This window comes from Calypte anna, chromosome 6 (genome assembly GCF_003957555.1).
Source record: "Calypte anna isolate BGI_N300 chromosome 6, bCalAnn1_v1.p, whole genome shotgun sequence".
Lineage (NCBI taxonomy): Eukaryota > Metazoa > Chordata > Aves > Apodiformes > Trochilidae > Calypte > Calypte anna.
In genome coordinates, this window is record NC_044252.1 from 21696902 (window position 1) to 21818797 (window position 121896).

The following is a 121896-nucleotide window of genomic DNA, read 5'->3' on the forward strand; positions in this document are numbered from 1 at the left end:
CCTTTTAAAACAAACAAACAAAAAAACAGAAATCCAAATCTGGGAGCAATGTGCTACTTAAATGAACTGAAATAATGCTTGCTGGAGAAGATGGAGAGGTCAGAAAAAATTGAAAGGAGGGGGATTTATTTCAGAGCTGGCCTGAGGTCTCATGGGTGGGTTTTGCAGCCTGGGTGATGTGTGGGCACTGCCTGTGGGGGGCTGGCTGCTATGCCCTGGTGAAGACTGCTGGATGCTTTCCTGTCTCGGATGCACCTACTTCTTCAGCTGAGTAAGGGGTTGTGGAAAGCTGCTTGCATCCTTCCAAAAATGCTGCTGTTTTCCCAACTCCCAACTCATTCTTTTCTCAGGAAGGGACAGGGGTGATGAATACCCCAGAGAAAGTCCTGAACTGATTTGGTACCTCTTACCCATGAGAGCATCTTTGGCATTTGGTTTGTTTTAAACTACTAAGGTGAGGCAGTGGGCTATGGCTGCTGTGAAATGGGCTGGCAACTGTTTTGTGTTGGTTTTTTTTTTCCATATGGAAAATGTGAACTTCTTACCAAAAATCAATATTTTTTTCTGTTTATATTTTTTATCAGATGGACTATTTCACTGTAAAATTAAAAAAAAAAATTTACAAGTTACTGTGGAGCCATTTTCAGGCTGGTTTTGTCACAATATTCACTTTGTTGTTGGCAATGGCATTGTCAACTCTCTCTTCTAGGTTTGCTCTTTGGTGAGTAATACCACCATCTTTGCCCTTTTAGGAAAGGTTTTATTTCAAAATTTCTGTGTTGAAAGAAGCCAAATTTTCTATTTAGGAAAAAAAAAATCCCAAAAGAAACATGAAATCTCTTGAGTTAACATCCCCAGCCAGCCCAGTGCTGCATATGTTGTCCTGGGATTGTGATTCTCTCCAAAGGGTTAAAGCAATTATTCTTCATGGGGAGGGCAAACAAAGACACTGGATAGGAGCCAGAACCAGGGGTGACTTATCATCCAATCTATTTTGATTGGGTTTTGTTTCCTTGAGGATTTTTTTGTTTTGTTTTGGTTGTGTATAAATTGAATATGAAATGATTTGAAATATTTATTTAATATGTGCATTAAAAATTTGTATTAGCCTAGCAGCCTGATGCTTTCCAGGGAAGGGCTTGGGTTGGGGAGGTGGACTGGAGAGGTGTGGAGGAGAACTGCAAGGTGCAGGATGGGGCTGAGGTTGCCACTTGGACTGAGACTCTTCCGAAGGGAGCAATGGTGGGAAGTGGGAAGGGTCCCAAGATCTCAGTTCCAGATGACTCTTGTGGAAATTATGGTTTTCCTTGCAGTAAATTCCAGGTGTAATGGATAGATGTTGGCTTTTTGCCCTGCGGGTATGGACACATTTCAGGCTAGATGCAGGCATAATACAGCAGAGCCTGGGTGACTGGTTCTAGGCACGGGATGAGGCTTTCCAAGAGAAATGTGGTTGGTATCTGCTCCCCTCTGGTGTAGATGAGCTTGATGTCTGTGCAAAATGATCTGTTGTGTGCCCTCCTTTGATGCATACTCACATGCATGCTTCATACATCATACCCTGCTGAAGTGCTGGGTCTTGCTCTGAAGAGTTGATGCGGGACTCAGATATGGAGTGGTCTCAAATATGGAAGGATGCCGAAATAAAAAAGCTGAATATGTCATTAAAAAAAAAACAACAAACAAAAAAAACTGCAGAAAGAGAGTAGTCTTGCTAGGTGAGGGTCTTGTTGCTGGTGCCAGCCCCACTGGTGCTCATCCTCAGGTGGTGCTTGCAGTGTTGCTTAGTGCTCAGGGTGTTGCTGGTCTGCAGGGTGTGAGGATGAGCCATCCCCTGGCTGATGCTGCAGGCTGGGCTGAACTGTCAATATAAATCATTAATTTCAAGAAAGGAAGCCTGGAGGTGAAGCACTTGATCATGCTCTACATCTGAGCATTCCTGTTGCATCACAGAGCTGGTGGCTGATGTGTGGGCCATAGGACAGCGTTTTAAAGACGCAGCTGTCCCAGAGGGGACCCAAGAACTGCAGAAGACTGGAACTGACAACAGACTACAGGAAATAAAAGTGAATGGCTCTCGGCCTTTCCCCAGGCAGAGATGGTGTTTGATAGACCTTAATGGGTGCTTTTCTTTCATTAATTTGTCTAATTGCTTTTCCTAATGGCTTTGTGACCTTGGGTGAGTTGGTGCTGCTTGCTGCTCTAGGTAAGAATAGCAGAGGGGCAGGACTGGCTCCACCCAGGTCAGCAGACATCTCTTCCCTTGCTGTCTGTTCCCCAGAGACAGTGATAGTAGGGAAGGGCATGGTGTGGGTGCTCAGACTCCGGAAAGGCAGCTCCCCTACCCCTTCTGTCTCAGGGCACATCTGAGGGCTGCATGAGGGTGTGTGTTTGTGTGTGTGTGGAAACACCTGGCACCCTGGGGTTTGAGCTGGGATGGCACACTCCTGAGTCCTTGCCTAGCTCTGTGCCACACACCATCCCCAACTCTTGCCTTCTGCTTGGCTGCAGCCTGCCTTTGTGAAAGGCACCCAAGCCTGGCTCCTGAGAAGGGATTCTCTGCTTTCCCAGCTTGGTTAGTCCATGGTTAGTTAGCTCCTTTTCATTAAAGGACTTTTGGGAAGCTGTGCTGCCTAGGAGCAATACAACCTCATGGTCATCCTGGTGACCTGTGTCCAGAGTGTGAGGTCCTCAAGGGCTGGTGCCTCCAGCCACATGTGCAGAGAGATGAAGACAATCCCTGCTGGTACCTGCTGTTCCTCCAGGGATGCAGAAACCCTGGCTGCTGGTTGAATGTGCAGGGTCAATCATCAGTGCCAGGAATATGGGACATTTCCCTTCTCTGTCCTCACTGGGTGTGTGGAGAAGCTTGAGCAACACAGCCAGCCAAAGGCCCCTGGGAACTGTGGGAACAATGAGCCAGGATTGGACCCAGGAGAGTACTGGGTACAGGAGACTTCAGAGGTGGGGCTCCCATCAACTTGAGCTGTTAGCATGTTTGTTTCAGGCAGAAATCCCTGCTCCATCCTAACAAAGTCCTTGTGATGGAGATGTGCCTGTTACTAGCACCACTGCTCCCAGTATCACCCTGTGGTCTGCTTCCTGCCACCAGCTAGGAGGTAGCAGATGAAGCAGAAGAGCTGTACTGCCCTGGCTATTTGTACCCATCCTGACCCCCAAACAGTGGTGAATGTGTCCCTGCACAGGACATCATGCTGCCTGGACACAGCATCAAGTCTGGTGCCAAGAGATGTTTGGAAGAATCTGCCCTGTGAGACAAGACTGGGAAGACTGGATGGTCCTACCAGCCAATGCATGGTAAGAAGTAAATGTGGGGTGAACATACCAGGGCAACACCAGACAGGGAGAAGAGATGTTTTCAGGTTAAATGTGTCTCTGGAAGAGAAACAGTAGACAGATAGGAATAAATCAAAATGCCAAAAAGGACATGCTGTCCAAGCAGGGGCTGCACCAGTGCTTGATCCACTAAGCCCCAAAACCATTCTGCCCCTGCTCTCTTCACTCTCATCCCCTCTCTTGCTGTCCAAACACCACTAGGCTCCTTTGCAGGGCTGACCCATGACTGCTCTGCTGTGAGGTCTGCTTGGGGAAGGGTGCCCATTGATCAGGGTGGGCTGCATGATGCTGTGGTAGGGATGGGGCTGACCCAGGCCCCCTTGAGCATGCCCCTGCTTGGGAAGGAGGACCGGGGTGTTTGTTTATTGCATCAGGCTCAGCTTTCAAACATCTCCCTGCCATTCCCATTCCCATTCCCATCCCCCTCCTTTAATTAATTCTGGGTAAGAAGTCCTGGCTTTATTGTGCCACCGAGCTGAGGCCCCCTGTGGGAAAAGTCACACCTTCTGAACAGCTTCTGATACCATGCAAATGAAGGACAAGTCCAGGAAACGCTTTCATCTCGGACCTGTCCAGCCCCCTGCCCATTAATTACACACATTTCATTTGTGTGAGAGCAATTCCTCTTGGGGAGGGGGCGGGGGATGGCCCCGGCTTGTGGATCATCTCAGCCCCTCTCTCTAAAGACATCTCCTTGGAAGGGGGTTTATAGCCAGAAATGTGGATGCACAGGGGCTCAGTGGGGGATCCCAAATTTCTGCTCTCACACAGATTCTTTAAATCAAACCAGCTCACCAGTGGGCCACATCCTGCCACCAGGGAAGGCTCATTGCTGCCCCATGCCCTGCTGAGGGCCAGCAAGCCCTGGCTGTGGACCCAAGAGCCATGAGATCATCCTGGAGGCAGGTACAGGATGGAGCTCAGCACTGCCCCAAGGGAGTGACTCTCCAAGGCCAGGAACCTCATAAGATGAGTAACTTTAGGCAGGGTGACAAAAAAATTAGTCTCGTGTAGGGGAACGTCTTTCTATGCTGCTCCTGAAACACATGTGCTGGGGAACTGCATCACACTGATTGGGTTCAAAGCCTTCCTGGACACATGTGGACCAGACCTACCTCTCCTGTTGAGCCTTGGTCTCTCTATGCTCCTCTCCTTTCTGCATAGCCCCTCTGACCATGATGTTCCAGCATGGCTACTGCCAAAAATACCTCCAGGCTGACTCCTGTTTTCCTGGGGCTTATGGGGAGAATCAGCTCCAGATCCTGGAGAAGGAGTAAAGTGAGGGGATGTGGAGTATGGCTGGTTTTCACAGCCTGTTTCCTGGCCATGCTAATAACACTTAGCACTTCTATAGCACCTGGGATGCTCCAAGCACCTACACATCTGCTCCTCATTACCACCCACCTTCCCATCTGTAGTGTCTCTGCTCCCTCTCTACGCATGCCTAAAGCAAGTACAGCTCACCCCTAGAAATTGGGCCACCCCCTAACTTTTCTCCTGGAAATGTTCATGTGGGGTCACAGGAAGCTGCAGCCACATTCTGCTTTGGGGTCAGGGCCAGAGGCTGTCCTCCAGGACTGGGGTAAGCAGTTTGGGGTGGCTGCTGTGGCTTTGCTGAGGAAGATCTTTGATGACCAAGTTTGTGTTTGCCCTTCTCCTGGACTGAGGAGGCACAATCTGTCCTTTGGTGTGACATGGCAGCTGGGGTTTGGTGCACCAGAGGAGCTCTTGGGAGATGCTGAAGGGATAGCTGGGAGTTGGGTTAATGGGGATCTGCATCCTTTCTGGGTCTGAGTCTTCATGAAAGTGGTGCTGGACTCTAGCAAAGCTGCTTGTTCATCCACTGGTTCTGTGCCACCTCAGCCATAAGATGAGAGAGGGCCCATGTGTAGGTGGGTTGAAGATTTTGCAGCCATTACTCCAGATTACCTGATTAATGGCCCAGGCTACTCTGCAATCAAACACACTTTGGACATATTGTACTGGGAACATAGGGAATGGTCTCAGGATTTGTGTGATTTACGGCATCACTCCTATGTTCATAGTGGCTGTAGCAGCAGCAGCTCTTCCCAGGCATCAAATGTGATGATTGAGAGACAAACTGTGGTTGCAATGACATAGCTGAGAGGCTGGAGGAGGCTTGGCTGTGTTGGGAAGAAACACTTTAGCCATGCCCAGGTGAAATCATATTGCTAAGCTTGTGCTGCCCATCCTGGTGTGTTGGAAGTGGGATGGTGAGGGCTGCCAGAATCTTCCAAGTTCAGTGGGTGTCTGAGAGGTGCTCCTGCTCCTGTTCAAGTGCTATGTTCAACCCCTTTTGGCCATGGCACCACTTCCTGGCGTAACCTCTCCTTCCAATATGGCAAACAGTCCTTTATCATCATTATTATTATTTATTTCCTCTTAAAGCTTTTATAGCAGATGGAAGAGGAAAAACTCAGCCTCATGCTTGCTTTGATTATTTTGTCAACTCTCTCTGCTGTAGTAGCACAGCTTGGTGGCTGGAATCTCTTATTTTTTGGGCTGCTCACAGAGTAAACAGCAGCCTGTGCCCCGAAGATGTGCTGTTTTGTATAATCGGCTGAAACAGGTGGCATAAGCAAGCAGGACCAGAGGTCTAGTTGCTACTGAAGCAAAAGGGAATCATGGAAAGGGATTTAAAGAGCACTGGAAGCTGTGCCTGTGGAAGTTCATAGCAAACATGAGAAGAATTCCACTGCAACATCCAAAAACCAACCAAACAAAAAAACGTGCTGGAGTGGCTGAAGTACAGGATGACAAGAGCCAGGCTGTACATTGATAGGAAAATTTTGGCTGCTGAGGGGTGAAACAAGACCTCATGTGCTGACTGTACTTGTGTGCTCAGGCCCTGGCATGTGGCTGTGTCCCCCCATAGCCCGTGAGAAGCAGATGCCCAGCTGGGAGCCAGCCCTTTGGTAATGGCCTGCGAATTTCCCTTGGCTCCCTTAATTGCCGCCTGGCTGCTAGTTACAACTCCAAGTCAATTGCTGGGAGTGTTGGGCCCTGCAAAACAACCCCTTGAAATCAGTTGTTAGCCCAATTAACAACCAGTTTGGCTTCAGTTCAGGCTGTTAACCATCAAACAGCTAACTGCTGGTAATGATTGATTTCTCAGCAGTTGGGGCTCCAGTGGAGGAGCCAACCTGTTTGACAAAATGCCATTAAAGCCACGACTTTGTGAATGCATCTGGCTCAGACAAAAATTCAAGCTGTCCCTCACCAGTCGGACAGGCAAGGTGATGGCCAGGATTTTTATTAGTTTTTATTAAATCATGTGTTATTGAGGTATATTAGGGTGAACTGGTGGCCTGCAGGCCAGGGCTGCCACCACACCATGCTCCAGATAGGCATCCACCACTGTTTGTAGGGCAACCACTCGTACTCATGGAACATCACAGTGTTCAAAGTCACTGTGGATGGGAACTGCTCACTGTCCAGTTTTTTACCTTAGTTGTTGTTCCTGCTAGGGAACGTGCAAGGGTTATTTTGTCCAATTTAGATGTTTAGGTTTTCCCACAGCTAGGCCATTTCTATCTGCACAGCTGGCTGGGAGCTTGTAAGGGACGAGTGGGTCCCATCAACACAGGTGAGCCTGGGGATGCCTCCAGAGCAACCTGGGACACTGGCCTGTGTCTGCTGGTGGGTGACGCAAGCTCATCTGCAGATGGGAGTATTTCTATGAGAGCTTTAAAATACACTCTGAGTCCCAGGTAAGGCTGACATCCGGGGGTTCATGCAGGGTTTTATTTCAAATTACTGGTCAGGTCTTCATCCATTTTCCTCCACTGTTTCAGCCCCAATTCTCTGCTGTGCACTGGCAGGTTGGTTTGAACACATCAAGGGCTTTTTCCCCCCAGGATATTTCTCCCTTGATTAAAGTGGCCAGTTCAAGCTGTAGCATGCATGGGGAGGGGAGGGAGACAGCCACCTGTTAGGGAAAGTTTTTGAAAATGCAGAGGACATGCTGCAGAGATTGACCTTATGAAATGTACACTCTGACAGTGCTGAGTAGAAGAGTAGTGCAGGATGAGGAGTGAGCACCTTGGTGTACAATGCTGTGGTGAGGGCACCTGGGATCCATGGTCCAGACATGGTCTTGGCACTGCAGCCTGAGCTCTGTTTCTGAAGTTTGGTCCTGGGGCCTCTCAGCAGGACATGGGCACCAGAGACTTGTGTTGTTTTTTCAAAGGACTTCCCACAAGGTTACTCCAAGTGCAGATCTGGCTCCCCCTGATGCCACCCTTTTCCATTCTTACATGGAAGGTAAGGTCATCCCATATTCCCAAGCAATACGTATGCCAGCATGGCACAGCTTTCTGTAATTAGCTATATTAGATATTACTTGTGCAAGCAGTACAAAGTTGTTTATTTTATCATACACCTACTTTTAAGTAGCTCTGCTCTCTTCTCTGCTGAGATCACCTTGCTAACCTTGTTCAGAAAGCTGGGCTGGGACTTCTATGTGCTGGGTAGCTCATATGAAGTGAGCTTCTGCATTGTGGGTCAGAGGGATCTGTCTGTCTGGGTTTCTCCCTCCAGTCTGTACTGGAGGAGAAACTGATTTTTACAAAGGGAAAAATGGGAAGTTTGAGGTAAGCAGGAGACCTGAAAACCCAGTTTTCCCACTCCTTGGGCCTGTGTGTGAACAATTTAGCTTTTTTTTTTTTTAACTTTTTTTAAAAATGTTTTTTATTTGCAGCTTATATATATAACTGGGCCAAATACAACAATCCTGGTCCACGCACCTCCTGAGTGTCTTGTTCCCCCTCAGCTGTTGCTAAATGCATCCTTTCAGGAGGTGGTGATGGGAACCTCTCACCTGCTGGAGCCAGGCAAGCTCTGGCTGCTTCAACTTCTTCTGTATAGCAGAGAAAGGTCAGTTATAAACAGAAACAATTGGTTTTGTTGAGGGCTTTTTTTAGACATCAAAAATGCTTCATCATCATCAGGCTGGCTTAGCTTTCAGCAGCCAACACAAATGGAGCCAAACCCTCATCAGAGATCTCAGCAAGAGAAGAGCCACAGACTTCCCAGGGTTATTTTGCTAAAGCCTCATGTCATCCTTCCCCACTATGCTTTGTGCCACAGACGCCGTTGCTCTTCTGGGCTCCACACAGACACAGGGTGAGCTGAAAGCAAGTGGCACAGCACATTTTAGAGAAGGAGTGGGAGGGAAGCAGTGCACAGAAAGAGTAAGATCCAAAAGAAATCCTGGCAGAGCCACAAATCAGCTCAATCAATCTCTAAGAGGCCAAGAAAAGGTATGGAAGTGGTCCAGTGTGGGAAGCACTGTGTATATATGCAATAATCTGAGCTATAAATGAAGTACAAAACCACAAAACCGATACTTTTCTAAACCTCATGTCTGATTCCTCTGCTTTGACTGAAGGCTGGACTCAGTCCTGCATCCTGACTGGAAGGAACCTGCTTTTGCACATGAGCATATTTCAAGGTCATGCAGATTACTCTGAATGTCTGTGCCAGTCTTCTGTCATACTCAGACAAGAGGATCCTGCTCAGCACCTTCTGAGTGAAAGCCACACTCCTCATGTAAGGAAGGAAGGATATCAGACAGGGACTCTATATTCCAGTATTATTTGGTTTTTTTGTTCTGAACTTGCTTAACTTCAACTCATAGCACTTATCTTTCACTCTTTTCTTCCAGATTACAATGCCATCCAACCTGACCAAGCTTCTACAGGCACTTCAGGTGAGTTTTCCAGGTCTCTCCAAACTCTTGTAGGGATTTCTAAAGCTGATTCCCATCTGTCAACATCTCTTGTGAAGTGTACCCAAATGTTCTGGCCAAAGCAAAACTAAGCACACTTGGTTGTGTCTAGGATCTTGAGATGAGAAATGATGGACTGACCACCTACTAAAGTGATGTTTCCCACCTCAAGACTGGTGTTTTCCAAGAGGTTCTTTGCAGAGCATTTGAAGCCAACTGTGGAGCTATAACCCTCATTCATTTGTGACCACTGTAACTCCAGTTTGTTTTAAAGAAGAGAGGTGCTGGAGGTGCAGTTAAGTCACAGTTACTATCTCCTGCCTCTTGTTTCCTGCTGCAAAGTCTACAGAACATCTCTGAAGCAAAGTTAGCATTTATTTTATAATGAATCCTAAAAGCCCGAGTCTCATACTTGCCTGGGAAGGCTCTGTCTCTGGTAATTCAAATATTCAGTTGGTGAAGTCTGGGCTATTTTTGCTCTCAGTTATGATGGGTAAAGCCACAGTTGTTCCTCTGACTTCACTAGAATCTCTCTGGATAAGTTCAAATGTGAACAGAGATTAGTTCTCATCAGTGTCCACATCTGCAGTTCTCTAAGCAAGCACAGCAACAGCAATGAGTACAGAGGATTTAATCTACCCAGATTTTGGCAGAATCTGTGTTTCAAGAGTTGGTTGTTGCCTCCAGATGCTGTGCCACAGTGCTTGCTGAGGTGTGACAGAAAGATGGAGGGGACAGAAGCAGGAAGGGAGAGGAAAGGTGCTGTGGAAACTGCAGATTCCCAAGGCAGTGGCTGTAGCTTGTGGCAACATGTGCAGCAGCACTGACCCAAATCACACCAATATCGCAACCTGCTTAATTATAAGAGAAGCTCTTTATTCTAATTGCTGCTGGCTCATAAAGGGGCATCCCTAGCCCCTAAAGGACTGTCAGGGACCAGGAGAGTAGTGTGGTGGTTGCTGACACATGCTGAGCTCTCGCAAGCCTTCATCGTGGGGCCTGGAGAAGTGTCTGCACTTCACTCTCTCAGAGTGATTACTGTGAGGACCTGAGAGTTTCACCACCTCCCCTTGCAGAGCTGTGCGTTCACCATGCACTTGACACTGGTGCAGGGGGATGAGTTGTGCTTGACGACTGTCTCCACCACAGTAGCCACCCTTTCTCCACCAGTGCTTCCCACCGAACCCCTCACAAGAAGGAGATGTACCATTCCTGGAGCCAGGCTGAATACCAGGGTGATGCTGTGTGACATGGAGGTGGCCTCCCCATGGGCCGTGCTGCTAGCTGGTGTGGTAGGATGTGGGAGCCCTCAGGTCACTATCGTTCCAGACATACTGGTCCAGGCAGGGCTCCCCAGACGAAGTCTTGCCTTAAGCATCAATTAGGATGAGAAACTTCCCTACAGGGAAGAGAAAATCGCAACTGAAACTTTCATTCTGATGGGGAGGCCCTGTGAGTTGGGATTTTGGAAAAATCCTCAGTACTGTGATGCGGGATCACCTTACATGTGGTGAAGATGGAGCCTTTTGTTTGTGTTCACTGTCTACAGTGTGGAAGGCTCTCCTGGTGATGTGAGCAAAGGCACAGACAGCAGAGGGGACAAAGCAAACAGAAGGGTGGGTAAGTCCCCGCTGCAAAGGCAAAGGAAGGCAAAGAAGCCCTCTCTGCCAGGCAATTGGGCTCATCAGTGGAGAGGGGGGAGAAGGAGCTGTGCTCCCTGAAGTACATTCTCTGGGAATGGATATCCATGAGGAGGAGAGGGAAGCTAGAGCCAAGTAGTCAGTGAAGTACTTTTGGGCTTTTAGTCCTCCTGTCACCTCGAGAGTGCCCAGAGGTGACAAATGTGCAGCCTCTGTTATTGAGACCAAGTGAACCCCTAGTGGGCTGCTTCAGGGGACCTTCATGTAAAGAAATGTCAGAGATGCAAAACCCCAGTGACATGGGCAGCTATTTCATGGTTAGTTTACTGAGTAGTGCCTACTGTACTCTGCTCCACCTCAAAGCTCAACTGACTTGCTCTGATACATGGTCCAGAGGAGCTGACTTGCTCTGATACATGTTGGGGGGAGTTGTTGGACACTGAGAACAGACTCTGCTTCAATATTTGTGCAACATCACAGGTACTGTGCACCCAAGCCATCAGTACCTATGGGTCTGGCAGAAAGTTGCTGTCTGTGCAGGAAAGCTGAGTGTGCCAACTTATTCCTGAGTACTCTCCCTCATTGGTTTTTATGCATGGTGTACCCATTACCATTGCTGTTACCTGAAGTAGGTTTGGAGCTGTTATTTAAAACAGACTGCCTGGTGAGTGTCCATGATACAAAAAGCCACAAGCAGCACAAAGAATGGTCAGCCAGGCAAAAGGTGTAGGGCAGGTGTCCAAGGAGCACAAAAAGCTCAGGATGGGGAAGAGGGGCATTGTCAGCATAGTATGGAGCCTTCACCCCCAGAAATCTTCCTGTGTTGCTGCTTGGTGTGAATTAGACCTATATTTGGTCCCTGTGAAGGAAAGAACTCTATAACTGTTCGCTGCTGTATTGTTTCAGGGACACATAATGTGGGGAAGCAAATCTTTACCCATCAAAGCAGTGAATCTCTACTTCTGCTGACAGCCTGTACAGAGGTTTATCTCTAAATAAGACTGGAGGTAGCAGGATGAACCTCAGGATGCTGCAGGCCAATACTGCAGATGTAGCTGCTAAACCGAAATCATTGGTGAGAGCTGTCATTGCTGACATGGAAGGCAACAGGTCTCCTTGAGTTATTTGGCCTGTATTAAGCTGCTAGGGAAATGTCTGACCTTCCTTGAAACCAGAGCATCCAGACCAGCCGTGATCTCTGGGCAGGAAGCAAAGACATGAGCGATGAAGGCAGCAGCTTTGCTGAGGAAGTGCATTTAATTCGATCTACACTGCAGTTTTTGTTGAGAAAAACGTTGATGCAGTAACATTCTGCACGGTAACTAGGGGTGGATTAAAGGTCGTAGAGATAATATAGCATGCTGAATTTACAGGCAGCAGATGGGAAGAGTCTTAGACCCACTGGGAAATTGTCCCTGAAGAGTCTTGTCCATTTTGCTCAAGGACTGCATTTGCTTCTCTTCTCTAGCAGCTTTCTCTCCTGCCCGAACCTTTTTCCTGAAATACCCATATTCCCATTGCCTTGATTTGTCCTGGCAGTGCCAGTTTGTGCCATTCTTTGCTGTGCTAAATGGTTTTGTTCAGGGATGTTATACCTCTACACATTGGGCACACTTGTCTAAGTGTGCCTGAATCTTTCCACCAGGCTTTAAATTGTGGGGTGGAAGCTCATCATGTTGTGAGGGGGAGCAGCTTGCCAAACACACAGCTTGTGTCTTGGGTCTTGCTGCAGGGCGGGCTCTTGAGAAAGGGGAGGAGAGGGTTTCCACTATCTGCTGCAACTTTTGTGCTCATCTGAGGTTGATGCAAGGTCTCCTGTGGTGGAGAGCAGGTCTTTGGCAGAAGCATTTTAAAGGACTGTTCTCAGGAGGGTTAAAAGCCAGCATTGTGGTGTAGGAATATTCGTGTCTCAGTGGACAGGGCCACACGTTTTGTCTTATGACATGGACATGGTGGTCGACCACTGAGCTCCTCCTGCTCCCTGAGTAAAATAGAGATGGTGCAAAATCTCCTCACAGGTCACTGGAAGTTTGATGCAAGTCTTCCAGATGTTTTGGAGCATTCAGTGAAGGATGCTGAAGTGCAAAACATTGCTGTTTATTCCACTGTTATCACAAAGTGGAGAAAAACGCAGGGTTTATAATGGCATCTACTGAAATGTCACGGGAGGAAAAAAGCCAAAAAGGTAAAAGCCTATCAGTAACCCTGTCCTGCAGACAGAAACACACCCCCTCCCACCCCTTCCCCCCAGTATTTTGTGCTCTGTCCCAGCAGAGGGAGCCCGAGTTTATTAACAAATCCTGGTCCCGGAGATAGCTGCTATCAAGGTGGTACCAATGCCTGGATAGGATGCTTGCAGGTGGAGGAAGGCTGCAGAAGGTGGAGGGGGTCTGGTGGTTCCAACGCGGGAAGCAAGCTAATGGTTTGCCTGGAGGCCCTGCAACTGTCTCTGCTCCTAGGACACTGCAATCATGTCAGGAGATGCATGGGCTGCAAGAGCCAATGGATGTGCTCATTGCATGGGGGAAATTTTGCACTCAAAGGTGCAGCACAGCTATGCTAAGATTGATTAATTGATTTTAATTTGCTTTGGAGACTTCCCCAAGGCATGACCAGAGACCTGTGTTTCTGTATTTGCATTGGGCTTGCCAGCTTCAATCCTGTTATCTAGACAGTTCTTCTGGCAGCATTCAAAACCATTGATTACTGTGTTGCCAAAGCCATGGCTGTTTGCCATCTCTCACCTGGGTCTTAATCCTAGTCTGACTGCACGGCCATACCCTGTAACCAATGTGGGCCTGATCGACAGCTGCTTGACCCTAATGGGGGCTTTTGCAATGATTTCCCAGGGTTTTGGAGGCTCTGTTGGTGCACAGAGGGCTCCATGTGAGGAAGCAGAGGCAGTGTTAGTGAACTTCCTTCTTAGAGCTCGTGGGAATGCCCCTAGTTTTCTCTGTTGACAATGTGAGGTGAAATGTCTCGCAAGGAGACAAATGAGTCTTGGCTGTGTGTTCTTTCTCACAGGCAGTGAGCTGATGCCGGGAATGCATGCATGGGTACAAGACTATCTGGGAGAGTGAAGTTTGTGAGACTGGGATGCAGGAGGGTCACAGGTAATTTTAGACTAAATCCAAAGATCATTTAAATCAATGCAAAGCCCCTCACCAGCCTGAGCGAATGCAGAGATATTTGCCTTAGAAGCTGAATAACAAACTAGGGTGTTTCAGGGCACAGGGATGGGAAGGCAAGTGGCTTGGGCTGCACTCTGCAGAAAGCAGCAGATGGATATTTTCCAAGGCAGCTTTTGAAAGGAAGGTTAAATTTCTCCGAGATAAGGAGAGCTCCAGTGAGCTGGAATGCGTTGCAACCCCCCCCCTCCTCAGCTCATCCTATGATAACAGCTGTTGTGTTGGAAACCTAATGCTGATGAAAGAGTTAAAGGCTGGTTGATGGGCAATATCGGTGACACACCTCTGAATTGAGCATACTCCTGGAGTGAGACTGCGGACTGGTGTTACTCAATGAATAGAGGCCACTCCAAGGGAGTTTTTTCTTGAATAGAATGGGGTCAGGGAGCCGCTTTGGGGAACAATGGTTGCCACCGGCTAGCTGAATTTCTTACAATCACACACCATACCCCCTGATCAAATAGCTCCTTTGTCAGTCTGATATAAAAACATGTCATACAATGATGATCTGGAAGAATGACAAGAGCTGGCCTTTCAAAGAGATCAGAAGGGCTTGTTTCACACAAAAAGAGCCCCCATCAGAGTCAAGACAGAAAAAAAATGGAGAATAAAAGGGGGTGAATGGAAACAAACAGCAATAACAACAACATCAGAAAAGAGGGCAAGTTGGAAACTTGGGTCTGGCTTGTTTCACAGCATCCCATGGCCGCATCAGTGCAGCACAGTCGTGTTGAATCTCTTTCGGTATGGACGTGGATGTCAGATTCCACTGCCATTGGGTTCCCATTGTCATTCTGCACTGGGACAGAAGAAATTGCTGGATGGGAAAAGGTCACTTGGCCCAACGAACCATCTCCCCCCCTGAAAGCGTCTCAACACCATCTCTCTGTTTTCTCACTGTAGTTCTCCCCTCTGCCTTTCTAATACAATGTTAATCTGCTGCCTTTATGCTCCTGTACAAAGTTCAGATTGCTCAGAAGGTTATTCTTGTCCATCTGTTCATGTGAGCAGGAAAATGTCTTTACTCTCCCCCATTCCCTTGTTAACTTTCTTTTTTTTTTCTTTCCTGGCGTGTGTATCCTGTTTCCAACCTTCTTCCCAGGATTTTCAGGGTCATAATTGGGAGTCTGGATGGAGAGACAGGAGTTTTTACCCAAAGAATATTTTAAGATGTGCAGGGAAGTGGATTCCTCTTGGCTACTTCCAGGGGAGCTGCATTCCTACAGTATCTATCACAGGAGTCCCAAGAGATGGCATTTGCACACAACGATGACAATTATTTGCAAGCTGGAAAAGTTCAGCAGTCCTGGGAGTGGTCAACTAGAGCTGCCAGGCAGCTTCAGTACCTACACACATTTGAAAAAGCTTATATTGAAATTTTAATCCTGTATTAAATGAAATAAGGAGTCTGGACAGAGAGAAGAAATCATAGCATGTGAGAGTCTGAACTCTTCAGAAACTGCTCCTGAAAATACACCCACAACAATGACAATATGCTAAAGCTTTGCCCTAAGTTTGTTTCTTTTCTTTCTTCTTCTTTTTTATTGCAGCATTTTTTTCTCAAAACCAAACCAAAACAAAACCCAAAAAACACACACACACAAACCTCCCCCCCCCAAAAAAGTAAACAAAAAACCCCAAAATCAAACCAAAAACCAAACAAGCAAAAAAACCCCTCAACACACAAAGAAAGCTCCCACAAAAACCCTGTACTAAAGGTTCTAGGATACTGCTAAATTTGTATGATTAAGCACACTAATCAGCAGAGATAGTGCAACGCACCTTACAGCGGAGATAACTAACCCCTTTCATTTATGCTCTAAGACAAATATCTGTTATAATTTAGTATTTCCTCATTGCACTATTATTTATTTGCCCTTTTTTCAATTTTGCATCGAGTGCAAAATGCATATTCTATACTGCAGTTACTCGGCATGTATTAATGTATAGTAAAAATACTAGGTAAACTGTATTTACATGATATACTTTTTATTAAATACAGAGAATATTTACAAACACACTCACACAATACTGTAAAAGCAAAATTAAACTGTTGCTAACCTGAATGGCTGAGCTCTTCAATTCCTTTACTTAAAAGTCTGCAACACACAAAATTAGGGTCATAAATAATCACCTCTTGTCGTGAAACATAATTCTGAAAAGCTGTGCAGCTGGTTGGAAATAATTAGACCACATCCTGAGTGCAGCCAAAATAAAGATACTTGGGAGATACTGGTTGCAAAGCTCTGGTACTTTAAGTTGCAAGGCAATTACCAGATACTACCAGTCTATTTGAGGACGCAGAGGAAAAATAGCCCATGTTGTGTTGAGCTGATTGTGAAATGATTTGGAATTCCAGTATTAAAGCTTGTATCACAGCAAAGTAGTGCAAAATGCAGGTGAGTCTAAGCACATGTACTTTAAGCTAGACACTGAAACCAGTATTTAATCACTTAAATAAAATGACATTTCCAGTGGTGCTGAGTGCCCAAAGGCTCTGCTTGACTTTCACAGGCACTCAGCAGGCAGTGACAAACAGACAGACAAATAACTTCGACTGTTGATCTGTAAGGCAGGTTTTAGTGCAATGGTTTGTATTTAGGGTTGCTCCAGCCTCTAGGTGGAAACTGCAGGTAGCATAGGAGGTAACAACTCAGTTCTTAAATGGGATGTGCCCCCCTGGGACTGGGTGATGGATGACATGACCTGAACCAAACGCCCTGTAAGTGGTGAGTGGGTTTCTACTGTGCTGGTTTTAATCCAGCTGTTGTTAAAGCACATCAAGACCTTGCAATTTTGTGGTCAACAGGGGCTACATGGTAAGCTCTTGACATGCCATTATCTTCTGGCTGGACTTTGCAAGTCCAGTTTGACTGGGAGAATATTGATGTTTTTTTAGGGCAAGCTGTAAAATCCCTCCCAGGGCTCAGGCCTGCTGTGTGGTGGAGATAACCAGCAACTTTGCAATACCTTCATTTTTCTTGCTTAAACTGTTTTGCAGTGATGGTGTTTGATTTTCATTGGACATTTCTGTTTTGTGGTTAGCCTCAGCTGGTGGCTTTCCTTTAGTATGGAAGTTCTGGGTGGGTAAGGTGGATAGTTTTTGTGTTGTCCTTGGGTGATACCCTGCAGCATAACTCTGTTAAATGCAGTGAAACTATTGTTTACAGCAACTTCACCTATGGTCCTGCCAACTCATGGAAATAAAAAAATGTTAAGGGAACACTATAGAATTAACTGTTCCAAAGGTTGGAAGGCATAAAAGTCGAGTTGTATGCATATCTTAATTCTGTCTCCTTGTCAACAGGTGGTACGATCAAAATTTAAGTGACACTTCTTCCTTCTTTGGGTTTCTGCCTCTGCTGTGCTGAATCTCGCCTGTTCAAATTTCCAGAGAACTTTCTTTCAGTCTCCTCTGGTTCTTACCCTGCAGTTATAACCTCAGTATTGGGAGCAAGCCTGGAAAATTTCAGAATGAAAACTGAAACCTTCTAAAAGGTAGGAGCAAATAAAAACCAGAGGATATTAATATAGTAACAGCTGGACTTAAGCTTTAATAATGTATATTTTTTTTGAGAGCACATAGTGATTCATATCAGATAAAGGTATTTCTGTTAGATTGGGCCTCTTGCCAACAACACAATGAGAGGCTGGTACACTATATTAAAATATTAGTTTCCAAGCCCCTTTCTTTTGATGGGTCTACTAAAGATACTTAAAATGGGTATATGAGAATTGATCAAAGATTCTGCAGGTTGTTACCACTGCTCATTGAGCATTTCAAAGCAAAGAAGAATCTGACTCCCATGAAAAAGATACTGTATTTTTACAAGCAATAAAAAAACACCGGTCACTTGATTGCTATGGGGATGGATACAACTAAACAAGGCTTTCTTAAGGCAGAGAGCACGATCTGAGAGAAACAAAAAAAGACATGGGAGAGGGAGGGAAAGAGTGAGCAAGAGAGAGCTGAATTGATTTCAGTCTGTTCAGGTCTAGCTGGAAAACACAATGCAGAGAAACGGTCCCTTAGTCGGCAAGCTTCTCTTCCTAGGTTTTTCCCATGGTTTGAAGTGGAGAGGGAGGGATAATATTAGAAAAACTGTGTGTGTGTGTATGTGTACGAGAGAGAGGGAGAGCGAGAAGGCTGTAGGAAAGGCAGAGATGAGACATCATTTGGAAGGGTGCAAAATAGTCCATTCCTTCTGGGGAGTGAAAAACTTTGATGTCCATGTCTCTGATTTTAAAGTGGCAGTGTCAGGTTCAGGCTGAAAAGCCCTGGTATTTGAATCTTTGTCCATGCTTGTGCTCAGGACTTTGGCTGTGCACACACCTGCACATCAAAACACCTGCTAGGGCACCTAGGTAGCAAACAGGTCTTGCACTTCAGAGCAGGCAGCAGAAAATAAGCAAGTAGATGGCTTCACCCATTAATTGTACAGAGGTTCATGCTGAGAAAAACGCACATTTGTATGTTTGTGTGCATGGAAAGATACATGGGTAAAAGGAAAACATGCTGTATGCTTTGCCCTTTTGCCCCCTTTAAAAAGCTAAACAGATGAAGAAGCATAGTTACAGGTAAGCATAATAATCTATAAGAAGTGTTGTGATTTCCAAGTCAGCACACAGCAGTAAATTCAGTTTCATGAGTAAAAACTGATGTCTGTCTGTCGGTAGACCCTCTGCAGGGTCACAGGCATCTTGCACACCCTGGTTGTTTCGTCCTTTGAGCTGCAATTCAACATGATGCTATTAATAGTTCAGACACAGTAACAATAAGTCCACTGCAAATCTGAAGGAAAAGAGAAAGAACAGAATCAAATTTATCACCTGTGGCATTCAAGTGGTTTCCAGTGAGAGTTGATCCAAGGTACAAGCGGCTCCTTCTCCTTTTCTCCCTTCCAAGATCAGAAAGCTTTGCACTCATGGTGGAGCCAAAAGAGCTCAAGCACTCCTGGGTAGCAAGCTATCTCACTGGAATTTGGTCTCCAAAATTGCACCAGGTACCAACAGATTGCAAAAGCAAAATAGGTATCTGAGAATTAGGCAGAGTTTCAGATCAAGCCAATGACAGGCATAAATGTTATTGTGATGGTCTTAGACTGTGAGGTCTTGGTTTCTAGCAGGAATATAAGCATATGTGCATGGGGTGGCTTGTGGGTCTTGATGGGAGACAGACAATGGATCAATTTATGTTCAGTTGACAGACCTTCTTTACTGGAGGGGGAGGTTTTACTTGAATCCCTGGAATGTTGGCATTTTCCTTTCCAATACTCATTTTCAGTTTAAATAGAGTGAAAGGCCTATTTTCATGGCAGGTGGGCTAGAGAAGGGAGGTTTTAATGACTTTTTATTCTTGGATTTATAATCTGACATGCTGTATGCACATGTGTTTGTCACAAAACTGTGTGAGGTGCCCACCAGCCATCCACGCATCGTCCAGCAGATGTTAAGGCCATCAAGTGTGTTTGCTTGCAGCTCCAAAGAAAAACATTCTCTATTTTGGGATGTGGGATTTTTTTTCTTAAACTGATCTAAACAAACAAACAAAAATAGACTTGGAGAGGTAGGGCTTACGTGGTCATAAGAAACCTGTGTAAATGAGGATCTAAGGCTTGTTCCCTGACCCATAAACTGGGGTAGTAATTAGCTGTTCCTGCGTTTGTTGTGGGTGCCACAAAACCCGAGGTTAGATTGAGGACTATTTAAAAATCACATGCATTCCCAATACGGGGTAGCTAAACATACACTTACTGCAGTGTCAGAGCATTAGTTGTTCTTTATAATGCCTAAGAGCCTGCAGTCACAGCAGAGGTCATGCCATGGGAGGTACTGTAGCAGCACAGAAAGCACAGTGCTTTTCCCAAGGGGAAGATCCCCCAAACTTACAGATTAATCTGCTGGGAAGGACTTCACACTCGTGTGGTGCAAAACTGGGACCTACAGAGCATGGCCGGGGGTATACCTCACAGTCTATCTTTGTTCTATACATGTGTGCTTCATTAACACAAAAGGATAAAGGGTAAAATTTGCCTTTTGCTATCTGAAGCACCAACCAGATTCCTGCTGCTGCATTCTAACTCTCTTCAGATTGATAAATTCTGTGTTTCAGTGATAAAACAGAAGTAACCAGTGAGAAATTAAAAATGGCAGTCTCTCAACTGAGAAATCCTACTGTGCAAGAAAGGACTACTTGTGAAATAATGCCTCTGGCTATAGAGGAAGAGAGAAGGAAGCCTAGAACTACAGTAATTCTGCACATTTGTAATTGTTGCCAGTAATTAGGCTCTGCCTTGGTTGCCTGGTCAAGGTAGACCTGAAACTGCTTGTAGGATTAGGTTTGTTCACTTTCCTCAAGCAGATTATTACCTTGTAAGTGATACGACAGTGAAGCATCCTTCAAGAGCAAGGGACCCCTTTGTACCTTGGGGGTCATGATGAGTCAGGACTCTGTCAGACATGCTCATGGAAGAAATGGCATGAAGTAGCCATGTAGGTGAAACACAGATGCAGTAAACAGTGTTGTAGTCACTGCTACACCAAGGATAGTCTCACACTGCTTTGTAAACACTCCAAAAGGTTTTGGACCAATCTGTGGAATTAATGAGAACTGAGCTGAAAATCTCTAGAAACAACTTCGTTAGTCCTCATCTTACTCTCAAAGAAACCAGTGGGTATTTGAATGTTTAGTTCTTCAGGCTTTTGAGTATGAAAGGAAAAAGCCCCTAAAATATCTTCATAGGTAGCCCCTATAAAAGAACAAGATTCAAAAGCATTCCTTCAGGAGATCAAGGACGGTCCAGCCTTTGAAGCCTGGAGGATTGGGAAATTTAAAGATCTTTGTGGCAATCATATCGTGCCATTAGAAATCTACTATTTGGAATTGTAAAGCGTTTAAAAGGAATGATTCCAAATTCCACAGCTGTCTGGTGAGTGACAACTTGATGTGGCCTGGAGGGGAGGAAGAAGGTCATTGTTGGGAAAACAGTTAAAATGAACATTTTCAGAACAGATGCTTTAGATAATACTTTGAAAAATGAGGTTTAAACCCAAAATATTCTGGGTGACTTCTAGAAAATAACAAATCAGTAAAACAAACAAACAAAACTCAAAATATAAAGACAAGAAATAGGTATTCAGCTGGTACTTAGCAAATAATAGAGAATTGTTCAAAATAAAATGAAAAATAAACCAGCAAGATGAGACAATTCTGCTGGCTATGGGAGGAGATATATTTATTTTATTACACTGCAGTTTTGCCAAGCAAGAGGGCTTCTGGAAGGCTTAGATGTTCATTTTGATACACTAAAATATTTGAGAATCCATTTTTATTGCCCTTTTTTCCAAACCATTCAAGCAGCTCAGCTTCTGATCAAAATACAAAAGCATTTCATGTGCCCAGCAAGTGGATAATGAAAGCAATCCCTTCAGTTTAGTATCTTTGGAAACAGAGTGTAGTGAGCAAAGTAAACAAACAGCATCACTGATGACACACTGATTTATGGAATTATTTATTTTCGTAATTTTCAGCATAATTATGATTAAAGGTCCCAAACCCTGTGGATGCTGAGGACTTTGTAGGGACAGCTGCTGGCTGGGTACCCTTACTACTTATTAAAATCTCCTTGTAAATGTGGTTTCGAAGCACACAGAATTGGGTCTGATGGGATTATTTTTAAGGGAACTTTTTTTCTCATCTTTTAACATAACCCACACCAAATAGCTACTAATCCTGATTAGACCTTTTATAGGTAAAACCAAATCAATATGTATAATTTGGGATAAAAAGGAAAAATTTACCCCCAAATTCAGCATAACCTTTTGATTTTATCCTCTTTAATCCTTTGATAATTTTTGTGCTTCTCCTACAGAAAAGCAATTTTGCTAATCACCTTTGTGCCAATCCTTGCATTCCTGACAATAGCGTGAACAGCTTCCATCAGAGTCTTTGATGTGGGAAAGACACACACACACATATAATCTGAAAACAATTCAGCTCCTTGGTTCTCAATGGTGAGCACTCTGCTTTAATAGAGTGCAAGTTCTGTGGAGGTTTCTAATCCTTTCTGCCAAACAGAAGAGACACAGTCAGGTAGCACACCTTATTCAGAAGTTAAAATAACATGTTACTTGCTCTCAGAGAAAATCAAAACAACTCAAGATCAAAACCAAATTCCGCCAACCCTAACAGGATAGACTTTCTACTCAGATAACTCTTGATCTAAGTGTGTAACAAGTAACCTGCTTTAATCCCTCAAAGCGATGGTGTTACAGATAAGTACTGTAGTAGCAGAGGAGGTGTCTTAAGTTTCAGAAATACACAAAAGCAGTGGTTAGAAGGAAAAACAAAACAAAGAGCTGTCCACATGATTGTGTCTTTAGCTGGAAAGGTGTATTTGAGGGCACTACAAATAATAAAACCTCTTGAAGATAGAAAAAAAACCCAACAAAAACCAGATAAACCAGATAAAAAAAGTTGACAGCAGGTTGAAACAGTGTTTTTTCCAAGCTGGATTTCATTGACTTACACTGTCAAAGCACAAGCTTTACTGGTGTAAGCCCCCCAGTCTTTTAGCTTACAAACGCTGCAAGCCATGATGCTGGAATGGTCTGCTGCTTAATCAGGGAAGCCTTCCCTGTTTTCTAGAGGCTCAGAGTGGTCATGGGCTGTGAAAGGATTGGGATCCTTGACTGAAAGATTTGGGAAAAATATATTATTGACTTTATGATTATATGGCACTGTGCAACTGTACAAATCCTTTAAGAGTGTGAACAATACAATGGAAATAATCATGATACACATACAGTTTTAGTAATGGTTCAGAATTTTCCTTGGTTCTTGCTCCAGCAGACACCTATATATGCACTTCCTTCAGCATTGCTGGGAAAACTAGTGCCAGTGATGCACAGCTGACAGCTCCATAGCAGTCCCCGGAGCTGAAACCATGCCTGCAAACAAGTGTAGGAAGTCCATTTCTCTTTTATAAAATAAACCACAAAGAAAATAACAGATGGTTTTGGACAAATAATCATTATTGTCACTTTGTTGGAAAGCAGCTGCCTATGCTATAAAACAATGCTACATTTAAGAGCAACATACAGTAATTTTTTCTTCCTATTTCTCTCTGTCCCCTGTCTGGAGCATATTTGACCCTCCCTGTGATTACTGCATACACACACGTTTCATCCTAGCCAAATATTTCATAGTTGTTTATACCTTAGGTCATGAATTAGAGAGCACTGAGGCCTGATTTTACATGTGCACTTGTCCATACCTTGGTCCTGGTATCCTAGAGGGTCACACTGCACGTGTTACTTTGCACTCAGGCTCCTTCTGGACTACACCAAGTAGTTTCCTTAGATTACTCTCCACTGGAATACGGCTGTCACATGGTGCAAGGAGACACCTGCTATTCGGACCTTGTCCCTGTATAACAGCAGAACCTAAGAACAGAAAGGACCCCTTCAGGTAGTGGGTTCAAGTGGTGCCAGAGGAGGTTCAGAATTAGGAAAAATTTCTTCAATGCAAGAGTGGTGAAGCATTGGAAGAGATTTCCCAAGGAGGTGGTGGAGCTGTCATCCCTGGAGGTATGAAACAAATGGATAGATGTGGCTCTTTGGGAGATTATTTAGTGATTAAGGCGGTGTAGGACTCAGGGCTGGACTCTATGATCTTGAAGGTCCTTTCCAACCATGATGATTCTGTGACTGCCTTAAGTCTGGCATTGTGAGTCAGGACTAGGACAGGTTCCTAGTTTAAGTTTTAGTAGCTGCAGTCTAGCCAGGCTTTCTCATCACAGAAAAAAACAAATCAAACCAAAACATAACATAACCAAAGAGCTGGCATTATTTTTCAGAAAATCCAGTAATGGTGAATCTACCATAAATCTTGATAACCTGTTTCAACAGTTAATTTTATCTAAAAAACCCATATGATCTATTTATCAATTTGTTTCCTATCACTTTTTGCCAAGAGATCTTATCTCTTTGTCTGCTAAACTGAAGATCCTAGTATTACCAGATTTTTCTTCATGTTTCAGTGCTCATAAGGTATGATCACCTCACACCTTAACCTGCTCTTTAAAAAGGTAAATAGACTGAGCACTTTGGGTCTCACTACAAAACACGTTTGACAGTCCTGTAATCATTCTTACACTCGGTCTTTGAAACCCCTCTAGTTTTTCAACATCCTTCTTGAAATGTTGGCTGGACAAATTATTTCCAAAGCAGTCACAACAGAGTCAAAACCAGAAGTAAAAGAAACTCCTGGCTCTTGTTTGTTTCCCAGGACAGCAGTGGCCCTTTGGTCAAAGCACTGCAGAAGGAGCTCACGTTCAGCTGATTATTCATCTTAATGAAGTCTTTACGGAATTGCAGCTTTGCAGGATAGAGTTACATTCTTTCAGTGTGACCTGCGTTCTTTGTTCCTAGATGAGAGACTTTACATTTGTCTTGACTGAAACACAAACAATTTGATTATGCCTAAATTTAACATAGGGTTATACAGCCAAAAGCATCCTTTGCCTCTTGCCCCATGCTTTGCACCTTCTGCAAAGCTTTGCTAATAATGATTTCAGATTTTTTTCAAGTTGATAGTAAAAATTTTGAATAGCATTGTGTCCACAATCTGTCTCTGTGGGACCCTACAAGAGAAAGGCAACTTGGTAATAAATCTGCCTTTAGAATAGCAATTTAAGATGGAGAAGTCACACAGCTTTTAATAGATTCAATGTTTCAGACATCACTGAAGTCTATCACAAAAGAGAGATAAGTTTAATGTCATCAAAGATATTGATCTGAAACTGCAATCACATGGTTTCCATAACTTCATGTTGTGCAAAAATTGTTATACTACCTCTCTTTCAACTGGCTACTTAAGTCTTGTACCAAATGTTCTGTTTTTCACCTGAGTTCAAACTTAGGTTGAGAACTTTTTTAATTACCTGGGACACCTGATTCACTCATTATAAATGCTTATAAAGCATTTGCTTCTTTCTGGAACTTTTCTGACTTCCAGGACGTACTGAAACTTGGTGTAGATGGACCAGACAGCTCCTCAGCCAGCTGTTGTGAACCACTCAAATACAAGGCTTCCAGAGCTGGTGATTTAGTCATATGAATATTTGAATGCCCGGTTTTACATAGACAAGATGATTTTCTGCAACAGGATGCAGGTACTGTCTAAAGACTGTATGCTATGGTAACCTTATTATGTGCTGAAACTTGTTTTCCTACTTCACTGTAAAAAAGGAGAGGTAGACTGTGGTGGGTATGTGAGCATTCAGAGCATTTTAGGTGGATTATGAACTTCTTATAATTTACCCATTTTTAATTTTGAAGGAGAAATTTTCCCAAGCATTTCAGGCTTCTGTAAAGCGGGTATGTACTGTAAGAAAGAATGACACAACACCGGAGTCCTATTTTCCTGTTCCACTGTTCATGGAGGGCTACTTTGTCATTTTGGACCAGGATCCTTCTGGGTTGTCAGTACTCCAGGCTCCTGTGGATGGCAACAATGACTCAGTTATTATGAACTGTTCTTTCATGGCAGTGTTTTTGTATACGTGTACACACACATGTGAGGTGTGATCACTTCTCAGCCTCTGCTCCGTGGAGCTCTGGGAGGGGGAAAGAACTCCACAGAAGGGTCCCTGTGAAAAGCCAGCCTTAAATCCACTGCAGCAGGGCCTGCCTTTCTCACGTGGGAAAACCCCTTTCTTTTACATGGCCGAGGAATTCGCAAGTGTTGAAAACTGTGCAGCACCAGATGACCCCTGCTGTCACTTCGTGGGTGACAGGCACACTCTTGACCCCGTTCAAGAATAATTAATGAGCATTAATCACCTTGCTCTTCACCTTCCTTCGCAGGGCTGTAATGCCTAGCTGGGGTTGCTCCAGGTGGTGGAGCAGATGCTCTGGTTACCTGGGATCACCGGCCTCACCATTCATTATTCACGTTATTAATGAATAGGTGCATCAGGTGATGTTACCAACCCCCGCTTGGAAGGACACCGACCCATGCGCCGGTCTGCAGGGGAGAGGGGGGGGGGGCACTTGTGCCCGGGGAGTCCCAGCGGCTGCCGTTAATGAATTAATTCGCTAACGAGGTGGGCTCGGAGGCGCCGTGCCCCCTCCCGCCCCGGTAGCCGCCGCCTCCCTCGGAGGGGGGGAGTGACAGTCAGCGTACTCCTGCCCCATGTGACTGAGGAGCGGCTGCCCCCGTCCATGGCCTGGCCTCCCCCGGGCAGCAGCAGCTCCGGCTCCCGGGGAGGAGGGGCAGGAGCTGCTGCTCCATGGGGAGGAAGGGCAGCCCCCGATCCCCCCAGGCGGAGGGGGGATCCCGGGCCGCCTCACCCCCCTCTTCCTCCCCCCCCCCCTCCCCCCTCTCGGCCTTACCTGAGGAGCTGCTGCTCCTCATCTGCTCCTACCTGGACGCGCAGGCCTTGGGCCGTCTGGGCCAGGTCTGCCGCCGCCTGCGCTTCCTAAGTAGCCGCGATCTCCTCTGGAGGCGCATAGCCCGTGGCTGCCTTAACTCCGGCTTCACCCAGCTCGGCACCGACCTGTAAGCGCGGCCTGCCCGGCGGAAGGGTGGGGGGAGGCGGCGGAGGCGGCTGGGAAAGGCCGGGGATGCTGCGGCCTGGCTGGTTGCTAAGGGGCGTTCTGCGCTCTTGGCGTAGTCGCTAAGGGGGGGCTCCCTGCTGCCGAGAGGGGGCGGAGGGAAGGGGGGAGCTATTCTCGAACCGCGGCTGCGCCGTCTTAAGTCTGCGCCAAGAGGGATAGTGAGGGCAGGAGAAGGGCGGCAGCGCCGGGCCCGCCGCCGAGCCGTCCCCAGGAGGGGAGGGGAGGGGAGGGGAGGGGAGGGGAGGGGGAGGGGAGGGGAGGGGAGGGGAGGGGAGGGGAGGGGAGGGGAGGGGAGGGGAGGGACCGCGTGTGTCGGCCCTGAGGTGGTGGGGCCCGGCCGTGGCTGTGACCAGGAGGGTTTGTGGGCAGTCCAGTCTTGTTCCCGCGAGGGAACGGACGGGCTCTGCGGGTCCCCTCAGCGCCAGGCCCGGTGGTAGTGGACCTCAAGAGTTGGGGCCTGAGGCCCTCTTCAAATCATCTTGGTCCCTGTGACTGCTGAGAAACCTCCCTGGGTCGGGACTTGAGGCTAGGGGAGGTGGGAACACGGGGAAGGTGACAGCTGGTGGGGTGGCTTTTTTGTGCCCTCCTTCTCCCTTCTGATCAGCGACCTTTGGTCTTGAAGATGCTTGAGAAATGAAGCCACCAGGGAGTGAGGCCTGGGCTGGTGGTGTCTTGGGAGTAGGGCTGCAGAGTGGACTTTTATTCCTCACTGGGTGCCAGAGCCATTGTGGTAGGGGGCCGCAGGAATATGCATTTCTTAGATCCTCCTGCTCACGGAGTAGCTTGCTGGTATAGCTGGTGATGGCTGTCACAGAGAAAGCAACTCTTGGACTCTTTGTGGCTTCTGGGTTTTAAAAGTTTTGTGGATAGGGGTTATCCTTAATTTTTCTTTCTTCCCTACCAATTCAACAGCACATAGCACACTAGGAATAAGTGTGAACCCTCTTGGTTTTATCTTCGTAGATGGAGTGCTTTTGGGGTTAGGGCTTTGGCAGTGGACACAAAGATGGATACAAAGATTGCCTTTCTGTTCTCAAATTTGCAAGCATTCAAAATGTTCCTCAGAGGCTGCCACACAATGTGGGCTTTCCTAGCTACTTTAGGGATCCCAAGAGGAAGTTTTATGTTCTTAGGAACTATGAATCCAGCCCAGGTTATTGTTTGTCATCCAGTGACTCAGTATTGTTGCTATAAACACTCTGTTGACATGAATCAAAAGAAGAGATGTCAGTTTTTAAGGCCTGTTCTGCTCTTATATTGCTATCTCATCAGTAGTGCGGACTTTATAGAAACAATTGTGGCTCCTTCCAGCAGGAGCAGAACTTCAGTGGTGCTTAAACTCCTTGTATTGGGTTTTTAGGCCAGTGCTTCAATCCATTCAGTTTTCATGGCTTGAATGTTAAACACAGATTCTTAGGAAGTCAGCAGGGATAAGCACTACAGATGTCTGTGCACTGGACTCTTCCTGCTGTGATATATGATTTTGTCTCCTGAGGAAATGAAGTTTTGTATTTTTAATTAAGAATAAGGTGATACTATGCTCCTTCAGTTGCAGAAGGGATCAGGTGTACAGCAAAGCAGGTGCAGTATATGTAAGGATCACTACTTCCCCCTGAAGAGGAATGCAGGTCTATAAACAGCTACAGAGTTTTGCTAGGGTTTAAATGAAGAGAAGGCTTCTTGAGTATCATAAACACCCAGGGATTTTTGAGACTGTTAGGTTTTCTATGAACAGGTCAGGGTTTTTTTTTTTTTTTATTTGTTTGTTTGTTTTTTAATATTTCTATGATGTACTTTTGTGTGGAGTCCTATTTTCAAGTTTTCTTTAAAACAACTCCAGTCCTGGAGTGCTGCATTGGTCAGCGCTGCCCTGGTCCTAGGGAGTTCAGTCATGGGAAACACACCAAGTGATATTGCAAGATGGTTATGCAGGAGCCTTGAGAAATGTCTGGAGGATGAATTAATTAGTTTTAACTTCATGGAAGGCTCAATCTTCAGTTCTTTGAAACAACATGCCAGATCTTATGGGGATACCTGAAAACCAAGTGCTTGTTTTCCCTTTGTGGAGATCCAGAATCTGGGGGCAGTTTTGCTTCAGTAGGTCAGTTGGTTCTGGCAAAAGATTAAAGACAAGAGTGTATCACAGCACTGGATGATCTGGGTATCTGTACATATCCAGAAGAACCAGCATGAGTTCATGTGCTGAGTTCTGGTCCAGCTGCAAAATTTGTACTTTGATGAAGAAGAGTTTAATAGTCTCTGCAGCAGCGTGACGGTTTTATGTGGCCATGTCTCTTTTATACCATTTGCTCCTTATGCACATCTCCAAGATCAAAAACAGTCTCCGAGATTGCTCCTCTTCCAATTGAAGGAGTAAGATTTGTAGAGAGAGCTTGCATTTTACTCGACTAACTAACACAAGCTGAGGAGCAGCTTAAGTAAGCTTTTGGGCAGAGGGTCTTTTCTTCTGAGAGTAATTCTAAGTAGAAACTTTGTAGGTTGCTCGGTTAAGCTAAAATATTACTATGTAAATAGAATGGTGATGAAGATGATGGATACCTAGACCCTCTTGGTAACTGTTGTCTTGAGTCTTGATACTGAGTAAATCTTGAGTTTGTGAAGGGTGGCTATGACTCACTCAAGATCTGGAGCTTCTCTTGTGCTTTCTGGATAAAGTTGCACTTGGTGAATACTGGGTTTTGCTTCTAAGAGGTCTTTGTGTAATTCTGTCCATACTTGAGAAAGCAGAGGCTGGACTTGTTTATGGTATATGTACTTAATAAAATAATATGAAAGATTCTAGTATTAGATCTTAAGCTGATGGTCCCTGGGAGACTGGCATAAGTTAAAACTAGTCTAGGGAGTTTTTACTGTTTAAAACAAAAAACCCACTTCTGAATAGTTTGATAATTTCTGATGTTAAACGGATTTTGATAACCCATCTGTTAATGCTTTGTAAATAGAGATACATTTGAACCTAGAGTGTAAGATAGCAGTGAAACTTAGTCCTCAACCCCTACTTCCTGATTTTTAGAAGGGTGATTAACTTAAAAATGACACCATTTATTTAAAATGTTGTTTCTGTGGGGTATATCTTCAGGTAATTGTAACCAAAAAATCAGAGGGAGTGGGATTTAATTTGTATGTGAAACAAGTGAAACAACTGTTTGTGCAGTCAGCTTGCTTATAAAACTCCTTTATGCCAAAACAGGGAGGAGTAAAAATTAGTAAGAAACTAGTTGCAAACCCTAGCTATTAGCAGCATGGAAAAGAGAAATTGTAGTATACCTAAAACAATTTAATTTTTAAAATTATCTACTTCTTTGGATATCTATTTTTAAAAGTTGCCAGCTATGGTAATCTCAGGACATGTACTTAGCAAATCAATTTAACATTTTTTAAGCCTAATGTTGCCAAAGGAAGATGTGGACTTCATCTCAGTCACTGTCTGTTATGTTGAAAGGCATATTCACAACATTGCCAATCTCATATTTGTCCTTTCTGGTGAATTAAGCTAACTGGAAGCTGCGGATGTATGTGAAGTATTTAAGGTATTGATTCAGATGTGTTCTTGCAGAAGAAGAAAGAAGTTTGCTTTGAGCAGTGTTTCTGTACACTTGGTTTGTAGGAAGGGGGGGGGGGAAGAATCACTAGGTTCACATCACTGTGAATTACTGTATATTAAGGACAGCAGGCCTGACTTGGAAGTGTCCTTAAAGTACATTCTTAGTGTTAAAAATGTGTGATTTCTTCTTTGAGTCAGCAGTAAACAAATACTTAATAGAATATTGTGTCGGTATTATGGAAGTATGGAGTAATTTTAGATGGATGTGCTTCTTGGCACCTGTTTCACAAGTCTTCCTATGTCAGGCTGACACTTGTTCTCTATAGTCATGTTGATTTTATGTGTAGACCTGTACTGCAACAAGACCTTTTCATGGGGATGGTAAAAAGATAGTCCCTGTGCTAAAGATTTTTGCTTCACTCATTCACAGGGAGCAGCTAAAGGAAGAATTGAGCCTTGTCTTTGTGATGTATGGTGAATGGAGCATTTTTGTTCCGAAAACATAAGGCAGTGTATCACAGAAAAGTTCAGTCTTAAGAATGCTTTCTTCAGCTAAACCATAGCTGAGTAGTAGCACAAAGACTTTGTGGGTTTTGGTGAGTATAGTGATATTACAGTTGTGCCTGGCAGCCTGTGTCTGTTTTGCCAGCTGTTTTACAGGCCCAGCAAAAGCAGTCTGTGTCCTGATGAGCTTGCTGCCTAAATAGCCAGGGTAAACATGGTCCCTCAGGGTAAGCAGAGGCAGAGAGATGTCAACCAAGTTGCCCTCTGTCCAGCAGGTCAGTGTCAGAGCCAGGAATAGCAGAGGACGCTTTAAGCCTTTGTTCAGTGCCTGCCTGATGGACCACCTTGGACTGGAGAAATTGGAGAGGCGAAGAGCTCATTGCAAAGTAGTTCTTTATTTAAAGCAGGGAAGAAGGAATAAAGTTGCAGCTGGGCTAAACTTATTTCCTCTTTGTAACAAAGGAATTTTAGAGGGCAAGTTAAAAGTTGCAACCTAAATAGCTTGACAGTGTGCTCTTTGTAATATATTAATAGCTGTTGTGAAAATACAGAAATGTTTTGTCTCTCCCTGTCTCCTGTTCTGCCTTGCTCACTAGGATTGTGGTATATTCTCCAGTTCAGAGAAACAGATTCATTAATGAATGAATCTATCATCTTTGAAAATTTAACTGCTGTGTAAGCATTTTTGTGAGTTAATAAAAGCTGTGTTTTGTCCAGATCTTGGGAAAACACATACACCTGCAGGAGCAGGAAATAGCCAATCTACGCAAGTCAAATCCAAATGCAAACTGCAGCAATCATAGGAGACCTCTGCCTTCAGTTCTGGAGGGGGAGGGAGTATGAATGCCTGTAAAACTGCTTCAGTTCCCATTTTTAAAAACTACTTTTACCAAAGTCATTACTTTCAATCTGGAACGAAGTAGGCAATGAACTGGTGCAGATGACGCAGTGGGTAATTCTCTGGGGCGAATACTGCAATAATAGGAAAGGCCTGGAAGAGGGCAAACAGCTATAGCTTTGTGCTGGAAAAGTTACTGGGATTTAGGAGCTCCTGTTAGATTTGTTCTTACTCTGTATTAAACTGCTAGTTCTGATCAGGCTAGATCTGCCAGGACAGCTCTGCAGTATTGAGACTTCTTGCTCTGGGAATGTGAATTATAAGAGTTCTTTCAAGACTGCCTGCCCTACCCTTAAAGTCTTCATGAGTTCCAATTAGATGAACAATTTTATCTAATTCAAGGCTTAAAAAATGTCCTGCTCTTGTTGCTATTACCACTGTAACCTGCAAATAACGAGCTAGCTATGGGTTATTTCACCCTGTACAAAGGGTACCCTCACAGTCTACTCTTTTAAATCACAATATACATGACAACTAGTGAGCAGCTGCAAGTTTTCTTGGATCTTTCCAGGCCTATGAATTTTTTGAAGCAGCCTGGATTTTGTCTCAAAAAAGCCTTCCTAACTGCCTGAGGGAAGACCAAGCCCTGCCTGGAGTTTCTAGCTCTCTTATTGCAGTCACTTGAAAGGGAGGGGCACCTGATGACAGTGGTCTGGCTCAGTCTTGGTGGTGGTGTTTTTTTGGGAATCCTATGTGAAAGTGTGTGCCTTTGCTGTGTGTACAGAAGTTTGTCTGCAGCTCTGGTTCTTTATTAGAGTATCTGGTTTCTTCATGCAGGTGAGTTATTCATGAGAGCTGTTAGGTGGAGCAGTAAACCTGTACAGCCTGGTAATGTCTAGCTGAGGTAGCACAGACTCTCCAAAGGAGGCAAGGAGCAGGGAGAGAACAATCTGTAAGCTCGCTTCCATCTCAGAGTTACATGAACCTGTGTCAGTTAATGAGTAGCATGTAAGACAGTAACCTGCCAGTAAGCTAAATAAACATCATATGCTAAAGGAATTCAGGTGGAATTTTTGTCCTGGAAGAGACATTTTGAAAGCCGGCCAATTTGTTGAGGACAGAAACAGGAGCTCCTGACATAAATAGCTTTTCCCTCTCGGCTGTCTGTTGGTGGCCTGTGACTTGCAACTGCACTGAGACCCTGCCACTCAACAGGTGTGTCCCTATTACACAAATAAGTGCAGTTGCTCCCTGTGTTAGCCATTCCTGCCACAGGGCCAAGGTTGAAAGTGGGGCTTAGCCACTGTGACCTATTTGTTCCTCTGTATGACCCTTCAAGTCAGGCCTGAGGCAGACTGGTGACAGCTTTTATGCAGATAGCAGATTTTGTCCACAGAAGAGATTTGGTCTCAGCAGGTCTCTGCAGACTTGAATTTCCAGATGAGCTCTTCAGCGCTTTTTATGTATCAAACTGTGAAGGACTGGTGGGTTAGGATGTCCCATGCAGCTGGGAAAATATACGGTATGACATGTTGGTGTTATTTTCTGTAACACAGTATATGTTGTTGCAGACACAGTTGTTTTGGCACATGCTGAAATTTTAGACTGCCATTCGGAATCTCCTCAGGATGCACTAAAGCACAGTATCTCTTGCTGTTGCAGAAATATTGTTTCTCGTAGCAAAGGAGTTTGGCTGGGGAGGGAGATCACTGAAAGCAAAAAAATAATGGTGGTGAAGCTTTAGTAGGAGGTGTGCTTAGTTTCAGGCTGAATGATTCTTTCTTTCTTTCGTTGCTTTCATTTGGGGCCCAGGCCAGCAACTGCCATGGTGGCTGAGGTCACCTGGGTCAGTGGTGCTGTGGGGGGATAGTCCCAGTCTCTCACTTCAGCAGCTGGGAAGTGGGCTCCAGAAGGAATATTACATTTCTTTGGTAACTCTGCCAAGAAAGAGAGGAAATCCATAATTTGAGCAAAATGCTAAAACTTTTTTTCGCAGGGTGGGGCTAAGTAGGAAGGGGGAAATGAAAAATCCTTTATAATGGGTTGCTTGGGATGGCTTTTATCCTGGACCTCAGGCTGCAAGAACTGTAACTGTAAGAAGGAGAAGCTGAACAAAGTCTTTGTAAAGAGAGCTTCCAGCAGGAGTGCATGCAATTGGAAATGTGTGTTATCTAAAGTTATGTATTGTACCACATGGTTTGGGATCCTAGCAAAGTGTTTTTTTCGTTTAATTAGCTAATAATAAAGATACCCTTCCATATTCTTTCTCAGAACTTTCTCAGTTGTTGTTAATTGTGATGCCCTAACGGAGGGCTAAGATGATGGACTTGAAGAACGTTTTGGTTGAATATAATTGAGTTTTCACATTCAGTGTTCACTGATGCCTTCATCCTGTGTTTCCTGTCATGCTTCTAGGATACTGGGCAATACTGCAGGTGCTTTCCGATTAAGGGCAGTGTAGGTCCTGGTAAAAATAGCAGTACTTCCTCAGCAAGTCAGCCTTCAGCGGTTTTGAAGTTCACTGTTGGGAGGCTTCTCTGAGAATGTGAATGCCAAGATCTTGATTTCACAGAACACTTAAGCATGTACTGAATGTTAAGCATGTGGCTTAGTATTCTGCTGGAAGAAATACATGAAGAGAGGTCAAGTTATTCATTGGCTGATGGTTATTGGTCCCTCCAAAACACTTTATGTAGCACTTGTCTACAGAAGGCTGGATGTTCAATCCAGTTGCTGAAGTAAAAGGTTAGTTAGGTAAGTCAGTGTGAATGTGTAATGTCTGCTGATTGTCTCAAGTCTTCATGGAACAAATTCTTAAAAGTTTTGCATGTATAGAAAATATGTTGATCATGACTGAAGTAAAGTGGTCTTTGTAGGGGAGAAAAATTTAATAATTAGATTTTTTAAAAAATAATTCTACATGGTGATGGCCATTTTAACTTTCTAAGATTTCAGAACTACTTGTGTGCATTGCAGTGGTGCTCATCACCTTTTTTGGTGTATCTGTAGAATTGCTCTGGAGTGTGCAATTAAAGAAGCAAATCATATTATATCTCGGCACTTGATTGCATCATTGGGTTTGATTTAACTTCTCTTCTGGTATAAGGGATCAAATGTCTCTGAACAACACTTGAAAATCATTGCAGTTCGTTGGTCTGTTATTGCCAAGGGGGAGGGATTTTTCAGTCCAGTTTCTACAATCCCTTTCTCATGGCCTCCATACGTTCTGTATCCTTTCTTGCCTTTTATTTTGAATAAATAAAATGTATGGAATATATAAGGTGGATGCTTCTGAGACATGTTTAAGTTATCTGTATCCAAGAACTACTATATGGAGGAGGTAGGCTGCATGAATGATATATTAACAGTAAAACAAAGACAAAAAAACCAAAACATCACCAGACCTCTACCATGTAGTCCTTCCCACCCAACCCTCACCCCTTCCAGACGGGAACTGTAAATTTGTGTGGAAGAATGAGGTGTCTGTTACAGAGGTAACTGCAACAGTGAACTGGTATTGTGGGCCAAGCCAATATGTGACTCTCTTCTGAAAATTCCTCTTCAGCACCAGGAAGATCAAGGCCTGCCCCTTCCCCCTGCCCCCACTCAACTAGAAAAGTGACCAGCAGTGTAAGATAGAAACTGCTTTTTTGACCTGAGATTCACCTTTTTTTTGGAGCTTTGGAAATTACATCTTCTCTTAGTAGGGTTTGTGCATTGAGCTCAGGATGTCTGGTTGGGCCAGTATGAGTTGGCAGAGGGTTGTGAGGTGAGTGCATTTTCCATCACTGTGCAAGCTGGTGGCTTAGAATCTGTACATAGGGAGAACTTAACTGTGGACTGAGTGTGGGGAGGAGAAGTGTTTCAGAGTAATGAATGGAATTGGATGTAGGTGGAGGGCCTGAACTCTATCTGGGAGAGTAATAAGAAATGAAGAGGCTGTTGGACCTAACCTGACTTTTCAGTGCTGTGCATTCCTCATCTCACACACTGTCTGGCCCCATGAGCTCCTGCAAGTGCTTGCTTTAAGAATGGAATTCCTCTTCTTGTATCCTAGGCTAACTCTACAGGTTTGGGGTTTTTTTGTTTTTTTTAAGAATTGGGAGAAATAAAGAGCTTGTAAGTTTTTAAATTCAGTTTTATTTGGTGTAACTCTACTGATCATAAACTTGTAGTTGCAAAACTTTCTAGGGTATGAAAATATTTTCTGTTTGTGGTTTCTGTTTTTGTTTAAAATGGGTCACATGCCTAGGAATTCAGTCAAATTATAATGGTGACTGAGTGCAGGAAAGCATAGGAAAGGGGAGGGAAGGGTGAACAGAAAAAAAGGAGCCTGAGGCTATACAATGAAGGCTGGGAAAATGAGAATCTGGCCACGCCCCAAGGCCAGGTTAGAGATTCCTACACCCATTACCAAGCACAGGAGATATTTATTTACAGAGAGCTAGTCTTTGTTTTAAAAATGACAGAGTACCTCTTTTGGGATGTGTGTTGGGGGCACAATAGGGCTGGGAGAATGGAGCTGGTCCTAATTTGGCACCAGTCCCCATCTCTCAAGGATCTTCCCTTTATCCTAGGTGTGTGGAATATTGACCGCTGAGAAGTGCATAAAAAGGTCAAAAACTTTTGTAATCTAGTAAGTCATTCACAGACCCAAGTAACAAAGGAAAATTTTACGAGTTTCTTCATATATGTACTTTTCTAATTTTTTCTGTTTAAGCAGCTCCACCAAGGGTATTGAGTAATTAAGCTTGGTATGAAAAAGATGGGAGCTAAATCTGCCTCCCCCCATCTCCCTATAGTCAACTCTGGATCACAAAAGCAAAACAGATGTTGAACTGCTGCTTGAAGTGCATATATGTTCATGTAGATGCTAGCAACCTTGGTCCCAGGTCTCTGTGGCACCTGTCTTTTGTCATCTCTTGAGCTGTGTTGATCTTGGCTCATCTCAGCTCATCCCGATAACTTTGATTTGCCTCCCAGCAACTATTTATGAACTACTGGTCTGACTGTACGAGAATTTTCTAGTGATGTTGTGGAATTCTTTATTCTTTGGTGGGCTGCTACAAAAAAGTGTCCTGAGGAGTGTGTGCATTGAGTAGTTATACAGATTAATGATTTTTATTTTTAATTAGAGCATACTCTTTTATTATACTCTCAATAATTATTGTAACTGGTTATGTGATTGTCAGGCAGGTGAGGATCTGGAGTAGTTTCTTTACTAGTCTTCTAGCTCGCCACATTCTTCTAGCTGCTGGTTTCAGTGTTCTCCTGTTTCCTCTATCTGTTCATGTATGGTGTTGTCCTTGTCTTAACTGGCTTCCTTTAGTCTCTCTTAGAAGAGTGATGACCTGCTTCTCTGGTTGTTGTGGTAGTCTCTTTCCGTGTTATCTTATTTTGATTACATTTTGTCGTGTTGCGTTCAGTATACTAGATCAGATCTTGATGAGATTTGAGACTTGTACAGTAGTCATCATCAGGGATGGCTTTCTATGCTGATAAGCACCTACCCTCCTCAGTCTTGACCCTTTCTTGTCAACTCCCACAAGTGTGCTTGTGCTAGTATGGCTGAGGCACTACCAATGTTTGCCAGTTCATCATTTGTGGAAGCTAAGAGAGGGCATACCTGTGACCAGCTTTGTTTGTTGTCTGTGTAGCATTAGTCCTGGTTGCTAATCTCATCTCTCTTCTGTCTGCAGAGCTGCTGGCATTCCAGTGAAGGAAAGGGTGAAAGTGTCTCGGAACTGGAGGCACGGACGTTGCCGCAGGGAGACAGTCCTGAAATGGAAACGCAAGCAAGTGGCTCCTTTCTCTTCTACTTTGTTCTGTGTCAGCTGCTGCAGGCCTTGGGTTTTTGCCTTTGCCCTGAAATGAGATGATTCCTGCTCCTTGTGGTCCACGGAGTCTTACAAGTGATGTTGCTGGCCTGTTTTGAGTGTTGCTGGCTAGCTGGATGTGGGGTAACTGGAGTTGCTGTCTTGCTCTAGGGATTCACTCTGAGAGTCCAAATTTCCTTTCATAATAAGAGCTTGAATTTGTCATTTTTCTGATCTGAGCAGAGTGACCTGCCCTAGATTTGGTCCTCTTCTGGCAGGGAGGTTGGACGTGCAGAGGTCCCTTCCAACCCCATAACATTCTGTGATTTACTGCAGCTTTCCAACTATTATGTTCCTATCTATTTCTGTATAACATGAGCAATTTTCTGTTCTGCTCTCACAATGAGCATACTTTGATTCCAGATGTGGACTTGTGTCTCCTTCAAAATGTTTGGTTTGTCTCCCATGCTTTATCCTGGCTCCTGATTTGGATGTACAAATGCTAATTTCCATTCTTGTACCTTACTCTTCTTCATTCTCCTACCTTACGCTTGTCTCCTTCATTTAAAAAATATATGTATATTTAACATTAATGAGAGAAGATGGTAATTAAGTTCTTGCTTGCAATGAACTCACCTTTCAAAGCAAGGAGTAAGATAGGTCTCTTTTCTGAACTGCGCATCTGAATTTTCAGCCTTTTAGTCATCAGCGAAGGAAAAATGAGACAGACTATGGTTTGTTAGCTGATGAAGAACAGTGAGCTGCCACTGTGCTTTCATACCTTTTTGTGCTGTGTGGATTGAAGTGGTGGATAATGTACCACTGCTTGTATAAAGTCCTGGGAACAGCTGTAATGAGCAGAATGGGGTTTGGTGCAGGTTGTATACCTGCCTTTGAAGTGATTGCAACCATCTGTGAAGACAGGCTCTATGGATGTTAGAGATCATTACTAAACCAGCTTCCCAAGTGAAAAGTGATTTAATGAGGTCACCATCCAAATTGCATCCTCTAATTTTCATTTATTCTGCTTCAAAATTGTTACTTCACTATATGAAAAAGCCATAGAAAAAGGTAAAAAGCTAAAGTACAGCAGGAGGAGAGCCACAGAAGCTGGCTGTAGTCTAGGCAAGCTGGATATTCACTTGCTTTTAGAGGACTGCGTAGGAGTGGAGGAAGGAAAGGGAAATCAAAGCCCACCTAAAACCAGAGCTGGTGCTCTAAAGATGCCACTTATTTTTTCCATGCATCTGATCAAGTCCCAGATGAATGTTAAAACCTATGCTCAAGTGCTTTGTGTGACTAAAAGCCTCCTATTGGAGATGAATGTAGGCGAGCAGGAACCTTCTATCTAATAAGCAATCTCATCCTCTTGCTCATTTTAGTTCCTCATTGTGATGTTATGAGGTGGGGCTGTGTGTAATGGCTCTGCTGACACAGAAAGTCATGACCTCTGAGGATGAATGATTTGCAGAAAAGTAGGAGAAGTTTTTATCAGAAGCTCTGCTGCTTTCAAAACAGTTTGTTCCTGAATAGTTTGAGAACTGAAAAGCTGCTCTATAGAAAGGCTCTGGTTTTGCTCATTGCTTGCATGAGTATTGATGCACTTGATAGTGACTGCAGAGTGGATGCAGTTTCATGTTTCCATGCCTCATATGACACAAGCCCCATGTCTCTTTGTATCTGGCCTTGCCATAACCAGAAGGCCTTATTTGCCGGTTCTCTGATGGCTACACAAAAGCAAAATCTCAAGCAAATGGCTCACTGCCTAAGTGTGCATTGTAGCCTGTTCTGCTTTCTGCATTTTGGTTTTGTTTCAAGAATAAGTACATTTTTTGTGATGACTGACTTGATTGAGTCATGGATTGAGTGTCTCCTTCTCTTTTTGGTCTCCCAGGAAGTGAAGCATATTTTCCACTTCTAACTTAAGCCTTCAAAAGACTTGAGAACAGCTGCTTTAGCAGTTTACTGCTCTTGAACAGGAACCTGTCTGTAGGAACCTGCCACTGTCCCACAGAATCAAGGGGTAGTAAGGGTGTGTGGACACTTCTGAAAGATGGGCAAAAGAAATCAAGAGGTTTCTCTGCAGTTGCTTTTGGCTCAGCAGTGGAAGAGACATGAATGCAGGAAAAAATCTCACCTACATGAGCAGAGTTCTTTGATAGAATCAGGCTTACCCTGCTGCTTTACTTATCAGCATGCACAGAATGCAGGAGCTGTAGGACTCTGTGGGAACATCTGTGTTAATTGATGTGACCTTCTCCCCTCCTCAGATGCATGTGAAGCAGTGTCGGCTTTATAATCTCTGCTGGGCATTGGCAAATAACATGAAGGATCAAGACTGACTGCACCAAGAGCTTCATATTGAAAGCTCTGTTACAAATGTTTGACATAGCTTTCAAATAGTCTAGTTTCTTAAAAAGTATAGCACTCATCAAGAGAGGTCAAGAAGCTTGAAGTATTTGCTATCTAAACTCACTAGACTCTTGGCCATCTTTGTTTCAGAGGTCCCATGCTTCTTTTTCCTCAGCTCTTGGTTAGAAAAATGACAGCAATATGATCTGCTTTGTTTGGTTCTGGAGAAGCTTCACTTTTTAGCTGTGCTGCTCCATTAAGCCCTGCTTTTGCATGTTGTCAGCAGCTCCAACTTCACAGTTTTCCTGAGTGGGCATTTGCTTTTGTATATATATGTACATATACAATCTTTGGGGGTTTTTTGTGTGTGAGGTGTTCTGTTTTGTTTTCCCTGCTCCTGCACCCTCCCCAATATGCTGTCTGTTTGCAGTTTGATGCCCTGGATGGAGCTGGATGGCGAGTATCTCTACCTGTCTCAAGCAGAGAACATCCAAGCCTACCGGCTCTGTCCAGACAGTGCGGGTTTTCAGCGTCACCCTCAAGCTATCTTCTCTGGCCACCAGGAGGATGTGTGTCGCTTTGTTCTTGTCAACTCTCACATTGTCAGTGGAGGGGGGTAAGTTGAGTCTATGAAGGAGCCCAAGGAGTGTGGCAGTGAAGTTGGAAAGGTTTTGTGCAGCTCCAGCCCAGAGCAGAGGAGTCAATGTCATTACACAGTGTCCTCATGCTTGTCTGTCTTCTACTCCTGATGCTTCCTCTCTTATGGAAAAGCTTCTAGTAAAACAGTGGAGCAGCTGAGTCTCATGCTGTTGAGCTTATAAAGTTTCCTTTCGCTTTTGACTGTGTGTAGATGTTCGTGGGACTGTTCAACTGACTGATGGGACAATCCTGACTGATTGCAGTTTTAATTTCTTTCTCTGTTAGAGTCAAGGTAGCTAGACTGTGCTCTGATACTCAGAACTGCTGGTTAAGTGGTACTGCAGTGGTGCATAAAACTTTCTAGAGACAAGTATGTGTTTATTAGACCTCCTGATATAATTGTGGAGGGTGGGAAACCACTAAGCATTCCTGCACACATAGATACTGTTCTTCAATTAATTTTGCATTTGACTGGCCTTCTTCAATTACAGCAAATGACAGAACTGTTTATTTATAAAGTTTTAGCTATGAATACACACAGCACTTAAGCACAGAATTGGGAGATGCAAGCCTGTCTGTCTGCCCTGGATATCTTAAACATTCTCCTCTATGAACTGCAGCCCAAAATTCAGGTGACAAAAGAAGTCATGCCTTTAAAGTTCCAGTACCTGTATTGGATGAAAAAACTCTAAATGTTTTTCACATTAATTCAAAGCACGATACTTTGCACGGCTGCTCTGAAATGAATGGAAAGCTGAGACTTGGACATGGCTGAGTCTAACCTCTTGCTTGTTCCCTTACTCCAGCCATTCAGCGTCCAGCCAGGATTCTGGCAAGCTCAAAGCAGTAGCAGAAGGAATGGCTGCTATACTAGTTTCTGTAGTTGAACACAAAGTGGAGGGTGGAAAGATAGTAAGGAATACTTTCATGTGTTGCATATTGGGCTTTGACTGGCCAGATGTGGGACTGCAAGAGAGCAGGTGATGTGTGTTGAGTGGAGGGTTAATAATGCTGAATGTATTTCAGCTCCCATGAGAGATCAGTCCTCATCTTTTTGTGGCTCTCCTGTGCACTGATGCATAGTGCATGTCCAAGGGAGATGCAGCTGATACAGACTCCCTGCCTGGGGATTTGTTTTTCAGGGATGGAAATATTGTCCTTCACAAGATCCATGGCTCTTACAGTGTCAAGTTCTCTGCGCATGAACAGGAGGTGAACTGTGTGGACTTCCAAGGTGGCCTTATTGTCAGCGGCTCCCGGGACAGAACAGCAAAGGTGAGCAGTGATGATCCAGCAGCTGCAGGTGCTGCTGCAGAGGTGACCTAGGAGGTCTTACACCATGAACGTTTGTGTCAGCAGAACTGTTGTGAGCCCTGTCTTGTGTGTCTGCAGGAGGAGCACTGGGTATCTTGACGTAGGATCATGTTTCTGAAAAGATACTTGCTGTGCCAAGTTTTTAAGAAAGAGATTTGGCAGTACTTCATGACATCAGCTGCTGGTTTAAACTAGGAAGTGCAGGAGGCAGCAGCTGATGTTTTGCTTCTTTCACTCTACGTCTGACTCTAGTGGAGATCCATGTCAGTTAGTCTGAAGTTTGCCATATGTATCTTAAGCACATCCTTGCTTTGTGATGCAGTGCTGCTTCACATGCTCTCTGTTGTATATTCAATGCCTCTAAGGGGTAGCATGATGTCTTTTCCAGATCTGTGGAGTTCTGTGTTATTTATTTGTGGTCTGTGGGCTTATGTTGGTGGTTGTTGTGGGTTTTTTGGTTTTGTTAGTTTTGTGGTTTTTTTCTTTTTAATGGCTCTTGGTTTTCAGACCAGGAGTGAAATTAGGCTATGAATATCGTTAGCTCCCATTTTCTCTTCTATTAGGCATCACTGAATCCTCCTGCATAATATTTTACTATTTCTTTTTGAGGTAGGACCTTGTTGATTTTTGATCTTTGTGGATCTGTTTGGCAGTGTTCTGTTCCTACATGGACCTAGAGAATTTTTCTGTAACCGTCTCTCTTTCAGTAGTTTGGGAGACTCCACAAAGGTCTTTCACTGTTGTCCTGCTAGCATGATGCAGTACTTGTAGCATCTTTCCAACTACTTGTTTCATTGTTGGAAGTGGTTCTATGTTGAAAGCTTTGGCTGTTGCTCAGGGTAAGCTGATGGATACTATTGATCCCTGCTATATATTGTAGAGCATTAATTGAGAGGAAAAACTGCTATCCCTGTTTTGCAAGAGGGGCAAAGACAGACTTAAATACATCTCTCGAGGCTTTTTAGGAAGTGTGTGGTAATTAATTGGTAACTATCTGACAGGCTGCTAAACAGCATGATTCTGTCTGTTCTTGTTGGTCTCCCTGTGTTGGTGTACTCCTGGGTAAAATCACTCCCAAGTAAAGCAGTGTCCAGATGCAGAGAGTGCTGTTGGGGATGCTGCTTCCCTCCTGAAAGCAAGGCCTTAATGGTGCTTTGTCTAAGACTTAGGCAGGGATGCTCCTTGCTGTTCTTTGGAGCCTCTTTGCTGAGAGAGTACCTTCTTGCTGCTTCCCTGGCAGCCAGAGAACAGACCTCCCCAACTTTGAGAACAAATTCCTGACTGCCAGAACAGAATTTAAGGCTGTTTTTCTTGGAGCTGGTGTGAGATCTTGCTCACCCAGTGCTCCCCACAGCATAGGCTCTTAGGGACATTCACCTTTTTTTTTTAATCATCTCTTTTTTAGGCTGCTGTGTTTGTGTGAATGAGACTTTTGGAGGGTAGAAGGGAATCCCTACCAGCCTTTTAAAGGGGCTCTAAGTGTCTAAGCTATTGAGGGCTCTGCTGAGTGTTGATTAGGACTAAGCCCTGAAGAGCTGCTAATGTACATTCCTGTGTGATAGGCACCAGATAGTGTTCTCTGAGCAATATTTTTAACCTGTAGGAGATAGGGATGCCTTAAAAGAGTTAAGCTTTTCTGCTGCTTTTGGTGACACTAGGTGCTAAATTCCCTGCTGACAAGAATAGCCTGCAATCCTGGGCATTATCAACAAACAAACAAATAAAGCACTCCCAGCTTTGAAGTCTTGAAGTGAAACATTGGGGGTCGGTTACAGAGAACTGGGGGGCTCAAGTTATTTGGGCCAAGACTGAAGGCAGGGTGGAGAAAATGAGGACCAGAAGCTGAGGCTCCAGCAAAAATCTGGGGGGCTTCATTAGGACCCAGAAACGATGTGGGAGGGGATGTATGGGTATGCACAGATGGGGGAGGGAAGAGATTCTCTCACTTTGTCAGTGAGCAGGTGGCGGCCCTGTTTGAAAATAGCCTGAGGTACACTTAAGAAACTTGGTTGCAAAGAAGTGGGTGTTTTAAAAAGCTATTTTAGAAGACAGCGAACAATTTATTTTATAGATAATATAAATGGAAATTTTTCAGGGATGGTACAAAGTCTTCCTATGCTGTTCAAGAGAACAGTAGAGATTTGAACAAATTCCACTTCTTGTTTATTTAAGTCAAAGTCTCTGTGTTGAGTGCTGCCCTAGAGAGCCTGTGATGATGGGGGTGCTCTCTCTGTTACCAGTGAGGTGGAAGGTCATACTTATAAGATGAATCCTTGTGTAACTTGAAGTACTTGTTTCTTGCCAGTGATTGAAGGCTGTGCTCTTAAAAAACGAGTAATGGGAATTCAGGGAGGGGATCTCAGGGAAGGTGAGTGCGGTAGTTCGGGCAACTCTTCCAGCACAATGTTAGCAGTGTGCATTCTACCTGCTGCACTTTCTTGATGATGTGGCATAACATGCATCTTTCTCTTTAGGTTTGGTCCCTGTCCACAGGCAGAGTTGGGCAGTGTCTACATACAGTGCGGACAGAGGATCGAGTGTGGTCCATTGCTATCAGCCCCTTATTAAGGTAACAGATCTCTTTATTCCAAATTTCTGACAGAGAGAAGTAAAGGAGTTGGATAGGCTGTGTCCACAAATCTGACTTGTTAATTAGAAGCAATGAGACAGAACCTCTTGAAGTTTTCTGTACTGAAAAGATGCCAACTTGTATTCTCACTTTCTGGCAGAAGAAATGCCAAGCAAAAAAGGTCCCTGCTTGTGAGCTTTGTGTTTTGGTTAGAGCTGTTTTTGTAGAGCATGCTTAACTAAGAAAAGTGGAATTGAGGAATGAGGTTTTCCAGCCCCTATTGTCTTTAGCCCTGTGCTTCTAGAGTAGGCGAAATGCTACAACTACAACTTCAGCATGGGAGGTAAGGGCAGTACCTACACCAGTGTGTTCCAGGGTGTGCTCCTTGTCTTGAGGATGAAAATCTGATAAATTTAAACTTTTGCTGTTAAAATCTTAAAATGACCAGCAATGATCCATTGCAGTTTGTTCATGGTTAAACTGATCTTCTGCATGCAAAGGAGATTCTTCCTCAGCTTTCCTCAAGGAAGGCAGGAAGAACTTCTGTTGCTGCCCATATGATGTCTGCAACTAGTGAATTTTAGGCTTGTGCAAAACCAAAATACTTCACACAACTGCTGTCCTCATTAGATTTCCAAACTTGTTTTGCAGGCAGCAGAAACTTAGTGGTACAGAGCTAATGGCATTATCAGGGAAATGACCCTCGAGGCCTGCTTTCATTTTGTAGTTCCCTTGTCCCACTGCTTTGAGTATTTGAGGCAGCGTTTTTGAAGAAGTGCCATGTGCGTTAATGCTGCTGCAGGATGTTAGGTAGAAGCCCTTTGCTGTTTTCTGTATTGCAAGGGCTGCTTTTCTAGCAGACAGGCTCTGGCTCTAGCACCGTGGCTGGTTGGAGCCCAGTGGCATGCTGCTTCCTACTCCTAAGTGATGACCTACTGAGGTGGCCTCTTGTCAGGACAGTGTTCCTCTCCCTGGTGTGCACACTTATGCACACTCTCTGTCACAATATTTACTCACTGTAGAGAGACATTGTCAACCAGGTGCCTTGAATTGCCAGTGAGTGGGTGTGAGTCCACCTGTGCCTGATTAGGACAGGCCCCTATTGGGCATGAGCAAGGCCAGGGGGCCAATAAAGGTGGAACACACACCCACAGAGAAAACCTCAGCTCACTCTGGTGCGAGGCATGGAGAGGCCAGCAGCTCGTCGAGCCTCTGGAGCAAGAAAGGCTCTTCCCACTACACTTCTACCCTGGAAGCGCTGTGTGGTGGCTGGAGTCCTGGAAGAGACCAGCAGCTCGTCGAGCATCAGGAGCAAGAATGGCTCCTCCCGCAACATTTGGTGGAGAATGCGGGCAATATAAAGAAGTGGCAGTGTGAGAAGCTGGCAACAGGAACATTATCCCCGATTTGAAAAAATGCCTGGGCTAACACTCTCCCTGAAAGGTATGACCAGCAAGCTCTTTGGTTTGGAAACCCCTGAACAGAGGGAAGCCAAGATAAGGATTCTCTCTTTGGAAGCCCCTGAGCAGAAGGAAGCCAGGAGGATGGAATCCCATGGTATGGAATCCCACGGAGGAACCAGAAACCCATGAGGAACCCCTGAGCAAAGTGAAGCCAAGATAAGAATTCTCTCTTTGGAAACCCCTGAGCAGAGGGAAACCAAGAGAAGAGCAGATACAGGAGGGAGAAGAACAAAAAGTGCCTAGGCTGGGAAAGGTAGAGACTTTGTGACATTGAATGGGTGCCTGAGAAAAAATCCTGTATGTGTAGAAAATCCTGTAAGTTATATGTCTAAGTTATATTTTTGTGTAAAAATCCTGTAAAAATCCTGTGTCTGCCTCTCGGCACCCCCTCGATGCTCTTAGCTGAGTGTCCTGCGGGGCCCGAAGAAAAATCCTGTATAAGTGTAAATGTTTGTAAAATGTTTGTAAAAATCGTGTTAAAAATCCTGTGTCTGCCTCTCGGCACCCCCTTGATGCTCTTAGCTGAGTGTCCTGCGGGGCCCGAAGAAAAATCCTGTATGTCTGCCTCTCGGCGCCCCCTCGATGCTCTTAGCTGAGTGTCCCGCTGGGCCCGAAGAAAAATTCTGTAAAATCGTGTTAAATTGTGTTAAAATGTTAGTAAAGTGTTTGTATCCTGTAATCAGTGTTAAAAAAAAAAAAAAAAAAAAGGGGGGGGGAAATGTAGAGAGACATTGTCAACCAGGTGCCTCGAATTGCCAGTGAGTGGGTGTGAGTCCACCTGTGCCTGATTAGGACAGGCCCCTATTGGGCATGAGCAAGGCCAGGGGGCCAATAAAGGTGGAACACACACCCACAGAGAAAACCTCAGCTCACTCTGGTGCGAGGCATGGAGAGGCCAGCAGCTTGTCGAGCCTCTGGAGCAAGAAAGGCTCTTCCCACTACACTTCTACCCTGGAAGCGCTGTGTGGTGGCTGGAGTCCTGGAAGAGACCAGCAGCTCATCGAGCATCAGGAGCAAGAATGGCTCCTCCCGCAACAACTCACAATCTCCCCAGCCCCACCACCCCTTTTCTCCCTGCAGGGTGATAAATGGGAGGTGGTGGAACAGCTATTCCATGAACAAGTGGGCTTAAATTGTGCACTTCTTTTATATGAGGCTGAAGACTGTACCAGCCTTCCCAGCTAGCCCACCCTTCCACTCCATATTTTGAGGAGGGGGGTGTAGAGAATTAGAGCCAATTAGCCACGTCATTAATTCTTCAATTTGACGGCTGATATAGCAAGGCCTGAAACACGCTGCTGACCTCGTATAATGGAAACCCTGCTCCTTAACATATTGACGATGGGAGAAGTTAATTAAAATTCCACAGAGAGAAGGTGTCGGCTAACCTATAAACCTGTCGCTTCTCAGAACAAATCGCAGCCATCCTAAAAGAGAGAGAGCATCAGAGCAGGAGGGCATGTGGTGGGGGAGGGCCAGGGCAAGGGGCAGGGGAGATGAATTTTTCACTAATAGGTTTTATTGCTTGCTGTCTAATGAGGTTGAGTATCAAAAAGATAATATCTGGTTTGTAGCATGGTCTGCTTTGGGGAGCTCTGTGATTTCTGTTTTATTGGCAAAAGCCCATATTTCACTCTTGTGCATTCCCTATGCGCTTGTGTGTGAAGCTTTTCCTCCCTTGCAGTCCCCATCATTCTTGCCAGAGCTTGGATACGTTTGTTCCTCAGTGAAGCTGAACATGGCCTATAACCTCCACTTCCTCCTAAACATTTGACATGTCCTCCCAATTCTGCCTTCTCTCTTGTGCTGGAGTAATCTGAGAACTCCTGCATAAGAAGGGATAATTCTGCTGGTGTAGTTTCCTGTAGAATTGGGCTCCAACCACCTAAGTATTTTGGCCCATTGTTGCTGAAAACCCATCATCTCTCTATATTTAGGACACACAGAGCTCAGAAGAGCTCAAAGCAGTTGTGTATGGTGGGGTAGGAGCAGGATGGCTTCTCTGACTCTAGCCATTTGAAAGTGCTTAAGAGAGGCTGCAGTTTCCTGACCTGGAGGTTTGCCAGGGCTAAGTCTCTCTAGAGTAGTCAGGGTTGTATTCTTACTGAACCTCAGCTGTTAATGGGCAGTACTGAAACTTTTCTTCTTGCTTTTCAATGATATCTCCCTCTGTGTGAAGCTTCCCTAGAAAGTATCCCATGTGCTTCTGACCCACAGCTGTTTTTTTTGCTGTACTTCTGCTCTGCTGGACTGCTGCTGTAATGAACAGTGCTTGTACACTCAAGAGGCTTCTGCTGTAAAATGCAACTTCTCTGGCTTCTAGCATCTTTGAGTGTTCTGCTTTCATTTGTCCACGGTTTCCCTGTGTCACCAGAGAGATCCTCTTGCAGATGTTCTGAGCTAGGGAGGAGGCTTTCTATCTCTTCATGTGTTGATGCCAGGCTAGAGGGTCTTCAAACAAAAGATGCCCTTAAGGGAGATTAAGTGGGGCAAAAGGGTAGCAAGAGAACTGGTCTTCACTCTGTAATTGTGCAGGGAGGAACTGTGCTTTGTCTTTTGTACGTATTGTGTTGTTTTGGGCTTTTGGCAAGTCTTCTGCTTAGCTGTGCTGCTCAGTGTTGTTGGGACAGCAGGCCTCACATTGTGTGCCACATCAGGGGCTAGACAAGATTCTGAGAGTATCCTTAAAATAGTGTACTTAAAAAAAGGGTGCCTTAGTTTGCTCTGGCAGATGGTTTGATTGGTCTCCAAAGCTGTCCTTCTCCATGGATAAATTAAATGCTGTGCTTACAGAGAGGCTGTGTACCCTAAACCACGTTTCTTAGCTGCTTGCAATCCCCCTCCACACCCCCACTCCCACCTCCCCTCCTCCCCCCACCCCATGTTGATTTGCCTTTTGAACTCTGCATCATGCAGATGTTAAACTTTCATTTACTGGTGCTTACTGCAATGACTTATGTGTGCTCAGGGACCAGGGCAAGCCTAAGTGCAGTGGACCAGTTCAAATGCGCAAAGTGAGGCAAACCCAGGGGTTTCTAATGGAGTAGTGGCACCTTCATGCTCTGTGGTTCTCTGAGGTGGCAGTAGCCAAGGAAGAGAAGTGGCCACTGTACACTGTTTAATTTGAGGGATAGGTTTATGGAGAAAATGAGTTCCAATTGCCTGGCATTTATGGTTGCAGAAACATAAGGCTTATGATATGTTATACTACTGAAGTGTTCCTTTATTTAAGGGAAAATTTGTTTCAATTTTTTTCCCCTAACGATAGAAAAGCTTGTAAGCTGGAGGGGAAAGAAAAAAGTAGACCTTACTGTTAAACTTATAATTAATCTTGGATTCAGAAATTGTTTGCTGTTGGATTATAAAAAGTATTCAAATCTAAGCTGGATTCTACTGGGTCTGGCTGCTGGCATTTGCTATGTAGATTTTAAAATATTTATCATAAGAGCTGGTCTTCACATATTGTACTTGAATTGTGTCAGATGTTAAACTTGAGATGATGGAGGTACAAAAGTGGTTTTCAATATACAGCTATAGGTAGAGGGCTAGGAAAACTTTAGTTCAGTTTGAAGCACCATCAGGCAACTGTAATGTGTCTGATAGCAGCAGAGATGTGCTTTGGGTCTGTAAGCCTCAAAGACAGTCCCTCTTTTCCCAACTGTGTAATTGGTCTACTGCAGTTTATGATCTCATCTTGCAAATATTGTCTTGGTAAAGTGCAGGTTTATTTGAGAGGGGAGAAATGTTTACACTGAAGAATAGTCATCTGCATTGAATGTCTAATTTAAAAGAAAATCAGCAAGTTTTGAGAGCAGCTGAACTGAAAAAGCCAGGCTTGCTCTATCTCTGTGCCGTGTCATAGCTGAGACTTGACTCCTCTATTTTAAAATGCTGCTTTGAATCCCTGTTAACCTTGTTGCCTCTTCCGTGGAATATTATGGGGAAGTAATATCTGGGAAGACCTCTGCCCCTGTGGGCAATCTCAGACAAATTGTAAAACATACCCACAACTTGCTGGGGAATGGAAGGAAGAGAATGGTTACTGACAGGCATCTTCACTGAATGGGCCTCTCTTCCATTGGGAACAATCAAAATAACTAATTCTGAGGGCTTATTTTTAATGATTATCTGGAAACTTTTTGGGAAAGTGAAACAATCTGGTCTTGTGTATTGTGTTAGAGCAAAACAACCTCCTTGAGTCAGACCAGCATTGCAGTGGTTTTAACTGTACAACTGCAGCCTAACTTGCAGCAGTTAAAATGTTTGATAATGTTCTCTCCACTCTTACTTCTTGCTCCACTTTTATCAGCAGATGTCCCCAACTGCATATTGAGATGTGCTGTTAGCTATAATGGTGCTCTATTGTGACCTAGCTTTGCACAGTTAACCTCTCTGAGTGCATTAGGACTTGGGACAGGGAACTGGGTTTTATTTGGGTTTGTGCATTACTAGCAAAATAACAGGCAGCAACAGCTTTGCTGCCCTTTGGGACCTCTGTAGAGCCTGGTTGGTTTGAATAATTGAGAGGGGACTCTGACCTGCAGCTGTTTCTTAGGCAGGGGCAGGAAGAACCTGCTCAACTGTGAGATCCCAGGGTGGACTTGCAGAGTTAGTGGTGGTGTGAACTACCATCTCTTACTGACCTCGGAGAGTGATCTGGATGTGGGTTTCTAGATATATGCAATAGTCATAACTGACTTGCTGCTCTTTCACCCCCAAGCTGAAGAGCAGGAAATGAGTATCAGTTTCTCTCCTCTGGAGCTAAAATGACACCTGTGTCTTATCCATGTACCCTGACTGTTCTCTTGATGTCGGGAAGAAGATTTTGTTTTATCTTCTTTAATGGTGTGATAATGAGTCTTTGGTCTTCTTTGCATGAATGAACACATGAACATACATGTTCCTTTTCCCTCACCTCTAGAAAGAAATGCATATGCTAACACTTCTATAGGTTGAGAAGCTGCATCTTACTTTCAGTTTCTTTCATTTGCCCCCTAAAGCTCACCTGACTGATGACTTGCTCCCTTTTTGTTCCTTTTGGCTAATACTCTAACATATGTATTTTCTGTGACTGGGAATTGGCTCACTAGTGGTTGTGGGCCAGTAAGCAGGTTTTAGGAGGCAGGAGCTAGCTGAGTTAGACCCCAGACATCTGTTTCTAATCTTATGGAGCTATGTTGCATATTGAAAAAAATTGCCCCTCCCTGCAGTTTTTTGTTATCATCTTTCCCCTTCCTTGAGGAGAAAGTCTGCCTCAGAAGGTTTGAAGGAAGCATCTTTCTTGTGGTCCTTGGTTTGCACAGGGGGCTGGCAGCCTTGAGGTTTCTATTTCCAGTTTGCAATAATTTTCTCTTTGCTTTTTAAATTTGCAGAGGGAGAAGGCAACTTCAACAGACCTTGGCTGATGTTTACCTTTGCTCAGTTTTGCAGTGTGTCTTTGTTTTTCCACCTTTGATCAGTGTCCTGCCAACAGATAATTTAGCAATTGCATCCCAGGGTGGAAGTGTGTGGAGTTAATGTTAAAATTAGGGTTTTTTTCCTTTTCTAACTTCTCTGGCTGATGGAGCAGAGAAGGGGAGAGGGGAGGTAAAGGGGGCCATAAATTCTAGACCTGGTGATTCTGTTCCGTGTGTGTGGAGAATCGAAAGCCTCTGATGTCTCTTCAGCACTTTCATTAACATTTAAATTAAGGGTTTGTTTTTCAGGCGACTTCAGTCACAACCCTTTCATAGCCTGACACATGGAGGCTGTTCTCTTTGTCTCTCTTTTTCTCTCTTTTTCCAGCAAATCAGTGTACAATAGTAATCACTGCCATATTTTTTTTTCTGATCTCTCGAAGGGCAGCGACCTGACAAGCTGTACCAGAGGTTCAAAGAGAATCACAAACGCAGTGCAAAGGTAGATGAGCAGAAGGATGCTAGGTTTCATTCCTACAATTAGAGTGGTGTCTGTTCCCTCCCCTGCCCTTTCAAAGGGCTCCTTTGCAGGGTGGGGAGGGACAGAGGGGGATGGATCTTTCTTGCACGGTGAGAGCCCCAGGTGCAGATGCCTCTAACCAAACTCAGCTTCCATTGTTACTCCTCCCAGATGAAGGCAGTGGATTCAGCTCATACCCTGAGGTGGGAAGTGTAGCCATAGTGTCCTAAGATAGCAGCCTATCCCTCTTTAGGGTCGGTTATTCACTCTGAGGACAGCAGGAGGCTGGTCCTCAGCCTGCCATTGGCATTTGAAAGGAGGGTGATAGTGGAGGATATTGCCCAGAAGAAAGAAAATCACCTTTGTCTTCTGTGCTGAAGTCATGTCTGTTGTGAACAATGCAGCTTACTGTTAACAGCAGAAACAGCTGGTTTGAAATGTTCATTTGGATCTTGGCTTACAACAGCCTAAACCAGGCCATGCCTTGCTGTAGCTAAGTAATTTCTTTTATAGAAGGTAGTTGATTTAATTTCAAGACGAAAAAATGTCTTCTACTTGCATCAACAGTTGTGGAAGAGCCAAGGAACACGGGGACAGTTTAGCAGTGGAGGAGCAGTATAGCAGATTTTTTGTAAATGTATGAATCTTTTTCCCAAGGCTCTTTTGGAATCATCCACTTCTCATCTCCCACCCAGGAGCTCTCTGTCAGGAGCTGGGGAGCTCTGAGTAGCACTGAACTGGTCTCTTTAGTGAGCTAAAAGTGAATCAAAGACAGAGGAAAGTCAGCTAAACACATAAGTGAACTGTTTTAGTTTAATGAAACCTGCAGATTTGTTGCTATGACTGTCACACTGTTTGTGTCCTCACTCCACCATCACCCTGAATTTGTGTACCTTTCACTAAGAGCCATCCAGATGGGCTTTGAAGGATGTCAACAGGGTGAGAGCAGTAAACTGGCATTGGAACTGGGAAGGTTATTTCCTGTATGGTGGGTAGGACATGGTGCATAAAGAGGGGTGCCAAGCACGTCTGTTTCTTCAAGGCTGGTTTTCTGTGTGCCAATAGTGGCATGATTTATACCATGTATCTGTTCTGGAGGACCTCCTATATATGCTGAAAAATGTTTCTGTTTTGGGGTTTGGATTTTTTGCCCTTTTTTGTGGACTACCACAGAGTTGTCTGTCACTTCTTGTGTCACTGTTATCAGATTTAAGTACTGTGTCTAACTGTTCTGTTACTGTGTGTATGGTGATGACTCTCAGGCACTGACTGACACAGGACAACTTTTCAGGAGCATGTGATCTTGTTCCTATTCCAAGTGCTTTGTGGATGTGCTTCTCTGACCCAATATGACCCATGTTTTAACTGTTTTTTACCACCTATTGGGTTGCTCTTTTGCCGAAGGTGGGTCCTGACTCCTCTCTGTGAGAGCTTTCTGCATAGTCCTAAGAAGTACCACCATCAACATTATCTTGTTATCTTCATCCTGTATAATTCAAGGGGATTCAGAATATCTGCGCTACTCTTCCAGGTGCTTCAGCTTTTGGAGGTTCATAGGTCCATGCCCAATGAATTTTATTTCTTCAGGACCTAATGTTGGATGAAGCTGAGCATGGCTTGTGAAGCTTGCAGCCTGGGCAAACTAAAGCAATTGGTAAAGGGAAAGAGCATGCATAGTATTTGTCACACAGGGTCCTCAGTCATGACTTCTCAGACACCTTCTGTGTTTCTCAGTCTGTAACTTTTCAATGAGGAAAGCTTTCACTTAAGCTTTCCTGAGGCTGGGTGCCAGCATGGAGCTCAGCTCAGCTTCCCCAGAGGTACTCGAGGCAAGTGTGCTGCTGCTTCTGCACTAACTGTGGTAACTGCTACTAAATTCTCTTTGGAAGCTCCACTGTATTTGTGGGTGGGGATGGTGAGGGGATGCCTGCCCTCCCACCTTCCCTATGTTGTCTCAAAAGGCCTGGTGCATCTTTGATTGGGTGTAGGTCAAAAGAATTTCCACATTGTGACCTTAATAACTGGGGCTGATTGGCAGGCAGTCTGCAGAGAGGGAGCAGTCTGTCCCTTTCATCTCCCTTGGTGCTGTGCTGGGACAATGGGCCAGCATATTTTCCTTGTTGTTCCTCATTTGAAAAGGGTCTGGTATCTCTACTAGGTACCTGTGACATGGGGGTCTTGATTGGGGTCCCATAAAGGGCCCTGTCAGTGTGTCCAAAGGCCAGGAACACAAAGGCGATCAGTGGGTGGGGGTCTCAGCTGACCACTGAAGAAGGGAGGGGAGGGTCCTGGAAGCAGTGGAGGGAGAAGCAACCCCTGATGGGAGACCTTAAAGGAGGGAGGGGGGGAGGAGGTGGCCCATTTTTGTCCTGAACTCATCAAGCACATCTGCAGAATTGTCCCAGCCGCTGCCTCCAAGTTTCAAAAGAAAATGATCGTTTGATAAACCGTCCTGATTCACCACTTTCTCACAAGGGAGGGAGACCCACCTTTGACCTCTATGATTTCACATTGGGCCCAGCTCCCCCCCATCCAGTTGCTGGAGAAACTTTGAAATGCATCCCTTGTGTTCTCTCTCCTTCTCCATCTTTCACTTTACTCTCTAATTTTTTTTTTCTTCCCCCTCTTTTTTTTTTTTTCCCTCCCCCTCCTTCTCTTCCCACCACCCCCACCTTCCCCACTCTCCCACTTTGTAAAAAAGCAGACGTACTGCTTTGGAGTTTAGGCAAGTAATTAGTAAAATCTTTTCTGCAGCACAATAAGACCGCAGTGCTTGGCCTGCATATTCCCACAATTTACATACTCGCGGGCATTTGAGAAAACAGGTGGCATTCCCAGTGCATCACTGCCTATGAAAATCATTTAGAAGGCAGGGAGGAGAGGATGCTGGGACCCACTCGCTCCTGCGAGCTATAGGAATGTTCATGAATATATTAAAATGTTTTCACACAATGCTTGTATTTTCCAACGGGAAGAGGCATCTTCTGGATGAAAGGCAGCTGGCCCAGACATAGGCATCTTCCGAATGCTCTTTCCCACTCAGGGTTTGTTTGCATGGACCAGATAGGGATGGGGCTGTTGGGGGTGGGGGTGTGGGGAGGAAGTGGGGAGGAAAGGGCAAGTGAGCTATCTTTGCAGAGTAAATCTTTGTGTGCCTCCTACCTGCTCCCCATTTGTGGTCACAGAAAGTCGACTTATGAGGAAGTCATGTCTTTGGTGTGGGGAGGAGAAGGGGGCACTGGGCCATTTAGTTGATGGGTCAGGAGCACAGGTGGTGTTCGCCTCGGTTCCAGCAATAGAAGATTTAAATGAGGAGAGAACTAGGAAAACTAATCTGATCAATAGGTGGCTGAGGGATTGGTGCCTCCGGCGGAACTTTGGGTTTTTTGACCACGGGACAACTTCCGTACTACCTAGTGTACTCAAAACAGATGGACTTCACCTAACTAACAAGGGGAAAAGGACTCTAGCGTATAAGTTGGAGAGGCTCATAAGGAGGGCTTTAAACTAGGTTTGAAGGGGGATGGGGTTGAAACTGGGCTCTCCAGAAAGGAGCCTAAGGGTGGTCTGCCCAAGGTACGAGACAAACCAGCAGCCCAGCTAAAGTGCATGTACACCAATGCACGCAGCATGGGCAACAAACAAGAGGAGCTGGAAGCCATCATGCATCAGGAAAGCTATGATGTAATCGCTATAACGGAAACGTGGTGGGATGACTCCCATGACTGGAGTGCTACTATAGGTGGCTACAGGCTTTTCAGAAGAGACAGGCAGGGTAGGAGAGGCGGAGGGGTAGCCCTATATGTTAGGGAGTCCCTTGACACTGTAGAAATTGAAGTCTATAATAATAAGGTGGAGTGCCTGTGGATCAGAATCAAGGGGAAGGTCAACAAGGCTGATATTGTGATGGGAGTCTGTTACAGACCACCCAATCAAGATGATGAGGATGATGAAGTATTCTACAGGCAACTGGCGGATGTCTCCAAATCGTCATCCCTTGTTCTCGTGGGCGACTTTAACCTACCAGACATCTGCTGGGAACTCCACAGCACAGAGACGAAGCAGTCTAGAAGATTCCTGGAGTGTATAGAGGATAATTTCCTGCTCCAGCTAGTAAATGAGCCCACCAGGAATGGAGCCTCGCTTGACCTTCTTTTCACAAACAGAGAGGAGCTGGTGGGAGATGTGGTGGTCGGTGGTCGCCTGGGACTTAGTGACCATGAAATAATAAAGTTTTCAATATTCAGGGATACAAGGAGGGTCGTCAATAAGACCTCTACGCTGGACTTCCGAAGGGCAGATTTTGACCTCTTCAGAAGACTTGTTCGGAGTATACCCTGGGAAACAGACCTTGAAAACAGAGGGGTACAGGAGGGTTGGTCGTACTTCAAGGAACAAGTTCTGAAAGCACAGGAGCAGGCTGTCCCAGTATGCCGAAAAGCGAGCCGGCGGGGAAGACGACCGGCCTGGCTGAATTGGGAGACTCTGAAAGAAATTAGGGTTAAGAGGAGGGCCTACCAATTATGGAAAAAAGGGATAACTACTGAGGAAGAATTTAGGAATATTGTTAAGTCATGTCGAAAGAAAATCAGAGACACAAAAGCACAATGCGAACGGAATCTCGCCACCTCTGTGAAGGATAACAAAAAGTCCTTCTACAGATACATTAGCAGCAAAAGAAGGGGCAGGGAAAATATCCATTCTTTACTGGACACGAGTGGGAATATAGCTGTTAAAGATGAAGAAAAGGCTGAGGTATTTAACACCTTCTTTACCTCAGTTTTCAGCGGAAAGACAGGTTACCCTGAAGACGGATGGCTTCTGGAGCTCATAGAAAGTGACATGGATCTAAACAGCCCCCCTGTAATCCTGAAGGACACAGTCTGTGACCTACTGCGATGCTTGGATCCCCACAAGTCTATGGGACCAGATGGGATCCACCCAAGGGTAATGAAGGAGCTGGCAGAAGAGCTCGCCAAGCCTCTCGCTATCATCTACCAACAGTCCTGGCTCACTGGGGACATCCCAGATGATTGGAAATTGGCGAATGTCACGCCAATCCACAAAAAGGGCCGGAAAGAGGATCCAGGAAACTACAGGCCCGTCAGCCTGACCTCAGTGCCTGGCAGGGTCATGGAACAGATCATCCTCGGTGCAATCACACAGCACCTGCAGGATGGGCAAGGGATCAGACCCAGCCAGCACGGTTTTAGGAAGGGCAGGTCATGCCTGACCAACCTGATCTCCTTTTATGATCAGGTGACCCGACTGGTGGATGAGGGGAGGGCTGTGGATGTGGTCTACCTAGACTTCAGCAAAGCCTTTGACACCGTCTCCCACAGCATCCTCCTGAAAAAACTGTCAGCCCGCAGCTTGGACAGGAGCACCCTGTGCTGGGTTAGGAACTGGCTGGAGGGCCGGGCCCAGAGAGTGGTGCTGAACGGGGCTGCATCCAGTTGGCGGCCGATCACTAGTGGTGTCCCCCAGGGATCAGTGTTGGGCCCAGTTCTGTTCAACATCTTCATTGATGATTTAGATGAGGGGATTGAGTCCATCATCAGCAAATTCGCAGACGACACTAAGCTGGGGGGAAGTGTTGATCAACTAGAAGGCAGGAGGGCTCTGCAGAGGGACCTGGACAGACTGGAGAGTTGGGCTGATTCCAACGGGATGAAGTTTAACACGGCCAAGTGCCGGGTCCTGCACTTTGGCCACAACAACCCCATGCAGCGCTACAGGCTGGGGACAGAGTGGCTGGAGAGCAGCCAGGCAGAAAAGGACCTGGGAGTCTGGATCGACAAGAAGCTGAACATGAGCCAGCAGTGTGCCCAGGTGGCCAAGAAAGCCAATGGCATCCTGGCCTGTATCCGGAACAGCATTGCCAGCAGGTCCAAGGAAGTGATTCTGCCCCTGTACTCAGCCCTCGTGAGGCCACACCTTGAGTACTGTGTCCAGTTCTGGGCCCCCCAGTTCAGGAAGGATATCGAGGTTCTGGAGCAGGTCCAAAGGAGGGCAACCAGGCTGGTGAAGGGACTCGAGCATAGACCCTACGAGGAGAGGCTGAGAGAACTGGGGTTGTTCAGCCTAAAGAAGAGGCGGCTCAGGGGAGACCTCATCGCTCTCTACAACTACCTGAAAGGAGGGTGTAGCCAGGTGGGGATTGGGCTCTTTTACCAAACGACTTTCAACAAGACAAGAGGGCATGGACTTAAGTTGTACCAGGGAAGGTTTAGGTTAGATATTAGAAAGAATTTCTTTACGGAAAGAGTGATCCGTCATTGGAATGGGCTGCCCAGGGAAGTGGTGGATTCTCCGTCCCTGGAGATATTTAAAAAAAGACTGGATGTGGCACTCAGTGCCATGGTCTAGCAACCGCAACGGTGGTTCAAGGGTTGGACTCGATGATCTCTGAGGTCCCTTCCAACCCAGCCAATTCTATGATTCTATGATTCTATGATCAGGACTTTCTGCAGAAGCTTTTGGAGCATTGCAAACATGGAGAGGAAACAGTTCGTAATGGAGCATATAGCCAGCCTCTTGAGTGATGGGATTCAGGGGCTGTAGCAGGAAATGACTGAGAAGGAGCTCTGGCTATCATGGGCAGTATTAGTAAAGTGCCTTTTAACAACAAAAACCACTCTTGCAGTACTCTTCCAGCTTCATCTAATTGTCCAAGGCTGTCAGTGCTCAGCTTGGCAACTTGTCCAGCTGCTGCTCTCCTTTTTCCAAGAGGATAGTTTGCCAGGCTGTACCACAAGTGAAATCCAGCAGTTCCCACTCCCATTTCACTCAGGAACTACTTAACTGTGTTGTCTCCAAGGATGTTCTTTGGGCATTTTCAACTTGTAGGGTGTTGACAACAGATGTGTGTTGAAACTTGGGTCCAGAGAGTGTAGATCAGGGATTTTCTTTCTAACAGGCAAGAACTGAAGGAGAAAATTGAAGTGAAGGGAGGGAGAGAGGCTGAACACAAGTAATGAATGTCTTGGCTTAGGACCAGGGCATGCATGAAGACCCTGTATTCAGCTCTCCAGGTTTTGTTTGAGAGAAGAGCGGGATGCAAAGTGGCCTTGTTGGATAAAACTGGTTGCTGGATTTTCTTTTTTTTTCTTCTTTTTTTTTTTTTTTTTTTTTTTTTTTTTTTAAATAAATACTATTTTCTTAAATGCCTTTTGAAATTTCTGACAAGTGGTGTGGCACCAGTAGAGTGCCTGTCTCATATATGCTACAGAGACAGCCTTTGTAGACAGCTCTTCTAGGCAGGCATCCTGTCCAGACGGATTTTGCCCTGAAAATGTCCAAGTGTGCCCACAACCAGCCAAATTACAGCAGTGCAAATTTATGGATGCTGTGAAGAGCTATTCCAAAGCCCATACTACCAAGATCAAGCCTTTGCTCTCTTTAAGGGTGTACCAAAACACAGGCTCCCAGAACAAGGCATAACCCATTTAGAGAGGAGTGGGAAAGGCTTTACTGAGACTCTCTCCTCAGTTAACCCAACTTCCTTTGTCCTTTCTGACCAGAGTCTCTGTTGTGGGTGGGAGAGAATGCATTCCCCGGCCCTGTAAGGAGCTAAACAACTCGGCATCTCAAAATCTTTTCCAAAAAGGTATTCTTGGATGGTAGCTGTTCCTGAAGTGAATGCTGCAGAACTAGCAAAACTGTGATGCTGTTTCTCCAGTGTTGTTCTGCACTGGTCATACTGGTGTCAGTCATGGGTGAAGGTCTCTAATCTTTTGCTGGAAACAGCCAACAACCCAAGTGGCAAGAGGGCCTACTTTTTAATTATTGTCTTCCCAATTCTCTGCTCCTCCCCTTCATCTTTCTGCATTTCTTAAAGAGGCAGTGGAGGGAAAACAACTTTGGTTTTTGTTTGGGAAGGGGGTTAGGAAGGGCGACATGGCCCCTGCAACCTCTCATAGGGGTGTCTTGTCAGGGTGCGTCATGAAGGGCACAAACAGATCATAACCTTTAAATGAAAATGTGATGGAGGGGAGAGATGAAAGCAGTGCAACAAATTAGATACATCTAGTGGGGGTGCTCAACTGGAGAAAATTAGCATTTCTTCCTAATTGGAGTGCAGGGCATTCCATTACATGGTTTCATTACAAGCAGGGAAGCACTGGGCCTCTTCAGGGGATTCCCTTCTGCCCTCAGTTTTTTGAAAAGTGAAAATATATATTTGGGTGAGAACTGAGAAGGGACTGAATTTACTAGAGTTGAAGGTTTTGGGCTGCTGCCGAAAGAGGAACAATGGTGAACCATCAATTCTCTGTTTATTAAGAGAAGAAAGTGATGGTTCTGTGCAGATGAAGTCAGGTGCTAGTCCTAGTTTTCCCAGTGCTTCAGTCCTAGCTGAAAGAAACGCATGTTTAGAGGAGACTACAGGTTATGGCAACTGTCTCAGGTTAGTAATTATTGAATCAAATTTGTAGAACGTATCCAAAATGTACTAATGTGTTTGAACCACAGGGTTGAATGTTTTATGACTAAGATCAGTGAAGTCAGTGAAGTCAATTCAAGCCTCCTGCAAACTGCCCATCAAGTCCATGCTGTGCAAAGCACTTTGTTCAAGGCATGTCTGTTTGATTCTGCCTCTAATTAGAGATGTTGTATCTAACAGGAATTTGGATATACCCCTGAGAAGGCAGTGCCAGACTTCTAGTGTGGAACATCTTGTGGCTGCAGCAGGGCTTGTGCATAGTTTTGTGGTCCAAACAGCTTGTGCCAACCTGAGGAACAGGCATGTGTGGATGTTCTTTGTGTATACATCTTTACCTATAAATGTGTGCTAAGAACAACTTAAAGAGTTCAAAAGATAAGGTTTTGCACTGGATTTCTGGATTAGGAGGAGATAGTTTCTTTTTCCAAGTAGGAATTGGGGAAAAGGTGGGGGGGGGGAAGAAAAAAAGAAAAGCAGACCTGCTTTGGATGTGTGGCGTGCAGTGTATGCTGAGATATACATCTCTGACTTAACCCTTGCTGCTGAATTTTGTAATTTTGCCACAGAACATAGCACTGCCCACAGGAATATCTTCAGACCTAGGGAAAACTACTGCTAAAAATGAAAGCATGGCTTGGTGATGGGCTTCTACCATATTAGGTCTGGCACACATCAGGATGGTGATGTCTCCCATGCCAGCCTTCTCCAGCCACTTCAGTTCTCACATAAGATGCTTGACAGACTTTTAAAAATGAGCAAATGCGTCGATCTGCTTCTAGATTAGTGAAGCAGACTACTTTTGCAACTCTGAGGGAGGCAGAAAGAAGATGCGAGCATGATCAGAGAGGCTGGAATTAGGAGAGGAGCAAACGTTTAGGAGGAGATAGTCAACCTCGAAGGGAAACTGGTTCCTTTTGTTTCCAATGTTTGCAGTTGTGCATCTGGCTTGTATGCTAATAAGCTTTAAAATGCAGCAGGATCAAATGCCTCTTGCTGTAGCTAAGCTTCAGCTTCTCTGGGTAGCTGGCATCCTGCATCTCTGTTGTGAGTGGAATTAAACTCTGGAACTATGTGGGCTGAACTGTGACTCTCTCCTTGGCACTGTTGCCTCTGGTTTCTTTTCAGAGCAGTGTGATACTGTGTCAGACTGGAAAGCAGGTAGCATAGGCTGTTCCCTCTGTAGTGTTATCTGTCCTTCCAACCTGTGTGAAGTACAACTGCCTCAGACATTGTCTTGTTCTAAGTTACATTGTGATTTCATGATGCTCCATTCACCATCTCCGTACATGCCTGCACATGGGATGTACTCAAACTGCTTTGTAGGCATCCTGACCCTTCACAGATGTGAATTTGGGGCAGATATTACACCCAGCTTCTAATGTGTATTTCCCTGTCTAATTAGTAAATCCTTCTTACCTCTCCTTTGAGACTGATGTACATGTTCCTCTAAGTCTAACCGTCCATCAAAGGGGATTTGAAATGAGGCTCTGCCATGCTTGGTAGACCCAAGCAGCTAATGAAGAGAGTGAGCCCATTTCCTTTGAGAAGAGAGACTTGTACCAAGGTGATTGATAGTCCCAGAGATTTATTAGTATGGGGGCTGGATAGAGGCTTGTAAACTGGAACTCAACAGCTCGTTTTTTTCAGGGGAAAGAAAGAAATCTCGTGTATATCTGTGTGTGTTGTCATCTCCCTACCTCCAAAAAAAAAAAACAAAACAAACAAAAGAAAAAAAAAAGAAAAGCATAAAATAAGAAAAGAAAAAGAAAAAATAAATAAGAGGAATTAAAAAAAAAAAAAAAGAAAAAAATGGAGACTAAAGGAAGAAGTGAACTGATCAGAGGAAGCAATTACAGACTAAGCTGGACCAAACAGCAACTGCTACTATTGCAATGCTTGGTCTCTGCCTCCTGGTGCAGCTGTCTTGAGCTTTGCACCTGCACTTTGTTCAGGGTGATTTAATGGGGGATGGGGATGGAGTAGGACTGTCTGATGGAACAGGTTTTCTCTTGCTTCTTATTTTCTTTCTTTCACAGTGTTGATTAGTGCACGTGGCCTAGAGCATATTTTCCTTTTCCATGTGGTCTCCCCCAGGATTTTCTCCTCTTTGTGGAGAAGCAAGGGCACCAGAATTTGGAAAAGCAATAATTTTTCTCTAACATTTGTCTTCTGATGGTCTCAGAGCAATCTGAACATGGAATGTGTGCAGACCATTTCCGAGAAGCTTCATGCTTCTGATATGTGGTGGAAAATATCAGGTGTTTTGGTAGTATTGAGTGCTAGTGAGCAATACTGTTCCCACTGTGCAATGGCTTTGTCCTCTGCTTCCCACACTCTGGTCCACAAAACCTGCATGGTCCTAAGACCCATGCTGGCTCTCTAGCACTTGTAGTGAAGCCAGTGACATGGGTTTTTGCTGGTCTAGGATTGACTGACACTGATTGAAGCCTCAAAGTTTGAAGCAGCCAACTATCTCTAACCTGCTACAGAAGAACCAATAAACCAACAGGTCTGAAGAGGAAAATACAGCAGAGAGACACTCTTCTGTGCCAAAGAAATGGCTGCATTACTAGCTTGTGTCTTGTTTTTGTGATCATTTCTCGTATTTGATCCCAAGTCAAACAATCTGCAGAAGTTACTGATCTGCTGATATTTAGTTGCCTCCATTAGGCAGTTCTGGTAAAATCAGACTGAAAAGAAATATGGAAAGATGATGATGAGTTAAGTTTGAGTGTGAAAGTATTATTCATCAAATCTTATAAAAGTAGAACTAGAGACGTTTGAAATTACTAGGAGACTGCTTTAAAATAGGCAAAAGATAAGTATTTCTTCCCACAATGTGTAATGAACTTCCTGCTCCAGCAGTTTAGGGAGGTCACCAATGCCATCAGTTTTGAAATGGATTTTGCAAATTCATGGTTAGCAGCTCTATAACCAAGGACTGGGTATTTTTAATAAAACAATTGTGGATGCTAGGGCAGTGCAAAAAAAAACCACCACAGAAAGCTTCCAAATTTACATGTTCTTCCTAAACAGATTTAATCCGTTTACATCTGTTCTTCCTAATGCTGCTGGAGACAAAACGATGAGCTAGATGAGACATGGCTTGACCAAGGTGGGCATGTCTCATGTTCTTTTGGCCATGATGGCTCAGTCCAGCATCTGTCTGCCCCAGTGTTTGGTGTACATCAGTGGTCAGTAGAAGATGATTAGGAAGAAGGGTAAGAAATAAGACAAGTGTAAAAAGATCCTTTCCTGCCTGATCCTTCTCAGCTTCAAGTGATAGGGAGGTCAGGTATCCCAGTGTAGAGTTTGGATCTGGACCAGTGTTTCTTTCACATATGCAGAGACTAGCTCTGTGAGCAGTTCATCTCTTCTTTCATAACCTATTAATGGTCTGGTCTTCATAATTAAGTGTTGTGCCCTAAGGAAGAAACACTTTGTTCTATTTTTAAACCTTTTGCCTGACCTTCTTATGGGAGTATATAGTGAATGATTCCTTCCTGTGAGTACCTTCTGCTCTGCTTAAAATTTTAGTATTTTTCCCAAGCCACCACTACTCCAGTATCGATGGCCTTGTATGAAACAGTAGCAAACCACAACTGCTATATTTGCTATCCAGTTGTTATTTATGGTGGGCTTCAGATATAGGCACCCCTGAGATGTGGTAAGCTCATCATTTCCTCCCAGTGAAGATTGAATGGAGTCCACAGAGATGCTGCCTGACCTGAACTGATAGCTATATAATTGGATCTTGTGTACCCACATGATAAAGATCAGTGACAGCTTCCACAGGGACACTCCTAGCTTGCTGCAGAATCAAATACTGACACTGTAGTATTAATTTCGGTGGAGACTGTGTAAGCAACCTTGTCTCTGGCATTTCTACATGTGGGTGTTTGATGTGCCCAGTAAAAATTATTCTTTTAGTAAGTGTGGTTTTGGATGAGGCTTCCTAAACTCTCAGAGCGCATGGCATTGGGCAGGTCATGGAAAGGAAAGTAGGAAACTATGGTTTCACACTCCTGCCTGCAAAGCTGTCTGTGTGAAGTTTCCAATCTTCTGTTCCTTGAAGTGTTGGAGAGCTCACTGCCAGCTGGTTGTCCTACTTCACCCTAGACAACAGCTTACTGAAATGCAGGAGGCAGTAGGGTACTTCATATCCCTTTGTTGGTATTTCTTGGCATCAAAGGACAATGTATTTTAGAGAATCCTCTGTTCTGTTCTAGACTTGAGAGACATTTACCTGAAGGGACATTTTCTCAGTCACTGCAATCCTCTCCCTCCTGCTCCATTTTTTGTGTCATTTTTTTCCCCAATATATTGACATTAAGCATCAAAATAAATTGTTTCTCATCTTCTTGCCTTGTCTGTTCCCTATGTCTACAGCATCCCTTTTGCCTGATCCTTTTGCTATCCTCATCTGTCTGATCTCTGTTATTACTGAAATAAAATAGCTCCTGGCCTGCCTTGCAGCCCAGCCTGGTGACAGATACTGAGGATGATAACTTGAGCTCTGAACCTGTGTTTTATTGTAAACCAGTGTCAGAGTGGTTTGAGCTCTGGCTCCTGCAAAACTCTTTCAGTGTGTTTTTGAGTAGTCCAGGATCTGTGTGGCCACTAAACATCCTTATACCTTAGACATGTGTCATCTCTTTGGTTGTTCAATGAAATCTTGTGTGCCTTTCTCTGCATACGGGGCTGGGAGTGTCCTTTCTGGCCTGACTGATAGGCTTTATTTTTCACATTGGTGGATGCTCACAACCAAGCGTGTTCTGAACCTGCACATGAAGGGCAGGGGCTTTGCTCAGGATCTTGGTTGCTTAGGGGCAAACAGTTGACATGCTCCACATTCCTAGCATGAAAACCCTGAAGTAAATCATACAGTGGAGAGCTGGGGAGGGGGAAGCTGCCTAGAGCTTTAAGGGCAAGTGAATTGAGGTTGTTGCAAGCAAGTCCATGTCGGGGCTGGGATGATCAGAGCAGGAAAGCTCTGGGAGTTATTTCATGGCTCAGTTATATGCAGATGAGGCTCTGGTTGCCTCCTCCACAGAGCACCTGTGTCTTCATGCCTCAGTGTTCTGCACCTCTTTGTGTACGTTGCGTCCTACATATACAGTTCTCCCCTTTCACCTTTCCTGGTCTTAAAATCCTCTGAACATTATTTCCTTCTCCTCTGCTGAATAACTCACTTAACCTTCATATGGAAATGGAATATCATAGAGCAGAGGAGGAAGATCAAGCACTGTCTTTAAGTGACTGAACTTATTTCTCCTGGACAAGTGGACAAGTACAGCTCCTGCCTGTGCATGATGTGGAGAAAGAGTTGCTGGGTTTTGTGCGAAGATGATGAAAGTACATGTTTGAGAAGTCCTTCTCTTCCTCACCATCCTGCCAACTTTTTTCTAAATTCTCCTCAATTAGGAAGTTTGAACTTGGTGTGTGTGTGTGTGGCAAAAGGAATAAGACAAAAATAGTTTGTGGCTTGTGGCACCAGGTGAACAGATTTCTTCCCACCCCTACTTTTAAACTGAAGCATTACTGCGTTTTAGTTGTTCTGGCAGACCTGAAATTATTCTCCCTTCCCTCTGACCTCACTGGCATGCATGGATTACTGGCTTATTGGAAAATAATTTTCTGTCATATGTTAAAATGAAAAAGTTTAAGCTGTTTTAAATATATATGTGTGTGTGCATGCGCATGTGTGTGTGTGTGTGTGTGCATGTATTCTTAAAGCAATACTTGTTAACTGAAAGCTCTGACAGTTGCATCAGAAAATATATTGGGATTGGTGATCCTGAAGCTTAAAAAAAAGGATTTATTTTTAAAATAGGACAGCTTTTTTTCCTTTACATCATGACTCTCTAAGCATTTTCTACACATGAAGATTTATTTAGACTTTTGTCCAAAACAGTGGCAGATGCAGTATTTATGTAAATCAGTTCTATATATCCTCTTGTTGTAGGGTGTGGGGCTGTAAGAAGAAAAAGCCCTGGACACTGCAAGGTTTGTGATAAAGTATGAGCATTGGCAACATTACGTATCTTTTCCTGCTAGTGCTGGGAATGTTCACTATATTTCTCTGCATAGCCTTGAAACTGGTCTGGTCAACTAGGGTCTGCTTATATTTATTCTTTGTGTCTGCTTCTCAAGTGCTGATTTCATGACAAGTATATTCTGTTCAGAAGTGTCGAAGTTTGGTTTTAAGTAAAAAGTCTTGAGCATTAATAAGCCACAGGCACACAGTATTGAGCTGAACTCATCTCTGCAACAAGTACTTGAAGCAGCCTGGGTGAGGTGGTAAAAAGTTGGATTGAAATCAAAACATGGACCTCTGTGGGAATCTTCAGTAAAATGTGAAAGATAGATATAATCTGAAGAGAAACCAAAGTGTAATGGGGTGGAATTGGGCAACATCTCCAGTTTGCAACCTGATGCAGCATTGAGTCATGGTTGTGTACTTAAAGCAGCTCAGAATTGATGAGTCTGTGCCCTGGGGATTTTGCTGTCTGTCTCCTTGTCACACATCAAGTTTCTGGGGAACTTCTTTCCCTGTTGTCAGTATTGTTGTGACTCTATCATCTCCTAGGGCTTGCTCAGCACTCCTGTGTAACTGGTGCTCTGATGAAAAGAGGGCATCCTTTTACTTGTCTTCTTACCACTTGGTGTCCGTTGCAAAATAAGGACCAAGCTTTTGGATTATGAAAAAACTTGCTTTCTAGTAGGATGTTGCAATCACAAGGGACAGAATATGAATTTTTACCAGATATAATATAACATTAAAAAAAAAGACTACATTTCACTGTAATAGGCTGGAGATGACCAGCCAGGACAGGGATTTCTATCCAGAAGGCAATGGTGGTAATTCAAAAAAAGCATGGATGCTATCAAGTCCTGAGAATCCGTAGAAGCACTGTGCCACAGGATGATGGTTTCTGGCCTGTGGGGCAAGTGATGCCAGTCTGGTGCAACATGGGAGCAATACCCTGGGACCCATGTCCCAGGTCAACACACATGCAGAGTTTCCTGATACGTTTTACCAAACCAAAGGCTTGTTAGCAGAAAGTGAGGTGGAATAAGTGAGGTCCCACAATGAAAAGCAGTTTTGTTTTGCTAGGAGGAAATGGCTCAGCAAAAAGAGAGCCTGGAACATTCAATGCTGTCCTCCTGGTTCTGCTTGTTGCCTGACTTTTGGGGCAGATGCTGGAGGAGGTGAATGATTCTTGCCCTGATTTTTCTAAGCAGTAAGAGTTCTCAGTCTGTCCTTGGCACCGTTCTTGCTATTTGGTCTGGCACCTGCACTACCCAGTTTCCTCTCCCTGAGCTTTTTTTAATCCTAGTGCAAAGGTACTAGACTAGATAGACTCCTGCCTTGGGAAGTGTAGGCTACACGGGGCCTTCAAGAATTTGCCATGTGTCACGCTAGATCTCTTACCTCTTTTTTGGCATCCTGCATTGCTCTGTACCACGGGCTGGGGGAAGGATACTTGTCATGAGCTGACCCCAGTGCATGTCCCACTGCTGACGCTCATCCTGCACCAACCCCCTCTGCCTGCTTGCCCCATATCGGAGCCCCTGAGAGGTCTTTGTCTGCCTGTTGAGAGCAGTCCCCATCCCGCCGTTCCCACATGGTGCACCCTCCCCAGCAGCCTCCTCCCCAGTAGCCCCCTCCCCATTCAGCAGTTTGGGCTGAAAGAACCTTGGCTAATTACGCCAGGCTGAAAATTACCACTTTGCTGTGTTCTCCTGCTGCTGGGCCCATTTGTGTGGGGCCTGTAGTTAGAGGGAACAAAGTGCCCCCTGTGGAGACAGGCAGGCCCTGAGTGTGAAGCTACAGGTACAAGCAAGAGGGGAATGAAGGGAATAATTACTAGCTTCTCCAGGTGAAAGCCCTGTTAAAACTTCAATAAGCCAATTAGGGGCCAGGGTGTGTGTGGGGGGAGAGTCTTCCCCACCTATAAGTGATTCCCACCAGGCAATTAACAGAAATCATTTCATGGAGGGGAGGGTAAGAAATGGCTTTCAGAATTGTCTTGGGATCGGGGGGTCTGAAACAGCACGACTGCTGCAATGGTCCTCATGTACTCCAACCTCCTGGCTCACTGTGTGGCCTGAAAGTGTTGGTGGGGCTAGGGGGAGAAGGAGGAAGGAGAGAAAATGGTAAAGAAAAAGGAATTGCTAGAGCTTTACACCTGGGCAGGCTTTGAGAAAGCAAGGGCTAGAGTTCAGAGCTTCTCATAAGGCTGTGTGTGGGCCTGGAGCACAGAGCTCAAGGGAGCTGCTGGATCTGGGCAAGTGTGTGAGGGTCAGGCTCAGTGTCTTCTGCATTGAGGTGGGGGAGAAGGTTGATGGTACTGAGCCCAGAAGGGGGGAATAGGTTCTTGAGTGTGAAAGTGGGTGAGAACTGAGTGCCAGGCCTTTAGACATCTGCCCCAGATATGTGACCGTCTCTCCATAGGTGTACTGCCTTATCCCAGGAGTGGATGGTGTCCAGTGTGTCTCATCCAGGGATCATGTCTTCCTGATGCTTAGCCAGCAGCTTCACCTGTTCATTCCTTTGAATTAGTTCCAAAAAAATCCAGTTTATTTGCTCAAGAAAAAGATTTTATGAAGTCACCTTGCAATTCCCTTGCAATGCATTGCAGATGGAGTATGCAGAAGTTAGGAGTAGAGCACACTGTCCGGTGGGTACCTAGCAGGAGTCTTGACACTCTGTGTTTGAGTGGCTGCTGTGGGGAGTAGAGTATAGGATGAAGCTGCTACAGATGGCTGAGATTGCTGAAAGAAAGAATGCATGCACAGTGTAATTAAAGAAGTCCAGGTACCAGCTCTGGTTATTTCACATGGACATGTAAAAAGAAGTAACAGTAAAAATCTCCCTTTAACTCCTCAAAACAAATGTCATCTTAGTAGTGACTTTCTTTGCCTTATGTTGTAGCTTCTGAGAAATAAAAATGTCCTATGAGGTTTTGTTCTGGTTACTGATAAGATGAGACTGAAATAACTCTACTCTACTGGTGTTTAACCGCTAATGTTTTTTCCCCCTTTTTTTTCCTTCTCCTCTTCTGCAGTAAGCTTACTGTATATCTTGCACAGACTAGCTATTAGACTCAGAAGTGGTTCCTCAGCAGAGTTGAGTTTCTTTATGACTCAGTTTCTGAGATATAACCCCAGTGGATGCCTTCAAAGAGAGCTCTGTTCACAGAGAGGCATGGTAAGCATGCAGAGCCAAAACATTTTTTTGGTGTGGGCTGTCTGCCCCTGTTGATGTTTGGTGCATGTTGATGTTTGGTGCATGTTGTTCAGACCAGCACCCAAGCTGCATACTGGATTACATTTTTCTGTGGTTTAGGAGTCTCTCTTACTGTAGTAAGAGTAATAACTTGAGCATCAGGTGGGGATCTGAAGAGAGCTAAGGATGAGGAGGTCTCATACAGAGACTTCTGTCCTGAACAACCGTTCCATGCCTAGCTAGCCCAGAGGCTGGGGAGTGAGGAAGGTTGTTAGAGTGTTGGATGTATTCTGCATGTAATTTACACTTAAACATGGTCTATCAAGCCTTTCTCTTTAATAAAGGAGTGAGACTGATATCAACTGGGTAGAAATACTTGCACAGCCACAAAGGCAGTTCTGTTTGAAGCTCTAAAATATAGCAGTAACATTCTGAAAACCACTCTTTGAGTATTCCTCTTGTACAGGAACACCCAGGACCTTCAGTTGACTTTAATAGAGCTAATCTGAATGTGGTTCTGTCGCAGACATTTGCTTCTCCCTAAAAGTGTACCTCATGTGGAGTATTGGGGGAAAGGATGGTGATACTGTTCTGGGGGTAGACTCACTAATTTCTAATAAAGGATATTTTCCTGTTCAGTGTCTCAGTATGGAAGAGGTCTGTGCATGTGTCTGTCCTATCTGTAATCTTCTTTCTTAGTGTCTGAGCTCAGTTTTTTCCCAGAAATGGGGATTACGTTCTATATAAGGCTGCTAGTTTTCACAAAATGTACCTGCTGTGCAGGGCTGACAAAGGATTAGTGAATAAGGTTATGGGATGACTTGAGCAGACAATATGGGGTGAAACTGCAAAGCAATGAACTCAAGGTGGAGGTGTCTAGGTTTGGTACTGGCTAATCAGCTTGTAAGGGTGATCCATCTGCCATGCTGAAAATTTGGCCTTTGGGGTTACTAAAGGCTTACTCTCTTATCCATCCTGTGGGTCTCTAAAGTCTGGAGGAAGAAATAAATTTAGAGGGCCATTCAGAGGGTTGGAGAGGTGAAGCTGACATTCCCTCTACTCTGACACAGGCAGTAAATGACACTGGAGATGATGACAGGAGCATTTCTTCTGCCAAATGCCCTGCAGTTCTGCCTCAAATGTGAGACTTCACTGTCTGAACCCAGCATCTCCACAGTGTCCTTCAGTACAAAATGCAAATGCTTTCTTTCTGGGGACCACTTTCTAGTGGTCCACTTGGGGCTAGCTGCAGCACGCAAATGAGCCATTAGTCTGACTGTGCCTGTGTCACTGGTGCTCCTTGCCAAGCATGGCATTTCCTCCTGGAACAGCAGTGGTTGTAAATTTTATGGTATTCATACAGTCATCTTTACACATTTTGTTTCCACTCTGTGCTGAGTCCCTGGTGGGGAGTGGCACTGCTCTTCTGTAGCTTCTCTATGTGCAATTTACGATGCGTATCAGGAGCATAGTTCAACCCTGGGCTGGCTAATGCCTTGAGGGACACTGCAGCATTCACATAAGGCTTGAGGAAGCTGCAGCAAATGTGCCAGTGCTTTCCAGTCTATGAAACAAGACCGATCATTTGCCTCCAGTTGCTGGTTCTCTTTGGTAGTATTATTCACTGATGAACAAAGATGAGGCTATGCTGCAGTGGGTATCTGCTTGTTCAGGTGAGCTCAGTCCTGTTACTGAGTCCAAATACAAGGCTATTTTATATTCATGCAAGCGGTTGAACCCAAATGTAATCTTGGCTCCAGAGCACTCTAGAAGTTTTTCTTTGTGTTGGCTCTGGAGTAGTAGAGGGACCTGAGGAGAGTGCCAGGAGCCTCCTGAAACCAGGGTTTAATCAAGTGCAGCATGGGCACCCTTGAGCATAGAAAAGTAGCCAGCAATACAGATAGAAAATGTTAAAGTCAGTTTGATATACCTTGTCTGTTTTTCCTTGTACTGAAGTTCTGAGGCTGAAGCATTACATGCCAAGGTTGCAAGAGAAGCGTGGTACATGAGACTGGATGGATGAGAAGGCTCTTGAGGACTGAGGAATATGGAAAAACTTAGTCTGGAGCCAAAAGCCAGAGGAATATTGCAGAGCTGCATTAGATTGGATGTAACATGCATTTGTCATTTCAGGTTTCTAACAGTTAATATTGTATGTCATTGACTTCTTCAGATTTTCTAGTCTGGTTTTTTTCTCTAAAGAGCTTTCTACTCCTCATGTTCTGGGTAAGTTCTAATTTTGGCCCATTAGGAGTGGCCATACTTTGGTGGAACTAGCTTATCTGCTGATTTTTGTTCAGTTTAGGATTACTGAGTTGTTAGCATTTATTCCAGCTGCCCTGACTTACTTCTGAGATACTGAAGGTGTTTGGTTCAGTTCTTTGGTCATCATGCAAGAGGCACAAAATAGGTCTAAAGAGATCAGTCTGGGGCATTGAGGGGCAACATCAGATCTGCATGACCATCCAATCCTGGTTTTGTCCAGCACTGCCTGAATCAAAGGCAGGTGGGACTTCTTGTGTGTTTGTGGTGCCTTCTTCCTTATAGAGAGGAAAATGCCAAACTGATGCTATGCCTTTTCCCCCAGCCCCCGTTTTCTGGCTCATGGGGAAGAAGAACCTGCTTCCTGACTCTTTCTCAGTCTCCTTCCCTTTGTGTATATCTGGTCTGTTGGAGCAGCCTCATGCTGGAGGTGCCAAAACTCCCTGTGCTGAGTTTCTGACCCCATCCTCTCCTGTTCACAATGTTGTTACTGTTGCATCTGCCCCGCAGCCTCCTGAGCTCTTCAGCAGGGGCTCCATCAAGTTTGTGTGACCTTAGCACTATGTTCATGCCAGAGGAGTTACCTTCCATAATTATGTCAACTGATGAGGTTAGCAGGATGGTGGCGGCCACGATAAGACATGACATGTTCTAATGATTCGCCTTAGTGAGCTGCGTGTGTGTGTTGGGGGGGGCACAGAGGGGCTTAGAGAGGGGAGGTGGGGGCCCCACAGGTGCCGACAAAGACTTTGACCTTTGCTGCTATAATATCAGTGTTTCACAGGCAGGGCGGTTCGGTAACCCACTTTCAGCCCATCAAAAATTGATTTAATTGCAATTTTTTCCCCCAATTAGGAGCACTGGAGCTTAACTAATTGGAGTAATAGAGAGTAATAAGGCTCTGATAAAAAGCCTTCCTCTGCCTCCTTTGTATCTTGTGTCATCGCCTGTCAGAGGTCAGAGAGCTTGCATATTCTATTAGGCAGAGTTGCCTTCATTTGTACAAATTAGTTTACCCAACAGTAATTAAAATGCCAGTGCGGGTCGGAGAGAGCTGAATACAATTGATGGGCACGTTGGTGAAGGATTTGACAGCTCCGGTGGCCTCCCTTGCCAAAGCGTGTCAGTGCTGAATCAAAGGCTACACAAACCCACAGACCCGTGTGTTTAACCCGCGGCACCGTCGGCACCAACTGCTTTCTCTCTTCTCCGCTCTCCGTTTCAGACTTGCTTTCTCTTCTCCTTTTCTCATCCCACTTGAGACTTTTTAAAAAAGATGTTTCCCATCTTTGAGCTGTCCTTTCTGTTGATCGTTTTCATAACGCTGCTGCCACCCCCTCCCCCCTAACTCCTGTCTCCCTCGGTGCTCCCCCTTCTCTCCCCCTGCCTTCCACATTCCCAGCTGCAGGGCTCTGTCAAGTAATAACTTCTTTGTTTCCCAGTTTGATGAATCTCTGTATATAATAGTCTCCAAAATGGATCAACAATGTCCAATTCCAGGGGGTGGGGGGTGTGCGAGGAGGAAGGAAGAGACTCTTGCACGTGTCAAGCAGATTCTGGATTTGAAATCCCCAAAGAGCAGAATAGGACTTGAGAAACAATCTGTTTACAGTACAGGAGAAGGGCAGAAGCCTGGGGCACAGGGGAAGTTTAGAGAGAAGAAGTTGGAAAGGGCCTTTTTCACCCAGGTTCCTTCAGTGGCTCTGTATTGCAGGATTCCCAGCCCTGGCAGTACCTGCTCTGAAGGCTGGGTTGTCAGTGAGGAAGGTATGTATTGTACACTAGATTTATGTCTCTGGAGCTGAGACTGTTTCCAAGATTGATGACAAACACCATCTCTCCAAAAGGACTGATGGACAGCTACCACTTTCCCTTTGGTTCATTCACATCTGGCAATGTTCTGTCCAGTATGGGGTAAAGAGGGATGCTAGAGGTGGGGTAAAGCTGTGTAGTTGGCAGCTTGGGAGCAGGCATGGGATCACTGCAGCTGGACTGTAGCCAGAGCACTACTGTTCTTGCCAGAAATGCCAGGGGATCTTCAGCAACCACAGGTCAGTCAGTTGAAGAGAAGTTCTTGTGATTCTTCCAACAGCACTGCCAGGATGTGTTCTCTCTTATCCCCTGGCCCAGCATCTATTGTGGGAGGATGATCTTCATGAAATATCTCTTCTATAGCATTGAGAAGGTTTGGCTTCAGGGAAAGCAGGTTTTTGGTTTTTTGTGAGTTTTTGCTTTGGACAACAAAAATATGTTGTGTATGAAATATGTGTATCTCAATGCTCTACAAAATACTCACCTTCCTGGTACAGCAGAGGTGAAAATGCTGTGTTGGCTTACTTGTTTTTACCTCCTGGGCGATCCCTGTGGAAAAAACATGGCCTTTTATGGAAGCTCTGCAAGAGTGCTCATTTTCTCATTAGAGGAGCCTTTTGTGGGATGCAACTTTGAGAAGGCAGAAGAAGGCTTAGTGGGGAAGGAGCTTTGCATCTCCAAGTCCAGATTAAGCTTAGACATAACAGTTTCTATGTAGCCTGTGGATGCATCTGTTCAGTGAGGTTCCCCAGTTGTGAGAGGCCTGGGGGTTGAAGGTGCTTGCAGAGCTGACTAAAGGTGAGGGGCCCTGTATCATCACCTTGTAATCCATACTTCCAGGTCAGTTCGCTCCCAGGCTTTGACAATTTCTAACTGGCAGGACTTCTTGTGTGTATGTCTTGTGAATGCTGCTTCCTAATCCTGGCAGTGAAGGTGCCTCCCTCTTTTGGGAGAAGTCTTATCTTTGCTTGCTAATGGGCTCCAGCCTGTTAAAGATAAGGCCTGCAAACCTGATCCTGCTGAAGTATGAGACAAAATTCCTGTTGACTGAATGGAGTAAGCTTTACCCAAAAGAGACTTGTTTGTGGCCCTGAGGCCTGTATGTGACGCTGGAAGAAATCTCTTAATATAATATTTTTTTTTTTTTGAGGGGTAGAGGTAAAGACTGAGGAAGAAAAGCTGAAGTCCAGAATGGACAGCATGAGCGGGGATTAGACCTTGCTGTTCCTCCCACCTTTCTCTCCCTGTTGGTGTGCCTCCATGCTAATTTAGACCTGTGGCAACCATCAAAGCTTGTGCATACCTTCTGCACAAAGGGGCTGGTATCCCATGTAAGGGTGTTCTCTGCTGGGACAGAGTCAGTTTGTCCCCCAAAAGAAAAATCTTAAGCACCCAATTGCCTGCTTGACTGACTCCCTGACTGCTATTATGTTTCTAACCACGGTAATTGGCTTTAGCAGTTATTAATGGATTATGTTTGGGGAGGGAGGGACAGAACCCAACACCTAGCTTTGTAGCTGAAGGACACCCTGACCAAAGTGCTGCTTTGCAAACATGGTGTTTGACTGGTGAGCTGTGAAGTTGGATGTCTTTTGCTTGTTTACCTCTGAGATGGGAGACACTGGCAAATTGAAATGTTCCCTCTTGTCCTGCAGGATGGTGAAGGGAAGGCAGATATTGAGCAGAAACCCTGTTTCCAAGTACAAAATGCTGCACGCTGGTTCTTGTGGCTGATGCACAGCAAAAGCACTTGGCTTTTCCTTAGGCTCTTAGACTTTGGTCAGGGTCTTACATGGAGAAGAATGAAGTGTGCACCCTGCAGCATCTGTCCAGAGAGCCTTGTGCTGCCCATGTGTTGGCCTAGTTGCATGTGCACTGCCAGTTCACCTGGGATTTTGCATGTAAGACAGCCTGGTTGGAGAGACTTTGAAATAGCTCTGGTGCTGCGGCCTTGTTTAGTGCCTAAGGGCAGCTAAGGGTCACAGGACTTTTGGACACCTCCAGGTATGTGAGTTTGAGTAGGAGGGATAAAGCCAGCAAGAAAAAAGAGCCTTGGTAACTTGGTCTTTGAGATCCCTTGCTGTTACCTGCTTGCCTGGTTTGCAGAATTTATTGGCAGTGCTGCTTTGGCCTTATGATTTGTAGAAACCAATTGCTCAGCTAAACCACAGAGTTAGGAGCAGGAGTCCTGAGTTCTGGCCCTGCACATGTATTTTCTCTGGCTTTGGTTGAGTCAAGTGCGTGTTCACCTCTTTACTGCTGGATGCCTTGTAACATCAGCAAAAGTGGTTCTAACAGAAGTCAAGGATGCTGGAAGAATCTCTTCCTGGTTCAGTAGAGGATTGGAGACACTTTCTGACTTCCAAAGGAAGAATGCTATAGGAAATCAAAGAAATGTTTTAAAACTGCTATTTTTACAGACATGAAATAGTGTCCTTATTTTGCTTTCCTTTTCCATCTGCCAGCACCATGTCATGCTGCGAAAGATGTTTAGGCAAAGCATAGAGCTGGCTTTTATTTAAAACAGGCTCCATTTCCTGCATTTGTGCTATCCTTGTTGCAATGACTTAAACATAGTTTTGGCATTTTATTCTTGGTGGCTGCAATAAATGTGGCTTTGTGAAAGGTCATTTGTAGTTTACTTAGAAACCTTTGTATGAGCCACTTTCTCTTTTTTGGACTGAGGATAGGAAGCTGGCACAAAACAGGCAGTGTGGTGTGGGAAACCACAGCACCCATGCTCTACTGCTTGATTTTAAGAATTTGTTTGTCTTATCAACAAGTTTGAGGTCAGTGGCTGTCAGACAACCTCTGGAGCCAGCATGTGCAGCAGCAACATAGCATTGCCAAAAAGGACTTTGAAATGGACCCTGCTGGAGAGTGTGAACTAAACCAGATATTGCTGAAGGAGAGCTGTGCTGCCTCTAATAGATTGCTTGAGCACTGGGGAGAGCAACCTCATCGAGCTTTGAAATGTGCCCTACTTTGAGAGCAGGCTGGACCAGAGACCTCTGTTCTGTGATTTGTTAGGCCTGTGATGCAGCAGCCAGTTAACAGTTGTGATCAGAAGTTGCCAGCAAACAGAAGAAGACATGAAGTAGGAATTAACAGGGATTTTCTATGGGGTCTTTCCTCACTTCACAATGAAATGTATATGAAATCTGCCAAGTACTGTGCTAACTGTTTTGAAAATGTTGCAATTTAAAGCTGCTCCTGTTTTAGGTTTTCCCTTTGTGTGTGCAAATACATCTTTATGTCCTGCCAGTTCTCTACAATTGTGACCTGCTGCATCTGGGAAGCTCAGCTGCTGAGAGCTCTGGAGCACCTCTCCCATTGCTGCTGCCTGCCCCTTGTGAAATGTGGTGGAACATGCTGAAATGGTTTTGAATCAGAATTCAAAGTCGCTCTTGTAGCCTGTTTTCTCTGTCTTGCTCATGCATTATTTCTTCAGAACATGAGTACTAGTAAGTATTTTTTTATTTGCTTGCTTTTTTTTTTTTTTTTTTTTTTTTTTTAAACAGCTCATTTGTGACGGGGACAGCCTGCTGTGGACACACCTCACCTCTGAGAATCTGGGATCTTGAGAGGTGAGTGAGCTTCCAGGTTACAGGGCGGAACTGAGAAAAGTTAATGAGAAATGCAATATTGGAGATGCCATAAAATCATTCCTCTGGTCCACTTAGGCAAAGATGTTTAAACAGGAGATGTGGGTCAAAATAGAGGACAGAACAAACTGACATGGAAAAGGTGTTATGTGGAGAGTGGTTCTGGTTTAGTAGGGAGCAGCATGACTTCTTACCAGCTTTTGTAGCTGATGGCTCATCCATCCTGGTTTATTCCCATTACCCATGCAGAGTCAGAATATGCCCACTTTTCATTTGTCTCAGCTGATGCTTCAGCCTGAGCCAGAAGGGTGCGGAAGGTGATCTGTGTCCTACTATTCACCCACTTCTCTGTGGTGATCAGAAGCCAGAGGCAAACCCAGGCTCTACAGTCATCTTGTCTTGGTAGGTATTTCTGGTAGCTCAGGGAGGTGTGGCAGCAGGTTATCTACAGAAATGACTTTGGCATGTTATCTTCTCTCTGTCTTAATATGCATTGAGGAGGTTAATTGCTGTGGCCTCTGATTTGGGGCCATTGAGTAGTTCCTGTTTGGTGAAGATGCCGACTTTATCAACTGGGGAAATGTTGGGCTCAAATCCTGATGTGAGACTCAGCTGCTGACAAATTTGAAACTCTCAGCCTGGGGGTCTTTGTGTAGTGATGGACAGAAAGTGAATATTTGTCAGGATTATTGAACGACAGCTCAACTTTCGAGGACCAGTATCCTCTCAGTAGGAGTGGCACAGCTCATGTTATAAAGGGAGTGCCAGCAGGATTGTGGTGAGCTGGTGGGCTTTGAGAGGTGGGAAATGGCAGACAGGGCCTCTGGGGGAGGGGGGGTCAGCAAGACTGTATTTGGGGAAAGGAGGAAGAGGAGGGCTGATATGGATGCAGGGCTGGTGTGAGGCTAGTTGCCTTCAAGTCTATATTTTAGGAAATTTGGATTATCTGGATAAATGGTACAAGTATGAACCAGTTTGTTTTTCTCTGAAGTAACAAAAATAGACTTTACAAAGGATGCATCTCACAAAGGACAAACTAGATCAGAAAAATAGTACCATGGTACATGTCTCTCAGTCACTTAGTCCAGTGATGCCTTTGGAGTACCCCAGAAGGATACAGGCTATGCTGTGATACCCCTGCCCATCAAGTCTTCTGACTGTTCTTGAATAGAGGCATCTAACAGGGGTAAGATAGGCAACCCTCTCCCCCTGCCCAGCCTCTTTGACAGCCTTTCCCAAGGAAGTCTGAAGAGATAATAAAGCTGTGGAGAAAATAGGATTAAGGTAATGAACAGGCACAACGGAGTTTGATCTTTCAATAATGTCAAAGCCTGAGTGACAGGCAAATAAAAAAGCCAAGGCAACGTAGGCCACTGGGCCTCTGTTGCAGTGGCTGGAGTGTCAAACTTATTTTTCCCTCTTCACCTGTCACAGCTGGAATGCACCATGCCACTGGGTCTTTTCCTCTCTGGGGACCTGTGTGTGAGCTGGGAGCCTTGTCAGCACATGCAGGGCAGGAGATGGAGTAAGGAGCACAGCTGTGAAACTTGCATGTGAAGCTTGATGCGATCATTCGTGGTGAGGGAGGTCTTGGCTTCTTCATAAACTGTTGTTCTTCCCAACAGACCTTTGAATTAATTTTCATTGAATTCATTTTCAAAGGTTCCAGCGGTTGCCAGAAGCGATCTTATAGAGAAAGACTATTTCTTCCTTTCTTCCTTTGCATATGGTCTCCCTCCAGAAGTGGGAGCATGGCATGGAAACTCAAAATCTTAGAGCTACACAAGACTGTAAAGTCTTGTGCTTGATGTGTCCTTATAACATCTCAGCAGATTGAGACATCCTCATCTCGCCTCCTCCCCAAGTTTGCTGCTTACCCTTTGTCTTGTGGCCACAAAGGCCCAGATGCTGAACTATGCAAGGATGTTATCTCTAGGAGTAAAATCCAGACAACTTCTGTGTCAGAAAAATGAAGCAGGTCTGAGTGATACTTACAGGATCTTTAGCACCACTTAGATGTTTAATGCTGTTCAAGACCAGTTAGATCAGATAGGGGTTTTTTCTGCACAAGTATGTGTGTAAGTAGTATTGCAGCAGTTTCTTTGGGATTCTCTTCCCTTGGGGTAGGTGGTCTTTTTCCCCAACAGCTGAGAGCTGGAACATGCTACAAAAGGTTTTAAAGATTAAATAACCTTTTGTCTACTGATCTTCTTAGTTCCAGGCCAGATAAGTGCTTGGCTTGTGCTTGTAGCTTTTGGTCATGGTATGTTTTCATATTTATGACCTTTGCTTTTCCCTGACCTTAGGACACCTATTCTCATTCCTCCAGAAGGAAAGGGATAATGTCTTCACCTGGAAATCTGTTCAGGGCTTTGAAAAGGGCTTGGATGGGCTTGATGGTGAGGACGTTTTTAGTGGGGAAAGGAAATGCCTCTTACTGCATTGCAGCCCCACAACTGCCTTTCATTTCTGACTCTGCTGAGATGATGGTGTTGGATCAAAGCCATAACAGGCATCAACAAGCAATTGTCAAGGGGAGTCTAAGGCAGGGGAATGACCGTGTAAAGACACTGTCTCTAAGGGCTGAAATTCCAGCTGCTGCTACACCCAGCCTTTTCTCCTGTAATGAAAGGAAGATTATTTTCTTACACTTTTGAAGCTGGCTAGCTGCACCTCTGGAGGACATACCTCATCCCACAGATGCTACATTGTGCCATCTGATTGCTTTTAGATGTGGGGTAGTTGCTGTGCACTTATTGCCACTCAGGATCAAGGTGTGTGTGTGTGTGTGTGGGGGGGGTGTCATTCAGTTAATTGCCCTCCCAGTGTTAAACAGTGACAGGGCTGTGAATAACTTGGTTGACGAAAGGTCTGCACAGGAGAGAACGATGAGCATCATGGGCCACTAGGTACTAACTTGTATTCTTGCACCCAGTATCAGGCCTTGCTGCCTCCTTGTACATTTGCAAGTTCCCTCGCTCCTCCGTGCCACTGAGGGGTATGATGAAAGATGCCCCTTTTGCAGATCAGGTACTTTTTGCATTTCTCTGCTCAGACCTTCCTGTCTCATCTGCCCGTGCTAGTGTGTGGCTCAGCAGGACAACCAGTTCATGGCAAGCAAGAGAAAAGGAAACTTTATTCAGTTCCTGTTCCTCCTCCTATCTCTTTTGGGAGTTTAAAGTCTGTAGAAGACAAAGGTGCTGCACCACTGGAAACAACTCCAAGGACAGCATTGGTCATTTGTCTGTGGGGAGCTGTTGCTCTCCACTCTGTTGTGGTGGTCTGCGTGTATTAAGGAGACAAATTTCCCTGCCTCGAGGATGGTTCAACATAACGTGTAGGGTACTCCAGAGGTCACTTAGCAGAAACTTTTGGAGCTGCTCTGCTAAGCCTGATATTTGAAATGGACCAGTGATCTGTCTGGCATGGTAGTCCTCATGTTGTGAACCCTTCAAATACAAAGTTCTACACTGTCGTTTCCTGTGACACAACACAACAGAGGCAGGGCACGAAAGCTGTTGTGAAAACTGAGACAAAGTTATCTGTGCCCTGCAAGCCACCCCATATCCTCTACCTTTTAAATACCCAGTCTTTGTCCATCTCCTCCCCTCTTTTGAAAGCATTTTTGGCAGAGTGGTTTTTTGTTGTGTTGTGTTTTGTTTTGTTTTAAGAACCCTCTAATTTCTTGTTCAGTTTTTCTCTCTCTCTCAAAGCCTTTGAAAGTGGCTTTACACCGTCACTGACACCAAACTGACACTTTGCGTTTCCCCACTTCTTATCCCTTTATGGCAACAGATGTTGAAATTTTGTATCCCTTTTATCTGTCCCTCTTTGCCCTCTTCCTGTAATTAGGTTTCCCTTGTTAGCAGTACAAAGTGGCCCGGTTTGCTGCCTGGCCTTTTGAGCCATTGTATCTGAGCACATTTTTTCCTCCTCTTTCGGAAGAGTTCCTTCCCCCTTAAGTAATAGGCAGGGTGTGGGCCAAAGCTGTGGCTTTTTTTCGTTTCTTTGTTCTTCATTTATCTCTGCCACCTTTTTCAAAGGGATGGAGAAAAAAAATAGGTGTGCATGGAAGGGAAAGATACAGAGTTGCATTTCTTGACCTTAGGCCCCCCTGCTCTTCAGGTGTTCAAGGCAGGTGCCTTTGATGTCTGCATGTTTTGGGGAGGTGGAGGATTCATAAGAGCAGCTTGGGAGTGGAGGAGAAGAGAGATTCAGGTGTGTGGCTGATGCCCTCAGCATAGGGGTAGGGAGGTGTCTTTCAGGGCAGCCAGGCAGGCTCTGAGCATTTCAATAATCTGTATTTGCCTCTATGCTACTGCATTGTGCTCTTTCTCTCTGACAGGCAGCATGAGTGTTACCAGCAAAAGCAACTAGGCTGAAGCTTGCTAACTTGCTGATTGATCTCTGGTACATTCTTCCATAGGACCCTTGCTAGGCTACATCTGTCAGTGCAGTGGGATGGGCAAGAATTAGTTGCTGTCTTTCACATTTCAGTTGATCTGCATCCACTTTGGAGGCTCTTTAGAGCCATTAAGTGAGTGAACATGGGCAATTGTCAACTAGAAGTGAGAGCTTTAAGCTTGGGCTCCCTGTGCTGTTCTTAAACAGCAAGCATGATTTGACAGTTGCAGTATATAGCACTGAACACCCTGGTTAGCTGATCACTAACTGATGCTTTTCTGATTAAATCTTCTTGGCTTTGCTTCCTGTCATGCTCAGAATTATTTTTTACGTGTGGAAGCAGATAAATTAAATTAGAACTTGTGGGTCTAGTTCTTGGCTATAAGGCTTGCTAAATGTTTTCAACAAGAGCTTTTAATGTGGAAGCTTCACAAGCAGACGTCTTAGCATTGTGTTTTAAAACAACTTCTGCAGAAAATCATTCCACAGCTTTGAATTTCAAGGTTTAGACAAGTTTGAGACTCTAATTTAAAACCAAAAAGAGTTTGTTGAGTGAACAGAGCAAATGGATTCAGAACTGGAGTTGCTAGATCGAAACGAAAGGTAACTGACTCCAAGAAGTCTGTGGAGTCTCTTTCACCTAGGAATTTAACCAGATTTATGCAATCACAAAGAAGTGAGTGGTTATCTCTGGTAATAGGAGAGACAAGTGATAACAAATATTATTGTGGCACAGATAACAGTTTCACAGGATTTTGGGGGCAGAAGAATCATAAAACCAAGATGTAGATGCAGAATCCCCTCTTCTTCCTTGCTTTCCTATAGATTCATCATAACAATTATCTTTTTTTTTGCCAAGGAAGCTCAACTTCAGGCTTTGAGGGAAACAGGCTTCCTACTCCTTTCAGGCTTGAGTTTCTTTATCAGCAACTCTGTCTTGGCTGAACATGGTTTTAAATCACACTAGCCAATCCAAAACTTGTTCAACTGTGAACTCAACAGCTTTCTGGGCTATGCTTACATCAGGTAAGTGAATACAAATGCATGCCTTCTACTACCTTCTACTTGCTGTGGTGGGATAATCCACATGGAGTTGCCCTTCTTCAGGTGGCTGCTCATTCTCTTGTCTTGAAGCTCTTCTGCCTGTTTTTTTCTGTGCTATTTCCCAATCCTGTGCACAGATGGCTTTGTCTGGCTATTCCCACTTATATGTTCTTTGGTTAATCAAGAACCCAAAAGCCATGCTTCCTAAAGCAAAAGGCTTCCAAAAGCCAAGCTTCCTAAAATTCAAAGGAAAAAGGGCTGGTGAAGTGACAGTCTGGGTTCCATTGTAGGGGAATTTTTGTCTTTGAGTGAACCTTCTCTTGGTCTTTTCATGTTTACTCAGTTTGGCACAACTGCTTCTTTGGATTTCTAATTTGGTCCTTAGGAATCATTCCTTCTGTGGTAAGGTAGGTAGGATGGAGAGTTTGGGTATAGATCTAAGTGAATGGATATCAGGTCCCTCTTCATGTAGCTGACAACCCCTCTTGTGACTCAAGCAGCAGGACTGGATGTAAACAGGTCTCCTGGCTTCAGGCATGAATTAACCACCTACCCTAGTTCTGCAGCTCTAATTTGAGTACCCTGCTCCGAGATCTTGGGTATAGTTGGAGGCAGAACATCAGGTGTCTGGCCAACTACTTGAGCCACTGTCTGAGAGAGCTTGCTGGTACAGGGATCTCTTACATGGTGGTCTCTTGAATGACTATTCCTTTTAGCACACTTCATTGTGTTCAGAGCCCTGTTTCTTAGCTGTAAGGGATAGCTTCAGTCTTGCTGTGCAATGTGTTTTCCCTGGTATATATGGGCTCTCAAAACCATTTGAAGCCTTGTGATTCTTTATGAATCTTGGGTGGGGATTTTTTTTTTTTCTTATATCATCTTTCTGAATCCTCTCACATAAGCTGGGCATCTTCTGTTCATTTTGATAAGGGGGCTCTGGTGCATCTTAACATAAATGTAAAGCTGTGTTTTTAAGAGGAAAAACATACTGTTGTTTATCCTACATCCTTCCCTTGCCATGGAAGTCCTGTCTTGCTACAGATGAGCATGAGGCCAGCTTCTGCCCTTTGGATGTATGCACGTCCAGGGTATACTGTGGCCTTTGCACTCCTGTTCAGGCATAGTTATGACAACTTTACAAGGCCCTGAACAATTAGAGAGCGTGGGTGGGGGCTGGACACTCCAAGCACATCAATCAGCTTCATCCCTCTGGACCAAAGCAAAAGCAATCTTTATTTTTCCCTGGGTTGAGAGAGAATCAACAGAGGCAAAAGAGAAGAATGGGAAGGAGTGAATGAGGAACCCCCTCTGCCACTGGCTAATGGTAGCTCATTTAAACAGATGGCTTTGTTTTGATTTGGACTCTCCATTTTTTTGTCTCCCCACTAAAGGAGACCTGCAGAGCTCTGTCCAGAAAGGGAGCAATACAGCCGCCTGTTCCCACACAAGTGGGGCGAAAGGCGAGAGGCTTTGAGAATTCCCTGCTTCTTTTCCTCGCCTCCCTCTTTTTCTCTTCCCTCAAGAAATCACAGTTTGAGAGAATTCCCCCCTACTCCTCTCATCGGAAAGAAAGACAGACAAGACATTCTTGACATTCTTTGCAGAGAAAAGGGGTTAAATGTCTGAATTTGGGGGTCACCATGTTATACAAATTGCAATCTAATAGTTTTTACAAGAACACACGTGTGCTAAGAAAAGGAGCCATGGACAAGAAAGAAAAGGGGACAGACAAGCTTTTTGTCCTGTCTTCTGTTTTTTTTTTTTCCCCTCCAAGGTTTTGGACTATTGTCATGTCCTGTCTCTCTCCCCTCCTCACCCCCGAGAGGGAGAACATTGGTTTTATAGTTAAATTGGTTCGTAAAGCAGAAGGGCTTGGTGCCATTTCTGTTTGTTTTCCCAAATAAAAGCCCCAGCAGGGTCTCTTTTGCACCGTTGTGGCTTTATTTGAAGAAACTGGCTTTTTCCCATAGCCCAGCATGTCAGTTTATCCTCTGAACTTAACCTTACGGGAACCCAAACAACAAAAACTCACAGGGTCCCAGAGCTGGAAAGGTAAAGAAATTGTATCTTTTTATTGGACCATTTAAAGTGTGTGTGGGCCAATTCAGAGAAAGGAGAAGAAAAGAAGGCAAAACTCCCTCTTCTGTCTCCCCCCTCAAACCATCGTTGGTGTCATTCCCCCCTACTGCCTTGAGTCCCTTCAGCTGCTCTTAGGAAGCTGAGCGAGGAAGAAATCCTGAATATCACTTATAATAGCATCTCTGAGCCATCTGACATGGAGGTGCTCCCTCAAAATGCCCCAAGCCAATTCCACATCTCCCCGCAGTAATTAGTAGCCTTGGCTAAACACCATACCCCATGAAGAATAACTGCCAGGGAGCTCTTCTTCTCCCTCTGTACATTATAGATGTTGTTTGACCAAGCCTTTCCTTTCTTAGCGTGAGCTACTGCATCCCCTGGGTGCCTCAGCTGCTGCTGCAAAGCACCTGGAAAAGATGACACCTCAGCTCTTCTCTTTGGTTTTGGTGTGCTCTGCAAATTGGATGACAGAAGTTGTGCAAAAGCTACATTCTGGATAATTATTTTAAAATTGATTTTATTTCCTTTCTCTGTTTGATACTCAGCTCAAATATCCCAGTGTTTTGAACTGAACAGGTCTCTTTCCACTCTTTTTTTTTTTTAATGTGCTTCCTACCTGGCTTATTATAATTAGTTAATTGGCCTAAAATATTGGTTTAAAGCTCTGATTGGTTTCTGAATAGTCACTTGTTTTTGTGCAGTGCCTTCTCTTTGATGGATGATCACAGCTCACAAATGAGATTTCCAAAGTGACTGAGTATGTCCTCAATTTTTCAAATCTCTATGTTCAGATATTCCAAATGCAGCAGCTTCCTAGAATTTGACTATGTGTATTAATATAAAGTTTAGTGAATCTGAGGCACTAGAAATTGAGAGTGGGGAGAAGTGTTTGTTTCATTCCAGCTTTTGGATTGTAGTTCATGTGTATATGAGACAGCTGGCCGAGATCTACAGCAAATGGGCAGGGTACAGGGAGGGAGGTGCAGACTTATTTTGGACTCCAGTTTTATCAGCAAGGTCTCAGGGTAATCCTGAGCTTTTATGGTCACAGAAAAAAATCACTGTGGCTTGGGAGGCTGTACATGGCTTTAACGTGGTGACAACAACATCCCATGGATAGCTTGGATACTAACCATATGGGCTCTGCCATAACTAGCCTTAAAATCCCACACAAATAGCTTATTTTAAAAGTAAATTTTTAAACTCTTCTTCAAGAATGTGGTAATTGATGAATCAAAGGATTCTGTATAATGCCTGAACAAAATGCCTTTCATTTCTGGACTCATTAGTTTGATGCATTTCCCAGGCGCAGGGACTTGTTTTTAAAAACATCTTGTTTTATCAACAAGGAGTCCAGAGCCTGGTGCTAACACAGTTTTCCTGTGCTAGGGACAGCTAGGGCTGGCTGGACTTGCTCTGGCTCTGTTCCTTGTGGGCTGGTACCAGATTACTGCCAGCATGATTTCAGACTGCCTGGATGCTTCAGAGAATGTAGGAGAAACTAGGAGTATCTGTGAGTTTCCTGCTCAGAACTAGAGGCCTCCCTGTGTGTGTGTAGGTGCTGCATTGGCCCAGGTGGTTTGTGACTAAAGTGGTGAAGCTGAGAGCTCTGGCTCAGCACTGGTCTCTCCAGGAAACCTGGACTGTTACATTTGTGATTCTTGATCCTCTATGGGTTATTGAGGGTTTTGCTCCCTAGAAGTGGAAGCTGTTGGGGATTGGAGTTTGAGGTCAGAGAGCATTTCAGATAATGAAGACTGGAGAATTTTTGGGCACTAATTTGTGATCCCAAGGCAGGGAGAGCTGTGATGGCAGAGAGTTGCCTTCCCAGCATGGGCTCAGCAAGGCTGCATAAGCTGCAGGGACGTGGAGCTAGACTGACATGGTCAAGAGACACCTTAATCTGCAGAAAAACAAAGGAAATACTAATAGTGTTCTGCATCTTTATCTATTTAAGTGTGCCCATGCCAGAACACTTAGGTCTTTTGGTTTGTGTGCCCAGTGTACAGCACAGTATGATTTTCCCCTGGTGCTTCACTGTAGCAACTAATTCATTGTTTCTGTCAGCTGCTGAAGGGCTGCTGCTGTATCCAGGGGCTGGGCCTCCCAGCTGAGAGCTGCTTTGGCTGACCTGTTCTTGGGCAGGAAAATTGAACTGATTAACAAACCAGGAAAGCAAGGCTTGCTTTGCTGCAGTAACTTGGAAGTATCTGTGCTCCTTCCTTGCCTTCAGAGAAAAGCTAATCCTTTTTTGTTTTGCTTTGTTTTCCCTTTTTTTGTTGCCTAGGATGGAAAGGGAAGCGAAGGGAGGAAAACAGGTGACTCTGCTGGGATGTGAGGGTGTCACTGCAGTGAGGTGTGAAGGCATAGAGAAACACTGGGAGCAAGGCACCTGCATGGTGGTCACTGCTGCACAGGAAGCTCTGAAAGCAGGAATCCAGGCTCTGTAGTTTCTCCTGTCCCTCTGATGGTGATATCTTTTACTTGGAGACATCACCAACCTGCCATTAAAAATTGCTGCCATCTTGCAGCACTGCAGACTGAGATCTGGTCTGAGAGATGGACAACAAACTATAGTGTGGCCAGGCTCCCTCTGGGTTTGATGGCTGCTTGTTTAGATGTGAGGAGATCTGCTGTGACCCTTTTCGAGCACCTGTGAGGAGTAAGAGTAAGTCCCAATAAGTAGAAGATTTCTGGATGTGCTTCTGCATCCTCCTGTATTTTCTCAGCACAGTCCTCCTTTTTCCCTGAGCTCACTTAGTCCTTTACAAATTAAAGGAGTATTAGCAGGGAAAATGGTGGAGGAAAAATAACACAAACAGGCTTCAGCTAGCTAGCAAGAGATATTCACCAGATGTGCTGCTGGGCTGCATGGCTCATGTGCAGCTGCCTGTTCCGGTTTCCTCTCCTGAAGGGCCACATGCTCAGAGCACCAGTTCAGGGACTACCCTGTGAAACAAAAAAAAATGCATGTGGAGTGGAGAGAGAGGCTGCTGGTGCTGCCTAGGCCTTGGAGAGATAGCTTATCTCCTGTGAGTATCTCTGTGCTCCTGCCTGAGCAACTGGCAGATGACTCTGCAGGTTGGGCATTCTGTCCCTTTATGCATCTCACATGTAGTCCAAGGGTTCTTGTTTGGAACAGCAGCTGATTCCTCCTCAAACCTCTCCTGTAGCTCTTACAGCTTCCAGGCCACACATATAACTCGTGGGATGAAGATTTTGAGGAAGGCTTGAAAAGGGCTGTGTCCATGTCCATCTGTCCTGCTGGCTTTGCAGAATGGCAGATGAAGGGATCTGTGTGCTTGGAGGGCCAGAGGCATGCCAAAGCTTAGAGATGACCACCCAAGACTCACTCCATGGAGGAGCTCAGGACCCATCTGCCCCAGCCAAACCCTGCAGCTCTTGCTTCCAGTGCTCAGACTGAAATATTTCAACCTTTCGACCTGCACACAGGTGCAGAGTTGCTGCTGGGTTGGCTTGGAAGTAACCTTCCAAGGGTTAATGTATTGTGAGAAGGTTGCAAAGGGCTGAAGCCTGGAATCCCCTCGATCCCTTGCCTGGAGAAACACAAAGTCCAATAAGCCAGCACCCCTGGATTCGTGTTGGGGGGGATTAATTCATGCACTTGATGTTAAAGCTTGTCCGAGAGGTTTGTGCGGGGGGGCCATTGCTAGGGCTGCATGGCCTCTCTAAATGGTTGCTAGGGCCCTGGCATCAAGGGCCAATGTAGCTGCCCACAGCCACGGTCACGGAGGGAATTACACAGCCACAAAGAAATTGTTATTCTACATAATCTGCTCTTTGGAGAGTGACTGTGGGGAAACAGACTGGCCCCAGCATGCCGCCAGCTCTGTGATCATAGAAGCGTGCTGGCTGCAAAGATCGGCCAGGGCTCGCCTTCTGATCTGGGGACACCAGGGCTCGAGGCACTAATCTGCTTTATCAGCAATTTCTCTCTCCTGACACAAAGGTGTTTACTTGTTTTAACATCTCCCAGGACTCTATTTCTCCTTTTGTGTGGTCTTTATCCCCTGACGAGGGCTTTAGCCCAGATTACAGACAGAATTAAGGCATTTGGCCATGTGCCTCAGAACTGTGTGATGCTGGATCAAGGAGCAGAAAGTAACAAAATAATGGGGGGAGATGCTGGGAGTGACCCCACTGTGGGATCTGTGCTGTTGGCTTTCAGGACTGCTTCATTGTTCGGAGAATCAAGAGCCTGTTGGAGAGGGCTGGCCGTGTGGCAAGGTTTGAAAAGCAGGTGCTTCAAGGTTTATTGTGTCCAGCATTTTTGATTTAGAGGGTGTGAGGAAGAGGAAGAAGAAAAAGAGGGTTTGCAATAGATGACCATTTCAAGCAGCTGGGCAGATTGTCCCTTCTATTCCTGAGAGTCTGTCATGGATGTGTGTTGCTGGCTGCTGGGGCAGGTGGAGTGGTACTGAGGATGGGCTGTGCCTTACGCACATTTCACGTAGTCTAGGGAAGGGGCTCAGGCTCCTTGCAGCCTGGCAGTTGATGGCCCACACCATCAACCTGGTGAGCTGCTGGTTCTGTAGATGAACAAGGAGCAGAGTGATAAGGCCACAGAGTGGCTTAGACCTTTATGGCGATTTTGCTTCCGCTCTTTCACGACAAGCAAGGAATTAAAAAGGAGGAAGAGTAGGCAAAAAAAGAAAAAAATCTAGCCTTTAGAAAGTCATCTCCAGAGTAGGTGGCTGCTCTTGTCCTGCCACATTCAGCCCCAGATAGTGTTTGCAGTATGCAGTGGCTGGTTCAGGAGAGTCTGGTGGATGTGTGGATCTAAGCTGTGCTTCATAAATGAGGGGAAATACCCCAGTGGGCAGTATTTTGAAGGATGGAGTCTGGATCTGGAGTTTCACTAAGTTCAGAATTGTCTTCTATGGAAATGGAGCCCCATCATTCAGAGTGATGGTCAGTTCTCTGAAGGAAGATGATGCTGTTCTGATGGGGTCAGTTATGCATGTTCCTTGGCTCTTCCTGCTGATCACCCTCCATGGCAGTTAGCGGCACAAATAGTTGTAGAAGCTGGGGGAAGGAGAGGAAAACTGCAGACTCCTGCATTCTGTTTAATCACAGAAATTAAATCTAAGTGATCAGTGTTGGGCCCGGTTCTGTTCAATATCTTCATTGATGATCTAGATGAGGGGATTGAGTCCATCATCAGCAAATTCGCAGACGACACTAAGCTGGGGGGAGTGTGGATCAGCTGGAAGGCAGGAGGGCTCTGCAGAGGGACCTGGACAGACTGGAGAGTTGGGCTGATTCCAACGGGATGAGGTTCAACACGGCCAAGTGCCGGGTCCTGCACTTTGGCCACAACAACCCCATGCAGCGCTACAGGCTGGGCACAGAGTGGCTGAGAGCAGCCAGGCAGAAAGGGACCTGGGAGTCTGGATTGACAGGAAGCTGAACATGAGCCAGCAGTGTGCCCAGGTGGCCAAGAAGGCCAATGGCATCCTGGCATGTATCAAAAACAGCGTCACCAGCAGGTCCAAGGAGGTGATTCTGCCCCTATACTCAGCCCTGGTAAGGCCACACCTTGAGTACTGTGTTCAGTTCTGGGCCCCTCAGTTTAAGAAGGATGTAGAGGTCCTCGAACAGGTCCAAAGGAGGGCAACCAAGCTGGTGAAGGGACTTGAACACAGATCCTATGAGGAGAGGCTGAGGGAGCTGGGGCTGTTCAGCCTGAAGAAGAGGAGGCTCAGGGGAGACCTCATCACTCTCTGCAACTCCCTGAAAGGAGGGGGTAGCCAGGGGGTGGTTGGTCTCTTTTCCCAGGCAACTCTCAGCAAGACAAGAGGGCACAGTCTTAAGTTGTGCCGGGGGAAATTTAGGTTAGATATTAGAAAGAATTTCTTTACGGAGAGAGTGATCCGGCATTGGAATGGGCTGCCCAGGGAAGTAGTGGATTCTCCATCCCTGGAGCTATTTAAAAAGAGACTGGATGTGGCACTCAGTGCCATAGTCTAGCAACCGCAACGGTGGTAAAAGGGTTGGACTGGATGATCTCTGAGGTCCCTTCCAAGCCAGCTAATTCTATGATTCTATGATTTTATGATTTCTGTGATACCATCTCTGACCATGTGAATTAGAAGGGCGGACTGCTCTGAATGACTCTTCCTCGGTTGTATTTCATTGCAGTGGTCAGCTGTTGACCTGTTTAGGGACTGACTTCCACCGTGGAGCTGGAGTTCTTGATGTCTTCTATGAAACACCCTCTCTTCTTCTTTCTTGTGGGTATGACACCTACATCCGTTACTGGGACATACGGATCAGCACCAGGTGAGCCTATCCAGCAGGCATCTGGGGCTTGTGTGAAGCTTCTGGATTCTCCTTGTGTCTGGGGACCCACCTGCAGCTGAATTTGCTTCTTCAGGCAGATTGGGCCTCAATTCTCTGGTTTGTGTTGCTCTTGCAGGAAGTGTGTCCAGGAGTGGGAAGAGCCCCATGACAGTGCCCTGTACTGCATAAGGAGTGATAAGAACCACATGATTGCCAGTGGCTCTTCTTACTACGGTGTGGTGCGCCTCTGGGATAAGCGGCAGACTCGGTGCCTTCAGGTGAGAGCCAGCCAGAGGCCAGGCAGCAGCAGAGCTTCTAAATTGCTCTCCAGCAGCCCAGTGCCTTTGTCTCTTTCAAAGAAGAGGTGGAGGGAGTGCTGGGCTGTCTTTGGGGTGAGCCCACCTAACCTATACTGCAGGGAAAAGCCTGCTTTGCTCAGGCATCTCCACTTTTAGGTCTGTAACACTAGTTGGGGGCTATGGGCTGACCTCTTATTTGAAAAGTTGCTTCTTCTATTTTCTTGCAGAGCTTTCACCTGTCTTCACCCATCAGCAGCCCAGTGTACTGCCTCCGTTTCAGTACCACCCATCTCTATGCTGCCGTGGCATCAGCCCTGCACGTCCTAGACTTCACGGCCCCATGAAGGGCACCACAACTGCTTCTGGTCACCCCAACTCAGCAGGACTGACACTTGGCTCAGGGAATTGCAGGGCAGGAGAGGTGAGAATGGCCCTCAAGGCTTCTGAAGGGATACTTTTTTTGTCTGCCAGAAAGCTACAATGAAGAGTGCACAAAGGGCCAGACTTCTTCAACCTCACCTGCCTGCTAGTGGAAATAAAGGCCAACTGTCCTTTATCCTTTTTATTTTGTGCAAGTTAGGGTTTGTTTTATTAACTGTGTTCTTTTGGGTTTTTTTCTGTGGATACAGCATTTGAGGGGCAATTTGAGCTAGGATGCTCTGTCAGCTGGTCAGGTTGAGATGAGCCAAGCTCTGAGCCATGTGAAGCAAGTCTAAGCTGTGTGTGGGGTGGACTGATACAGTAGAAGGGAAAGGTGCCTGGAGCGGGGTCCACCTTCCACCTGTGCTTGCTCTCCTGACAGCTGCTTGTGTTGTCCTTTGCAGCCAAGAGGAAAAACTGAGCTAAAAGGCAGAGCCATCCCTGCTTTCAGTGTATGCCTCCCCAGGCTGGCTGTTGGGTCAGGCTGTGCACTTGGCAGGGCTACAACAGTCGCATTTTGCTAAATAAAACTCTGAAGGGAAACAAAAGAGACTGTATGTTTTGTTTCAAGTTCCAAAGGGGCTGCAGTGTTACCCACTGATCTAAGAGGCCTAGCTGGGCAGAGGAGGTTGGGCCAATTTTCAGACTATATATATATATATATATATATATATAAAATAGATCACTCTCCCTGGCTAGACCCTTAGGCACTGCTGTGTTGAAGGCAGTTTCTGGGATCTTGTGTCACATTTTCAAACAAGAATTAAAAAACTAGGATCTGTGACTCATTTGCTGCTTGCCTAATGAAGCAGCAAACTGGACTAGAGCAAACACCAAGCTCTTGATGTGATTTACTGAGATCCTGTAGGCACATTTAAGTGGGCTCTGCTCCTCTGTGTCAGCCTTGTGAACCTGAGCTGAGTCTCAGAACAGCCATAGCTCTCATGCTCTGTGCTGTCTGGGTCAGTGTGAATATCTGTGGATCAATGTGTTGTGAGTGAATGCAGTGATCTCAGGGTCTGGTCTTCCTTGGGGAAGAAGGTGCATGAACCCTGCTTGGCTGAGGCTAACCTGGATGGGTAAAGGAGAGGTTTTGTATCACAAACTGGGAGCACTTCCAGGGCAAAGCACCCAGCATGGTGCTTTGTTACAAATTAATAGGTAATTTCCACAGTCAAGAGGCTGCTCTTCCCTCGTGATGCACAAAAATTGGAAGAGGATGTTTGCTGCAGCCCCAACCAGCTCCTCACCTGCTTAAAGGCAGCCCTGCAGTCCCAGTGGATGTGAGAGTAGCTCAGGGTGCAAAATAATTTAAAATGATGGTGTTGCTGTAGGATCACATTCTCACAAGGGTCTTTCCAGCACAGCTCCTTGTCACAGTTCCTGATCTGTGCCTCTGCTGTCACTCATGCCTGCTTGCTGCCAGCTCCCTTTTAGCTACCATGGTGCTGCATATTCTCCTTGTGTAACTGGCAGAGTTGATGTCTAAGTGCCATGGATGGAACAATCAACCCTCAGCTCAAAGCTGTAGATGCCAAAGACTGCTAGCCCAAGATGATTCCAGGGGGGCCTCTGGGCTATTGGTAGCACTGAGCTCTTGCTGAAAAGATGGTGCTTTATACTGGGGGTTGTTAAAAACTGTAGCGGTATTGCTTGGTGCATTTTGGGCTCTGCATGAGAGGAGAGCTTTAGGTAAGTGATTGGGCATGAGACTATAGACCAGAGAGTGAGCTTGGGAGTGGGGAAGGTCTGTTTTTTCTTATGTCAGGGTGTGCTACAGGTCTTTAATGAAATTGGGAGGGATGGATATATTAAATGCCTTTGGCAGTGTCCCCAGGGAAAGGCTGTGAAGTAGTACCTGTGAGGTGGGAAGAGAGGGGTTTTTTTACTTTACTGGGATGTTAGGCAAAGGCTGTAGAAGTAATGAGTATGGCAGCTGAGCAGGTGACCAAGTATCACTGGTGCAGGGGACTCCTCCCATTGCAGGCCTGCCTACAACTCTCCTGCTACCAGTCCTGCTGTTCCTTTTCTGCAGCCCATCTTGGTGGGTCTTGAACTCTTGTAACTGCTTTTAAGTTTTTCCTGGCTGAAGCTTGTTTGCAGAGCTGCAGCCTCATGGTAATGCCAGCACTGGTGGATAGAAAGAGGCACCCTCACATCTCAGGTGATGTTGGGGAATGGGGAAGCTGCAAGTGAGGCTGGCACACTGGCTCCAGTGAGCTCTGCAGTTGATGGTGTCTCCATTGGGAGAGCTCTGCAGGTGGGTCCTGGAGCCACCAGCACTGATTCTCTCTAACTGGATGTGTCAGCCAGGCAACAAAGATTCTTCATGGTTTGAAAGCAGTCCTTATCAGGGGAGCTATGCTGGGAGCCCATGACCAGCTCACTCGAAAGAGGGTTCATTTGGGTAGGAGCTGTTCAAATATGAATTGGGATGGAAAGACATGCATAAATCTAAGCACAGGGATGGCTGGTGCAGGATAAAGACAGTAGCTGGTTGGAGAGCAAGATGCTAACGCAGCACCACTGTGGCTGTCTTTGTGCAGCAAGGTTTGTGATGGGCCATGTTTGTGCCCTCACATAATGGATTTGCTGGTGCTACTCCTGAGCTGGCTAGTGGCCTCTGTCACCATTTTCCCCTCCATGCTATGCAAATGAAGGCAGCTGCCTTTCAGTTCCTGCACTCTGCATGGCCACCTGTGGTCTGCATCTCATGCTGTGCATGGCTGGTAGTAAGGAAGCAGTTGGGTGTCCTCCTCTTCACCCTGTTTCCTAGGCTGTGCCCATGCAGGTCTAAGCATTGATGCTGCTTGCAGAGATACCAGGGTCTCCACAACATCATTCTAACTGCTTGGAGGACCTTGCACAACAGCACAGGTTACTTCCCAGTTACTTCCCAGGGCATCCCAGGCAGGTAAGGGCTGCCAGGAGTGTGTTCTTGTTTTCCAAATGTTCCTGCCTAGTGGTAGACAGGGAATTCACAAGGGGAACTACCCAGCTTTCATGTCTCATCTGCTCATGAAGGATGGAGAGGGCTGTACTTCCTTTGTAGTCTGCAGCTTCTCGCAACTTACAGAAAGATCATAAATGTCTGTGCAACTCAACAAACCGGGCAGTAAAGAGATCAACTGCTCCAGCATCTCCCTGGGCCTGCAAAGAATCCTCCAAATGACTGTTAACAGGAGTAATTTTTATTAGAAAGGCAAGATAAATACCAAGAAGCTGTGCCAGAGAGCTTCCTCCTACCTCAGCCTCTTAGCAGCCACTGTCTACTGGGTCTTACAGTCTCCATCCCCACTGCTAGCTGCCTTTATCTTCTTCAGCTCTTTCTGCAACTGCTCTTCTGCAGCCAGGATCTCCTTTGGCTTCTGGTACTGAAGGAAAGAGAGAAATGCCCTTAGTGTTCCTCACCAGCCTTTGCTTCCAAGCAGTTGGGGCCAGGGCTTTCCTGCCCAGGGAGGCTTTTCTGTTGCCGGCTACTTCTGAAGCCTATTTGGAGAGGTGGTGCCATCATGCTAGGGAGATTTTCCAAGATCTGGAATGTCTTTTACAGTGCAAGTAAAACTTTCCAGTTGGATGTAGAGTCCTGGCTCCCACCAACCCCTCTGGAAGATGCTGGCAAGCTGTGTCATGCAGAATCCCTGGTGTGCTCACTGACTGTATGCTCACACATGTTATATAAATATAATACATATTTTTTAAAAGGAAGGCAGAGAAGAGTTGCAGTTCCTCTGTCCTCCCTTCAGAGCCCCCTTGCCCAGCTGCAGTTTAGTGGTGGATGCAGGTGCTTTTTGGCAAGGGTTTGACCTGTAGCAAGCAAGCTCAGAAGGACTGAAGGTGCTCCTCTTGGCTTGTTTCCGCTGCACATGCACCCCCAGCTCTGCTGCAAGGTTTTTCTCAGAGGGGATGTTCTCTGGGTAGCCACCTTCTGCATTTAAGAAGACCAGCACCTGCTGCTCTAAAGCATCTGTCTGCCTCTTGCAACAAAAAGTGCTTCCACCGTATGTGTGGAAGTATGTCTTTTCCATGTGTTCCTCTCCAAGAAGCTTGCTATAACTGAGAATGGAGGCTTACTCAGGCCTGAGGGAGGGGAACCATGGAAAACAGGGCACAACAGACACTCTTCCACCTGCAAGTCACCTTGAGCAGCAGCAGGGCCCCCTTTGTGGCTTGGCTGTCCTGGCTAGCGTCAGTGCCAGTGTAATCTGAGACTCCCACTTACTGTGTGACAGAGAAGGGGACTCACCAGTGACCCTCAGCAGATCTCCCTGCTCTGCTGGGATTCCCCACATGCAAGAATTTAAACATATTCTTAGCCATAAAGAGAAGGGCAAAGTGCTGTTCTGCATGGCTAAAGCCTCACCGTGATGATCAGGGTGTTGTTGGCATGGGTGAAGCTCAGGGCAGCTGCATCCAAGGGGAGCTGGTATCTGTCCAGGTCAGGAATAGAGAACTTCTTGTAGTACCTTCAAATGAGAGAGGAGACACAAGTAAAGAAGGTTCCTATTCCCCTGCTAGTGGTGCTGAGCTACGCATTGCTGCTCTGCAAGGCAGACATGAACAATAAGCCTCTTAAGGCTGGCAGGAGAACCCTGTGCCATGTTGTGCCTGCTGGTGCCTCCAGGCTGGCAGGAGCACTGGAATCAAACCTCTAAACTAGAATACAGTGCTGGTAAAGTCCTGAAGGCTTTTGGTGTGTGAGAGCAAGCTTGGTCCCTCCATCTTGCCCTTGACCAGTGCCAGACATGGTTAGGGACAGAGTACTCAGCCATACTGAAAAGTGTCTCTCCGTCCCTGCTCACTGCCTCTCATTCTTTCTAAATACCGGTTTCTATTAAGTCGTGTCAAAACAGGTGTTGAAGCCCTTGTGCCCTATGCCTTACATGTCCTGCATGATGCACCATTTTGTGTTGTAATCCTTCCTAAACCCATCTTTTTGGCCTGTTACTTGCTTCTGCTGTCCTATCGAGATCACCTCCTGCTTTGGAGACATGGTGGTGCTCAGACAAACACAGAGCTTCAGGTGTAGCTGCACGTAGTCACCTGAGCTCTGCTCTGCAGCATCTCCATGCAGCCCCCATTGTGGCTGTGGTGCTTCTCTGCACTTTGAGCCCCCCTAGTTGTTCTTTCCCTGGTCTCTATACCAATTTTCCAATTACCTCTCACATCCAAGCAGAAGACAAAAGGCTTTTTTTGCCAGCTTCTTATCCAGCCTGTGCGTTTCCCCTGAACAAACCTTGGCCTTCACTGAGAATGCAGGAAAGGGGATTTGTCTCAGAACTGGAGTAGTTAGAAGCTGCTTAGGCATCTAAAAGATTTCCTAAGACTTTGGAACTAGAACCCTGTAGACCTGTCTGTGTTTTCCTGAGATCTTTCGTCCTTGGCATGGCTTTCCTGTATCTGTTGCTTCTCTTTGTGGCTGCACTAGTTGGTGGTCCTTTGCCCATGTAGAGGCACGGTTGGTTTCTTAGTCTCTTCCAGCACTCCATCTCCATCCAGCAACCATCTCCAAGGAATTGGCTTGTAGCTGGTACAGAGGTGCTCATAGCAAAAAGGGAACAGGCAGCAGCTGTTGTCATGCCATGAGAGGTTCTTCTACATCCAGCTGGCGGTGTGTAAGGCTTGGCCTCTCTAGCTACCTCTGCCCAAATTGCAGTTTATTTTCCAAGTCAGGGTGAAAACAGCTACAAAGGGCAAATGGCTCTCCTGGTGCAGTGGGAGGAATGTACGCAGCTTGTTACCGCAGGGCTCAAACCGTTCTGTGTTGTCACTGCTGTCGGTATTTGGAAAAGGTGGCAGACATGGATAATAAGGGAGATGTCAAAGGTTAAACAGCAGAGATTAGATGAACACAAAGACATGTTAAGGAAGTGTTAACTTCTTACCGATTAGACAAAAAAAAAAAAAAAAAAAAAAAAAAAAAAAAAGAAAAAAAAAAGAAAAAAAAGGCAGTACACAGAAAAAAACCCACTGTTTCAAAGGCCCTTGGGAGCCATCAATGAAACAGCAGCATTCTGCTGCCCCAGGACTAAGGAGATGGGGAAAAGAATGGCTTTGGCTGGCTTCAAACTAAAATCTGTGACAAGATCAAAGGAAACCAGATCTGCCTGGCCACCCCCTCCTCCTCCTCCTCCTCCTAACATTACCACTGCCTCTCGCTACAATAATTGAATCAGGTTTGGCGTTTGGGGAGATGGCTTTCTGGGTTTGTTTTTAGAGTTTCGTTTAATGGATTTATTTTACAGCAAGAGGTTTTAAGCAAATCCCACTTGAGCAGCCCTTGCCGTGGCCAGGGGGAACGGGAGTGAAGAGCTTCTGTCTGGGTTGGGGAGGTGGCTGACGGGTGGAATCCCAGCCGAGGCAGGCTGATTCTCTGCCCTCGCCTCTCACCCCATGGCCAAGAGCAGTATTGCACCCTGATCCGGGGTCCTGGCCTGAGATCCACAGTGCGTATGTGAAGTCACCTTTATTTTCATAGAATCATAGAATCATAGAATTAGCCGGGTTGGAAGGGACCTCAGAGATCATCTAGTCCAACCCTTGACCCACCGGAGCAGTTGCTAGACCATGGCACTGAGTGCCACATCCAGTCTTTTTTTAAATGTCTCCAGGGACGGAGAATCTACCACCTCTCCGGGCAGTCCATTCCATAGCCTGATCACCCGCTCCGTGAAGAAATTCTTTCTAATATCTAACCTAAACCTCCCCTGGCACAACTTAAGACTGTGTCCTCTTGTCTTGTGGATGGTCGTCTGTGAAAAGAGTCCAGTTCCCACCTTGCTACAGCCTCCTTTCAGGTAGTTGTAGACAGCAATGAGGTCTCCCCTGAGCCTCCTCTTCTTCAGGCTGAACAGCCCCAGCTCTCTCAGCCTCTCCTCATAGGGCCTGTGCTCGAGTCCCTTCACCAGCCTGGTTGCCCTCCTTTGGACCTGTTCCAGGACCTCTACATCCTTCTTAAACTGAGGGGCCCAGAACTGGACACAGTACTCAAGGTGTGGCCTAACCAGTGCTGAGTACAGGGGAAGAATCACCTCCCTGGACCTGCTGGTGACGCTGTTTTTGATACAGGCCAGGATGCCATTGGCCTTCTTGGCCACCTGGGCACACTGCTGGCTCATGTTCAGTTTCTAGTCGATGCAGACTCCCAGGTCCCTTTCTGCCTGGCTGCTCTCCAGCCACTCTGTCCCCAGCCTGTAGCACTGCATGGGGTTGTTATGGCCAAAGTGCAGGACCCGGCACTTGGCCTTGTTGAACCTCATCCCGTTGGAATCGGCCCAACCCTCCAGTCTGTCCAGGTCCCTCTGCAGAGCCCTCCTGCCTTCGAGTTGGTCCACACTTCCTCCCAGCTTGGTGTCATCTGCGAATTTGCTGATGATGGACTCAATCCCTTTGTCTAAGTCGTTGATAAAGATATTAAACAGAACTGGGCCCAACACTGATCCCTGGGGGACACCACTAGTGACCGGCCGCCAACTGGATGCAGCCCCGTTCACCACCACTCTCTGGGCCTGGCCCTCCAGCCAGTTCCTAACCCAGCACAGGGTGCTCCTGTCCAAGCTGTGGGCTGACAGCTTTTTCAGGAGAATGCTATGGGGGACGGTGTCAAAGGCTTTGCTGAAATCCAGGTAGACCACATCCACCGCCTTCCCCTCATCCACCAGACGGGTCACCTGATCATAAAAGGAGATCAGGTTGGTCAGACAGGACCTGCCCTTTCTAAACCCGTGCTGGCTGGGTCTGATCCCTTACCCATCCTGCAGGTGCTGTGTGATTGCACTGAGGATGATCTGTTCCGTGACCCTGCCAGGCACTGAGGTCAGGCTGACAGGCCTGTAGTTTCCTGGGTCCTCTTTTTGGCCCTTTTTGTGGATTGGCGTGACATTCGCCAACTTCCAATCATCTGGGATGTCCCCAGTGAGCCAGGACTGTTGGTAGATGATAGAGAGAGGCTTGGCGAGCTCTTCTGCCAGCTCCCTCATCACTCTTGGGTGGATCCCATCCAGTCCCATAGACTTGTGGGGGTCCAAGCAGCTCAAGAGGTCACTGACTGTGTCCTTCAATATTACAGGGGGGCTGTTTAGATTTTTATCACCTTCTATAGGCTCCAGAAGCCTGCTGTCAACAGGATAACCTGTCTTTCTGTTGAAAACTGAGGTAAAGAAGGTGTTACATACCTCAGCCTTTTCCTCATCTTTGATAACTATATTCCCACCCATGTCCAGTACAGAATGAATGTTTTCCTTGCCTCTTCTTTTGCTATTGATGTATCTGTAGAAGCATTTCTTATTGTCCTTCACAGAGGTAGCAAGATTCAGTTCATGTTGTGCTTTTGTCTCTCTGATTTTCTTTCTACATGACCTGACTATATTCCTAAATTCCTCTTGAGAAGTTAGCCCTTTTCCTACTGGAAACCCACTTTTTGTCAGTGTGTAGGAAAAACTCCTACTGGTATGCTGAGAATTTGGAGCTGAGCTACTCAGCAGTGACTTGGCAACCCATCTTATTGCCTGTGCCTCTGGCTGGTGGTCAGCACAGCACTATTGCTCAGAAGCAGCGTGGCTGACTTCCAAGGGCTGCAGAGGCTCTGAGGCTTCCTTTCTGTCCCATAGTGATGTGCACTCTCTCTGTGGACTCCGTGCCTTTGTTGCTATCTTGGAAATAGTTGCTGAGTGATGCCTTGCCCTGGCTGAGACCCAGCAGAAACGATGTAAGATATCCTGGAGCCTGGACTAAGTGTTTTGGTGCTGTTCTCTGTCCCTGCTCCCTGACAGCAAAGTCATTCTCGTTCCTGATGAAATGACTTTCAGCTTTAACTCCAAAAGTCCTTAACTTTCATATGCAGGCCTTGAGCCATTAGTTGGTCCTTCAGCTCTCTCTGACACTAGCCTACAAATGTTTGGGTGTTGGCTGCTTATGCACCTCTCAGCTGCTTCCCTGAGAGTGGTAAAAAAAAAAGCTTAAAATCCAGCAGGGCATGAGTGAAGCCTCAGTGGTTCATTATAACCTCACAGTACCCATGCCAGCATGTAAGTTCCCACTTACACACTATCAAGTAGGGTTAGCAGTAGATAAACCTTTCTGTGACAGCACGTGGTTGGACTTAGGCTCATGTACTCCCTTGCTGTCCTAGCTTCCTGTGGCTGATGGGAATTTTGTTCATCTTTGCTACACAGATCTCCCTACTAAAGTGCCACTCTGTTCCGTCTGCATGCACTTAGGCCTGTATCTTTCTGTATTAAAGAGCTGGAATTGCTTGCTCTTTTCATCGGCCAGACTCCCCCTTCCTCCTGCTAGCTTCCTCCAGCCTTTGAGCATCCAGGTGTGTTCATGTGCAGAGCTCAAACCTCCCCTTGCCACGGCCTCTTGCCTGAAGACTGAGTGTTCTGCCACCCCGGAAAGGCACTCAGCAGCCACAGCGGAACAGTTCTTTGCCAATAGCACCACCTGCAGCCAGCGACAGAAAGCGGCTTAAAGCAGAGACAGGCTGGGAAACACTGGTTTACTCATCAGTCTCATCATCTGCTCCACAGCAATATTGAGGAGGGAAGGCAAAGAGAGAGCTGCCTGCCTAACGTTCCATACTGGTGTATTATCCCAGTTTGTAAACATCTTTCATTTATCTTCCAATATCCTCCTTTGTTCTCCTCATATTTCCTTCTTGCTCATCCACACATCTCCCTGAGGCTGTAAATGCTCTGGGGTGTAGTGGGTGCCATGAGAGATGTGATGTACTGACACAGTATAAGATGATGCTGAAGCCTTTTTTTTTTTTTCTTTCCATCTCAAATTTCTTCTGGCAGAATGTGGTGGTGCTTCCTTTCCAGATTCAGTCTGCCTTTTTTTCTTGCTGCCTCCATATCACATCATTGGCATTGGTTTGCCACAGGACAGGTTTATGTGGGGAGATCTGTCTGCCTGGGTGCCTGTGACTGTGCTATACTTGTTGAATCCTGCAGCTTGATGCATTCTGAGATACAATGACTAGATCAAGTATCATGTCAAAGGGAGAAGATGGGATGCTCTAGCTTCAAAAGGTTTGCAAGACTCTTTATTTTTCTAAGGGAGCAACATTTCACAATGAAAGAATAGAGCAAACACCATGCTACTGGAACTGTGAGGTAAGTTTGCAAAGGCCAGCACAGAGCTTGAAGGGCTCTACTGTAAATCTGTCTGGGGCAGCTGGGAGTGGAAACTGGATAGTAGGAGACATGCAGCTGCGAGGTGGGGCCCCTCAGCCCTTGCATGCTAGGGATAGAAGGCAAGAGAGGACAAGCTCCCTGTGCAATCACTAGGTTGCCCTCCATGCCAGCCCACCCCAAGGGACTACCAGCACTTGCAGTGCTGTCCTTACTGACTTCTTGTTGGTAGTCCGGATGACACAACAGCGCTGCTCCTTCTCCACGGAGACGCTGTAGACCTCCTTGGGATAGGGCAGGTTACGGATCCGCCACTGGAAGCTGCTCAGGGTATCCTTCCTCATGAAGACAGGCTACAGCAAACAAGTACCTTTAGTAAGGGCCCTCCAGCTGTCTCCTCTCCTCCCTGTCCCGTCCTCCTGTACTAATTGAGAGGCTCCATATGGGAGTAGCTCTTCCTTCACAACAGACCATTAGGAAGGAATTCAAGAAGCTGCCTGAGCAACACTTTCCTAGACCTAGCACTGCTCTACCTTTAGCCAGGGCACTGCCTGCCCTGCTTTATAGGAGGCTGAAAGCAATCACTGAAGGAGTCTTGCAGTACAGGGTTACAGGGAAACTGGGCCTCTTCCTCACAGGCAATACCAATCTTGGCCTACCCTTAGGGACCTGCTGGATTCAGTCCTGGCTCTGCCCAAGTGTGCTGTGCAGAAAGATGGTGACAGACTGAAACCTCTGCCCGTTAAGCAAAGAAGAAACAGGGCTGTGCCATGTTAAAGAGCAGCCTGATATGAGCTGCCTGCACCAGCCTTTCATTGTCATCACTTCTGCTTTTAATCCACTGACTTGTCCTGGCACTACAGATCTGTTAAAGAACCCAAAAGAACCTATGCTGTGGCTTCTTTCTGCCCAGCCCCCTTGGTATGACTTGTAGCAGAGTGCTGGGCATGTTGAGGCTGTCTCTTGGGGCTGTGAGGGATCTGTGGTCTACTAACTCCTGCTGCAGGCACAAGACAAGGTAGTTTTAGGTACAGTGCTGCTGGCAGACCCATACGTACATTGGAGCTGCTTTCCTTTATGAGCTCTGATTCCACTGCTCCCAGAATTGGTGAGATTGGCTCTCCCACTTCGATCTGCCACTTGCCAGAGCCCCCAAGGGTGTTCTTCTCTCGCCATTTTCTACCTGTGAAAGGGAGGATAGTTTTACTTATTCTGCTCTGAAACAACTCCAGCAAATGCCTGTGAGTCACCCAGCACACTGATACGATTTGAAAATACAAATCTTAATTCCATTCATTGCCCCTTTGGTGTGAGTTGATCTGTTAACTGGCTTGTTTCTGAAGTCAGAAATTCTGTGCCTGTCTTTTTTTGCTGCTTGGTACTGAAGCCATGGTGAGGTTGCAACAGGAGCTATATATACCACAGCTGATGTGGTTTTGTTTGTTTGAGTGTCTGCGGCTGCAGAAGCCACCAAAAAGCATATTTCACCCCATTGTGACAGATGTTTGGGAGAGATCCTGGGCTAAAGCAAGGTCTACTACACCAAAGAAATTTGTGGCCCAAAATGAACCATACTTTGTCCCTACAAACTCAGCTACAGGTGTGCTTACCTCCCACAATATTTAAGGGTGATTTGTCCCTCTACACTCCCCAGTTCTGTGAGTGTGGAACTGCTGCTGTGTGTGCTGCAGTTTGGCCCCAACCCACGTCTGCTGGGGGTCAGCCCGGAGCACCACTTACTCACTAACTGACCAGTCTTCACATCGTACTCTTCAGCCATCTCCTTGCCATCCTCGAACAGGTAGTGGATCTTCCGCTTCCCTAGAGGCAAGGCAGGTGGTGAGGGTAAACCGGAATACCCCTATCCCTGGGAGTATGGCTCTGTTCCCTTGTCTTGGGCCCTGCTGCATTGCCTGGGGCGCTGTCCCCGCGTCGATGGCCCAGTGTCTCTTCCTGGGGCCCTGTCCCGGCTGCAGGACTGTCCCCGTGAGCGCTCCCTCCCCACGCCCGCTCGCTGCAGGGTCCCCCCTAAACATCTCGGGGAGGGGGGGGAAGGCTATCCCGTCTCGCCGCCGCAGTTACCGTCCTGCACCAACGCTGTCTTGCTGGCAGCCCGCAACCTCTCCAGCCAGCTCGGCACCGCCATCGCGCCCGGGCCCTGTCGCCCCGGCAACGCTCACACTTCCGGCCACCACCGGAAGCACTTCCTGCCGCCCGGCCCGGAGGTGAGCGGGGTGCCGCTGCTGGGCCCGGACACCGGGACCCTCTGTGTCCCCCCCGCGCCCCACCTGGCTTGGGGGGACCCTACCTCTCCTCGAGGCCGGGAGGGAGGGGGCTCCGGTCCTTCCCCCCGCCCCTCCCCGCGGGGTCTCGGCCCTCTCGCCGCCCCTCCGCAGGCCGGGGTGCGGAGAGCGGTCCCGGCTCCCCTCCCCTCCCCCGGTCTCGGTCTCAGCCGCGGGGTTTCGGGGGAGTTTTTCCTGCGCCTGAGGTTTTGGGTGCGGCTTGTCCTGGGCTGGTGGTGTTAAAGTCTTGGTGGGCTGGGGATGCTGGCAAGGCGAGCCTGGTGTGCGTGCAATTTGGTCTAAATTACCAAAAATACTACTTAGAAAAACATTCTTCTTAGTCGCAAAGAGTGTGGCTTAGGGATGTGTTGGTGTGGTGTTTTGTTTTTTCCTTTGTATACTAGAAAGTATAACTGTTTTCAGAGGAGCAGTTTTGTGGTCAAAGTGGCCTTAAAACAGAAACATTTCTGTGAAATAAAAAATAGGAAAAAAAAAAAAGAACAACAAAAAAAGCCAAGCTTTAGAAACATAGCGGAGTTTCTTCTCTGAAGCAGAAGCAGGGATTTGAGTCCAGCTCAGGGCCGATCTCTCAGAGCACTTCATTGAGAAGGTGACTGCAGGGAGAAGGTATAGCAGGGTGAGACCATTTCCAGCTCTTCTGACCTTAATGTTATGGATCTGTGGTAGCTTGTGTTTAAGAAACCTCTGAGAAAAATACAAAGTGCTGCACAGAGAGGAGGCCTTGAAGTTGGTGTTGGCTTAACACTACAGCCAGGTGGAAGGGGCTGTTGGTGGTTTGGGGTTTTGTTTGGGCTACAGAAAACCGAACTTCCTGGTAGGCTGGGTCAAAAGTGGAAGCTGCAAATTTCACCTTTTCAGTGTAGATGATGGTAGAGCTACGGCTGTAACTGTATTGGACCTGGCTAGTTAATCTTAACTAATTTTCTATTTCCTGTTGAAGCCAGGTTGGGGCTTTTCCACCTGTGGCTGTTGAAACACCGGTGTGGATCAGCTGCTTTATCTCTTCTTGATTGCTTGGTATCAGCCACAGCAGGAGAGCCCTTTCCTTTTTGGGAATATGCTTAAGAAGTGTCTGCAAAGTTAAGTTGGTTCTGTTGGGTGGGCAGGAATGAGCTGCAAAATGTTAAAGTAGTTGAATGTTTTCTATTGTAAGAACTTAGCTTTAGTGGTTTCTACAGCATCCAAACAGAGTGTTCTCAAGTGGCTTTTTCGTGGTTTTTCTAACTTTGATTTTTCAGACCTTGTGCTGCAAGTCTTGTTTCCAGGTGCCTCCCTCAGGGCAAACATTTTTGGAAGGCAACAACAAGAAAAAACCAAAACCAACAAAGAGAGTGAACAAAATGAGTGATTCTTAAGCTGCTGTGATCGTGTAACATTGCTCTAAGCAATTTCCCCTCTTTCTTGCTGATATTTTTGCAGCTAAACTTCTTACTAGGCCTATGGAGCCACGAGGGATAGTCAAAGCCTTTCCCAAGAGGAAGAAGGTGAGGGATGACTCAGGGAAAAGTGTCCCTCCAAAGATTCCAAAAGAGGAAGAAACAGAAATACCTGAGGGTAAGTCCTGCATGCCTGTGATGCAGAATATAATACTTCTATCCCAGCTTGTGTAAGTGGAGGTGCCATTCCCCTAAAGGCTGTAAAGTCTGGCCCCCCAAGTGTGTTTTTTTGTAGACATCATGGCCAGGTTGTTTTGATGTATCCAGCTGGTGCCCCTGAAAGGCTGCTTGTCACTGCTGGTGCCATTGTTTCCTATGTCAGATGTGTAACCCAGTTGCTTGGGAACACTGCCTTGTCACTGAGCACCTGCCCTTGTGTTTTCTTCAGCAGAATGGCTGAAATCAGTCACTGCCTTCGTGTTGCAAGCTGGCCTTGGCCAAGCCAGGGCTGAGATCTTCCACAAACAGATTGTCCAGAATGGGGGTGTTGTATCCAACCATCTCTCCTCAGAGGTGACACACGTCATTGTGGCTGAAGACATGGACTGCCATCGGGCCTTTCGGCTCCTGAAGTTAACCAGGCTCCCTCCAGGATTGCAGTTAGTGAAGGCATCCTGGCTCAGTGCTTGCATTAGAGACCAGAAGCTACTGAGTACTGCTGGCTACAGTGTCTTTATCCCTCGCAGGTACACACGTGCTTGTGCTGTCATTCTTCCCTACAGTTCTTCTATCCTAAACTGAACAGGACCAAAATCTGACCTCTGCTCAAAATCTTGCACTGCAACTCCACTGCAGCTCCTGTGGGCATGATTCAGTCACTTTTCCCCACTTAGACTGTGAAATTTTCTGACTTTGTGAGCAGTTGGCATTTTGCTTGGTAGCAAAACATAGAATAGGGCCCAGAAATGCTAAGAGGAGCCCTGTCATTGGCTACAAGTGCTAAAGACTCCTCTTCCTAATCCATCAGTGATAACAAGATTCCTTTTAAAAATGCCGAGGATTGAATGCTGTTTCTTACTTATTGCAGATGAAAAGCAAAGAGAATTGACAGCTAGACACAAGAGGAAATAAGGAGTGGAGCAGCAGGAAGCCACAAGTTAGATGAAAATATTTTGGCAAAGTTTTGGAGAAAGCGTCTAAGGGTGAGGCAGACAGAAATGGAAGTTGCAGGTCAGGTTGCAAGGTGAATGGAAACTGGGGAATTGAGAAAAAACAGGGTAATTAATCTGTGATCTGAGGAAGTGCAGTTCCTGTGGGTTGTTTGGTCCATTGCAAAACATGCAGAAGGATTTTTCAGTCTCTCTAAAAGCTGAGAAGCTCTTCTATAATAAGACATCTGATCCATGGCAGATACCTGGAGGAAGGAGAACTGCAGAAGGAGAAGCAGCAGCAGGTCCTGGACAGTGAAGAGATCCAGCCCCCAGCAGAGGAGGGAACAGTGAAACCAAATACTGAAGCACAGGTTGGGGATTCCTCAGAGCAAGGCCTGGGCACCCTTGGAGAGCAGCTGCTGGCTGAGGTGAGACTTCCCTCATGCCTCTTGTCCTTGTGAGCAGATCCTGCATGCTGCTTTCTCTGGCTAAGAGCAACCCTGTGGGATACAGTGTCAGATTTTCTCTGCAAAGGGAAGGCGTTTGGATATTTCAGCAGGTTGATGAACATACCTGGCATACTCAGGCTGTGGACATGGTTGCTGCTTCGCTGTGTCTCTTTTAGATGTCAAAAGTAGAAAGAACACCCCTTAAATTCCCATCCCTGTCAGAAGCAGTCCTGGTGCTCTGATCAGGCCAAGGACTCACTCTGGTGATTATGTTTCCCCTGCATCCTTTTGTGGAATATTCCATGGCTGAGAAAATCTCCCTTTCACGAAGCTGTCTCTGATGCTTCATCCCGTGTTCCTGTCTGAGCCATACTGACCCATTCTCCCCTCCTTGGCAAGGACCCTGCTCAGACACGTGCAGTGGATCAGGTTGCTGCTCGATTGCGGTGGTGCACTTAAAATATCCGTGTTGGGTTATAAGTGGTCTCTGCTCTGAGTCAGCTTCTCCAGGCTGCTGTTAGCTTTCTTTCCTTTCTCTGTATTTTTGCTTAAGTTTGCTGATTTATTTTTGGGCAGTTGCATAATTCATATCTATCTGTAGTGAAGTTACCCCAGACCTCTTAGAGAAGCAGCTGCCTTGTTTTCTACACAGTCATGTGTCATCTCTTTTCTAACACATTCCCAAGTCTTGTTTTGCAAACCCTGGAGTTATTCCCTAACTGGCATCCTGTTGTGGGCTCCTTTGTTTTAGACTTTCTCTTAAATATGTGTAGAGGGATTTTTTCCCCCAGACTCTACTGTGCTATAGGCAGAGCTGGCTGCATCACCTTTGCAGTAACCCCATCTTTGCTGTTTCTTGTAACTCTAAGTTAGCAGCAGTTGTTGTTAACAAATCTTACATTTAATGGGAGAAGAGATCTTTTGTGCTGTTAAGAGATCCTGTGTATCTGCCCTGGTTTCTGCACGTGTTTACTTTGGGTGGTTCAGCCAAAGCTGTAACAGCTAGCTGTTACACTCTGAAGCCTTATTGCCTTTTTTTCTTTTAAATCCCCTCAAGTATTGATATTTCCTCTTAGTCTGCAGCATGTATAGGCATTTCAATGAAATCCTTTTTTCCCAAGCTTAGGACTATGTGCGTATGGGGAGGAGAACCAACGGAATATGCTTTGATGATAGTCCCAACCACTTTTGAGACCCATATACAACAGTAAAGCTGAAACTTAAATATCAACTTAGAAGTAGCCTCCTTTCAAGCACCTCCTTTTCTAGCTCGAGTGGATATTTATTTTCTCTATATGATGAGTGTGCCAGTGCTTCATACTGAACAGGAACTGCTCTGGGAGTTCTGGATTGGGATTTAAACTCCTGTGAGGAAACCCACTTACCAGTCAGACTGTAGCAGCCACTTTGTGTCTGGCTTTGGACATAGTGGTCTTCTGCCAGGCAGCCTTTGCAAGTGGTGCCAGTTATTCACTGGCTGAACCCTGGGCCTGTTACCCCAGGCTGCCTCCCTCTCAAGCATTGTATTGCCTCAGCTACTGGGATTCAGCTGCTATCCGGCTTCCTGAGATGGGCTCTAGACAAACCACATACATCTTAGCCTCACCCAGCTCTAGCAAGTCAGCTGTTGTAGGATCCTGGAGCATCCTAGAAGCTAAAGGGACTAACTGGATTTACATGTATGGCCTGAAAGAGTCCATCAGCTTTGTTGGTTCAGTGTTGGGAGTTGGGTTTATGTTCTATGTCACCTATGTGGCTGCTGGCCTAGAGGGTGGGATTTATATGCCTCATGGTTGGTTAATATGCTCCTTAAATGCTTGTAAAGGGTGTACTAACTGATCTGAACACTCTTGAGGCTTTCCTGTCCTTAGAGGTAACAGTGTCTTAAGGGAGTTGTGGTTCAAGGGTTTCAAGGCAAGTAAAACTGCTTTAGTCTAACAAATACTCAGTTAATCAGGTAATCATCTTGCCTCTTCTGCCTAACGACTTCAGCTCTGTATGTTGCAGAAATTGTGTCTCCAGACCTCCTTAGTCAGCAGAACCAGAGCTTGTAAGGATATGGCTCTGACTTAGGCTGATTTTCTGCAAAAACTTGTAACAGGACTTGTGTGCCACATGTAATTGCTGAACTGATCCCAAGCGTCCCTGTGCTATTCAGGGTTAGTTCCACAGCGCAGAAGCTCTTGGATCTTCATTGATTCCTGTGTTTATACATCAGAAGAGAGGGGGACCCCAGTGAGCAAAGCAGTCTTCAAAGCCTCTGTGCAGCTTCCCACTTCTACCCCCTTTTGTTGGTTACCTGAAGCCAAGGCTCATTGTTTCACAAGTCTACACAAAGGCATCCTAATACTGAGGGTATCAGCAAATGTATACATTGGTTCTTTCTTCTGTCACTGAGGAATGTGGACTCCTTTGTGTCATTCCTTCCTTCTCCTTTTCTCTTGCAGATAGCCATGGGGAAAATGGGGGGAGTGTTGTAATTTACTACCCTGTTAAGATTTTGTAGCTCTAACACAAAAACGGAGTTCAGTGCCTATCTCCTGTCATCTGCATCATGAAGTGGAAAGTTTAGGGCCTGAATGTGAGAGATGAGTCTACGCAGCCACCAGACCAGTGAAAAAATTCCTAGTGGGAGTCAGGAACTCCCCTAGCCAGGGCTTTCAGCATTGTCATAGAGTGCTGCTAGCAGCAGTTGCTCACTTCACCGGTGCTTTATCTCAGTTAGATCTTAGGAGCTTGGCTGTAGGAGGTGTGTGTGTGCTTGGATCACAGGTGGACAGCAGTCTCTGGTCTCCTGTGCTTTGTGAGATGTGTATGGAACTTTAAAGGGTATATCTGTAGCTTGAGGTGTGAAGAGCTCTGGTGTGCAACCAACCAGTTGTAGAGCTGCATGCCCTAGACGTGGGTTAGTGTTCTGACTTCCTCAGCTCAGGAGCATCCTGTACCAAGGGCACTGGTATGCCCTTGTGAGGCAATGCACTTATTCTTACACAGCTGTTTTCCTATCTTTCCCTGAAGAAATACTCTGATGATGAAGGCAGCGAAGGAGAAGATGCTAGTGTCACCCAGGGAGATCTGGAAGCGTTGATTTCTGGCCGCTACCCTGTGAAATCATCAGAGGAGACCAGTGACAGCTCTTCTGCAGTGGCCCAGTCTACCAGCAAGTGGGTTTGTGCCCATTCCTCCAATAGCAAGAAGGAGAATCACAACCAGGGCATCACAGAGAAACTGGAAGTGCTGGCAAAGGCCTATTCTGTCCAGGGGGACAAGTGGAGAGCTCTGGGCTACTCCAAAGCCATCAATGCCCTCAAGAGCTACCACAAACCAGTCACCTCCTACCAGGTAAACACCTTCCCATGGCAGTGGAGCAGGGAGGTAGACCAAGCATCCCAGCTCTGTTATGAGCCAGAATCCTTTCTCTTTCTGGATGTGGAACAGTTTATCTTCAGGCTTTGGTAGTTCCCTCCAGCGAGTGAGTTTTGATGAAAGGTGAGAAACAAATGTGAGTTTTATTTATTGACCACCTATGGTGTTTTCAGATGAGCAGAAAAGGGGAGTCTGAGTCTTTCAGGGCCAGATCTGAGCATCCATGAGATAAGTGGCTCTCCAACCTCAATGCAGGAACATTTCCACCTTCATCTTAGGCATCAGAAAATGCCACCATTGGAGATACCATATAAAAATAACTGTATCTAGGCCGGATTGGCTATGACAGTTCAGCCATTCAGTGTGTTAGTGTTCCTGTCCTTGTTTTGCACTACTTTTCCTCTGACCATTGAGTTAATGTAGTCTGGGCCACAGAAAAAAACATCAGGCAGAAGTCCTGACACTTAGTGATCACTGATCAAATGGCTAAGCAGGTTTTAGTGGTAGCAGCTCCTAAGCTTGTGTAAAGCCTTCACTTTTCTAGTAGTGGCTCTGGTTTCTTGGCAGGAAGCCTGTAAAATCCCTGGGATTGGGAAGCGGATGGCAGAGAAGATCCTGGAGATCTTGGAGAGCGGGCACTTGCGCAAACTGGATCACATCAGTGAGAGTGTGCCTGTGCTGGAGTTGTTTTCCAACATCTGGGGAGCAGGGGTCAAGACAGCTCAGATGTGGTACTCTCAGGTAAGTTTAGTGCTTTATGCAAGAGGTTCTGAGACCAGGGTTTGAAGGCTGCTGCTGAGCATAAGAGAATTACTTTCACAAATTGTTTTCAATTTTCAGTATTCACTGTGGGGTTTGAGTCTGATATTATGGGAGGAGCTGGGAGGCTGGGTCCCATTGTGGGTAGGTTTGTGGAGAATGGAGTGCACACAGCTGAGACTTGAGTATGAGTGGGGGTAGAGGACAACTATTTGTGCTAGGAGGAGGGGTGGACACACTGTCCCTTCTGCTTGCATTGCTGCTTGGAGCTTATCTCACACTGCTCACTGCAATGACACTTCTAAGAGGCAGGCTTCAGCCAGGACATCCTGGCTATGAAAGCTTCTGATCCAATTGCTGCCCTGTTGGCCTCCTGGGCTCCTGTAGATGTCAGAGCAGCCATCCAACTTGTCTGGCAGTTATAAAAATGATACTAAAGTACAACATGAGCAACCCAGGCCACTTGGTGTGTTCCTTCTTTACAAACTATGTATTTCCTGAACACAGCTGATGCAGCTTGGTTTCCTGCAGTGTTCAGTTTGTGACTGGATTATTTGCTGTCTTAAAAATACAGTTGTGTTCACACTGTAGGCCTTCCCTCATTGGGATATTTGGGTGTTCTGTTACCTGCATCACATTTTCTTTTCAGGCTGTAGGAACACAGTGCCTTAGGAACAGTAGCCTTCTGCCAAGTGTAGTTGAGGTTTAAAGTCATTGTGGGGTGAAGATTAGAGGTGTGTGTGGGTAGTAGGATTTATTAAATCCCTTCTTTTAGGAGCCAGGCACTAAGTGATCTCTACATGTGATCTGGGAAGCTGTGACTGGCCTGGAGTTGAGACAGGTTACATACAATCTCCCCAAATGTTGCTTGAAAGTATTTGAAGGCCAAAGTAGATGCAGTAGATGCTTGAATATCATCACATGGTGTTATTAGGGTTTCCGGACGCTGGATGATATCCGCACCAAGGCAGCTCTCACCAGTCAGCAAGCTGTGGGGCTGAAGCACTACACGGATTTCCTGGAGCGCATGCCTCGGGAGGAAGCTGCAGAAATAGAACAGACTGTGAGTAACTCAGCCCTGTGCTCTCAGAGTGGAATACTTGAGAGCAGGAGGGTGGGTGCTGTAGAAGGGTCCCTCGTTGTTCTATTTGAGCTTTTCAGCCTCTCCTCTGAGCAGGGTCAGTGCTTAGGGGACCTTTTTTTGGGCATGGGTGCACAGAGCACCTACTTTGCCCCTTCAGAAGGTTTAGTTTGAGTGCCTGGCAAGAAGGAGTATACTTCACAGGTGTCAGTTCTACACACTGCTTTGAAAAAGGTGTGTCTGGCATGGTGGGATGAGCAGTTTCCCAGCTTCTCTTTCCTGACTCTGAGATATCAGCCAAGGCCCCTGAGCTGTCTCCCGGGTGCTGGTTCTCCAGAGGAAGCTGCAGGCACCCTGTGAGCTGGTTGTCAGTGGGAGGACAGAGCATGGATATCCTTGCTGGAAGTGAATGGGATTCAGGTTGCAGACAGGTGCTGCTTACTCCAATATGCCGTGGGCCTCCAGGATTATGGGGTACTAAGCCAGTGTACCCTAATGTGAGAAGAGAGCTTGGAGAAAACACCATCATTGCTACCCCTGTGCTCTCTGATCACCATGGAAGCAGCAGCCAGCGTGACCCTGTCACTCGGCCACAGAGCCTGGCCACAAAGAATACACTCCTGCCAGGCTCCTGCTGGGGTGTCAGTCCCGTGTGCCAGATTAACCACCTCGGTGGTGAGTGGTCCCTTTCCCAGGCAGGCTGGGTCGAGGAGCTGGCTCTTGGGGGTGGGTCTTTTGTTATCTTGATGGGATTACTGCGCTCCCCTCCATGCACACATACACCTCTGATCCAGGCCTGGGAGAGGGAATGAGGGATTAGTCACTGTGCTGTCTGTCACAGTGAGATCTGAGGAGCTTTTAGGCTTTCGGGTGTGGCTGGGAGTTTTCTAGAAATCTTCATTTAAAGCCATAAGAGGGGCAAGGACACCGGAGGAGGGCTTGTTCCGCATGAGAAAGGCTTGTGGCTCCTTGGAGCACCTCTGGGGCAAAGGTTAATGGGTTTATCTCTTGCTAATGAAGGATGATCCCCAGGAGTGAGAAGGGGCTGTGGGCATGGACACTGCCTTCCTGAACCCCAGCCTCTGTGATGGCCTCGTCACTGGGAATTGCTGAGCCCCTAATTATTTGCTGCCAGCAGGGTGATTGGCACAGTCAGACCAAGAATACTTCACTCCTGTCCAAGGACATGGGAGTCTTTAACCATTTAATGAATGAAGCCATCAGAATTAGCACTGTCTGCACAAAACAGGAGCTGAGGTCCAGCCTGGAGGTGGCTGCACTGGGAGAAGTTCTGATTATGTGTCTGATTGCTGGCAGATGCATGCTGGCATCCATTTGGTCTAAAATGCTGTGTTTTTCCATGCCATGAACCCTGTCTCTCCTGCAAAGGCAAGATAGTGGCAGGAGTGGACCCCAAGGGACACTTGCAGATTTGCTGCTGTCTTGGGTCCTGCTAGGGAGATTCTCCATGAGCCCACCTCTGCTTCTGAAATGGACCTGTGACCACCTCGTGGTGAACTGATTCTCTTTGTGGAGAGAACTGGTGAGATACTCATTCCCATCCACAGGACAGCTGAAAAACTTCTCTCCAAAACCAAAGGCCCTGAAAGGTTGTGCTGTACTTTACCTCCTCAGCATTGCTGCATCTTTATTAATCCAGCTCCAGCCCTATCACCCCAGGAGCTGGTGACTGGTGATACTGTCATGATAGATCACATTCTTGTGTGGTGGTGTGCTGGGCATTTATAGGGGTGGGTCGAGGTCACCCTGGCTCACAAGGCTTCTGACAGCAGGCCAGCCTCCTTACTGAGGCAATTTGCTGTGCCTGCCAAGTGCCTCCTCTGTATGGAGACCCTGGAGGTGCAGGGCAGGCTGCAAGGCAGCAAAGGACATTGATAGAAAGGGCATAAAGAGACTGCTGTCATCCCTTTCTCTTTTCTTGGAGGTCAGACAAGCTGCCCTGGCCCTGAAGCCTGGGCTCCTGTGTGTGGCATGTGGATCCTACCGTCGGGGGAAGTCCAGCTGTGGAGATGTGGATGTGCTGGTCACTCACCCAGATGGGCAGTCTCACCGTGGGGTGTTCAGCAAGCTGCTTGACAGCCTCCACAGGAGTGGTAAGAGGGCTGGGGGTGGTGCTCAAAGCATGGCCAGACTGAGGAGGCGATAAGGTGAATGGTACTGACTGAAGCAGGTGGCTGCTTTTCCAAGGACAGGACATCTTGTAAGTACTAAGAGTTCTGCCCCATGTCTTCCTCCAGTAACAGCTCTGCAGCCAGTGTTTAGGAGGGGGAAGTATTGCTCCAGCTCAGCATGGGTTCTGCTGTCTGTGTGAGGCTATCAGGGCTGAGGCTGGGTTGCCTTTGGGGTCCCACATAACATTGAGACACCTCAGCTGCTGTCTGGACAGTGGGAAGTTAGGGGTGGGGTTATCAGTCTCTACCATCCAGCTTCTCTCTGCCTGTTCTCTCTCCTCAGGCTTCCTTACAGATGACCTGGTGAATCAGGAGGACAATGGTGATCAGAAGAAGTACTTGGGAGTGTGCCGCCTCCCCGGGCCAGCCCAACGTCACCGCCGCTTGGACATCATTGTGGTGCCTTACAGCGAGTTCGCCTGCGCACTGCTGTACTTCACCGGCTCCGCTCACTTCAACCGCTCCATGCGGGCCCTGGCCAAGACCAAGGGAATGAGCCTCTCAGAGCATGCCCTCACCTCAGCTGTGGTGCGAGGCCCTGGAGGTGTCAAGGTGGCATCTGGCCATACTCTGCCCACTCCCACTGAGAAAGATGTCTTCATCCATCTGGGGCTGCCTTACCGGGAGCCCTCGGAACGAGACTGGTGACACCCTGTTGTCACCCAGCACCCTGGGACCACTGCCATGCTTTTGTTTTGGAGGGTGCTGGCTTACCCAGTGCTGCTTTGTGGTGACTGCAGATTGAGGAACATATCCCAGCAAACTGGGGCTCCTGGCAAGCACGGGGCTCTGCTGCTGGTGGAGCTGTGTGGCTTCAGCCAACAAGGGCCATAAACTGGAACCATGCTGGAAGCACCATCTGATGCCACAAGGGCTACCAAAAGGGCTCACTGCCCATGGGCTACACTGGCCCTGCTCTCCCTGGGGAAGCTTCAGGAGGGCCAGCTTCAGAGCGCTGTGATCCAGCCCCTCCTCAAGCTTGGGAAAAGGGGGAGTGGGATGCATCTTCCTCTCTGTCTGTGCCCAGACACCCCAAAATTTCTGGACTGTGTATGAAGGTATCCAGGATCTGGCTTGGCCCTGGAACAGGCCTTAGCATATCTCACTACTGCTGGCAGCTGCTGCTGTGGGAATTGTGAAAGGTCTGCCTGTGCTGCTGTCCTTCCATCCGAGCTGATTTGTGTTCTGATGGGTGTCACTGCACAGAACTTGGCTGCTGCAACTGACACCACTCTCCCTGGGTACCAAGTGATCCTTGAAAGAGGTGTAGGGACCTGATGGGCTGTGCCTGCTATCTCTGAGCCTGCTGTGTGCTGAGGATCCTCCAGTGCAGACAGCTGTGATCCCCCTGGTTTGGCCCCAAGGGCTCCTTTCCTCTGGGTGCAGGGGAGGAGCAGATCTCTTGGCACCGTGCTCAGGAAGAATCTGAACGTAATGGGAGTGAATGTAACCTGGCAGGGCTGTGTGGTGCATAGGAAGGGAGGCAGAGAGAAACACAAGGAGAGAGTTCAGTTCAAGTTTGGGTGAAGCAAAGTTTTCCCTTCGTATGTGTGGGAGTCTGGTCTTTGATCAGCATGTGTGTGCGTGTATTTGTATGTACATTTATGTGTGTCCAGCCCATATGTCAGTTACATGGGAATTGTATGAGTGAATTTTGTTTCACAGGAAACCTCAACTATTTTTATATTTTGAAGATGAATTTCCCAGAAACTTTTTGTGCTCAGTCTCGGTTACAGGTGTTGCACAAGGGCATTAAACCTGGTGGGTTTGTACAGTTTCTTGCTGCAGTATCAGCTGTGGCTGCTGGGCACCAGCAGTGGTGGGCTGGAGTGTTTGTAGGCAGACCTTGACCCCAGAGGTGTCATTTGTCAGCCCAGCTTTTGTACTGAACACCTGATGGAAATGAATGTCTTTTCGCATGTCTTGCTGCTTTGAAATGTGAAGTATAATAAATCCCTTCTCTCCCTTTCCTTGACATTCCTGTCTTTTTGCTCTCTGCCCTGCAGCTCTTGGCTCTCTTCCCTCTGGGTGCCCAGGAGTCCCTTCTCTGCTGCCTATCCCAGTTTCAGTACAGGCAGGAAGAGGACAGTGGAGACCTCATGCTGTTGGATCACTACATCTAACTCAGGGGAGTTGCTGGACACCATTTTCCCATGGCAGAGCAGGACCTGGCTCTGTCCCAGCATCTACCTAGCCACTTGCTGAGCTGAGCACTTGCTGGGGCCATCCATACCTGTAGAAAGGAGCAGTTCCCAAGCTCTGAGCCTTGGGCTGTGCTCTTGCATCAGGTGTGGAGTCAGGAAAGGATTGCTGTCAGCTTTTCTCTTGTGCCTGAGAACACAGCTCAGTCTTCTGAACTTTGGAAATCCTTTGGTTGTCCAAGGGAAATCCGAACAGCAGGGAAGCCAATAGAGCATGTGGAAATGAGCAGCAAAGGGAGATGGAGAAGCTTGCAGAGGGAAAGGGGCTCCTGGGGCAGAGTTAGCAAGGGCTGGGCTGGGTTATCTAGGAGCAAAGGAGGATTCAGCTCCAGACCAGGGCCAGGAAGGTCCAAAGGGAGCACACTCTCCTCAAGAGCCCAGGGACCAGCCCCACAGAGGAGAGGGTGTCCCCATCCTTGGGGTCAGCCAGGCTTGGTAAGGTGTAGCCACAGCTGGCCTTGTGCAGGGCTGGGGATGGTCCTGCTCCAGCCCCAAAGGGAGGTTGGGTAGGGGCTCCCTGTCTCTCTAGGATGACCTTGGAGGATTTGTTGCAGAGCATTATGACTGGCAGACCTGGGTACAGGGCTATTTCTGCCTGGGCACAGGGCAGAGTATGGGGCTGCTCACCTTGGCCCCTTGATGAACACAGGTTTGCCTACAGCTCTGGGTGCTCAGGGGAGTTGTTCCTGGAGGGCTGGGGCTGTCCCTCTCACCAGGGCCACGTGCTGGGGACATCACAGGAGGTGGGGGAGTTGTGGCACTGCTGGCCCCAAGCTCCTTCCCCTTTATCACCTCTCTCCCTCCAGGGCCACAGTTAACACCATGGTGCCAATGAAGTGCTGCAGCAGCAGCACATCAAAGCCCTGACCCTGTTGTTTGTGCTGCCTTTGCTCGAGGGGAGGCCAGATTGGGGGGGGGGCAGGGGGTTGGGTTCACCCAACCCTTTGGGAAATGGCACTGAGGGTGGCCCTAGTGCACACTGTCGTGTGGAGGCTGCTGAGGGGAGATGTCCTGCCTGTCCCTTGCTCTGTGAAGGAAGGCGCCTGGTGTCTGTCTGTCTCCTCCCACCCCATGAATCCCTGTCCAAAAATTTTGGAGGGGGCAGAGGGCCCTCCTGTGGCCAGCTGCAGCCAGGTGGGCCAAAGGAGGATGAGGACCATCTCTTTGGTTGGAGCTGTGGCTGGTGTGCAGGAGGCAGGAGAGGAAGGAGCTCATCCAGGGCAGCAGGGGAGGACACTGCTGGTTGCTGAAGGCTCCTGCTTCTCCCTTGTCCTGCTGCAAGTGCAGAAACAGGAGGGTCTGTGCTGTGCTGCCCACTGTGAGTCAGTCCTGTGCCGGACAGTCCCTCCTGCCCTGGGTGGGGAGCACAGGGCTGCCTTGCACAGTCTCCTCTTTGTGCTGCTGATCCTGCCCTCCACCCAGCCAGTCACTTGCAGATCCCAAGCCAGGGAATGGATAACTCCAGCATCCCTCTCACAGCAGAGCAGGACCTGGTCACCCCCTCACCCCACAGCACAGCTTCTGCCTCATCTAAGGCCTGGAGTGCCATACTGGTGATGAAGACACAGGTGATGGGGCTACTGGGAGGAGAAGGTGGGTGCTGAGCCTCCAGGAGGGGTGCAGACAGGGTGACCAAAGATGGTTTTAGACATCTCTAATGAGTAGCTCTTTGGATCCTGCTTTGGCTATTCCCCCTCCCCAGTGCACCCCCTTCCTGCCCTCTCTGGCTGTGAGACTGATCATCCTGAAAATTAAAAATAAACCCAAACACAGCAGCAATTAGAGACCAAGTGGAGAGTCAGAATGCCAGGATGGGCAATCAGTTCCTGCCACAGAGCCCCTCGTTCCCACCCCCCCATCCATAAACCCCTAAGGTGGGTCCAAACTGGGGACTCAGGAAATTCCCACCCCAGCATCAGATCTCTTTTTGCACACACAAAGAGCCCCGTGTGAAAGAAAAAGTCTAGGCTAAGCCCTTGGAGCTCTGAGCGTTAGGCAGGTCTTCCCACCCTGGTCCTTACCCTGCAGGAGGACACCCATCTGTAGCTGTCAAGCAGGGGCAGAAGGGTGCTGGGGCTGTGGGGAAAAGGGTGGGGAGGGGTTGGCTTGGCTGTAATGCTGGCACTTGCTATTCATGAGTAAATATTTGCTAATGGCAGCACGGCCGGGCAAATGTAAGGGAGCTGCTCCCCCCGCTGGAGCAGGCAGGGAAATGAATATGAATTTATCATGATTAGGTGAACCCAGCAGGGAGAGCGGGAGAGAGAGGGCTAGGCAGGGAGGGGGCGGGTGAAGATGGATCTGTGCAATAAAATTAAATAAGGACACCAAATAGAGTCACTTCTCACGCGCCTGCCCTCCCGCATGCAGGGCCCCTCCCGCCTCTTGTGCTCCTCCAGCTTTGCTGATTTCTCTCTTTCCTCAAATTTATGAGGCCAATTATAAAGATGAGGTTGGAAGTTCTCGGAAGTTCACTAAATGCAAAGTGTGGTCCCTGCTGTTCCCATCAAATTAATTAACCAAGCGCTATTGATGGCCATGGTGATGTCGGCATGGCACGGAGTGCAAGGGAAGGGCTGCTGAGGGATGCCCTGCAGGGCATCCTCAGGGCTGGGGGATGTAAAGCAAGAGCCCTGTCTGAGCAGCAACTGGGCAGCAGGAGCAAGGGATGCAGCAGAGGTTGCAGCAGATCCTCAGCATGGATGCTCAGCATCACAGCCTGCTTCCAGCACTGGTGGTCTCAGGCTGGAGGAAAATGGGTATGTGGCAGGATGCTGTGCCATGTCCTCTGGTGGAGGCTATGGCAAGGCAGGTGCTGAGCAGAAGCCTGTGCCTGGAGTAGCAAAACCTGGAGCCAGTGCCATCTCAGGCACCACAGGATTGTCCCCCCAGCTGGATGGGAGGGGGGAGGATGCTGACTATGATCCCATGGCGGATTGTCTGCACAGACCTTGGTAGACTTGGTTTTGCCTGTGGCTTAGAAGGAATGGTGCACCCAGAGTAGGCCCACTGACACCTACCCCTGCTCTTCAAGTCCCATCAGTGCTTCCTGCCTCAGTTTCTCTGCCTGTGCTATGGGAAACAACCTGCCTGTGACTTGCAGGTATGATCTCATGAGAGAAGTGCCCTGATCTGACAGCCCCTTGGTTATCCCTAACCTTTGCGTGAAGCAAAGATCTTGGTTCTGTGCAGGGCTCAGGGAGAAGGTGAGCAGCATCGTGGTGGTGGCCAAAACCATATGACAACACAACAGCTCCTTTGCTTAGAGGAGCTGTGTCATGTACCCTGCTCCCAGAGAATTGCTTTTGGAAGGGACTCCTACATGAAAGTGATGCCTCTCAGTGTAAATGCAAACACCTGGGCTGCTGCTGCTGCGTGGGAGGGGCTGAGTCCCCAGGCTGCTGGGGTTCAGCTCAGACATGGGGCAAAGCACGCAAAGCAGTTGGTGTGTTGCTTGGGTAAGTTTCAGATGCTGGCTGTGCCACAGGGCACTTGAGGTTGTGAAGGAGTCCAGTTCTGAGGCTCTGGGTCAAACCTAGGACATTTCTGCTTGCTACTCTGTGCCTCAGTTTCTCTCCTCCTTGCATTTCCTGAGGTTATTTGCTCTTGGGCAGGGTCTGGGTTCCACTGGCTGCAAGCAGCATCCCAGCTCCCAGGGAGCCTTGGTAGCATTTAGTAGCTATGAGAAGAAGCTGAATAAAGGCTTAGTCTTCAGCCCCCTGACCAGCCTTGCATTACAGCTAATATATGTGCCATCAGGCTCCCTGCTTGTACCACCCTGGCACAGGGACCTTCACCCTTTAGTGCCGCAAGGTCCTGACAGAAATCCTTTTGCAGTTGCTGTCCAGCTCCCAGAAAACCAGCGTGCTCAAAGGATAGAAGATGCAGATTGTGTCTTTGGGCCAGGGATCTCACAGTGGAGAAAGGACACAGAGGTTGGAGGGAGGCCAGCATCCCAGCATGTGCCCAGCTCCATCCTGTGAGGATGGACTCACCCTGTGCAGATCTCCAGCTGTGTGCCCCTGCTTTTCCTGCTCCTGCTGCTCTTGGCTGGTTTTACTCCTGCCCTGGTGATCAGTGGGCTCTCATCCGACTGGAAAACAGCACAGTGGCATTTACAAACCTTCTGTCTCTCCAACGGGGCAGTAACTCAGGCTGACTGTCACCTGGGGAAGGGGACGCAGGTTCTCCTGCTTTGGCTGCCCCTCTCATGGTAAATGTGTTACCTGGGGATAATGCACCTGTTTATGTCAAGTTTTAAAAACAAACAGACTGGCTGCTCTGCAGCTCCTGACACTCACAGTGTGTGTGCATGGACACATGTGTCTGCCCAGGGAAAAAAAAGTCACCTAAGCTGAAAGGAGCAGTATACAAATGCCTGGGCAAACTTCAGAGCTGCAGTCCCTGTGTGGAGTCTCTGCAGGTATGGACCAGCCCTTGGAGGCCTCCTCATCCCACCGGGGGCTGCTCAGGGCTGGGTGCCCCATGGCCCCGCAATGTGCCAGGAGCATCCCCTGCCCGCATCCCTTGCCCGGGGCGCTGGACTGGCGTGGTGGTGGGGATGCTGGTGCCTCCACCTTGATGCCCGTGGGTGAGGACCTTGCTGGGGACTGAGAAGCTGCTCCTGTCAGGTCTATCCTGCTCGGGCAGCCGCCATCCTGGCAGGCAGCAGAGGGAGCTGGAGGACTGGGTATCGGCAGCTGCAGGCAGGATGCGGGCAGCGCGGGCCTCTGCCGGGACCCTCCGAGCTGGGCAGCTCAGCCAGTCCCATGTCCCCCTGCCCCCGGGCTGCGGGAGGTGCCCCATCCTGCAGACTGTCCCCTCAGCCCCGTGGTGCCACTACGCTGACACAGCTCTGGACATGTCACCCCTGTGGTGACCAAGCTGTGCTTGAGGACACCTGTCCCCCTTATAGGCTTTTAGGGATTCAGATCTTGTGCTTCATTTTGAGGAGTCATGCAACTCCTCTCTGGCTGGACCACACCATGTCCCATGTCCTCCCTGTGAGAGGCAGGGGTGGGTGGCACAGTGTTTCCCATCACCCTGGGGGCCTTCTGGTGGAGCAGTAAGGTCTTCAAGGAGCCTGACTGAACATGGGGGGAGTGAGGAATAATGCATCCACCCCTAGGCAGCATCCTAGGGCTGAAGGAGTTCCTGCAGCATGTGGTGAGCACTTGTCACTGCTGTCCCCAGCCTCCTTGCCCATAGGGAGCTGATTTATGTCCGGGCCAGCCTGTGCTGACCTCCTACTTTGGCTCAGGCATTATAACTAATGGCAGGTCAGCAGAGCTACAGCAAAAGTGAAGTGGTTGGTGGGGGGGACACGGAGGAGGGACACAGGGCGGGGGGCTGACAAAGCTCCTGGTTGCAGTGGCACAGCTCCCCAGAGCTGGGAGCAGCAGGGTTGGAGCAGAGGTAGCTCCCAGCCTGTCCCCCTCCAGCCTTCCT

General features: G+C 46.5%; 3 protein-coding genes and 1 long non-coding RNA gene across 7 annotated transcripts; 2 read left to right on the top strand and 2 right to left on the bottom strand.

The window, feature by feature from the left end:
- Positions 1–22329: 22329 nt before the first annotated feature.
- LOC115598533 lies at positions 22330–26446 on the bottom strand. The gene is made up of 5 exons (XR_003987714.1): positions 26363–26446; positions 25257–25434; positions 23210–23378; positions 22740–22883; positions 22330–22625 (listed from the first exon to the last, which is right to left on the bottom strand). It is a non-coding gene; the product is annotated as an uncharacterized LOC115598533 (long non-coding RNA).
- On the top strand, positions 26032–91977 carry FBXW4 (F-box and WD repeat domain containing 4). Of its 3 annotated transcripts, XM_030453402.1 has the most exons (9): positions 26036–26496; positions 37162–37257; positions 40061–40246; positions 41412–41544; positions 44058–44152; positions 76802–76867; positions 90575–90715; positions 90852–90993; positions 91242–91977. In XM_030453402.1, exons 1-9 carry the CDS (start codon positions 26228–26230, stop codon positions 91356–91358), a joined length of 1245 nt encoding a protein of 414 aa, XP_030309262.1. In that variant the 5' UTR covers positions 26036–26227; the 3' UTR covers positions 91359–91977. The 3 variants fall into 3 exon arrangements, with proteins under 3 accessions (XP_030309265.1, XP_030309264.1, XP_030309262.1); XM_030453405.1 differs by lacking the exon at positions 90575–90715 and having other exon boundaries at positions 26032–26496; XM_030453404.1 differs by lacking the exon at positions 76802–76867 and having other exon boundaries at positions 26035–26496.
- Positions 91978–94605: 2628 nt separating this feature from the next.
- On the bottom strand, positions 94606–103759 carry DPCD (deleted in primary ciliary dyskinesia homolog (mouse)). Its single transcript, XM_008490409.2, has 6 exons — positions 103653–103759; positions 103311–103391; positions 102629–102753; positions 101790–101923; positions 95798–95900; positions 94606–94808 (listed from the first exon to the last, which is right to left on the bottom strand). Exons 1-6 carry the CDS (start codon positions 103714–103716, stop codon positions 94704–94706), a joined length of 612 nt encoding a protein of 203 aa, XP_008488631.1. The 5' UTR covers positions 103717–103759; the 3' UTR covers positions 94606–94703.
- Positions 103760–103763: 4 nt separating this feature from the next.
- POLL (DNA polymerase lambda) lies at positions 103764–116215 on the top strand. 2 transcript variants are annotated; one of them, XM_030453120.1, is made up of 9 exons: positions 103764–103795; positions 105293–105427; positions 105698–105995; positions 106660–106828; positions 109868–110191; positions 110783–110956; positions 111909–112037; positions 114001–114169; positions 114531–116215. In XM_030453120.1, exons 2-9 carry the CDS (start codon positions 105313–105315, stop codon positions 114893–114895), a joined length of 1743 nt encoding a protein of 580 aa, XP_030308980.1. In that variant the 5' UTR covers positions 103764–103795; positions 105293–105312; the 3' UTR covers positions 114896–116215. The 2 variants fall into 2 exon arrangements, with proteins under 2 accessions (XP_030308980.1, XP_008488675.1); XM_008490453.2 differs by having other exon boundaries at positions 103784–103795; positions 105701–105995; positions 114531–116205.
- The last annotated feature ends 5681 nt before the right edge of the window (positions 116216–121896 follow it).

Coding starts and splice junctions, on each gene's coding strand:
- FBXW4 (XM_030453402.1), top strand. CDS start 26,228: ATGGGGAGGAAGGGCAGCCCCCGATCCCCCCAGGCGGAGGGGGGATCC. Junction 40,247..41,411: donor CACATTGTCAGTGGAGGGGG/GTAAGTTGAGTC, acceptor TTTGTTTTTCAG/GGATGGAAATATTGTCCTTC. Junction 90,716..90,851: donor GACATACGGATCAGCACCAG/GTGAGCCTATCC, acceptor TTGCTCTTGCAG/GAAGTGTGTCCAGGAGTGGG.
- DPCD (XM_008490409.2), bottom strand. CDS start 103,716: ATGGCGGTGCCGAGCTGGCTGGAGAGGTTGCGGGCTGCCAGCAAGACA. Junction 102,754..103,310: donor GAAGACTGGTCAGTTAGTGA/GTAAGTGGTGCT, acceptor TCCCTTTCACAG/GTAGAAAATGGCGAGAGAAG. Junction 94,809..95,797: donor ACAACACCCTGATCATCACG/GTGAGGCTTTAG, acceptor TCTTTCCTTCAG/TACCAGAAGCCAAAGGAGAT.
- POLL (XM_030453120.1), top strand. CDS start 105,313: ATGGAGCCACGAGGGATAGTCAAAGCCTTTCCCAAGAGGAAGAAGGTG. Junction 106,829..109,867: donor GAGAGCAGCTGCTGGCTGAG/GTGAGACTTCCC, acceptor CTTTCCCTGAAG/AAATACTCTGATGATGAAGG. Junction 110,957..111,908: donor CTCAGATGTGGTACTCTCAG/GTAAGTTTAGTG, acceptor TGGTGTTATTAG/GGTTTCCGGACGCTGGATGA.